At 41.9% G+C, this 144,179-nt stretch overlaps 1 protein-coding gene across 1 annotated transcript; it reads left to right on the forward strand.

Moving 5' to 3' along the window:
• The first annotated feature begins 44,672 nt into the window (after positions 1 to 44,672).
• On the forward strand, positions 44,673 to 48,883 carry LOC147454971 (putative pentatricopeptide repeat-containing protein At5g52630). The gene has a single exon (XM_086516812.1). It carries the CDS (start codon positions 44,873 to 44,875, stop codon positions 47,579 to 47,581), a length of 2,709 nt encoding a protein of 902 aa, XP_086372938.1. The 5' UTR covers positions 44,673 to 44,872; the 3' UTR covers positions 47,582 to 48,883.
• The last annotated feature ends 95,296 nt before the right edge of the window (positions 48,884 to 144,179 follow it).

Genomic DNA, 144,179 nt, shown 5'->3' on the forward strand with positions numbered 1-144,179 from the left:
TGGCGTCGTCGATCCGCGGCCTAATTTCATCATAACTAGGAATTTACATGTTCAAATCAAAAACTATCCGCGGCCTAATTTCATCATAACTAGGAATTTACATGTTCAAATAAAAAACTAAGCATAGACGGGGTATTGGGGCATCAATTTAGATGCATTCTGGGTCGAAAACAACTAGGTCAAAAATCCACTGCTGTTAATAATCGTGATTTTGAAACTTGACCTAAAGTGGGATTTGAGGCCATAGCATGTGTGCTTAGGTCTTATAAACTTATCCTAGAAGTTTCATTACGTTTGGATATCATTTGATGCTGTAATGGATGTGAATTGTTTGCCGATGAGCGATTGGCTTTTGGTGATTTCAGTCACTTGAGTGTAGCTTGAGTTAGATGCGAGTTGTTAGTTGTTTTCCGAGAGATTGACAACCTCTTGTAGCCTCTATGCACTAGTCGAGTCAGATACATCCCCATAGTTTGACAAATTAATCGTGGTTCTCGGTAATACTGCAATAAGATTGGATGGTGAGGTTACACATGCGTCCCACATTTGGCGCCATTGCCGGGGATCGAAGAGACCTAAACTAGGGAAAAACAGGAGCGTCTTGTGTAGTTTTCCTTTAACTTCATCTAGGTTCACCTGGAGTAAAACTTTCTTTTTAGAAACCGTATAGCTTAAGATTGTCGTCTTTTGTTGTGTAGAGGTATCTTGGAAGTAATCGTCCTTACTGAATACCTTTAGGATTGTAGGATTGTAGATTTAGATTAGGATTTGGAGAATCATTGAAAAACAAGACAAGTCTTAAGATCAATGCTCAAGAAACCATAAAAAACAAGAAAACTAGTGTTTGTGGACACTTTCCACAACTCCATTGCATGAGAATGTAGGAGTAGGGTAAGTAGGATCCGAGGTGGATTTTAGAACATTGCTCACTCCAAACGAATCGTTTGTGAGTTGTTTATATGAAGTTGTAGAGTTTCAGGTCTAAGGTTAGAAATAGCTTGCAAAGACTCGAATCCACTCAATTCGACTGGAGAGTAAGCCTAAGAGTTGTCCGAACCAGTGGGTAAGCTTAAAGACACTTCGAGGTAAAAATTTCAAGAGTTGATCAGAACGCAGATTATTTACTTTTTCTTGACATTTTAGACCAAATTAAGTTTTGACTTGATTCATAGGCTTAAAAAACATCATATAAAGATTGTCTTTGAAAAAATTGCAAAAAAGTGCTCATTTCAAGCCTAAAGTTAATAATCGTGATTATTAACTTTCTGCTCTAAATTGACCAAGGTTCATACCATTGACTCATTGCATGTGTACAAACAACTTTTGTAAAGGTCCAAAACATTTGGATCACTAAACTGACAAAAAATTAGGTAAAAACTAAAGTTTGTACTGACTTTTTGAATCTTGAGTATAAATTTGGAAAAAATTTGTCCAAACTTGTTCAAAATTGTTTCATAGGCTTATGTTGATGTGATAAACATGTGTATATGCTCAGTTGACCAAAAATTTGTAAAAATTTGTGAGAAGTAAATAATCGCGATTATTTACATATGTCCTATTTTTTAACTTTTTGATCAAGTTTGTATATCACTAGCTTCACCATGTTGTAATAAACCCACAAACCAAATTTGGTAAGATTTGGACCACCGAAGTGAAATTTGTAACTAAAATTGCAAAGTTAGTCTGCGGACTAGTTTGCGGATAGATAATTGATGACCATTTGATAAAAAATTATCCAAACTTGATGAAAATTGGCTAATGACCTTAACTTAAGGTTCTTAATAGATCTGTGTCAAAGTTGGAGAAAAAACTTGCAAAAATATAGCTGGAGTAAATAATCGCGATTACTTACATCTGCTTCAAAACTTGATGAATTTGCAAATTTGAGTATAACACAAGGTCAAGCACATCAAGTAGACCTCACAAATCAAATTTAGTGAAATTTGGATCCCAAAAGTGAGACTTAAGCCAAATTCTCATAATCAGAGTCTGCGGACACCAAACAATTGATAAACTTGATCAGAATTGGTCCAAACTTGTTGAAATTTTCCCAGAGACTCTAACAAGTTGTATACTTGCCAAAACTATCAAAAAAAGTGCAAAAATTTGACAAAAGTGAATAATCATGATTATTTACTTCTGCTATCCAGAGACATCATTTTTTACTTTTGAACTTATATAATGATAGACCAACACAATATAAAGCCACATGGAAATTTTGGGTTCAATCATATCAAAATTGGTACAAATACACTCAGTTTCCAGATTGCAAATCAAACCTTTGAATTATGATAAAGTCGAATCTGAAAGTCAAATTTTGACTCCCATAGCTCGATTTGAAGTGATACACAGAGACCAATACGAGAGTTCTCAAGAGCTCTACTCTCTTTATAGAAGAATAACTAACTTGATTAAATTTGTATAGGAATCAAGTTGCAGATGAGGAATCAGTGGCTTGATAGAAAGTTGCAATTGAATCGAGTGGAAATTGACGACAAGTCAATCCAAAGGTGAGTACTCTATCCAAGGCTTTATAAGTCTATATGAACCTTAGATTTGGTCATGTACTAGGAAATCAGGGCATACTCGGAGGAACCTCTAGTAGAGTATCTACCGAAGAAAGCGTTAATCAAGGTAATTCCTTGCACACAATTCCTGAAGAAGTTTCAGACACTTTTTCAGATTCAACATCCGAAATGTCTTCTTACTCGACTCACTCGGAAATCGGAACGACGGTGCGCTATAATCATATACTATCTTTTTACAAGACTAACCGTTATGGAGCCCATGTTTACTTGGACCCTAACGAGGAGTATGCTATTCGCATTGATGACCATGGTATTGAGTTCGAAGAAGAGGTTAGGGCAAACAAACAAGGAAAATGTACATGGATCGAAATGGAACTCAATATTTACAGGTCAAAAACCCTGACGTGGTAGACAAATGGGGGTTAGAAGTAAACACTATAATCCCAGATATGTCAGCAAAAGAAGGACCACCAACTTTGGAATTCGAGAGATACGATCAAGTAGATTTGAAGCCTTTGAAACGGCTTAGTACGGATAATCTTAGGATCGGAGTCTATTGTTGGGAAGATAGAAACTTAAAAGATCTTTTGTGGACTTCTCATGCCAAATTAGGACAATTAACGGCCTTGAAGATCATTTATATCTTCAGGATTAAAGATAAGGGATCAGCAGACCTACCAACCTACCTGTTTAGGGATTGCTATAACAATAACTTTGTTATGATGACTCCTAAGGAGGTAGAACAAACTAAATACCAAGGGTATTCCATACGGGAATGGATATTGGGGCAAGGTCCAGAAACAATTCCAAGAGATGAACACCATGAGAGATCATCTAGGAGTAATGTGAAGAAACCAGAAACCACCTCATCACGTAGAAAACCGGGTGACACTAAGGCAAGTCCAGGGCTACAAGAGTCACTATTTCCAACAGACTGGTTTGAAGGACTCGGAACATGACCAACTCCAGAAGACCTGAAGTCGAACCAAACAGACATGTCAGACTAGCTGATTTTAAAAATGGATCAGAAAATACAGTGGATCAAGGGATCCATATGACCACTTAGCAAGCTTTAAGCAAGTGCTAAGAGCAGAGCGTATATTCGATTTCCATATTTAATTCGAGGGTTTTGGAATGACATTAGAAGGAAAAGCATTGACATGGTTCCAAAACATTCCACCAAGGTCAATCATGGACTTGAACACATTTAGCTCAAGGATTTGTAGCTGCTTGTTCCAAAACGGGGATTAAACATAATACGTTAGCTCAAATCTACAGCTTTAAACAGAAACATGGTGAGTCTGTTAGGGATTGTGAAACTCGAATGAAACAATACATTGCCAGATGCCCAGAGATGGAGATACCTACAGAAGAACGACTTATACCTTTGTTTTTTGAGGGACTGCTAAACAAAGAACTTCATGCTATACTCTATAGTAAAAAGCATATAACCCTACAAGCGTATGTGTCTGATTCTATTGACCTAGGAGACATTGCGAGATCTTCAATGAAGAAGATGTCCATAAGGACAACCAAAGTGAGAAAACAGCATCCACAAAACTAGCACAAGTGGGAACGGCTGCTGCGGCACCACTCTCAGCCATAGAAGATATGCTAAAAAGGATAAACGACATGATGAACAATATGCAAAAAGCACCTATGAGAGGACCATGACAAGGGATACCTCCACAGGGACAACCAATTAAGCCATAAAAATGGTGTGCAATCGAGGGTAAATGGACTAACCATGAGACCCACGAGTGCTACTTTAGATCAAAGTATGATGGGAATGTTCAGTACGTGCCCATGAGGCCACAAGGACAACCCATGTACAGATATCAGCCTAATATGGCCCAAGCTCAAAGATCACCAATGGGTATGGAAAGACCTCAACCTGTGTTAGGACAACAACCTCCGTATCCAGGACATAATGCAATGCCTGTAAAGTACATGCATTGTGAAGGATTCATAGATGAACAAGCATAAGTGCCTGTTACACCCTATGCAGAGCTTAGTCCATCTATAGTAATGATAGAAGGAGATTGGTATAGTCCACATCCACCACCAATGGAAGAAACCATGACTTATGCTCCACCAGATCTCGCACTAATGTATTATGTAGCTAATCAAGGTGTCAGACCTCCCATGGGAAGACCCATGATGAAGCCTAGAACATGAAACTGTCATAACTGTGGTGCTGATGACCATTGGAAGAACGAATGTCCAGAGACTGTCAAAAACCTCAAATTGATTGAAGCCTATTGCATACAATGTTACAAAAAGGGAGGACACTTTCCGAAAGATTGTCCTAAGAATCCTTTGAACAAGGGAAAACTGTCGTAAACGTAGTCCAAGTGATTCCTAGTAGCTCATTAGAGAGTGAACCAATTGTTCCAATCAAGATAATCACTAGAGCCCATGCAAAGAAAAAGAAACACAACTCCTTTGATGATTCAGATAACACGAAAGTTTCTTCTCAAAGAATCAAACGGAGCAGAAGCAAAAGATATGAGATAAGAAAACAAAAACAACGGGTTGAAATTGAAGATAAAGCAAAAATGCTAGCCCAGGACAAGTTGAAAGAAACTGGCAGTGAATTCAAGGAAACAACCTTGAAATATAGAGGATCCAGACTAGTTGATAAAATTTTTGAGCCTATTAATGATGCCTTAGAAGCCTACCAAGCAGGACTTAAAACATGTCAAAACATGGAAAACAAATGGAAAAACTATCTATCTCCGGACATGGAAGCAGCAAAGCTAGAGGCTTATCAAAATTCGCTAAGAATCACGCAAGAAATGCTGGATAAACAAAAACCCAAGCTTGAAAGTATTGCAAAACCTGAAGAGCTTGTGGTAGAAGAAACGAAAGCCAAATCCGATGTGGTGGTAGAATCCCACCTTGAAACAAATAAACCAGTGCTTATAGTGCCTGACAGTGAAGATGCCTTAGACGAAATTCCATTCGTAGAGGAAGATTGGCTAGGACATTTATGGAAAAAAGTGAGAGAGATCAATGATGAAAGCCAGCTCCTATAGAGAAAGTTGGTTGGATAACCTACCTTCTGATATGAACATGGATTTACAATCCTTGTACGGGGATTGCGGATCGAAAGCTTCGGGAATGTCTAAACCATTGACAGGAGATAACAAAGATGAATCCATTGTTTGCAAGACCACTCAAGTAAAGAGAGTTGAACAGACCCTAGAAGTAGACAACATTCATTCAATCATGTCTACACCCATCCAATGCACTCTTACTTTGGGAGAACGGTTGAAACTCAGACCATACTTGTGGAATGATTTACAGAAAATTGAAAATTGAAAAATGAAATGGAAAACAAAGAGATTCGATCAATTCCTATGAACAAGGTCGGAGAATATTATGAAGGGAAGGAAGGAAACACCACCCTCCTAGTGAAATATAATGACAGTGAAACCATGGCAATACTGGATAGTGGAGCTGGCGTAGCCATGGCCACTAAAGCAGTATGGGAATCCTAGGGACAGCCAGTCATTAGACAAACGCGAATGAAATTGCAGTTGGCTAACGGACACATTGAGAGACCACTAGGGCTGCTTGAAAAAGTGATAGTCAATTCCTGTGGAATTGAATATTAACACACTTTTGCCATAGTAGACTTTGGAAAAAAACTCAACTATGAAATCATATTGGGAAGACCTTTCATGCGATAGGTACAGCTTATCCAAGATTAAGAAAACAACTATCTGTACTTGAAGCAGGTGGGATCTAACAAGAGTCAATCTAAAAGATCACACTTATAGAGATGTCTTGAAAACACCCATCCAAGAGTTTGATTCAATCTCTTTGGCTAAAACTAAACTCCCATCCTGGTTAAATAAGACATTTCTATTTGGATGTGTGGAGCTTCAGAAAATGGAAGCTTAAGACGAGAAGAATGTATCCTAAAAAGGGACTGCACAGACGAAGCCTACATACTTGAACCCTTTCCAGAGCATTTATTTGAGCTATTTGAGTGGACTCAAATTTTAGCGACAATGGATACATGTGTGAATACGTCTATGCCGACTCAATTTTGCAATGAAGATGAGGAACCCAAGGACTTGATGAAAGCTCAACAAGTCTTTTCAGACCTCTATTATGATGCAACTGATGGGTTAGATGAACACTCAGCTACCTCAGAAGATTCGGGGTCAGAAAAAGAGAATACGAGAGCTAAGTTACTCTTAAAGGGAGGGGAGGATTTTTTTTTTTGACTTTCCAAACCAAAAATCAAGAAGACAAAAATGGTATAAATGAAAGAGAGACACCAATATCATGAAAACACGACCTATGCTATCAGTCTCCAGTAAAACACAATTCTTAATGCAGATAGATGCTAATGATTATGTCAAGGAAAAAATAACTGGTAGATATCCTTTAAACAAAAACTCAAAAATGTCTCAGACATCGAGAAAAGCAAGGAAAGGTACTCAAGAAAAATCTCAAGATAAAAAACCACTCATGACCAGAGTCGAGCGGAAAAAGAAATATCAAGAGTTGAAAAAAGCTCTAAAGGAGATATACACAACCGAAATAGAAACCACGGAAGAGGATGGTAAGGATATAATGCATGTTCCATTCCATTACAAAAAGTATACTCTCCAAGATCGGAAAATCATAATTGAACAACTTGTTAGGGAACTACAGAAACAAGGCAAATCTTACGAGGGCCTAAAACGCTAAAAGGGTAGACCTGGCTGAACCAGGAGAAGAGCCTAGACCTGCTTACATTGCAAATGACCTAACAGAAGAAGAAGAAAAGATTTTGTTGAACTTGTTAAAGGAATATCGAGATATCTTCGCTTGGTCTTACAAGGATCTCAAGGGTGATCCAGAAATCTGTCAACATACTATACCCATGACAGATGATGCGACACCAAGTAGACAGAGACCATACACTTATAACAAAACATTTTCCAGGAAGATCAAAGAAGAGATTAAAAAACTAAAGGAAGTTGAATTCATTTACAAAATTGAACACATAGATTGGGTATCTTCAATTGTGATAGTACCTAAGAAGAATGGGAAATTACGAGTGTGTGTTAATCTCAAAAAGGTGAATGCAGCTACCATTAGAGACAACTTTTCTCTTTCGATAACTCAGCATCTTTTAGAACGAGTTGTAGAAAAAGAAGCTTACAGCTTCTTAGACGGATTTTCGGGATACAATCAACTTTTGGTTGACCCAAAAGATCAGCATAAAACTACTTTTGCAACAAAATGGGGTATATTTGCCTATCGGGTTATGCCGTTTGGGTTAACTAATGCTCCGGCCACGTTTCAAAGGTTGATGATCCATGCTTTCAAAGAGCATCTTCGAAAATTCTTAGAAGTATATATGGATGATCTATGCGTACATTCGTCAATCCACTCTGATAATTTTGAACACCTCAAAAAGATATTCGAGAAATGTAGTCTTTATAGGATTTGCTTAAATCCTGAAAAGTGCACATTCATGGGAAGACAAGGAAAAATTCCTGGACATATAGTGTCTAAAAATGGCATAGCTACTGATATTGAGAAGATTCATGTCATTGCTAAATTGTCTAGACCAACAACAGTCAAGGGAGTACAAGCCTTCATGGGACATTGTGGATATTACCGACGATTCATCTACATGTATGCTATAATTGCAAAACCCATGTATAGCTTGACTACTCACTTTGAATGGACTGAGGCAAGTGAAGAATCCTTCATGAAGCTTAAGAAAGCTCTCACCTCAGCTCCAATATTGAAAGAACCAGATTGGAATAAGGTATTCCACATACATGTAGATGCTTCAAACTTTGCTATTGGTTGTATACTAGCTCAACCAGGAGATGGAAAAATTGACTTTCCTATTTCTTATGCTAGTCGACAATTGAACATGGCAGAAAAGAATTACAGCACCACTGAAAGAGAAGGACTCGGAATGATCTATGCCGTTAAAAAGTATAGACATTACCTATTAGCCAACAAGTTTGTGTTCTTTGTGGACCACCAAGCTTTGTTGTATTTGGTCAACAAGCCATGCAGCATAGGGAGAATAGTGAGATGGTTCATCATTCTTCTCGAATTTGATTTCACTGTGGTTGTAAAAAAAGGCACTACACATCAATGACCAGATCATTTGTCAAGGATTGTTTCAAGGGAATCACCTAAAGGGGTAGACGATGATCTACCAGATGCCTATTTGTTTTCCATGAAAATGATACCTAGATGGTTGGAAAACATTGTGTCATTGATGACAATAGTTCAAGTGGATTCACAAATACCACTTCCTATCACAATCGATTTAATCGAGCAATCGGCTATGTATCAATTACTACCTGGAAGGCTATACAAAAGAAATCGGGACGGGATATTGCTTTTATGCATTAACCCTAAAGAAAAAGAGAAATACCTAAGTCAAGCACATGTTACCATAGTAGGACTTCACTTTGCCGAAGACCAAACTATGCAATGAATCTTGAGACTTGGAGTATTTTGGCTGACTATGAGGAGAGATGTTAGATCTTTTGTAAAAGATTGCCCTCAATGTCAAAAACAAACACCCATTCCTCATGTAACATTTTTTCAAATATCACATGTTCCTAAGTGGGGTAATTATCTGGTTACTTACTTATCGAGCCGAACATTTCCTGAGGATATGAGTAAACGCCGTCAAAGAGCAATTGGAACTGAAGCAAGAGACTATGCTCTTATTGGGAACCAATTTATCAGAGAGGTAAAGATCAACATTTGCATCTTTGTGCAAATGAAAACGAGTATATTCTGATTATAGAACAAGCACATGCTGGATTAGCTAGAGGTAACTTTTCTAGTGAGACCACCGCAAGAGTGATCTTGATGGCAAGCATATGGTGGCCAACACTTTTTGCAGATGCCAAAGAATATGTTCGAAGGTGTGATGCTTGTCAACGAGCAAAAATGCCAACACGAATAGACAACATGCCCTTAAGACCAATGATGGGAGTTGGAGCCTTCACAAAATGGGATATAGATTTTGTTGGACCGATACAACCACCTGCTTATAGAACCCAAGCTCAATATATCATTATAGCTACGGACTATTTGACCAAGCAGGCCGAGGCTAAAGCAACTCAAAAGAATGATGCCAGAACCACTGCTTCATTCTTATATGAGTATGTATTCACGAGATATGGACTGCCAATAGAGATTGCTAGTGATCGGGGAGTTCATTTCCTCAATGAAATAATAGAGTATTTGCTTAATGAGTTTATGGTCATCCATAACAAATCAGCTCCCTATCACCCACAAGCAAACGGACAGGCTGAGCATACGAATAAAATTCTTAGCTCGGTGCTGACTAAAGTGGTTAGTTCAGGAAGGACAGACTGGGAAATGAATCTCCATGTTGCTCTATGGGCTTATCGAGTTTCATTCAAAACAACTCTAAATGCTACACCCTTTAACCTTGTTTATGGTCTTGATGACATACTGCCGATAGAATTTCTATTGTCGACATTAAGGGTATCACAGAATCTTGAGTGGATTGGACATGAATTGTCAGAAAGACTTGAAGATTTGGAAAAGCTAGACGAGCAAAGGCTAACTGCTGTAACTCATATCTATGCACAAAAGCAGAAACAAAAATAGTTTTTTGATTCCCACTTTATCACAAAAATCTTCAAGAAAGGGGACTTAGTTCTAGTCTATTCCCTTAAGCAACACATTCCCAAGTTTAAGAAAAAGGGAAACGGACCATTTATCATTGAAGATGTATCTCCAAGTGGAAGTAGTAAAATTGTCCACCCTAGATGGTGAACCAATGGCTAATTGGATTAGTGGATGTCGTTTAAAGAAATACAATTTGTCACTAACCAATGAATTGCTAGAGAGAATGCATGCATCCAAAAAAAGGAAGATCAAGCGATAGCAGGTTATTGATGAATCCCAAGAGGAAGCTAGACTTCGGGTACCCAAGCGTAAAGCTGTTCTCAAGAATCAACAGATACCGATTCCCATCAACACTTTGGAAATAGATGATCGACAATGGGAATTACCTAAAGATGCAGTTTCAACAGATGAAAACTGGTTAGATGGAATGGATCTGCGCATCAAAGTACAACTCAACAATCATAGCACCAATGCTTTGGTAGACACAGGAGCTAGAGTGAATGCAGTCAGTTATTCCACATACAAGAAGGCAACAAGTCAAGCATTGACAACAGGACTAGCGACAATCAAAGGATGCAACAAGAATCCAACTCCAACACTTGAACGTGATAGTACATGGATGTTCATGTCCTCATCATTTTGTATGCTTGACAAATGAACACATGAATGAGACGATGAATCTTGGAATTCCCTGGATGCGTACATATAAAGCAATACCAGATTGGGATACGAATTAACTAAATCTATCACCTAAAGGAGGGCAACTCATTGTTCCAATTGCACCAAGCAAGGAGGAATGGAAAAGAAGCAATCAGCAGACCAATCCATGAAGCCAACCTTCTCCATCCCCTCGACAATCAAATGCTACATGTAGCGTGCAAGGAGTCAGGTAGATTTGGGTACCAAAAGCACAGCTTAAGGATAAACTGATTCGGATCTGGGTGCCTAAAAATTCACTGAAGACACAAAAGAAGATTCCAAGGGTTCGAACACATAATCGAGCATCTCCGAGCAAGAAGGAACCTAACATGAAAAGGGTTTGGAAGAAAAAGGAGCACTTATCTTCTCCACAAACTGCGAAACCAATTAAGCAATGGCGAGTTAAGTCTCAAAAGACTCCACCACACCATGCAGCACCAAGCCGACCGAGCTACCAATGGAGAGAAAAAACTCGACTACAGTCGAAAGTGCTACCAACAGCTCAAGCAATAAGAGTGCTAAAGCACCATGATGCTACAATCAAATAGAGAGCACAAAAGCTACAAGATTTACTCTTTGGAAGACATCAGCAACAAACCTCGACATCGAAAACCCTTGAGTTAATTACTCAAGACCCAGCTCTTACACAGCATATGGGTTTGAATTGCATTGATTTTCATATCATGGTAGAGCTAATCACGGCTATGCATAGACACGGTTGTTCAACCCATGCACACAGTCGTCCTAGAGTACGCCATCTAAGAGGGGTGGAAGGCCAAAAATCAAGTATAAGCTAAAATGACCACCCATTACTTGTAAAATTGCCAAAAAAACGCAAGGAAGTCTTTGCAAGCCAAAATTTGGGTTATGAATGACTTTTCTTGATCCAAATCACCTCATATCTTATACCCAAGGTCTATACCATGCCTAGAACCAATTTGTACCAAAAAATATCAATTCTGGAAGAAAAGTTAATAATCGTGATTATTTACTTTTTGGTCAAAATTGGGGAATTTTGATATTTGCCATCATACATCCAAAGTACATGTTGTGATAAGCTCACTAGCCAACTTTGAATCAATTTGGAGTTCAAAATCTCAAATTTCCTTTATATCTACTGTTTCAGAGACCTAAAGCCAAAATCTAGTACCATTTTCAACCTGTGCATCCAAATGAGCCCATAATTCACTCAGAGCATGTATTGGGTATATACTTCAAGCCTATAAAGCCAAGTTTGCAAAAAATTGGAAATTTTTCTCAGTTGTAAATAATTGTGATTATTTACTTTGGTTGCAAATTTTTGTTTTAACCATACAGTTTTATTCCTTGCATGATTTTATGCATCTTTGCTTGTTCAAAAATTGATTTGAAGCAATTTGGACCAAATTGTCAGCATTTCAGTCTAAAAGGACATTCCAGAGAAAAATTCAACAAATCTGCTAACTTTGCACTCTATTCACTGAAGCAATGCAAGCAGCGAAGAGGGCCAAGAAGAAGCTAAACCAGAAAGAGAAACTACAAGAACTGCCTGCGTATCAACTAGACCTCGAGTCGGTCAAAGCAGCAAAGGCATCTTACCTTTCTAGAGAACAACTGGAAGAACACCACACCATGATCTTCAATGGTAGGTTCAAGAGTGAAGAAGGACATCACGTGGAGTTGCAACTCGTGTCTAAAGAGGTCTATGGTGTAGCTGCCAAGCCAGAGACCAAAGAGGCTAATCACAGGTGTTAGGAAATAAGACGTAGCTAAATAGATAATTGAGTAGATTACTTAATGGAGAGAGACAGATTTATATACACGAGATTATAGAGTAGAGAGAGAGAGAGAGAGTACACACGATATACGTGGTTCACCCAATGTGGGCTACGTCCACGGGAAAGCAGCCACTCAATGGCTTTAGTACTTCAAAACAAGAAGTAGTTTACAAAGGGATTATACCCTTAATGGAGCTCCCACCTTGCTTCACTCTCACCACCTCACACTCACCTTGTTGCATCAACTTCACACTATGAAATGTGTGTAGAAATGGCCTTCTTTTATAGGCCAAAAGGACTGCCCTCTCTAATGAGAGACAGCCATGTGTAGCCGCCCTTGTGCGAATAAGTCCAAATCGGACCCTCTAATCCGCCCATGTGTGGCCGCCCTTGAGAAGACAAGTCCGCTTTTGAATTCGGCCACCGGCCACCGGCCATTGACTACCGACCACAGGCCACCGGCCATTGACTTTCGGCCACCGGCCATCGGCCATTGACTATTGGCCACCGGCCAACCGACCGGTTGTTTTCCGACCACTTTCCGGCCGCCGTTCGGCCATAATATTCCGGCGGAAAAAAAAGTCTTGAGGGCCTCCGCCCCCGAGGCCTCTAAAGTTGCCCCTGATTCTTGTCCATGAAAATTTTGGTTTCCGGTGAGTGATTTTCCTTCACGCACGATGGCTTCTCCTCATAATGGGGGCCTTACAAATGTGCGCTTTTACCACAGAAAATTACAAGGGTAAATCAGGCTCCATACTTAATAATCTCCCACTTGGAGACTGATCTCCAAACCAAACCTGTGACTGCTTTCCATTCTGGCTTCTTATCCTTGAATGCCGATTGAAGATGAGCAAAAGCTCAACTTCTCCTTGTTGACCACCTTTGTAAACATGTCTGCAGGATTTTCACTTTCATGCACCTTTCCTAGCTTTAGCTGTCCCTCTTCCAAAAGAGTGCGTATGAAGTGATATCTCACCTCAATGTGCTTTGTCCTTGAATGAAAGGCTGAGTTCTTCGCAAGATGGATAGCGCTTTGGCTATCACTGTACAAGACACAATTGTCTTGTTTGAATCCAAGCTCTTCTAAGAATCTGTGAAGCCACATAATTTCTTTGCTTGCCTCCGTCATTGCTACATACTCTGCTTTCGTGGTAGAAAGTGAAACCACTTTCTACAGCTTTGAAGCCCAGCTTATTGTTGTGCCTCCAACCGTGAACACATAGCCAATAGTGCTCCTTCGAGTATCTTTGTCACCTGCCATATCTGCATCAGCATACCCTTCTAGAAAAATATTAGTTTCTCCAAAATACAAAGCATTTGTTGTTGTCTCTTTTAGATACCTAAGTATCCACTTCACAGCTTGCCAATGCTCTTTACCTGGGTTGTCCATGAGCCTACTCACAACTCCCACTGCATGTGCAATGTCTGGCCTTGTCCAGACCATAGCATACATTAGAGAACCTACCGCTGCAGCATATGGAACTTTAGACATACAGGCTATCTCCTCTTGTGTCTTTGGACACATATCCTTCGTTAGTTTAAAATGACCAGCCAAAGGTGTAAAAACTGGTTTTGCATTTTGCATTGCAAACCTTTCTAGTACCTTCTTGATGTAATCTTCTTGAGATAGCTTTATTGTCTTCTTCGTCCTGTCCTTTGATATTTTCATACCAAGTATCCTCTTTGCAACACCTAAATCTTTCATTGAAAAAGATTTGGACAGCTCCTCTTTTAGGTGTTTGATGTCCTGCATGTTAGCACTTGTAATCAGCATGTCATCAACATACAACATTAGGATGATGAATTTCCCTTCTCCCAAATTCTCCGTGTAGACGCAATGATCCCAGTTGCATCTTGTGAATCCATGATCCAACATCCATCGATCAAACTTCAAGTACCATTGTCTTGATGCTTGCTTTAAACCATACAAGCTCTTCTTTAATCTGCAAACCATTTTCTCCTTACCTTTTACTTCATACCCCTTTGGTTGAAGCATGTAGATTTCCTCCTTTAAGTCACCGTGAGGGAATGCCGTATTTACATCCATTTGCTCGAGATTTAGATCATGAGCAGCCACAAGGCTTAAGACAAGCCTAATTGAGTTCATTTTTACAACAGGAGAAAATATTTCATTGAAGTCAATACCTTTCTTTTGAGAAAAACCTTTTACCACAAGCCTAGACTTGTACCTTTTCTTCCCACCTTCTTCTTCCTTTAGCTTGTACACCCATTTGTTTTGAAGTGCCCGCTTACCTTTAGGCAACTCAACCAACTTCCATGTTTGGTTGCGATGTAGTGAGTCCATCTCCACTTGCATGCTCTTCGTCCATTCTTCTTTGGATTCATGTTGCATAGCTTCTTCATATGATTCTGGCTCTCCAGAATCTGAGATCAAGAGATGGTTGAAGGAAGAAACAAACCTTTTTGGAGGTCTACATGCTCTTGTAGATCTTCGGGGAATAGGTTGAGGCTCCTCATTTGGTTGACGTTGTTGCACATTGTTACCGTTTGCAGTCCTTGAGTCTTCACCGTCCTCAAGCTCCATGTACTCATCATCTGTTTCTTTTGTTTGTTTTCTTTCCAAGTAATCTTTGTACATATTTTGTTCGTTAAAAATTACATCCCTACTCCTTAAGATTTTACCATCTTCAGGATTCCATAGGCGATACCCAAAGTCTCCTTCTCCATAGTCAATGAAGAAACACTTTTTGGACTTTGCATCTAGCTTTGATCTTAGGCTTCTATCTATGTGCATGAAAGCCTCACACCCAAACACTTTGAGAAATGCATAATTTACCGGTTTACCTGTCCATGCCTCTTCTGGAACTCCCCCATCCAATGCCGTTGAGGGTGACCGATTGATTAAGTACACAGACGTACTTACAGCTTCCGCCCAAAGCTCAAGCGGTAGGCCTGCATGTAGCCGCATGCTTCGTGCTCGTTCCATGATTGTCCTGTTCATCCTTTCCGAAATCCCATTTTGTTGAGGTGTCCTTGGGGTTGTCCTTTGCCTCCGAATGCCATTGCTAGCACAAAAGCTTTCAAAAGCTTGGCTGCAATATTCGCCTCCATTGTCGGATCTGAGGCATTTAACCTTGGTACCTGTTTCATTCTCCACAAAGGCTTTCCACCTTTGAAATATGGAAAATACATCGGATTTATTCTTCATGACATAAAACCATGTTTTTCTAGTTGCATCGTCTATGAATGTTACATAGTACAATGAGCCACCAAGTGATGGTGTACTTGCAGGACCCCAAACATCAGAATGAACCAACTCAAGTTTTTTAATTTTTCTTTCATTTCCTGATTTTTGAAATTTTACCCTCTTTTGTTTACCATAAACACAATCTTCACAGAACTCTAAGTCCACTTCTTTCAAACCTGGTAGAAGCTTCTTTGTTTAAAGGATTTGCATTCCTTTGGCACTCATATGCCCAAGTCGGTAGTGCCACACCGCACTGTCAACTTCTGTAGTTGCTGCACAAGCTGAAGGTTGCGTGCTAACAGTACACAAGTAAAGTGTAACGACTTTTTCACCCTTGGCAACCACCAAAGATCCCTTTGAGATCTTCCACCGTTTGTTTCCGAATGCAATGTTGTGACCTTCATCGTCCAATTGTCCTGTAGAGATCAAATTTTTGCAAAGAGAAGGAACATGCCTAACATCTTTAAGCTTCCATTCATTTCCGTTAGCAGTTTTGACAGAAACTGTACCTTTGCCGACAATCTCACAAGCTTCATCATCTCCCAAGTATACATACCCAAAATTACCTTTGGTGTAGTCTTGGAAATGTTGCTTGTGTGGTGTCTCATGGAATGAAGCCCCGGAATCTACTATCGAGGAATTAGACACATTGTCTAATGAGAGAATTAGAGCATCTTGCTCTACTTTACCTGCCACATTGGCCTCCGATGTTGGCTTGTTGTTTTGAGACTCTGTTTCCTTCTTCTTCTTGGACCAGCAATCCTTCTTGACGTGGCCCTTCTTGCCGCAGTTCCAACATTCAAGAACTGACTTTGTGCGTGACTTGCTCCGCCTTGAGCGATCAGGACCCTTTTGGTTTTTGAACCTCTCCTTAAGCCTTCCTCTTGTTTCCACTGATGGTGCAGCACTTGATGATTCTCCTGTGCTTCTCCTTTGCATTTCCTCGCTTAGGAGAACACCCACAACATCATCAAACTTAAGAGTATTTGTGCCAGAGATAGAATTACTTACAGCCATCATAAGGCTGTCCCAACTATCCGGTAGAGATGATAGTATAAGGAGAGCTCGCACTTCGTCATCGAAATTGATTTTCACTGATCGAAGTTGACTTATGTTTGTGTTAAAGTCATTTAGGTGTTCTGTAACTGAACCATTCTCTGCTATCTTTAGATTGAACAAGCGCTTCATAAGAAATACCTTATCGGATGCCGATGGTTTCTCGTAGAAGTCGTCAAGTGACTTCATCAAGTCCTCCGTGGTCTTCATCTCCAAAACATTGAAGGCCACCGTTGACGCCAAGCTTAACCGGATTGTTCCCAGTGCCTTTCGATCAAGGACAATCCATGCTTCATCTGCCATTGTTGCGGGCTTCTTCGCAAGATCGCCTAGTGGCAAATAGAGGTCCTTCTGGTAGAGATAGTCTTCAATCTGCATCTTCCAATGTTAGTCGTTTTTGCCGTTGAACTTCTCAATCTTGAGCTTCCCTTCCTCCGCCATAACTCCCACTCAATTCAAGGAATCCTTTCCTTGAGATAATTTAGCTACGAGCAAATCTTGCTCTGATACCAGTTGTTAGGAAATAAGACGTAGCTAAATAGATAATTGAGTAGATTAATTAATGGAGAGAGACAGATTTATATACACGAGATTATAGAGTAGAGTAGAGAGAGAGAGAGTACACACGATATACGTGGTTCACCCAATGTGGGCTACGTCCACGGGAAAGCAGCCACTCAATGGATTTATTACTTTAAAACAAGAAGTAGTTTACAAAGGGATTATACCCTTAATGGAGCTCCCGCCTTGCTTCACTCTCACCACCTCACACTCACCTTGTTGCATCAACTTTACACTATGAAATGTGTGTAGAAATGGCCTTCTTTTATAGGCCAAAAGGACTGCCCTCTCTAATGAGAGACAGCCATGTGTAGCCGCCCTTGTGTGAATAAGTCCAAATCGGACCCTCCAATCCGCCCATGTGTGGCTGCCCTTGAGAAGACAAGTCCGCTTTTGAATTCGGCCACCGGCCATTGAATTTGGCCACCGATCACCGGCCATTGACTTCCGACCACAGGCCACCGGCCATCGGCCATTGACTACCGGCCACCGGCCAACCGACCGGTTGTTTTCTGACCACTTTTCGGCCGCCGTCCGGCCAGAATATTCCGGCGAAAAAAAGTCTTGGGGGCCTCCGCCCCCGAAGCCTCTAAAGTTGCCCCTGATTCTTGTCCGTGAAAATTTTGGTTTCCGGTGAGTAATTTTTCTTCACGCACGATGGCTTCTCCTCATAATGGGGGCCTTACAAATGTGCACTTTTACCACAGAAAATTACAAGGGTAAATCAGGCTCCATACTTAACAACAGGTTGGGGCCCAGGCATTTCTACGAACAAGAGCCTTGCGGAGTGGACTTTCAGAAAGCTTATGAGCTTCTATCCACCATCAAAGAGGACAAAACCGCACAAATATCGGACACCCAAGGGAACAAGGTCGAGGTAGTAATCACAAAAGAGATAGTGGCAGAGGCACTCAGATTCCCCACTGAAGGAACGACCATGCAGGTAAGAGATAGGAAAACCACAGGCACATTTACCAAGGAGACAACCGTGGCTACATTCGCTGATCTTATCCACAAACAGGTGGAAGAGCCAGCCCGTTTGTACCATCAACACTTCCATTTTCTGGCAAAAAGGCCACCAAGGTACACTACACCAAATCACACCGTGACCACCACCTTCACTCAAGTTCTTAAGTCAACAACAAGGCAGCCTGTGGACCACGCGAATTATGTCTTGACAACCTTGAAGGGCACCAAGAAGGAAGGCAAAATCACATACTTCGGCGCGACAGAGGTGTTGACTAGAATAGCGTATCATGTCATCGGCATGGTCAACAACCTATCGCCTGCTGCCCTTTATCAGAATACATGGATTTTGGAAGCACAACCCTCTCCACAAGCTACAAGGTCAGTTAAAAGGTCACAGAAATCAGATGATGAGTCAGCTGACAGCTCACCAGAATGGCACAACAACGAGGGCTCTGACAACAAAGAAAAGAGAGCTTGCAGAGAAGAGATGAAGAGGAAAGCTGTGGATACACACCAAGAGGAGCACCCAATGTGGGCTACGTCCACGGGAAAGCAGCCACTCAATGGCTTTATTACTTTAAAACAAGAAGTAGTTTACAAAGGGATTATACCCTTAATGGAGCTCCCGCCTTGCTTCACTCTCACCACCTCACACTCACCTTGTTGCATCAACTTTACACTATGAAATGTGTGTAGAAATGGCCTTCTTTTATAGGCCAAAAGGACTGCCCTCTCTAATGAGAGACAGCCATGTGTAGCCGCCCTTGTGTGAATAAGTCCAAATCGGACCCTCCAATCCGCCCATGTGTGGCTGCCCTTGAGAAGACAAGTCCGCTTTTGAATTCGGCCACCGGCCATTGAATTTGGCCACCGATCACCGGCCATTGACTTCCGACCACAGGCCACCGGCCATCGGCCATTGACTACCGGCCACCGGCCAACCGACCGGTTGTTTTCTGACCACTTTTCGGCCGCCGTCCGGCCAGAATATTCCGGCGAAAAAAAGTCTTGGGGGCCTCCGCCCCCGAAGCCTCTAAAGTTGCCCCTGATTCTTGTCCGTGAAAATTTTGGTTTCCGGTGAGTAATTTTTCTTCACGCACGATGGCTTCTCCTCATAATGGGGGCCTTACAAATGTGCACTTTTACCACAGAAAATTACAAGGGTAAATCAGGCTCCATACTTAACAACAGGTTGGGGCCCAGGCATTTCTACGAACAAGAGCCTTGCGGAGTGGACTTTCAGAAAGCTTATGAGCTTCTATCCACCATCAAAGAGGACAAAACCGCACAAATATCGGACACCCAAGGGAACAAGGTCGAGGTAGTAATCACAAAAGAGATAGTGGCAGAGGCACTCAGATTCCCCACTGAAGGAACGACCATGCAGGTAAGAGATAGGAAAACCACAGGCACATTTACCAAGGAGACAACCGTGGCTACATTCGCTGATCTTATCCACAAACAGGTGGAAGAGCCAGCCCGTTTGTACCATCAACACTTCCATTTTCTGGCAAAAAGGCCACCAAGGTACACTACACCAAATCACACCGTGACCACCACCTTCACTCAAGTTCTTAAGTCAACAACAAGGCAGCCTGTGGACCACGCGAATTATGTCTTGACAACCTTGAAGGGCACCAAGAAGGAAGGCAAAATCACATACTTCGGCGCGACAGAGGTGTTGACTAGAATAGCGTATCATGTCATCGGCATGGTCAACAACCTATCGCCTGCTGCCCTTTATCAGAATACATGGATTTTGGAAGCACAACCCTCTCCACAAGCTACAAGGTCAGTTAAAAGGTCACAGAAATCAGATGATGAGTCAGCTGACAGCTCACCAGAATGGCACAACAACGAGGGCTCTGACAACAAAGAAAAGAGAGCTTGCAGAGAAGAGATGAAGAGGAAAGCTGTGGATACACACCAAGAGGAGCTAGCTCAAAACAAACATGTTTTGAAAGAGAAAAGCAGGCTTACCAGCGCAGTAGGCAAGCACAAGGGAAGGACCCAGAAAAGTGGGTTCCCACAGGACTGAAAGAACCTCGAACAAAGCATCATACCAGAATAGAGGTAGATGATCCAACAAAATATTTATACCTAGAGGTCGAAGCCCTAAAGCTGAAAGAGGCAGAAGAAGCTGCAAAGAAAGCTGAGGAAACGGCTACACAAGAGCAAAGCCATGGATCTCCCCAACCCGCCTCATCGCCTCCAGAACAACAAGACCATCCCATGCCTAGCCCACCACCATCACCAGCAGGCAAAGGTACCAATGAAGAAGCACAAACTGAAAAAGAAAAAGATTATGAGTCCACTCAACGAACAAAATCTACACAAGAAACTGACCACCCCGACGGACAAAAGAAAAAAGAAGCCGAGCCAAAACCGAAGCAAGCAGTAGAAGAGACTCAAAAGCCGGAAGAAGAAAAGACAAGTCAATCGGAACAAGAAACTGATAAGGAAGCAGATACAGAAAAAGAGCCTACCCACTACACATGAGACGGAGCCCGAGCCAGAGAAGGAAGAAAGACTAGCACCTGAAGAGACAACAAGGGTTGAGACAACAGCATCCACTTCTACTCAGCCAAAAACTGGCAAGGCATCAAAGCCTCAGGATGGCCAACAGGAAGAAGACCGACCATCTACCTCCACACAAGAACCACCAGCAATTATGACGCAACAAGAAGCAACACACGAGGCTGCAGGCACATCCCAACTGGCAAGACAGGAGGAGTGGCAATCAAATGATGAAGTGATAATACAAGTCAATGAATATGCACGCCAGATGCAGGAAATGATGGAGAGACTCCGTTGAGAAGCTTTGAACCGTAGCACAAAGGCCAAGGAACTAGAAATGGTGATTATGATGACATGATGATTATCATCACTGATCTCCAAAGGCAAGTGCAACAGCTGAAGGTAGAAGCAGAACAGCATCAGATAGCCAGGGATAAACAACAAAAAGAAATGGAGGAGTTAGGTGACCTCCTCACCAAATTATCTGATGCCTGCAAGGTAAAAGACGAGTAGCCTGACAAAAGTCACAAATGAACTTCTTACGACCTCTCTGTCAGCTCAAAAAATTCAAGTGCAGTTAGATGTTGCCAATGCTTCCCTGTAATAGTCTGAACAGAGAATCAATGATCAGGCCATTTTCTTATGACAAATCAGAGAAAACCCAGCCGTGGCCTCAATCAAGGGAACTGATGAAGTGTACAAGGCGCTTGAAAAGAAAAACAAGGACTTAGAATTGGAATTAAAGCTTGAACAATCATAGCGCAGAGATCTGGAACTGATGCGGGTTCGAAGAGAGGAGGAGCTCCTAAAGGAGATAGCAAAACTCAAGCGGATAAATCAACTCCTTAGAGATGGAAAACCAGACACACAGGAGGAGGCAGTCACTTCAGAGCTGCCACAAATAGACATTCCCATGGTCTCGTTTGCTGAGTTTGAGACACAGTCCACAGCAAAGCCGAGTGGTGATGAATATTTTTAGATTCACATCACAGATGTAGATACAATGCTAATGGTCTAGCTGTCAAAAGCTGAAGAAGATGCACTGAAGGAGAAGATCACCTTAGAGGTGGATGAGCAGTGGAAAGCTGCTATGGATTGGGAGTTAGGAGTTTTACACTGTGTCAACATCACTCAACTCACTCCCGATCAGATCAATACTCAATGGCACCAACAATACCTACCGTACCCTCTCATCAAAGTAGAACTATTACAGGTAAAAGAAAGGCTGTACAAGGATATGCAAGAAGATGGCACAGATAAAGACCACCCAAAGTGGAGGTTAAGCTGGCTGGACAAGAATCTGAGATACCTGATTCTGTTCACAAGAGCACCGCAGCCCTATAAAGAGATCCAATATTCTGTCATGTACCCAGAGTAAGGACATGGCAAGCGCATGAAGCACTGCAAAAGAAAAGGCCAACTTGGCTCAACTTCCCTAGGTTGCCAGCTCCAGAGAGAGGCCAAGCAACAGAGGAATACATTGTGAAAACCCTAATGGGTGCCATGTCATTCTTTAAGAGTCTGCCAGATCTCTCATGTGCAATGTTATATAAGATCTGCAGGATGCTACTCACATGCATACAAGTTTTCAATGAGCGTGAGCATACAGGAGCCCCATGGCGCTCATTCTTGGAAGAAAACAAAGGCTTATGCTACGATATGAGTGGGCAACCTTCAGAAGAAATCCCTTACAGATTCTATGCCAGATGCATGTTCCTGTCCTCGAATAATATACTAGCATTTGAAGAAGCATTCTACATTGGATTCTTCACCTGGCAAACAAAGATATTTGCGTCGGTGATAAGCAACCTAACATCCAGGTTTGTAGGCTACTTAGCGGTGGAAATGAAGAATCAAGTCACCATGCAATTTCTGTAAGTGCCTGACAAAGAACAAAGAATCAGATACCAGAAGGCGCTGGAAGCACTTAAAGACCGCCTCGCCCGCCGTTAATCCAAAGACTACAACAACCCATATAGTTGTGTGAAGGGACAACACAGGTGAGAAGGGGGGATTGTTAGCAGCAAGCTAACACGGACACCATTTTTTGGAGTTCTCCTTGTAAAATAATTATTATTTTGATAAATTGGGAATATTGTAACTCCTATTTTTTCGGATAAACTTTGTAATTAATGAGCCGGGGCTACAAGCTTTCAGATTGTATCAGCCAGTCGTATCCCAGCTTTGGTAAAACTCTAGATTATTAGTTTTGACTATCCAAAAACCTTGGCTAAGGTATAAAAGCCAATTTTTGTAAGTTTTTTATAAGTTTTTGAATAAGAAATACACAGCATGAGCTAACGACGCTCACTTCTCTCCTTCTCGCGCTTACTACTCCCTCTCCGGTTGTCACATTGCGAATGCGTTTGTTGTATTGCAACCGTAGGTAAGAGCTCTACGCATTGACGTAAGCCATTCACTGTATTTCGTAGCTTTTGGCATCACCGACCTGCAACCTAATTTCATCATAACCAGGAATTTACATGTTCAAATAAAAAACTAAGCATAGGCGGGGTATTGGGCATCATTGCTAAGCATTTAGATGCATTCTGGGTCGAAAACAATTAGGTAAAAAATCCACTGCTTTTAATAATCACAATTTTGGAACTTGACCTAAAGTGGGGTTTGAGGCCATAGTCATGTGTGCTTAGGTCTTATAAACTTGTTCTAAAAGTTTTGTTACTTTTGGATGTCATTTGATGCTATAACGGATGTGAATTGTTTACCGATGAGCGATTGGCTTTTGGTGATTTCAGTCACTTGAGTGCAGCTTGAGTTAGATGCGAGTTGTTAGTTGTTTTTTGAGAGATTGACAACCTCGTGTAGCCTCTATTAACTAGTCAAATCAGCTTCGTCCCATGGTTTGACAAATTAATCGTGGTTCTCACTAATATTGCAAAAAGATAGGATGGTGAGCTAAACATGCGTTCCACAAGGAGTATTTTTAACAGATCTCTAAATCTATTCCCTTTAGGTCTTTGTATGACCAAGCAAACACATCTTTATACCGTCTGAGTGTAGCTATCAGTAGCTGCTCTTCTTCATCCGTGAGGTCCGTGGCAATGTATACCGGTTTACATTCCTCACTTGGTTCTGCTAAGTTTATGCATTTGGCTTTTTTAGACCCATCATATGAAGTTTCAGGCTCTTTTGGGTTTCGTTTGGGCTTCTGCACTACAAATTTTCTATCTTGAATAGTATACCTTTTGTAGTGGGAAGGTGCATCAAACTTATTATCGTTTGATTCATCATCAGTTTCCAACTCTGTTGTCCAAACTTCTTTCAAAGTTCGTTTCAATTCATTGTATTTGTGTTTGCGCTCGGTTTTGGATAATTTTGTTGACTTCTCAGAGATACTTTCCATTTGTAGTTGTTGTTTGCTCTTCTTCTTCAAGTTTATTTATGTTGAGTCGGGTTTCATGTACCTCTTTGATATCTCATCTTTAAGGAAATCATTTGCTTGAACCAGCCTTAAATACCATGTTTTGTTGGTGAATAGAGTTACTGAATATTCTTTTGTCTTGTTTTGTTTGTTTATGCGTTTATTCAAATATCTACGATGTCTGCAGGGATTTTGGTTTGAAAAATCATAGTAGACCGCTTGTCGATGTTTTTGTTTGAGGTCCTGATCTAAACTATTAGAAAGCTTGTCGTCCGTGTTGTTTTCTAAAGGTTTGTCCATGGAATCTTGAAATGATTTTTCATCAGTTTGGTGAAGGTCCCTGACTGAGATCTCATTCACTATGCGTCGGCAATCTGCAACCCCCTGTCAGGAACTTTTAATCCTGATTTTGGACTTAGGCTGACACTCATCATTTGGAATGAAATGACATCATATTCTTCCTCATCACAGAATTTAGTGAAGGTCACCTCATTCACACACACATCAAGAGTGGCTAGTATCTGCTGCCATCCAAAAGGTTCAAACATCTCTTCCAGAAAAGACTCCGGTACATTGTCATAAATATAATCCTCTTTTTTCAAACTACCACCCTTAGAAGCTCCACACATCCAGTTGTGAACTTTGTTTTGCAGCTGTTTGTGCAAGGCAAGACAATAAGGGTAGGGCCAGGAAGCTTTGGGCTTCTCTCCAGATGCAATTACCTACCCTTGCATTTGAAAGGCATGTGGCACTATGCAAGACACTTATATGGGAAAAAAAATTCAATATTATTAGTCAAAGTCTCTTGAAAGAAGACATCGTTCTTGCCAATGCCTTGGTTGACATGTATACCAAATGCGGTGTACTTCAAAAAGCATAAAAAGTGCTTGAGTAGATGCCTTTTCAGGATGGTGTATAATGCACAATCAAAATACCTTTGGTGGAAAAGTGATATTGTTTGGAGGAGATTTTAGACAAATACTTCTAGTCGTAGTAAAAGGTTCACGAGAAGATATTGTTGATGCAACATTCTGTCGATTGAGGCTTTGGTCACATGTAAAATTTCTATCTTTGACTCAAAATATGTGTGTACTTCAAGGTCAAGCCAATAGATGCGAGCGAGAATTTTGCCAGTGGCTTTTGAATATTGGAAATGGTTCTATAGAGGGTAATCAATACATCGAGCAAGTGGCATTACTTGGGCAAATGTTATTAGTGAACAATGGATTGCAGGATTTGATTTCTTGGGTTTATAGAGGGGTAAAATGTAAATACTGACCAAGAAGGAGAAATACCTTTGTTACCCCATGCATATTTTCAATTCGCATCATAGTGCCACAATATACGGCTATGCATAGACACTTCATACCCATGCACTTTGACACATGTTCGTCTAGGACAACTCACTATAGGACGGGGAGAAAACAACAGCTAGATACTCATCATTTTGTATATATTATTTTTGTTTTTTTAATTTTTCTTTATCAAATTTTTAGAGCTATTTAACTCTTAGCAGACATAATCATGAGCCATATTGACACCATATAAATGCCGGGTTAAGAATATGTATGAGTGATAACAATAATTTTGGTAAAATTTTGGCCAATTAATAATAATTGTGGGTAATTTTCTTTTATTTTTTAGCACTAAAAAACTAAAAAGGACAATTAATCAACAAAAATTGATAAGTCGAGCTAGGAAAGTCAGAATTGACTTTTGAGAGAAAACGCCAAAACTTTAAAGCAAGGGCTTCGAACATCGCAAATATGAAAAGGTTTGGCACAAGACGGATCTTGAGCAAACTTCTAAGGATCAAAATTGCAGGTTAAAGGCTATTTGTCGACCAACTTTCAAAATGAAGAACGATTCAAACTATAGGTGATATGAACAGCAAGATATGATCAATGGAGGTAAGTATGAATCGGGCATTTCGGGTAGCTAGGGAACATATAGTCAAAGTGGGGCAAAATAACCTCATCTGCATTCTCTCTCTCTCTCTCTCTCTCTCTCTCTCTCACACACACACACACACACACACACACACACACACACGCGCGCGCGTGCAGAGAGAGAGAGAGAGAGAGAGAGAGAGAGAGAGAGAGAGAGAGACAAAAGCATAGAGATTCTTACTGTGTTTTTGTGTGATGCAACCACCTCAGTAGCTCTTACTCCACCATATTTGACAGTTATGATCATTAACCCTACAAGAATACTTGTTTATACTCAACACTACACTAGCATTACCAAAACAACAGATCGAATCAAATCAAAGTAAAAAATTTTGCAAGTTGCCAAAGCCAATGGGGGAGTTCAAACCTTGTCCAAAACCAAAATATTTTCTTCAGTAGACACCTGATAATTGGAAGAATCACTACATGTGTAAGGTCTCTACTTTCAAATCTCAAACAAGTTCTATTATGCATTTGTTTTTTTTTTGAACCATCACTCCTTATTTAAGATATTCGAGTTCAAATTATGAATCGTAGGTTGAGAAAACCTAGAAATTAAAATTTAAGCTACAAAATTCTGACATGTTTAGCTATATGAATCACTAACTAACTTATTGCAAGACTTGTTTACTGATTGTAGAATTTTCTTTTACTACTGTAAAGTTAATATAAGACTGTAAAGTTTAACTTAAAAATGTAAAGTAAATTATCATTAAGGAAATAAATAAAATAATTATAAAGACAAAAGAATACACAGGGATGACAAATGAAGGCACATGGACTCACATAGGAGGGGACAAAGTGAGACACACTGTCACATGAAAAAGGAGAGGCTACTCTTGACTAATCTTAATGAGGGGGGGCATGTGTGGCCTTATCTTTTGATGATAATGACAAAGTGGTGAAGCTCATGGGTACCACAAGGGTACCAAAAACGCGGGTATGATTTTTGAGAAAAAAATTAAAAAAATTAAAAATAATTAAAAATAATTTTTTTTTGAAAAAAAAGTTAGACGTTTTCTTTTCTGCTATAAATAGAGCATCCATGCTCACACTTTACACATAGAGATTGCCTCTATAGTGCTCACGAAGTGCTGCCACTTCTCTTAGAGAGAAGGCGTCTACAAACCACTAAGAGAACAAAAACTCTAGTGGACTAATAAGGTGCGTATTAATTAAGCATTCAATTAACTTTAAGAATGATGTATGTGTGCTATCTCTTATTCTAATCTCTCTAATAGATTAGTAAGATTCAATTAGCTATGTGTATGTGTGCTATCTCTTACTCTAATCTCTCTAATAGATTAGTAAGATTCAATTAGCCATGTGTGTGTGTGTGTGTGCGTGCTATCTCTTACTCTAATCTCTCTAATAGATTAGTAAGATTCAATTAGCTTTAAGAAGGATATGTGTGTGTGTGTGTGTGTGTGTTATCTTTTACTTTAATCTCTCTAATAGATTGGTGAGATTCAATTAGCTTTAGAAAAGTATGTGTGTGCATTCTCTTTTACTCTAATCTTTCTAATGGATAGTAAGATTCAATTAACTTTAGAAAAGATGTGTGTGTATGTTTTCTCTTACTCTAATCTCTCTAAGTATACCTACTCTCTCTAGTTAGTGCATCTTCACTATTAACTTATGTATGGTTAATTGAAAGTTAATACATAAGAGAACTCATCATATTCTTATTATACATGATAAAATTCTCATTCACCAATGTTATTATCAATTAAGTTAAATAGAATTTTGAATAATACTAAAAATTGATTTAGTTGAAGTATAGAAATTGAAGTTAGAATTGGATTAGAAATGTCATGCATAAAAGTAATGCATTCCTAAACTTTTGCTCGTAATTTACACACTTAATTTTTGATTAATTAAGATTAGCAAATATTTGATGTATAAAAATTAGATGTAGAACAACAACACTAAGTGTGAATCCGAGTTGGCGAGGGTTCAAATTACAGACTCTCTTTGAAAACAAGGAGATTACTAGGGAAATTGACCAATTTAAAGTTCTAAGTGTATAACATAAGTGTAGTTCAAAAAAAATGGCTCCAAAGCGTGCTTGAACCCAAGGCGCTAATGATCATGAAGCTGGTACAAGTAACGGTGGAATCCCTGCGGAAAATGCTATGTCTCCACCAATCGAACCAATCGGAGCTATGGTACAGGTTAGTATTGCAATTTCAAGTTATGAATCATTGCATATGCGAGACCATAGGAATATATTATTTACCTTATGAAAAGAAAACACGGACCGAAACCACGGGGCTTAACCCCAAGAAACTCGTCATATGTTTGACAAGTAGGAAAGATTGTCTGGTTAAACTGGTTGCTATAGGAAAGAATGTTTGTCCAAAACCTTCGGTATGGTTTTTCTCAAGTATCTCTACTTATTAGCGCTGGTATTATGTGGCAGTTGCCGAGACGTAAGAGGACGCTTAGATTGGAACCGTTGTTGCTGTGACGGGAGTACGTCCAGATTAGCACAACGAGTACTTGTCGAGAGGTATGGGACGCTCATGAGGACAAGGGTTTTCATAAATAATGTATATACCGATCGAACATAATAGCGCCAGTAGAGATTCTTGAGTGAACCTAATCCAAGGGTTGTTGGTTTAAAATTGGACGACTTCTTGTTTGACTATTGTTTGTAATATTGTTTGAAGGGCTGTTTTAACGAACCAGTATCATAAATAAAGTAAAGGAACATGTATGTTTAAACAGTGTGGTAGTAATTAGATAACAAAAGAAGGGTGAGTGTGGTGTGGAAAGTGGGAGAATGATACCCCGACGGTATCATTCTATGGACGGGTGGACTCGATGAGTCGGGTAACTTTCCAACGCTAGAATTTTTTTTTATTAGTCATAAATCTTAAAAGAGACAAACCTTGGCGGCTGTGCTTCTGAAACATGGGGAAAAAAGCGCACAGGTTGGTCACTCTAAGATTTATACTTTTAGGTATAATTGATTATAGATAGTTTTTAGATAGGGTTATGGTGGTCACGCTCTGCCATAGCGAGATAGGACCAATCCTTCACTAATGGTTCATGCCCGTGGTTACGTAGTAGCTAAGGCAATGTCCGTTGGTTTTTCTTTCTCAGGATTGGAGACCTATCAAAGGTACTCCACTCCTCTCGACAAGGGGCAGGGACCTCACAACATGCAAAAACAGTTTCAAAAGGGATTGGAACATGGATCATGATCCATGTTCCCCAAACCCTAAAATCAATGAAACTTGCACAGTGAGTTCCCCATAATCCCATGACCAAACTCCACTAAATGTAATTGCAATATCCTTCCCAACATGGATCGCGATCTATGTACCTTGATGAAAAAATCAGGGCAGAAGTTGATCACTGGCTAGAGGATGCAAAAGGATAACTGACCATGTAAAATAGTCACAAAAGGGGTCTTAAAATCATTAAAACATAATGATTTGGTACTTTGAGTCTGCAAAGGGTCATTTTGAAGTAACAAGGCTAAAATGGTATGTTTCCTTTATGGAATAGGGTTAAGAGAGGAACATGAAGCTAACCCACTAGCGAGAGCAGCAATTGGAACATCCCAAGGCTTTATTCCAAAGAAATCTAAAACAAAAGGAATTCCGAAAGTGGGTGAGAGACAAGGATCAAGGAGAGGCAACACTAAAGGTCTAATTAGGGGCAAAGCAAAGCAAAACAATACTTACAAAGTCGTGCAAATTGCTTGGATCAATTTTCCCCTTTAGATGAATTCAAAAACTGATGAAATTTGGAGGGTGGAGTGCCTATTCAACAAGAAAGGAAGACTTTTGACTTTTTTTAAAGATTTTGACATGCTGACCTACAATTACATAATATACCCTTAACTCCTAACAATTTTCAATATTATGTGGTATTCCTAGCTAATTGTTATTTTTCTGTAGAGGGCATTGGAGTTTTATTATCTTCAATCTTTTGGAGAAAGATATTATATTTATGAATTCATTTCCAAGTATCCATGGAAGAAGTAAATTGTAAGTATGAAGTATGATCTAAGCTTGATTGCCCATTGCTTTCTATTATTAGTTTTTTGATTGATGTCTTCTTGCAGTGCTGCCAAACTTATTGTTGGCCACTTGAGTACCACAAATAAGGATTACAATATAGAAGGTTTCAAGTACTACAATAAAAAAGTGTCTTTACAAAGAGACTCAACATGATGGAGGGTGTTTGCCAATGCATGGAGATATCCTGAGTCAAGGTGCAGGATGACTACACTCACTGTAAGTGTGCATCTGATGTGCCATTGATTTGTTTTGACTTCTTAACTTATGTATGTACTCATGTTCTTTATTTTCTTTTTCTATTTGCTACAATTGCATGAATATCCAGAGTCTTGGGTCACGTGGGTGAGAGAGAAGGCTGTTTCTATGGTTTTGGAAAGATCAATAAACCCAAATGATCCAGACACTCCTATGGCACCAACTATAGATGAAATAGAGTCTCCTTTGCCACCAAAGAAAGGTGGAGCCACCAAGGGTTTGGATGCAAAGAAAAGGGATCACAAGAAGAAGAGCCCTCCAAAGAAGATCCATACAAAGAAGAGCCCTTCAAAGAGCAGCCATACAAATAAGAGCCCTTCAAAGAGAAGCCATACAAAGTAGAGTCCCACAAAGAAGAGCCCTGCCAAGAGGAAGAGCCCCACCAAGAAGAAGAGCCCTACAAAAGGAAAAGCAGATACAAAGGGCCATCCACTCCACTCACCATTGAAATTCAAGGTTCAAAAGCATCGTTCAGTTAAGAACAATAAGGGGGAGGAACCTAGCTCACCTTTCAAACTACCATTCATGTTTCCAAAGAAGGTTGCTAAGTCACCCAAGCCAACCACTCCTCGGGAGCCCAAAGCACCAACCCTTGCCAAGTCCCCTGTGCCAAGCCCTGAGGAGCCCATGTCACCACCCCCCTCCGGAACTGACTTCACCCCCTCCTGAACTCAAAAGAAAAAGGGTCTCTGAGGATACAAAATCCTCTCAGGCCAAAAGAAAATTGGAGTTTCATGATTGATTACTCCAAAAGAGTTATGTACATTTATGTTCATTTTGTCCATATGATTATACACCCTTTGGTGGTTCATAATTTTGTACTTCAAAATATAATACCAACTATTCGATTCTTAACTATGTATCATGGTGTCATGTAAATTCAAAACAACATAAATAATGATCAAAACAAGGTAGAAAAAACAAGTATATTTGCAAAATGCAATGATTACAATGTTGAACTTTTTTTTTCAAGTCTTTGCAAGTGGCTCAAATACAACTCTTTTTGGGGGAAGACATGTGATGGAAGAGGTTGAATTCTCTATCCTTGTGCTCTCCACAATTCCATCCACTTTGAGTCTATACTCAGGAGATGTTTCATCAAGAAACTCAACAAATTCTCTAACATCCTATTGTCTCCAATTTGTTGTTACTATAAGGCTTCTATGCTTAGTGTGTGGATGGAATATGACCTTTAGCTCAAACTCTGGACAATTTTCCTTAGAGTCGAGAGGAACCCAACTACCTAACTTGCTTCTCCATCTCCTATAGTCATAGCCCAAAACTAATGACTAATGACATAGTTGATATGAGATAGACTTAGAAATTGGGCTTACTCTACAAGTAATATTATCGCCAATATGGAAATTTTCTTTGGTATTCCATCTGTCTCCAAGTACATTATCCAATTCAGTCATAGAAAGTCTTCTATTAAGCCACATTGTCTTTGTCCTCTGTAAGTCCATTGTTTTGAAACATGCCACAAAGACATGTATATGCAAGAACCATTGAACTTTAATCCTTCTTGATATCCTGCCTGGAGACATAGCTTTAAGGATGTCTTCTTTGGTCTTGGATTTGAAGCTTCATACAGTACATGCATCAGGGGCTTCCCATTCAAGTGAACTTATGGTGGGAACGGGTAACTAATATACTTCTCCATATGCACCTTCTCGTGATAGAACCTTGTATTCTGTAAAATAGACAAACAAATCCATTATTTTGTAAAAAGAAGTGGCTCAGCATACATAGCATCTGCAATCCCTTTATGCTTTGCTTTGAATGTCCCACTTAGGCATTCTACAGTTGTTGAAGGAAATATATTTGGAATGGAATCAAAAAATGAGAAAGAACAATGGGAGAATGATAAATTCATTGTATTAAATGGGTAAGATTTTTTATTACTTACGGTAAGAATGAAGTGTGGGATGTTTGTCCAAGTCTAACACCATATCCTTGGCCATGTACACATGTTGAACATTAGCTAGCCAGCCCACTGTTGGTCACTTTGAAAGCAAGAACACGACCTTTCCAATGGTTTTTTACTTTATATTTTTTGGTTCTCTTCACTCTGTGTACACCTTTGCATGAAGGAAGCATTGTTACCCAGTCATTCACACAAAAAGACATGGGTTTCCAAAGACCATCCTCTCTAATGTTATGAAAGTCACAAGAAGTTATGTTATGTGAAGGGCGACGTGTAGAAGACGCCATGGAATCTTAGAGATTAGAGAAGAAAAAAGAAAATACAGAGATGGAAAGACTCAAACCTCTCACAAAATAGAGGGAAAGTAAAAAAGATAAACTTTTGAAAAAAGTAGGTGATTTGTCATTAATGGCCTTGTTTTTAGAGCCTTCTCACATAGATTTCATATCTTTTGGATTTTGTGAAATATAAAATAGAAAAAAAGATGAGACTTCATTACTTTGGGTCGCAAATTTAATGAGCTTACTCATCGAAAGCACCTAAATATAGTAGTTTCGGCCTTATGATAAAGACATTTAGCCGCTCTCCGTCAAAATAGGACCATCAAAACCCAATATAGAGGAGACAAGAGTGCCATACTTTTGCATACGTGTCAAATGACTATTGGACTATTCCTTAATCTTTAGATTAACAAACAACCCTTTTCTAGCCGTTTTTGGCCCTAATGGTGCGTAGTGCGAGAGTGCTCCTGCTTTTGTAGAGTGCTTTGAAGAAAAGCTCCTTTATTGTGCTTCTTGTGCAGTATCTTCACAGCAGCTCCTTGTTCGAGGGATTACTATGCACATTGCGTGCATGCCTCCATTCTAAGGTCCGGTACTGTTGAAAGTAGTCCAACCTAATGCCGCATCTGTGGAGAGAAAGAGATAGGGAGAGAGAGAGAGAGAAAGATAGAGAAGGTAAGGAGAGGAGAGTAGAAAGTAATTTTTGAATTCCATCGGCTTCACGTAAAGAAGGTCTTTTTCAAATCACTCTACAGAAGCAGAAGCATGCTTGCACTGCGCACACCACAAAATGGTTGCTTTACCTACAACCATTGCTCTTTATCTCCCTATTTCTTTATCTCTCTCTCTCTCTCTCTCTATCACTTTCTCTATCTCTCCCTCCCCCCTCTTAATCTCTCTCTCTCTCTCTCTCTCTCTCTCTCTCTCTCTCTCTCTCTCCTTTCTCTCTCTCTCTCTCTCTCTCTCTCTCTCTCTTTACCTCTCTCTATCTATCTCTCTCTCTTTCTCTATTTCTCTCTCTCTCTCTCTCTCTCTCTCTCTCTCTCTCTCTCTCTCTCTCTCTCTCCATCTATCTCTCTCTCTATTTCTCTCTATCTCTCTCCCTCTTTCCCTCTCTCTTGTTAAGTATGGAGCTTGATTTACCCCTTGTAATTTTTTGTATTAAAAATGCACAATTGTAAGGCCCTCGTTATGAGGAGAAGCCATCGTGCGTAAAGAAAAATTACTCGCCAAAAATCAAAAAAGGTCTTGAGCAAAGATCGAGATTGGCTTTGCCAAAATATTATGACTGGATGGCGGTCGAAAAGTGGTTGAAAAACGGCCAACCATTTGGCCGGTTGGTCGGTGGCCGGTGGTCAAAAGTCAATGGTTGATGCCCGGTGGCCGAATTCAATGACCGATGGCCGATTTCAAAGGCGGACTTATCTTCTCAAGGGTGGCCACACATGGGCGGATTGGAGGGTCCGATTTGGATGACTTGTCTACACATGGGCGGCTACACATGACTGCTTTTCATGAGGGACGGTAGCCCTTTTGGCCTATAAAAGGAGGCCTCTTCTACACATAAAAACGGATTGTGAAGCATTGTGGTGCATTGTGAATTTGATGTGTGGTTGTGAGAGTGAAGCAAGACGGGAGCTCCAAAAGGGTATAATCCCTTTGTAATCTACTTCTTGTTTTGAAGTACTAAAGCCATTGAGTGGTTGCTTTCTTGTGGACCTACGTAGCCCACATTGGGTGAACCACGTATATCGTGTGTGCTCTCTCTCTCTCTCTCTACTCTATAATCTCTTTTATGTGAAAATTTCTCTCTCTCCATTAAGTAAGCTACTCAAATATCTATTTAGCTACGTCATATTTCCTAACAATTGGTATCAGAGGAAGGTTTGCTCGTAGCTAAAGTATTCCAAGGAAAGGATTCCTTGAATTGAGTGGGAGTAATAACGGAGGAAGGGAAGCTCAAGGTCGAGAAGTTCAACGGCAAGAACTACCAACACTAAAAGATGTAGAATGAAGACTATCTTTACCAAAAGGACCTTTATTTGCCACTAGGCGGTCTTGCAAAGAAGCTCGCAACAATAGCAGACGAAGCATGGATTGTCCTTGACCGAAAGGCATTAGGAACAATCCGGCTAAGCTTGGCGTCAACGGTGGCCTTCAATGTTTTGGAGATGAAGAGCACGAAGGACTTGATGAAGTCACTTGGGTCACGGCCTCTACGAGAAACCATCGGCATCCAATAAGGTATTTCTCATGAAGTGTGTTCAATTAAAAAATGGCAAAGAATGGTTCAGTTGCAGATTACCGAAATGACTTTAATACCAATATAAGTCAACTTTGATCGGTGAAAATCAATTTTGATGACGAAGTGCGAGCTCTCCTTATACTATCATCCCTATCGGATGGTTGGCACGGCCTTGTGATGGTTGTAAGTAATCTATCTCTGGCACAAATACTCTTAAGTTTGATGATGTTGTGGGTGTTTCCCTAAGCGAGGAAATGCGAAGGAGAGGCACAGTTGAATCATCAAGTACTGCACTATCAGTGGAAACAAGAGGAAGGCTTAAGGAGAGGTTCAAAAACCAAAAGGATCGTGATCGCTCAAGGTGGAGCAAGTCACACACAAAGTCAGTTCTTGAATATTGGAACTGCTGCAAAAAGGGCCACATCAAGAAGGATTTCTAGTCCAAGAAGAAGAAGGAGTCGGAGTCTCAAGAAAACAAGCCAACATTGGAGGTCAATGTGGCAGGTAAAGTAGAGCAAGATACTCTAATTCTCTCATTAGACATTGTGTCTAGTTCCTGGATAGTAGACTCCAAGGCTTCATTCCTTGCGACACCACATAAGCAACATTTCCAAGATTACACCAAAGGTAATTTTGGGTATGTATACTTGGGAGATATGAAGCCTGTGAAATTGTCAACAAAGGTATGGTTTGTGTCAAAATTGCTAACGGAAATGAAAGGAAGCTTAAAGATGTTAGGCATGTTCCTTCTCTTTGCAAAAATTTGATCTCTACAGGACAATTAGACGATGAAGGTGACAACATTGCATATAGAAAAAAATGGTGGAAGATCTCAAAGGGATCATTGGTGGTTGCCAAGGGAGAAAAGGTCGGTACACTTTACTTGTGTACTGTTAGCATGCAATCTTCAACTTGTGCAATAGCTACGGAAGTCAACAGTGCGGTGTGGCACTATTGGCTTGGGCATATGAGAGACAAAGGAATGAAAATCCTTCAATGGTAAAATTCCTAAAGTAGGAAATGGAAGAAAAAATAAAAGCTTGAATTGGTTCATTCTAATGTTTGGGGTCCTGCAAGTACACCATCCCTTGGTGGCTCATTGTACTATGTAACATTCATAGACGATGCAACTAGAAAAACATGGGTCTATGTCATGAAGAATAAATCCAATGTGTTTTCCATATTTCAAAGGTGGAAAGCCTTTGTGGAGAATGAAGTAGGTACCAAGGTTAAATGCCTCAGATCCGACAATGGAGGCGAATATTGTTGCCAAGCTTTTGAAAGATTTTGTGCTAGAAATGGCATTCAAAGACAAAGGACAACCCCAAGGACACCTCAAAAAAATGGGATTTTGAAAAGGATGAACAGAACAATCATGGAACGAGCACAAATCATGTGACTACATGTCGGCCTGCCGCTTGAGCTTTGGGTGGAAGCTGTAAGTACGTCTGTGTACTTAATCAATTGGTCACCCTCAACGACATTGGATGGGGGAGTTCCAAAGGAGGCATGGACAGGTAAACTGGTGAATTATTTAGTTCTCAAAGTGTTTGGGTGTGAGGCTTTCATGCACATAGATAGAAGCCTAAGGTCAAAGCTAGATGCAAAGTCCAAAAAGTGTTTTTTCATTGGCTATGGAGAAGGTGACTTTGGATATCACCTATGGAATCCCGTGTAGTCCTCAACCATGACAGAAGAGTCTTCCTCCTCAAAGGTTTAGAAAGAGTCAAAAATGGGCAAGACCACGAAGCTGTTAGAACAGATGTAGGAAAGCTTGAATCTAGCTATCGAGAAAATGGCGGAGCAACTCAGTCAGATTCAACAAGCATGTTTTGTACCACACAATAGTATTGAAAAATATGTTTTTCATCAGAACGAACAACACTTTGAAGCTATGGGACTTAGAAGTGGTACTCAAGGCTACGAGGATGGACTTTGATGCAAGGATCATTCATGGTCGACACTTCTGATCCAGACATTGGTTCTGCAAAAATCAATGGGAGATCACTCCAAACCACAACATCAAATCTCTACCATGTACTTAGACTACCATATGTTGTGAAAGCCTAACCGTGTATATATGAGAAAATTAGCAAGTATCTAAAAGCGGATGAACATGCTACAAAGAAACATAAAACAAGAGCTCAAGGAGTTCTAGTGGTTTCTTTGGATTCAGTGTAGAGGCCATTAGTTTGAAGAACAATCCTACATACATTGCAGAAAAGCTATTTGTTATGCTACTGGTACGGCTCAAGGATTCAAAGACACAAATCAATTTAGCCACATTCCTGTATAACAATTTAATTCAGCAGACAACCAAGGTGAAGACCCAAAGTGCCTAGCAACTTTTGTATTGGGTAACTTGCATCCCAACTCACCCCAATGCACAAAAAGTCTAGAACAAAGCTACAAGGAAAGTAGCTAGAACCATTAAAATTATTGAGCAAGATACAAGACCAAGAGACTAAACAAGACACTGTGGACCAAGGCACTGAATTGGCCATAGTCACCACAGGAGCAAAGAGGACAACAGCACAAGATAGGTAAATGACAAAAGAGGGTTTAAAAGCCCATCAAAGGCATGGAAATGCATATTTAAAAGCACGAAGAAGTAAAGAATGTATATGGTACTCATACATCGTGATGTGCAACAAAGGCAAAGCATGTATTTAAAAGAAACACCTACCTTAAAATTAGATACCATAGAAGTAGTGGTACTTTAAAGAGGAACATTAATTTCTTGAAATTGGCAATGACTATGGTTGAGAGAACTGTCCACAAGTTTTAATGTTGGGAAAAGATACCTTCATTAGAATGAGTTGATCATTTATGACAACTATTCCAGGTTGGTTGGTTAGAGTTAGTTCAGATCAGATTGAGACTTCAAATATCAGAGACAAAGAATGAAATAAAATGCAAAGACTACAACTGAAATACAAACTAGAACTGGAAATTGGAAATTGGAAAATATTTAGATCAGTGTAAGCTAAGTACAATAGTGTGAGCCAAGTCTACTCTAAGCTTAATGATTAGAGTTACAAAAGTACAAGAGCATCAAGAGCTCTAAGACACTAAGTAGTGATAGTGATAAGTCCCTAAAAATGAGTAGTGAGCCCCTATTTATAGCCACTAGACTAGGCCTCTGACCGACTGTGTATTGTATCAGTTATTGCATTAACTGGTCTTGGTAACTACCTGCCCAACCGCCCCTCTGAATCTTTTTCTTGAGGTTGTTCCTGTTGTTTACATTCCTTCCCCCCTTTCTTCAAATTTTGGAATATTTACAAAAATTTTAGCAGTCACTGATGTTGAGTCAAGTAGTGGGGCAAGCTGACAAACTATCTTTTGTTTGTCAGGGGTCTTCTTCCTTGGAGGCCTATAAAGCACTCTGGGTGGTACACTGGAACCCCCTTGATTCTCTCTCTGGATCAGCCGATAGAGATCTTTCTACTCAAGCTGTTCCTTGCACACCGTCTTCATTTCTACCTCATAAGGTGTTAAGGCATTCTAGGTCTTTGTATCAGGGTCATACAATGTTCTGTTGCCTCTTGTTAGTCCGGCCCTGGCAAGTTTGTGACACTAAGAGGCTATATGAATCCAATCTCCAGGAAGTGGCTGGTTGCATTTAATTCTTGCTTCAAACAGAATTTCAACCATCTCCCTGAACTGGGGTTCAGAAGCCACCTTGCTTGCCAGCTCCTTTTTCGGGATATTGGAGGCCCCTATTGTGAGTTGGAGAAGAGTGATCTTGATGAGTTGCCATATGTGAACACACCACTGCCCCATTTTCAACTTGAATGTTTGCAAGGCGTATAAGGGGTCATCCACTTTATCCTTCTTCAGGGCTTCATCCATTCAGTGGTAGCTCTTTTTCATTTTCAGTAGTCTTCTTTTTCTCAGTCGATGATAGCAGAGTCTGGGACAATTCAATGGGATGATCTATTGAAGTGTCTTTGTCCCGACCCACCGCAATAGGCTTGGTCGAAGTCCTCTGTTTCAACTTCAACTGGGCTAGAAAAGCCACTATCTTTTACTTGTTTTCTAGTGGATTGGTGCCCCCACTTGTGCCAGCTGGTTTGAGTTTTCATTTACCTATCTCTTGGTTTGAGGAGCCTAGATATATGGCTTTCCCCCTCTCCTTTTATAGTGCACACCAAGTATTGTGTGTTATTTCTTCATGTGCACTTAACATTTGATAAATTACATGCCATGTTGCATGATGCTTCCTAGTGAGTGTCAAATATCTTTTTCCCTCTATAGATTAGTGTGTGCCCCAAAAGATGCACACAAGTAGGTATGTTCTTTTATTCCCACTTAATATATTTAAATCTTTTTATTTTGTTAATACATGCGTTTACTAGTTTTTATACACTCTTAATTCATATGTGCACTATCAAATATATAAGTGCATTTGTGTGTGCCAATATAGTACACTAAAACATGCATTTACTAGTTTCTATACACTCTTAATTCATATGTGCACTGTCAAATATATAAGTGCATTTTTGTGTGCCAATATAGCACACACGGAAACATGCCCTTTTAAATGGGTCGTGTACTCTCTTACGCAAGCCAGTGTCACTTATTGTGACCTCTATTGTGCGGGCTTAGTATGCTTTCCCTCTCTTTAATAATGCACACTATAGATTATGCACGTGGAATTTGAAATTCCAAAAAATCAAAATGATCCTTCTTTTCTTTTAAAGTAAGAGAGTCCAATGTTGACGAGGAAGAGAGTTTTAATGTATTCTCAACCAGTTAGAATTTCAAAATCTCGACTAACTTTCAAGCTTGCCTTTAAACAAAACCATCAAAACTTTGCAAGTTGTAGTGTAGATACCGACCAGAGAAATTATACATTTTTTGGTTCCATTTTTTATTGAGAAATTTACACTATAAACCGGGATATTTAAGATTGGGAGAGAATGTTCTCTCTCTCTCTCTCTCTCTCTCTCTCTCTCGTCTCTCTCTCTCTAATAAGAGGAAAGTGATTTTTTGTATGGTTGTAGACTCATTACTCATGAAAAGACACCTAAAAATAGTAGCTACATGGACGCATGATAACCTACAACGTAATGTAAATGTGATCCCTTCCTTGTACTTGATAATCACGAGTGTTAAGCTTCTAGATGGAGTCACGACAGCGGACAAGTTCGAGGAATTAGCACCTTAAGTGTGCTCTCATATTTGGTGTGTGCAAGATTTTTAATGCACCGAAGCCCTACTCATAGCACCTTGCGCAAGGCCCCTCGAGTTCTTGACAACCCTGGAATAGAATTCATGGCATATGCACTGGCTTCTACAGTTGTGGCACAAAGGCTCGCAATGGAACCTTAGGCCTGCCCTACAATAGGTGCACCCAATTGCAGGCTCCTATAGCATATTTTTTTCTTGCTTTCTCCGGCTCGCCATGCTTCCTCTGATACCAGTGAAACATAATCCCGAATCCTAGATGTCGTATACCTCTCCAGTAGAGCTCTAGAGTGAGCTCTCTAAATAAGAGCACTACTAAAGACTAACCACCCACCCATAAGAGTCCGCTTTTAATAGACTGGGCCTTGGCCGTTCACACTCGGCTGGACATGACCCACACTGGTGGGGTGTCGGGCCCACTACCTGAGCTCTCTAAATAAGAGCACTACTAAAGACTAACCACCCACCCATAAGAGTCCGCTTTTAATAGACTGGGCCTTGGCCGTTCACACTCGGCTGGACATGACCCACACTGGTGGGGTGTCGGGCCCACTACCTGCACTCCACTCCCTAACTTTGCATGAGAAGTGTGCACTAAGCACCCATCCTGCACATGCCACATGTGCTCCATGGCCCTGATGTTATAGATGACGTGACAATAACTCGTTGCATTTGCACATTAGACCAATAAGCTTCTCTTAATTGAGGTTAATGTATGGGCATATACCTTGCTTTAATGCATCGTGCCACCACTCTAGGTTAACCTCACAAGGAGAAGCACCTAGTTTTAGAAGAGCCTTTTCTAATTTTAGGCATAGACATCTCCTTTTCTTGATGGCCATTTTTTAGCACATGATCTCAACTTAATACTCAAGCCTATTTTTTTATTTTTGGAGGTCTACTTTAGTAATTGTGGTTATCGTAATGTGAGCTCTTCAAAGTTCTCCACCAATTAGGTGGGTCTCCCCTCATGTTGTGCACCATAGCTGCTCACGAGTATCGCCATCAAGAGCTATCTACATTACTAATTGTGGTTATTATAACTTGAGCTCTTCAAAGTTCTCCACCAATTATGCGGGTCTCCCCTCATGCTATGCACCATAACTATTACGAGCATCGGCATCAAGAGCTTATGCATGTGCAAATTCAGGGCGAGCTCCACCAGCCCCTCAACTGAGGATTTTGATCATCCTCGGTTGCTCAAGCCCCTGCAAAAACGGCCTCAATACCTGCACAATCAACTTGGCAACCAATTTCCAACCAATTGTTCCCTGCATAACTCTCATCCGAGGTTGCCCCATCAAGGAGAATAAGTGTGCAAAGCTACACCCTTGGAGCACCCTTGACTTTGCAAGAGATGCAACTTGACACACTCTCACGTGTCTTCATCTGCGAACAAAAGCTCGTCAAGATAAATCAAAATTTTAATTGACTTTTCCTTTAAGTCAAATAAGCTTCAATTTCATCCTTCCAATGTTCATCGAAAGGAATTAAGGCTTACTGTAGAGAAATCCAAATTCTCTTGTACCTCTTTAATCTTCACCCAAGCACTGCTCAAGGGGGAGGTTAATTTTTCTTTGCCAAATATTAATAATTTCTCCTAAAAGGCCCCTCTCTTGTATCAAGTAGATAGCCAAGTAGATAGCCAAGAAGGCATCCTTATTTTGGTAAGGATCCTTTTCGCCACTACGGGTAAAGAGAGCCTAGATAAATTTGATAGGAATGGATTTCACGCTTGGCAAGCCAAGGAAAAGGATACCTCATGAAAAACAATTTGTGATCAGTTGTAAAATTGCTAGAAGAGAGTGAGAGCATAGAGACTAGGGTTAGCCAAGCCCTATTTGAAGAGAAGGATAAGCAGGCCTATGGCATACTCCTCACTTCCCTTGATATCTACATCCATTACTTGGATGATTGCAAAAATTCTGATGAAGCTTGGCTTATCTTAGAAAGGCATTTTGGAGCAAAGATTAAAAGGTCCAAGAAAGCACTCAAGGTGCAACTTTATGGGCTTACAATAGAGCCAAGAAAGGGTGTAGATTCCTTATTCAATAGGATGAAAAGTATTTGTATTCAACTCACATACATCCAATGCCATATTGATGATGAAGGTAAAGTAGTGATACCTCTCAAAGCTATACCTGACTGTACCTTTGACCAAATAGTGATAGTTCTCATGGAGAAGGATCTTAGAGGAAAGATCAACTCACTTCAAGACCATGAAAATAAGAAGGATACATGAGGAGCATTTGTGGTTCATCCAACAAGTGCAAGAAGTGTGGGAGAACCAACCATGCTACAAAAGATTGCTACATGATCAACCCTTGCAGTATTTGCAAAAAGACTTAACACCCATCTCTCAAATGCTTCAAGAATGACCAAGAAGGAGATTCAAGACCAAGGGAGAGAAACTTTGACAATAATGCAAGAGAAAAAGGCAAAGGATGAGTTCATCTTGTTCAAAAGAAGGCCATGACCATGACTACCCCAATGAACCTTCTACTTCTACAATTTCTGAATCATGTCATTATATTGAGCACCATCTTGATTATGATGATGTACTCTAGCTTTTGATCCTAGGAATCACCTTGTGAACCATGAGCTAATGAATCCATTAAGAACTAACCATGATGTACCAATGAATCATAATGACCCTAAATGACTCATATTTTAGAGTATTTCCCATAACTAGGTTTAGGGGGGAGTTTGTAAGGGTAAACCCTAGCCACTGGGTTGCCCTCTTCCCTTGTGACGAGGCATACATGCCATCCATGAAGCATAGCACGTTACATGCATGAGGCTCATTTAATAAGCTCAAGTTCCTATCTTCCATTTGGACCCTCTCTCACATGAGGGATGCATGAGGCTCATTTAATGAGCTCAAGATCCTATCTCCCATTTGGACTCTCTCTCACATGCCACACACACATGACTCCACCCATGCTAGCGCTTCCTCCCACTTGTGGCTTTCACATCACTGCTCGCCTCATTCCCCAAGCATTGCTTTGTGCTATGTAAGCACCCCATGTATCACTCTTTCTTCTAATGCATTGTTATTTTCATTTTTCACACATTGAGTCCTTGCCTTGTCAAATTAAGTTGTGGTTAGTGTAGTGTCATGTAACATCCCATGAATGCTACTAACCTCTATCCTCCCTAACCTAATCTTATCACTCGAAAACCTTTTGAGCTTTTGTTGTGTATAGAAAAGAACTATTTTTGCCTTAATTTAATTAGTGCTTAAAAGCATGGGCTTTCCACTCAAGAGGGACCTCATACCTAGCTCATGGTTGGGGCTAGGGGATTGATTGCCTGCATGCACCCCAAGCTAGAAATCGTTGCACCCAAGCACACATATCTAGATATGTGAATCGTGATCTATGGTAATTTCAGTTATGTGGCCCTAGGTAGCCCATTGTATGATCTCTAAGGTAGCTATGACCATATGCAATGAGGCTTTGAGGCCTTCATGCGTCATTGGCAAGCATGAACTTTCTTCACAATAAAGTTGAGGCACTTATGTTGGAGACAAGGGTCATCAGTTGGAAAAGCTGACCCATATTTGTTGGATTAGTTGGCCTCCTAATCTATTTTAGAGTAGATCCATGCCCATTACTTTCCTTTTAAAAAAATTGTAATGCTAGAATCGTCAAGGTTTGGGAGATTGATGCAACTGTTTTCTATACTTGGCAAGAGTTTCTAAAGGACTGTTATTATAAAAGGAGCAACTTGGAAGCTCAAACAAGAGCTCTAGAGCTCAAGATTGATGCAACTGTTTTCTATACTTGGCAAGAGTTTCTAAAGGACTGTTATTATAAAAGGAGCAACTTGGAAGCTCAACAAGAGCTCTAGAATTGCGCACAGAAGTACCGCAGAGCTAGACATTGCGTGTTGGATAGGAAGGAGTCTACCTTGTCTTTGTGGTGACTAAGGAAATCACATAATAAAAGTTTGAACACGCCAAGCTTCCCAAGGTTGGCTTTCGCCACAAGCCCCTTCATCATAAGATCAGCTAATTCCTACTAGATGAAAGGGAGATGGACCTAACAATGCTAAACATTCAAATCTTGACTTGCTATCATCCACAAGCTTTCTTAGCTCTCTCCTACATGTTGAGCTTCCTTTTCAAGGGCCTCATAGTGTGTTGCTACTACTACTGCGGGAGAAAGGAATGGTCTGGATGCCTTCCTACGCTATAATTGCAACCATGGTCCATCAACGTTCTCTAGGCCTCACTTGCATGCTTCATGTTGTTTTAGAAGGTTGGGCTTCATTACCTTTGTGTTGAGGCATAGCGGTAACATGTGTCCACTTCTCCGAAGCTTTGACGAAGGAAGAAGGAAGAGAGAGAGAGAGACACAGAGAGATTCTCACTAATCTTGCATTTCGTGTTTAAATTTTGAATAGTCAAATTTTTTGGTGGGCAGGCCTCGTGATTTTATCACTTGTCTGGGTGGCATTCTTTTAACATTATTCTTTGAATATGAAAATTTCGGTGAGGATTAGGCAGCAGCTCTGGAATCAGCCAGTTCACTTTGCAGCAGCGATTGTACAAGGTGTGACGATGCCGAAGCAGCCGGCCATCTCCACTGCTACGCGTCTGGGGCTCTTGGAGGGCTTATCTGCATGACCCATTGGCAAGCAGCGGTAGCTAGGGGTAGGCCGCAGCCATGTGGGCATGGGCTTGCCGCGCCTCTCCTTCTCCCGGCACGTGGAGTGCAAATGCCTGTGTTCCACTTCACAACAGCAGCAGCAAAGTTGCAGAGCCCAACAAGCTTCGAATGGAGCGGGCGCATAGGCTTTCCCCTCTCCATTCCGTTCACGCTTTGGCTTCCGAAGCCAAAAGGTTTTGCGAAATGGGTCAGCTGGACAAGGCCTTCGACATTCTTTCCGAGATGGATAAGCTAGGATACGTTCCCTCTAACGGTCTCTATTGGTCTCTCCTTAATTTGTGCAAGAAAAAGAAAGCCTGTACCTATGCTTCCCAGCTGTACTCACGCATGGGGTCCCTTCTCCTTGACTCCAGCAACTACTTCCTTGCAGAGTACCTCATCAGCACGTTAGTTTCATGCTCTGCCCTCGATGCTGCCCTCGAAGTCTTCTACAAATTGCCTCACAAAACGACTTATTCTTGGACGGCTGTGATAAATGGTCATGTCGAGTCAGGTGACGCTCTTGAAGCCATCAAGCTGTACAGCCTCATGTTGAAAGAAGGATTCCAACCAGATGAATTCACATGTGTAAGCTTGCTCAAAGCTTGTACCAACACATCTAATCTCGAAATTGGCAAGCGTATACATAGCTATGCCCGGCAGAATGGTTATCATCATGATGCCTTTGTCGGCACCACACTTATTACCATGTACGGAAAATGTGATAGCATGGCAGATGCTGAAGAGGTGTTTGCTGAGATGCCTCATCGTGGTGTCATGGCATGGACTTCTTTGCTGGCAGGCTATGTTGAACGTGGTCAAGGAAGGAAGGCCTTACTACTTTACAGACAAATGTGGGAAGAGTGTCTCGTTCTAGATGAGCACAGCTTGGTGGTTGCTCTTCAAGCATGCTGTTTAATCGCAGAAAAGGAGAAAGGCATGGAGATTATGGAAGGAAAGGTGCACAAAGTGATCGCTTTGGAAATTGGTGGTGCCCTACATGCTGATGCTCGGAGAAAAGGGTTTGATTCAGGTCTCTACATTCGCAATGTCCTGGTGTTGATGTACGGAAAGTGTGGAGACATCCGAGCTGCTGAGAGCGTATTCTGTAGTTTAAAGAAGAAGAATGTTGCATTATGGAACGCAATGCTCTCGGCTTACACTGAACAGGATCTTCCAGATAGAGCCTTACAGTTGTTTAAATGTATGCATGAGGAAGGCCAGTATCCAGAGGAACGGAGTTTTGTCATATCCCTTCAAGCATGCTCTTTGTTGTCAGAGAAGGAAGCAGCTGTCACCGTAGGAGAATCCTTGCTTAAGTTAAAGTCTTTGAACATTGGAGAAGCTCTACGTAATGATGCTAAAAGGAAAGATTATGACTCAAATCTGTATGTCAGCAGTGCCCTTCTGAACATGTACGGAAAGTGTGGGGATTTAACAACAGCTAAGAGATTGTTTGATGGGCTGTCCCAATATGGCATTGTGTTATGGAATGCCATGCTTTCAGCATATGTTGAGCAGGGCCAAAGTGACAATGCTTTACAGCTATATCAGCAGATGCAAGCTGAAGGCTTAGGAATTGATGACATTACTTTGATAAGCGTTTTGCAAATTTCAGGACAGACAGGGAGTATCGATTTTTGCAGGCAGACTTACATTGACCTTGTTTTTGGAGGCTTTGATCTCAGACCACTTGTGACGTTTAATCTTATCTATGCCTTTGGAAAGTGTGCTAGCATGGTTGATGCTCAAGCAGTTTTTGATTCACTGCCAGTTTCAAGTCTAGTTCCATGGAATGCTTTAATTTCTGGCTATGCACAACAAGGAGAAATTGAAGCGTGCTCATATTACTTTAAAAAAATGCAGCAGGTAGGCTTGAAACCTAATGGTGAAACATATTTTTCCCTTCTTGCAGCTTGCAGCTCTGCTGGGCAGGTAAGACAGGGGGTGAGGTACTTTAATTCCATGGTCAAAGAACATGGCTTAACTCCACAAATTGAGCACTACGAAATGATGGTGAACCTCTATGGTTATGCTGGAGAATTAGATAAGGTTGAAGAGATGCTGTCAAGATTGCAAATGGAGCTCAATGCATCCCTATGGTTATCGCTTTTAAAAGTTTGTGTTAAGCATGGGAACCTGCAACTGGGCAAGCAGGCTTTTGATTGTGCAGTGTGCCTCCAGCCCAGGGAGGCTACTGCATACCTGCTGATGTCCACAATCTATGTCAATGCTGGGCTATCAGACTTGGCTAACCATTTGGAAATCTCCAGACAAAAGGAAGGTGCGCTGAAGAAGGATGAGACTAGTTGGTGTGAACATCAACAGCGTCTATTCTCATTTTCTGTAGGAGATCACAGAAAACTGAATCAGCACCGCATGTATGAGTGCCTGTTGGAGTTGATCAGGCAATTGAAAGATGAAGCACAGTTTTTGGGCTCAAAGTTTTTACTTTCAAATGCTGCTACCACAAAATTGCAGCCATCTTTGTGTAGCCATTCTCAGCTTTTAGCATTGGCATTTGTGCTTGTCAACCCACCCTTCAAAAAACCTGTTCGAGTAAAAAAAAATGCTTGTATTTGTCAGGATTGTCACACGCTTATCAAGCTGATATCAGATGTTAAAAATGTATGCATCATAATCGTTGATGACAAATGTAGCCATTTGTTCAAGCGTGGTAAATGCTCTTGCCATGATTACTTCTATGCACATAGCAAAGGTGAGTAATTGTTTTGGGGATTGGTGGACCTTAGCATCATCCCTGAGAGCAGAGCATCACGTGGCCAATCTATGCAGGATCTTTGAAAAAGGAAAACTTGAGGCTTCTCACTGGCCTATCTTCCTATCATGCCTTAAGAACATGACTGGAGTTCCACGTAGTTCAACTTGCAGATATAGCAAAGAGTCCTCAAGAGGATACATCCAGAGGCTCTCTAGAAGTCACTCTTGCATGGACCCTGTCCTAACTGATTTGAATTTTGAGAAAGGGTGGTGATGTTCTAGGCAGATGTAGATTTTGGTGATGTTCAAGTTTCGGCTAGGTCAGGTGTGAGTCGGTGCTCGTTGTCCATGATGCCCAGAAGCCAGGATTGATGTGCGTTCGCAGTTCTTGTCACACAGTGGTAAAAACCTGGGGTGGAGAAGCTGACTGTTCAAAAATCATGCTTGGGGAGTAGTATGCGGCTACCCCTCGCAGACGACAGGGAGATGACGGCAGGTGGAGATTTTAACTCAGTTCAATAGCAGCATGTCCACCACTCAGGCAAGCTCCGAGCGGGAGCATTGATTGGAACAAGTCAGCATGTCTCTTGTCCATCCAGACAAGTGTGATGCATTCAAAGAGACCTCATCATGGCAAGAAGCTCATCAAGAACGACTAATTGTGCTCTGAGAAGTGCATCATACGTATGTACATAATCATTATGCTCGAAGCATACCGATCAATGTCTGAGTGTCACAAAGTGATGGTGTGGCACACACCCCCACTCACACACACACACCAGGGCTCAGGAAAATATACGTTTGCTTTATCCAAAGCCTGTTCAGAATGAAAAATGGCCGTCTCAAATTTGAGCGAGAAGGTTCTCAAGCTGGTTCAAATTATGGAATTTTTAGTTATAATATGAGATTTTTAGAGTAATTATCCCTCTCAAATTTAGCCAGCTCCACAAGAAATGTTTCCCGAGCCCACACACACACACAGTGATGATGTCGCATACCTCTACGGATGGCCCAAAGATCCCACTGCTATTTCTGCCACGTTTTGCAGGTGCTGACAGCTTTTTGGCAGTTTTTGAAATCGTTGCGTTGACTGATAGAGCTTTTTTGGTTTCATGTTGCTTTTTGTGGCACTGCCTACATAGAGGAGGGAGGTAGTGCTAAGAGCTGCGTCCCACTGGGAACATGTAGCGCTTTGATGTGTTCCAAGCGTCACATGTATTCAGTCCCACAATAGGGGAGGCGGACATTCAGCGCTTAACGATTACATTGTAAGCATTATAAAAATGCAAGCTCTCCTCTTTTTTCGTAGCGCTGGAACTGGTGTAGCCCGCAACTCGACCTGCTGCAGCCGTTTTTCACCAAATTACACGACCCGCCCTCCCTCACCTGTTCAGGCTCAAGCTCACGGAGTTTCGCCATAATCTCTGGAGTTTGGTGCATGGCAGGTTTGACAAATGAAATTGAACAAATGTCTCGCAAATTACCCGTAGTTAATTGAGGCCTTTGTAGTTTCGCCATAACCTGTGGTGTTTGGCCGGTTTCTGGTGTTTGACGTTGAACAAGTTTGGCAACCAATTTAAGCCTCTGTTTCTCCCGTTCAGAGCTCTTCCACCTCAAGTCTCCCGTCTTTTTTTTCCCTGCGATGCCCTTCATGTAGAAGCTCCCTTTCTTGTAGAGCCCTTCATCTTGACGTCCCTTGCAGTTCATGTGCAGTGGCACAAACAACTTGCCTTTGCACTTGGATCTAGCTGTGAGGAGGGATGTCCTTCCTACAACCCTTCTCCTTCCCAAGCAGACCGGCAAATTCGTTCAGTGGTGCAGCATTACCTACAGTAAATCAACTTGCCCGCAATAGTAGCCATGGCTTTGAAAGCCATGGATATCCGGCACCCTACATTCCATCTCCTCCCAGAGTCCTTGGCGACATGGATCTTAACCAATCCCAATTTGAGGAAATTGTGTATGATTCTCAATTCTCCCATCATGACTGTGATGATCAGCTTCAAAGTGTACACAATGACGCCACTCTCTGTTCTAACAAATCAATGATGGAATCGCATGTGGAGCCGGCTACCCAGCATCAAACATCTCAACCTTTGAACTCGAGGACTGAGAATGTGGACAAAAAGAGAAGACGCAAGGCTTTTGGCTGACGGTGGCACGCAAGCGAAGAGTACAGTTGGGAGGTTTCATTGGGACCACTTTGATCTTAATTGAGGTGAAGCGCACTGATGATGAAGCAAGGTTTCATGCAGGCGTCGGAGGCAAGGCCAAAACATTGGAAGAGCAATGGGTTGACATAGCGTCGTCAATGGCAAACAAGGGTGCCTTTGTGGAGTGGCGGGTGGCAAATGACTAGTGGAAAAGCTCATCACAAATCCACAAGGAGATAGCGGACTGGGAGAGAAAGACACCGTCGGGAAAGAGTAGCTATTGGCAGATGAGCCCTCGTGAGAGAAGGGAGGGTAAGTTCAGCCACCTCAACTTCGAGCAAGACATCTTTGATGCAATGGAGCGTCACTTTGGGAGAGACCCTGTCATAAACCCACCTCCTTCACTGATTGATACAACAAATGGTAAGCATATGCACTGACGACCTCTCTTATTGCTCGATTTTCAATTTGTTGAAGCTAGTGATAAAGTGCAAACTTGCAGCATCAAATATCTGCCAACATCCAAGGGGATCTCCAACACCAGTATCAGCTTCCATAGCATCGGAAATAGGGGAAGAGAGCACAAATTTTGAGCAGACTCCTGATAACTCCGGTGTGCAGAAGAAGACGCGCAAGAGAACACACATGTACGATGTGGGCTTGAAGGAGGCAACGAAGAACATTGCAGTGGCATTAGGGGCCGCAGAAGACTCGAGGGTCCGCCGTCACCAATGAGGTACAGGGACTTAACAAGGAGGCTGTTGAATGCAACATTGACGTCTAGATTATTCCTGGAGGACTCCAGAACGATCGACTCAACAAGATGCTGTGGTTATTAAAGTTGCAGGAGAAATCAGATAGCAAACTTATATACAACTCACTGACAAATAGATTAATTAATCGATCAACTGATCTGCAATGCATACCCACATTAAATACCTCTAATCCCTCCATCCTTCCCTGAAGCTACATATCCACATCAACTGATTCATGCAGGCCATTGCTTCAACTAGACTCTTTTTTATAGCAACATCGCATATGCTTGAATTAAAAAAACTATTTTCATGAGTAAAAACGAGGACAGTGAGCCATATGCTCTGAAGGAGAAAAAAAACGCCTATCAATACTTTCATACATAAATGTTGGGCAGCAAGATGCGTCCCTCAGAAGCTTACATCATGTGAAGCCATTTCAATGTGAAACAATTTTCATAAATGTACAATCAACAAATTTCCTGCATCTCCAAATACTCCATCAGCTCCTGTCGAGCCCCTATGCCTTCAGGAGTGTCTGCAATATCTCCAGAAATGTCTCCCAAGAAAGGATTGTCGATCAGAGGGTCGTTGATGTAGAAAGATGGTCTTGCTTCCTCTTCAATATCAATGTCCATCATAATATTGTGGAGAATGCAGCATGCGTGAATTGCACTAGGTAGAGTGCTTATGTTTGGGTTACGAATGACGCCACCGACATACTTCCACATTTCTTTTAGGCCACCAAACGCCCTCTCCACAATGATCCTTGTCGTCCTGTGGCTGGCACTCACTAGCTCCGGACGTTGGAAGGGAATCATTAACCAAGGCAAGAGAACGTAGCCACCGTGTCCCACAATGTATTCTAAAATAGTTAGCCCCATATGCTCTACCGCTGGACCTGCAAGCCGATCTCGACCTTGACACAATCTATACAAGCCACTGTTGCGCAGCACACGCCTGTCATTGCATGAACCAGGCCACCCGATATTGACATCCAAGAATCGCATCCTATGGTCCACCACTCCTTGGACAATCATGCTATAGTCACCATTTCAACCCATGCCTCATTATCCTCCAAATCATGCTGTTGCTATGGGCGTCTGCTTCAATTTGCAAACGTACACGCTATGAGACAGGAGATGAAGACCTGGGACCATCGTGGTATGTGAAACCATGCTCTACTATACATTGGTGGAATCACTTTGTTTTTCATGCACACGCCGATGAAGAGAGATGTTTAGAATGCCTTACACGCCTTCACATCCTTGGTTGCTCTTGTGGGAGATGACATGCGGCCCGCCACAGCTATGTTGCATTCTCGGACGGGTATGGTCAATAGAGAAGAAGGTAGCAATAGCTATTTTGCTGTTGGCTTCTGGCAACAGTCAGCACCACATTTGCGTGTGGCAGATCCACAGTGTCTAGATTTTTATACCAGTTCCAAAGCATTGTTGGTCGGCAATCGCATTGAGAAGCCGTCTTCTGTTATGAGCTTGAGAAGCTTGGTCACAGATGAAAGGACCGTCGGGATGATTGCAAGAACGACCTGCACGACTGCTTTGTGATCCATCGTGTGAGGTGCAGCAGCTTGCAAAAACGCGCGCGCGCGCGCGAGAGAGAGAGAGAGAGAGAGATGGCAGAGAAGAGACAGAGAGAGATGATTGTGTGTGTGTGAGTGCGTGTTGAGTGATGGCGGGACTTTCAAAACCATCCACGCTTTACTTTTTAAAAAAATTCTTGGACATAAATTTTTTCTTTAACCAGCAAAGGCAGCCGGTGGGTTGGTGAATGGACTGCAGGGGAATCCACACACCTAGGGATTTTTGGTAAGCGCTGCAAGTACTCTATGTCCCTCAGAGGGACGCAGCTCTAAATGCTTGGTTCAAATGTATTTTGAACACGGAATTGTATTTAGAAAGTGAACGTGTACTAGGGTAGAGGGGTCAGTTGTGGTACGGTCCCCAGAGAAAAGACACATGAACCCCTAATTTTAATATGTTTGGGGACCAACAGAAGCACAAAAAAGTGGAGTTGAAACGGTTAGTTCATTTGAAATAAAGCCTTCTCATTGGCCAAGGCGTGGATTCAAGGCGTTGTGGCTGCATTTTACCTCTTTTGGCCCCCATTGGTGTTCTTATTCATGCCGATTTTTGATACACTTGATTCCGAAAATCGCGCCGCGACTACCGACTTTCAAATCCGACCAATCCCAAATTATTTTTCCTGAAAGCTTATGAAAAGGCGATTAAATTGAGCTACTCAGCGCAAAAAATTGAGCTCGGAGGAGGGAGATTCAAGCTCCCCAAGTTACCCGTCCCCCTACTGGCTCCTCTACCCTATGTAGGTGTCTTTACTGTTAATGGAAATAGTAAAGCTTCAGCTTTAAGTGCCACGGGATCCCAACCATGGGATCAATGGCTCTTGTGCAAAATCTAAGGCACTCGTAGATCTCGGCCGTTGATGCGTAAAAACTAAACTCGAGATCTCGAGTTTAGTTTTTATGGTAGGGTCCATAAAAACTAAACTCAGGATCCCGAGTTTAGTTTTTATGTCGAAATCTATTGTTTTAAGTTTAAGTTTATGAAAAAACTCATATATTTCAAGAAAGCACGGACGTGATGGTTAAGACCCCAAACTCTCAAGCTAGTGGTGAGGGTTCAAATCTTGGCTGGGGAAGCGCGGGCATCTCGAGATTAGACCCCCTGTGGTCACGGTAAAAACTAAGCTCGAGATCCCGATTTTAGCTTTGAAAAATCTAAACTCGAGATCCCTAGTTTAGTTTCAGTAGATCGATGGTCCAGATTGATCTTTCACTTGGGAGCATTGATCCCATGGTTGAGACCTGTGGGGAGGGAGGCCTCGTGATTAATCGACACCCCCTCTGTCAGGTGGGATCTACGGTCCCTATTAATTGGGGGCGGCGGAATCGGTTTTGCACTGTCCATTGGCGGATTAATCCCCAATTGATCACTATGTGATCACAATTAAAGTGAACTCCACATAAACTTCACGTAAACTTGATGGGAACATCAAAGTGACCGCAAGTGATCCCCGTGTGAATCCCAATCAAGATGTGATCACCCTGTGAACCCACTTATTTCAAAATGATCATGATATGACCTCCAGCATCTCAAAGTGATCGCCGAGTGAACACCATGTGATCCTCACCCCGTCATTTTTGTTACATGACCGAATGTTCTCACCTCATTTCAAGTAGCGCACGATAACTTAATGGAAGAGCCTTGGTCTCCGGTGCGATAGGTGGTGGGTTCAAGTCGTTGGGACTCAACCGATTGGAATCTTTTTATTCCTAAGAATAAACGAACGGTCGAAATCGTCCGAAGATCGTGGACCGTTGATCCCACCTGAAAGGGGGGTGTCAAATAGTCCCGAGGGGAGGATGGTAAGGTTTGTATGGTTGCATGCATGATGCATCTATTTTTTTCTTCTCTTCCCCACACACACGCTCATACACGAGGCTTGATTGCAAGTCTCGTACTCCTTTGTCAGTAGGTTCTCTCTCTCTCTCTCTCTCTCTCTCTCTCTCTCTCTCTCTCTCTCTCTCTCTCTCTCTCTCTCTCTCTCTCTCATAAAATCTAATATCTAACCAACCCAAATGATTTTCTCATATTAAATTGATCACTTAGTGTGGGAGAATAAACGGGAACACGTGTTAAGATATAGATATATGCTTATAGATCTATCTCAACACGGGGCCAATGGTAAAGGGGCCCAAATGAGAGATGGTCTATCAAAGAGCAAGGCTAACCAATGGAGCATAAGACCTTAGGGTTAGCTTCATTGAAGACCTCCAATAATGTGTGTAAAAGTCCTTTGACCTTAGGTAAGCTAGGGCTGAGCTTGAGGCGGAAACCCGGCCCAAGCTCGAGGTGCTTGTCGTGCTTGAGGTGCTTGTCATGCTTGAGGTGCTTGAGGTGCTTGACCTGCTACATGCTTGAGGTGCTTGACTTGCTACTTGATTAAGGTGCTCGAGGTGCTTTGACATGCTTGCCTGAGATGCTTGTGGGAACACCCCTAGTTCAAGTGCATTGTCATGCTTGAGCACCAAAAGTCAAAAGTATCCCTACAAGAGGGGGGGGGCAAGCCCTTTTCCTAGGGGATAGAGAGAGAACACACACTCACACACACAAGGAAGGCCCAAGCGTGAAGAGGCAGCAGGGACACATGTCAGGCCCCTACCTATGTTACCTTCATGAGATACCTGAAGCCTATTGGTTGGCCACCCAAGGGGTCCAATAGTAATTTAGGAGATTTAATTAATTGATTTAGCATTTATCTAGCCCTCTCTCTCAAAGGGGAAAGGGGGACACTTGTCTCAAGGCTACCCCTACTGCTTGTAATGCCTCCTGCTTATGATTGGCTAGGCCTGGAGGGATCCAATGAGCTTCAAGCACGAGCTACAAGGGGGTGGGTCGACCCAAGCAAGCTAGGGGGTTGCTTAGGGGGTATACTCACCCACACACACTCACAAACACTCTCATTGTGTGCTATGCAAAGTGCAAGAGCTCCCTCTCCAAGGAAGTAGAGGTTGAGAGCCTACACCAACACTCTTGGCTATGTGAAGGGGATCGGGGAGCACCACAGACGGAGAGTGAGAGAGAGAGAAGGAGATACACACGCGATGTGGGTGGGGAGACTCAAAAGAGTGAGCAGCCCCCTATACACCTATGCTATGTATAAGGTATACAAGTCAGTGGGCGTCCAGAATCTGGGCGGCCGGGTAAGGCACTAGCGCCTATACCCCAACAACCTCCCACTTAAAGGCGACTGTGCTTTTAAGCAAGAGAACCTAGTCTAAAGACTACAAAAGGTGAGAGAAAACCGCTCTCAACCGATGCCCACTGGCTGGCTGTGATCGTGTGCATCCGACTGTCCTGCTCCCGTGTATGTCTATACACCAATAGACGTACCGCACACGTACTGCAAGTATGTACGCAATACCTCCATATCTCCCTCGTGCACTATGCCATCATCAGTCAACAAACGACTGACAACCCCAACTGCAAATGCTCCCACTGCAGCTGCGATATCCGGTCTCAAGATCAGCATCTCATACATGAGACCACCGAATGCCGATGCAATGCTAGCGGGCCCTGCTAGCTCTATGGAGCATGCATCAACATATATATCCCTGGCAATAGGCATCTCTGACTGACAAGGCGTGTCAGCCACATGCATCTCCTGACTGTCCACAAAAGACGCATCAACCTTTCGTGCAACCTCAGAGCAAACCAGCTGCTCTAGGTATCTGCTGGAAGACATATCCTGCACAACTATATCCCCATGCTCACTGTCGAGCATAGAAAGGAATGACTGCATAATCGCTAACATCTCAGCCTCCTCTACAATCATCCACTGTAAACATGACCACTCAATCTGCTGTGACTCACAAGAGCTCTCATGCTCTAACTCCGTATGCATAGACTCTTGCACAACGTCCTCCTGTCGTGACTCACTAGAGCAAGACCGCTCTACCTGTCTATCCTGCATAGAAGTATCTCTATGCCGTCGAGACTTGCGTGTGGGACCAATCTCTCCCATGGACATAGAAGTGGGACTATACTCCCCTGTAGACATGGATGTCACGTACATAGCATGTAAACTCTGCCATAAAGCATGAGTTGTAGTCTCCCTCGAGACCTACCAGTAAACAGACTCAACCAAATGCAAACAAATCGTAGACATGGCTAACTCATCAAGATCCTGCCAATCATCATTACGCATAGAATTGGGCTTCGCCGATAAACCATGCAAGGGTTTATCCTGCCCAAATCTGCCAATGCAACAAGCATATGTTCCTTCCAGCAACAAAATCTACACCATCAAACTGTGTCAGACCATAACGCTGGAAGTCAAATGAAAAATCAGCCATAATGCTCGCAAAAGAGCAACCAACAATGAGTAGCAAATGTCAACCAAATCAGCCCTAAATTGGCTCGAATCGCATCAACAAAAGTCTGCAAATATGGCTGTAAAATATGGCTGCAAATCAGCCCCAAAATTCAGCTCTTAAACAGTTGCATAAACAAGTCACAAACGTGTCCCAGATCAGCCTACAACTGAGCCATACATGGACACTTGCAAAGAGGAAACAATGGCTGAAAATTCAGCGCCCAAATAAGCCCTCAAACCTGCCTGTAAACTTGTAAACCTGTAGCTGAAACTTGCTGAAAAACCTCAAGCCATTAGTGCTCGAATCCGGCTACCTAGCTTGTAGCCACACAAGCATAGAAGAACGTTAAGTATGTATGGACTGCTAAGGAGAAAAATGCTTTTGATAAGCTCAAAGAGAAGCTTACTTCCCAACCAATCTTTATACTTCTGGATATCTCAAAGCCATTTGAGGTCCAATGTGATGCTTGTGGTGATTGCCTTGGAGCAGTTTTGCTTCAAGAAGAGCATGCCATAGCATATGAGAGCCGAAGGTTCAATACTGATGAACAAGTCTTGGGCATTTATGAGAAAGAGCTTTTAGCTGTTCTACATGCCCTAGACACATGGAAGCACTACTTATTGGGGACTCCATTCATTCTACGAACCGATCACCAAAGTCTCAAGTATTTCATGACGCAAGCCAAGCTTTCCAACAAACAAATGAGGTGGGAAAATTTTCTTTCGTAATTTAATTTTCATATTGCTCACATTGTTGGTAAGCACAATCAAGTGGCCGATGCACTTTCACAACGACCAAAAGCTAATGTGGTGTCTATAGATTTTCACAATGATCTATCTTTTTAGACCATATCATAAATTCACTGGAGTGTTCTTTGATGATATCATCATCTACTCCAAGTCTTTGGAGGAACATAAGCAACATCTCCAAGTGATTTTTCAAGCATTGAGGGAGAACAAGCTTTATCTCAACCAAAAGAAAAGCGAATTCTTCCTTCAAGAGATTCAATACCTAGGTCATATTATCTCTAAAGATGGTATCCAAATGGATCCATCAAAGTTAGAGGTAATAAAAGCATGGCCTAACCCAAGAAATCTACATGAGCTAAGAATCTTTGTTGGTATGTGCGCATACTATAGACGCTTCATAGCAAAATTCTCTCAAGTAGCAGGACCACTACACGACTTAACTAAGAAGAACGTTAAGTTTGTATGGGCAGCTAAGGAGCAAAATGCTTTTGAAAAGCTCAAAGAGAAACATACTTCCCAACCAGTCCTCGTGCTTCCGGTTCTCTCAAAGCCATTTGAGGTCCAATGTGATGCTTGTGGTGATTGCCTTGGAGCAGTTTTGCTTCAAGAAGGGCATGCCATAGCATATGAGAGTCGAAGGCTCAATATTGATGAACGAGTCTTGGGCATTTATGAGAAAGAGCTTTTAGTTGTTCTACATGCCCTAGACACATGGAAGCACTACCTATTGGGGACTCCATTTATCCTACGAACCGACCACCAAAGTCTCAAGTATTTCATGACGCAAACCAAGCTTTCCGACAAACAAATGAGGTGGGCAAATTTTCTTTCGCAATTTAATTTCCATATTGCTCACATAGCTGGTAAGCACAATCAAGTTGCCGATGCACTTTCACGACAACCAAAAGTTAATGCGGTGTCTATAGCTACTCACAATGATCTATCCTCTATGATAGATGAGTATGCTACTGACCCTGAATTTAGAGACATAATGTCAGCCCTTGCTTTGGGGAAGAAAGAGGAACCATTCACCTTGCCGGATGGTTATCTTCTCCACGGCAATAGGCTATGTGTTACCCATTCCCTTCGTGAGAAATTTATGTATGATTCCCATGCTCCTCCATATGCGGAGCATAGAGGTATTCAACCTACTCTCCGAGGAGTGGAGACGTACTTCTATTGGCCTACCATGAAAGTGGACATACAAGAGTATGGATCAAAATGTGTAGTATGCCAAAAGACCAAGTATGATAGAGGGAAGCCACCTGGATTACTCCAGCCATTGCCTATTCCAAATTCACCATGGGAGAGTATATCCATGGATTTCATCTTTGGATTACCCAAGTCTATCCATGGGAATACAGGAATATGGACAATAGTCGACAGGTTTAGCAAGCAAGCACATTTTATTCCTGTCAAAAAGACTATTAAGGCACATCAAATGGCAACTCTCTTCATATCTCAGATTTTCAAGCACCATGGATTACCCACATCCATCGTGTCAGATAGAGATCCTAGAATGACCAGTAATTTCTGGAAAGGTCTCTTTGAAAATCTAGGAACAAGATTGAATTTCTCTTTGGCCTACCACCCACAAACGGATGGCCGAAGTGAGATAGCCAATCTTACGATACTCGATCTACTCAAGACTTATGTTACCGAAGTAGATCAACGCTCACAATGGGAAAAGTACTTACCTCTTGTAGAGTATGCCTACAATAATACTGTACATACTTCTACGGGAAAAGCACCTTTTGAGATCATTGAGGGAAGACCTAAAAGTCCCTTGCTACTCAAAGTACATGGGAAGATCTTCGCCGCCGATGAGTATAGCCGTGACTTACAAGAATCTTTTCAAAAGATTACGGAGGCTATATCCATCTCTCAACAAAGGCAAAAAGCTGGTGCTGATAAGCACAGAAGAGCCTTAATGTTCAAAGAAAATGATTGGGTCTTACTCAAGTTTCCTAAGGCTCGATTAAAGCAAACGACGGGCAAAAATCCTACAGGCCATCAAAAGTATTATGCTAAACTATCAAAAAGAGACTATGGTCCTTTCCAAATCTTGAAGCCCATCAATGAGACGGCTTATCAACTCAAGTTGCCCAACCATTGGCTCATACACAATGCCTTTCATGTAAGCCTACTTAAGCCCTACAAAGGAGAGCCACCAACTGAACCAATCATTGAAGACCCTCCCGAAGTTGAAGACCAAGAAGAGGTGCTACAACCCGAAGCTGTCCTTCGGCATGAAGACAAGGTACTACGACATGGTAAGATTATCCGACGGTATCTTATTAAGTTCAAAATTTATCCTTTTGAAGATGCTAGATGGATGCAAGGAGTACAGCTTAAGGATAGTATGAACCTTGTCAATGCTTACAATGCTACATTAGAGTAAGCAAATGTACAAATTTCTTTTAAATAACTCATGTTTTTGTCTTATAAGACTAGTCCTCTTTTTAATTGTGCACAAATTTAACTAGTATGCATGCTTAGAATCATGTTTGTGATGACAACGTCTCTCAAACACCAAGTAGAATTTGTCACTCTACTTTGGGAGAATGAAATGGACTAAAGAGCAAACATGCTTGCGGCAACTATGTCTTCCAAGCACCAAATGGATTAGTCGTCCATCTTGGAAAGATGTCAAAGGGTAAAAAGGGATCCTCTACCCGCTAAGTAAGATTGACTAATGACTAAGGCTTTATCTCTTCTACCTCATAGTCGAGGACGACTATGATTTCAAGAGAGAGGTAATGTCATAAAATCTAATATCTAACCAACCCAAATGATTTTCTCATATTAAATTGATCACTTAGTGTGGGAGAATAAACGGGAACAAGTGTTAAGATATAAATATGTGCTTATAGATCTATCTCAACACGGGGCCAATGGTAAAGGGGCCCAAATGAGAGATGGTCTATCAAAGAGCAAGGCTAACCAATGGAGCATAAGACCTTAGGGTTAGCTTCATTGAAGACCTCCAATAATGTGTGTAAAAGTCCTTTGACCTTAGGTAAGCTAGGGCTGATCTTGAGGCGGGAACCCGGCCCAAGCTCTAGGTGCTTGTCGTGCTTGAGGTGCTTGATTAAGGTGCTTGAGGTGCTTGACTTGCTACATTCTTGAGGTGCTTGACTTGCTACTTGATTAAGGTGCTCGAGGTGCTTTGACATGCTTACCTGAGATGCTTGTGGAAACACCCCTAGTTCAAGTGCATTGTCATGCTTGATGACTAAGGTGTTTGAGCACCAAAAGTCAAAAGTATCCCTACAAGAGGGGGGGCGAGCCCTTTTCCTAGGGGATAGAGAGAGAACACACACTCACACACACAAGGAAGGCCCAAGCTTGAAGAGGCAGCAGGGACACATGTCAGGCCCCTACCTATGTTACCTTCATGAGATGCCTGAAGCCTATTGGTTGGCCACCCAAGGGGTCCAATAGTAATTTAGGAGATTTAATTAATTGATTTAGCATTTATCTAGCCCTCTCTCTCAAAGAGGAAAGGGGGATACTTGTCTCAAGGCTACCCCTACTACTTGTAATGCCTCCTGCTTATGATTGGCTAGGCCTGGAGGGGTCCAATGAGCTTCAAGTATGAGCTACAAGGGGGGGGGGGGGGGGGGGGTCGACCCAAGCAAGCTAGGGGGTTGCTTAGGGGGTATACTCACCAACACACACTCACAAACACTCTCATTGTGTGCTATGCAAAGTGCAAGAGCTCCCTCTCCAAGGAAGTAGAGGTTGAGAGCCTACACCAACACTCTTGGCTATGGAGTGCAAATCCAACCAAGAGCCATGCTTCCATGCTTAAGCTTGCCATATCCTTCTTCTTCATTACTATGCTATTATGTATGCTAGCAACAAGAGTTATGATAAGTGAGGAACTAATTCTTTCTCCTACGAAATGTTTCTTCTTCCTCTTCCCTACCCCCATTCCCTGCTAGCTCTCTCCACCTTCGAAGGTGTTTGAGGTCTTGGGACTGAGGCTTGGGATAGCTAAAGCTTTCTTCAAGTTTATGTTATGTTTGTGATGCATGAAGCTTTCCATCTTCATTGCATCACCTAGGTCACAAGGAACACAAAGACTGTATTGTAACAAGTCTCTCTTTATGGGAGAAATCATAATACAAATGCCTATTGGAGGGGGGACTGGCTCCACATAAATCCGGTCCTCAATTGTTGTTATGTTCTCTAAATTCTCTCTCTTGCAAAAGTATTGTTCATGCCAAGTTAACTAATTGCTATGATTATGTTGCTATCTTCAATTATGTTCACCCGTTATCCCCACAAAGTTATTTCTCAAAAGTACTCTCATTAATTTCCGCTACTCTCAAGTTAAATAGGCCAATTCCATTACACACTCTCTCTCTTCCCCCCTGGCAATAGTTTCATACAGGCTGAGGTCGTTACCAAGGCTCAATGAGGAGGCCACCACGAGAGTCATTAACATCCCAGGCTATTAAGAAGCTTCAGTCAAGCATACCGTTGGGGGGGGGGGGGGGGTGTGCACGTGCAGTTACTGCATTCATGAACCATAACGTACCAAGTAATGATGTTGCATGTTATAAGAGTCTCACCACATATTGCAGCTTGATCTAGGCGGAAATCTACTCATCGATACCATTCCGTCCTCTATCGGCCAGCTTACAAGTCTCCAATACACGCTGTGTCTTGGCAGTATGTCGTATTGATCTTGGAAAATGACTTATTGGGGAGAATCTTACGGGATCTCCCCTATAGTGGTTTGGAAACGCAAGGAAATGAATGCAAAGCCCGCCCATTGTCGTTGGGACAAGCAACATAGCTGCATGGAAGCATCACAACCCCAAGGCCTCGTCCACGAGATTGCCACTTTCCGCGCAGTCTGTCCCCTCTTGCTTAGCTTTGCCAGTTGTTCCCTTGCGCCTTCTTTTTTTTTATAACTCTAAAGGGGCGCAATTTTCAACAAGAAATCCACAAGGTGATTTGGTTAGCGCAGGCGGCTTGACTTGGATGGACTCGCGTTCGAATCTGATAGAGGGTTTTGTTGCCTCTGCGTTAACCAGCTGGAGGAGGCGGTGTGCACATGTGGGAAGATTCGGGGCAATATAATAACAAAGTTACCAGTAACAAGTTAATACCCCAAGAATTAGGGCAGCTCTTGTATTTGAACTATCATTATCTCGACAACAACATGCTGGATGGGGAGATCCCAGAATCCCAGAATCTGAGATTCTGAATCTTTCTCCACCCTTACTAACTTGACCTGTCTCAACGTTTCTAACAATAGATTAACGGGTCCAATATCTGACACTCAATCATTCAAAGAAATGGATGTGAGCAATTTCCTTGGAAAGGCAATGGTCACGCGAGGCTTAGTTATCAGTTATTTAAACAAATAACTAAGCCTCATTCTTGGTCACACGCTAAAAGGAGCATTAAATGACTTACTAAGCCTACCCTTTGTAACTATGCCGAATTTGGTATAGTTGTGAAGCTCAAGGCATAGTTGGGAGGATGAATGAATAACTAAGCCTCGCGTGACCATGCAAGAGGCTTAGTTATTCGTTAAATGCTTTTTTGTGCATAGTTGGCATAGTTATCAATAACTGATAACTAATCCTCGTGTGACCATGCCCAAATGCAGCAAGCTGGTGATCACTCCCTTCGTTTGTTGGGTTGGCCGGCATCTCTCTTTCCTGTTTTGGCTTGTTTGCAGTGGAGGTTCGGACTGGAGCCACGCGATTTTCTAGTCCTCTTTCCCTGCAAGATTTGATGCGGCCCGCGGGTGCTTTGTTGCAAGATTCAACGCAGGAGTTTTTTTATTATTTTTGACCTTTATTGGCACGGCCTTTTGGCAGAAAGGGCCATTGTATGCCCAAGGAGTTTCCGCCGGTGTACAATGGAGCACCTTTCAAATTTTTAAGGGAAAATTATGAAAATACCCCTCTAATTTGTGGAAATTCCCAATATACCCCTCAAATTTCAAAAATTCCCAAAATACCCTTTATTTATTTTCGTTGGATTCTTCAAGATTTTCTAATTTTTATTCTTGTTCGACAATTGAAATCCGTTTTTGAGTGCTTAGCATGTAATTTATCGCAAATTATCTCGAAAAAAAGGCAATTATGTCTAAAAATACTGAAGCAATTCATCTCCAAACCAACTCAAATCTTAGTTTTAGCATCCTGTATGGTAGACACTTCTCCTCTCTCTCTCTCTCTCTCTCTCTCTCTCTCTCTCTCTCTCTCTCTCTCTCTCTCTCTCTCTCTCTCTCTCTCTCTCTCTCTCTCTCTCTCTCTCTCTCTCTCTAATCAGGTTGAAAGGTAGTGGCAACGTCTATCTGCAGACGCCTTGTTTAAAGTGTTGTGCTTTAAGTTTGGTGTCTTAAGAGCCTAGGTTGCCAAATCATGGGTAGCAAGCACCGTCTATAAGTGACACGGGAGGAGTGTTAATGGATCGACGGTGGGGCACATGATTGGCGGGTGTGTGATTTGGACCATCCAATCGTAGCGCCAAGGGGAGGCAGCATTTTATAGTGACGGCCTCGCATGGGCTGCGGTGGATAGCGCTTTGGACTATGAAGGGGGAGGTCGTGGGTTCAAGGGGCTACCGTGACGTAGGGAACCCTTTTTTTTCTTTCTCAAGGCCTCTCGATCAATGAGTGAATGAACCCCGTCGTCAATCCCCTCACTCCTCCTATGTCACTTATTGACGAGGCCCCACTCTTACATACCCTTGATCATGAAGGATCTAGACAACCTTGATTCATCGATTATTTCTACTCTTTGTCGCTTTTTGATGATAGGCCTTCTCCTAGTTTGATCAGGACTACGGGCATTCTTCTACACTTCAAGATGGGCACCCGCCTTCACTATGCCATGTTAGTAATGGCCATTACCCTTGACAAAGGCCTTATTGTGGTCTCATCCAATATTTCGAGCACATATAGGGACTCACCTAATGCATCGGAACCCCTGCAATGCATTAGGACTGCGGACATTCTTCTACACTTAAAAATGGGCACCTGCCGTCAGTATGCCATGTTAGTAAGGGCTACTACCCTTGTATGACAAAGGCCTTATTGTGGTCTCGCACGTCAAGGCATGGAAAATGGAATATGGGATGTAGGGACGAATAGCACAGAAGCGTGCAACAAAACGATTATTGAGCATTTCGTTTAAGCTTGGGAGGGAGAGTGGCATTGGTGATTGTAGTATAATTAACGACTTTGATTAAGTAATTATAGGTAATTAGGATGGTGATTAGCAACATTTGGCAAGCAGATGCTCCTCAATTGGAGGCTTGCCGAAGGACTATGTATAGTTGCTTATAAATGTTGCTTGCCACCTCCTCTCTGACCCTTATGCGAGGGTGGCAGAGCGTATAAAAAGTGAAGTTATATACTATTTTACCGTTGAAAATATTCCTCCTTTAGAGCATGAAAAGTGTATGTCACCGAGTATTTTTGTTTGAGTTTGAGAGGGAGAACAACACTATTGACCTAGAGGAAGGTAGTTGTAATCGGCTTGGACACTCCAAGCGAGAAATCAATAGCAACACACGAACAAAAACTTTATTATCACTGAACTTTAATGCGGAGAGAGAGAGAGAGTTGACACGGCCTAGTGGAGTTTCGTGCCCAAAGATATTGGCCCCAAAGACTGGCGCCCCTTTTGGTATTTATTTTATATTAAATCTTCGAGCAAAGTACAATTGCCCGCGGGTGCTCGCTCTTAGACTCTGCGCCTAGATGCTCTGCAGGGCTCCTTGGGTTCATTATAAAAGTTACAAGGGTTGCTAAAAGCAGAGCCCCAAAAGCATTAAACTCAAAAACTATTAACTCCAAAAGCAACTTGGGTAAAAATCAGCCACAAAAAGTAGTCAGCGTTGTTTTTGAATTCCGTACAGCTAGCCAGCGTAAAACGTGGAGAGTCCGTACAGTTCTGCCACGTCAGTCTGTCAGCGTAAAAAGCAAGATTTCTATACAGCCTGCCACGTCAGTAGCTGTCAACACCAAACACAAAAATCTGTACTATCTGTTGTCAGCTGCCACGTCAGCAATCTGTACTAAGCACTGCCATGTCATCAGTTTGTGACATACCCCCCTCTTGAAAGAATTCTAATCGCCCTCGATTACGCCTGCAAAATAGACAGAGGCCATAAAGTGTCTTAGTAGACACTGACTGTTAGTACCAACGCACTAGGAACAAGACATTTAGCACTTGTATAAATCGACAGTCACATCACAGGACATCACTCGACATCACTCGACATCACAGAAAAAATCATTCCAAGTCTCAGACCATGACCATCAGCAATGTACTTAGTAATCACATCTAGATCCATTCCGGACCTCACTGATCCGTGATTAACTAATCCATATTGCGATCATGTCTATAGAGATTTATGAGACCTAAATGTTGCAGTCATTTTGTCTTTCAGTTTCTGCACTCAAACAAGTCAAGTACAAATCAATCATATTCTTTTTTGGAAATTTTGTGTCATAAACTCGTACAGTGGAGGCAAAATAGCATATTGAAGGGCTCGTTGTTGCTCACGTCCCCCTGCACACGCACCTGCAACCCCTCCCTCTTGCCATCGCTTGAACCTCCCTTGCACTGTGCGCTATCATGCGCGCCGCCTACCCGTCGTTGTCTAGCCCACCTGCGCGCTGCACGCTGCCCTGCCCTTGAGTGCGGCATAGCCAACCTGCACCTCGCCCTTCCCCTCGCGCTCCGTGCTCCTCTGCCCCCTTCACCATTCACTGGCTATCATCCCCCTGAAGGCGCCTCTCAACTTGCTCCGAAGGGATTTACCTCTTTCCATTGCTTGTTGGGATTTCCTTAGAGGGTCGTCTTCTTCCGTCTCGCGTCCCCACAACAACAGACACAGATGGAGACTCATGCTCCTTCTTAGAGGGACTCTCAAGAAACCCCCTCCCCCGACCCTGCAGAGCCCACCATCTGACTTGCTCTTTCACCGATAGAGCAAGCGAGCCTCATAGCAGAGGTGGAGCACCTTCAGGTGACCTCCCTCGTCTGCAAGATCATCGGCACCCGCCCTAGCAGAGGAGAGGTGCGTGATCTTCTCCAGGCCCGCCTTCTAGTCGAGGTGGACAAGATTCTCGATGTTCAGTTTCTCGGGCGTGGCTACTACCATATAGAGTTTGAGACTCCCAAGATAGAGTCAAGGTCATTGTGATGAGGCCCCTAGACATCCGAGCAGTTCGAGCACACTTTCGACAGTGGCGCCAGGATTTCAACCCAACTATCGACGTTCTTGTCGATAGTTGCGAGGAGGCAAACCTGCCCATCTCAGTCTGCTTCCCCTGCCTGCGGAGGGAGTACCTTCCGCTCCTTTCCAAAATAGGCTCAGAGATTGGGATCGCCCTGGAGGCACCTCGCATGACAGCCTCTATAGCTACCAAGGAAACCGGCATCCCCAAAGTACGTGTTCTGGTTCGGGACACCACACTCTTTCGGAGGTCATACTAATACCTCGGGTGAGTGGAGGTTGGTTCCGTCAGAGCGTCGAGTATTCGAGCCTCCCAAATCAGTGTTTTATTTATCATGAGATGGGCCATCTTGCTAAGGCATGTCCACGGAGGAGACCCCGACCTACACCTCAGGCTCAGCCCCAGCCTTCAAGGGCTAGCTAGCAGAAGCAGACAGAGTCACAGGGTACACAGACAGAGCCACCCTTTGAGCCTGTGACTCAAGAGGAGAAGGGTTGACAGCAGGTTCGTGGTCGACGTTGACAGGGACCACCATGCTAGCATGGCACTCAGAGTGGTCCCTAGGCTCCAATCTAGCAGAAGTAGGTTCCCACGGGGAACCGTTTTGACCCTCTTGAGCTAGAAGAGGTCCTTGCTCCACCTTCACCTTAGCCTCACCTCCGACAGCCCCTCCCCCCCCCCCCCCCCCCCCCCCCCCCCCGGAGTTCCCCCCACCTCCTCCCTCTGCCTCTCCACCCCACCCTCCTCCCTCTGTCGCTCTCCGTCCCCCCTCTCCTTCTCCTCCCACTAGCCCCCCTGCTTCCTCATCTCCTCCCGTTCCTTACCTGCAATCGTCCCAAGGGAAGGACCATCCTTGGATGCTAGGAGATCTCTTGGCAGCGCTTTTGCCACAAGCCGCTTGGCGAGAGAGGGACAACTTTTTTTGCGAACCCCCCTTCTGGTGCAGACGTCTCCCTTTGCAGCAGTTTCTCACGGACTAACGAGCTTTGACATTCGTTGTCATTGGGATTTCTTTGCCTACGACTTTACACGGTTTCTCGATGACCCCTCACTAGACTTTGAGGCAACTTGCTTCAGAGTTCATGTATTGTTGCTTGTAGCTAGAGGGTTAGAGGCCTTGGACTCAGCGGTTGGCTTCTCTTTTCCCCTATGCAGCAGGGATCAGTCGGAGTGGACTCTAGACTCAGTCTTGGAGTGGCTGTAGGCACAAGCCCTCGAGTTCTCTCATCACATGGGAGACCTAGGGGTTACAGACTTGGTTTAGACTCTGTGGCCGTTGGCCAAGTTTCAGTGACACCTCCAGACTTGGCAGATGTAGACACATTGTGGTTCACTTCTTTGCTGACACGCAAAGCCCGCCATACATGAGGACTTGTGGACAGAGGAGGTTGCCTTGCGCACGACTCATTCTTTTTGGGCTTGGGCTAGGCACTCTTTTGCAGTCACGCCTATCTAGGGGGTGCTCGGATGCCGATTATTCCCCATCCAAGACAGCGTCAGTTCTCTCTCGTTCTCCATGAGGATAGTCTCATGGAATGTGCAGGGATTAGATGGGCCCCAGTTTCAGCGCCAGAGGGGTCGACTACGTCAGGAGCTTCAGTGATGCCTTGTGGGAGGAGAGATTGACATTCTTATGCTATAGGAGCATCATCTGTGTGACAGCCACATTAGATGAATGTGATCATCTTTTGCGTGGACGGTATGAGACATTCTGGTCAGCTGCATTTGGACCTGGTGGTATCCAGGGAGGGGTATGTATGACTATTGTGGACTCTTGGCAGCAGCAAGCCATTGTGGATAGATGAATTATTGTGCTTGGCAGCTCAGTGGATTACCATGCAGGTTCAGGGTTGCTTCTTGGGCTTCCTGAACATCTATACGCCCAATGTGGCGCGTGCACGTGCAGAGTTTTGGTCTCACATTGTAGAGTCTCTACGGCAGAGAGAGCAATGTTAGGTATAGGTGGTGTGCCTCACCGTGCTTTGCTCATGTTCGCCGGTCAGTGTTCGGCCGCCCACATTTATCTCCTTATTCTTTATACATACAAAAAATAAGGAGCTCTCACTCATTCTCACATGGTGCTCATACAGTGAGATTTGGGAGCTCCACTCCACATCCTGTGTTGTGCTCTCTCTCTCTCTCTCTCTCTCCCTCTCTCCCTTTCGCATGCTCCGCACGCACACCTCATTCGCGCACTCACAATTGGTATCAGAGCTTAGGGATTGGGAGCACCATTGGAGCTCAGCGGGGAAGCAGGCGGAGAAGCAACAAAAACTGTAGCACATTTTTGCATATCTGTTTTGGCCTATCAAAATGTCTTTGTTCAAGACGATTCTTGCTTTCGTCCTCTTCAACTTTGGAGAAGAAAGTTTTCTCAAAATCTTTACCAATTTTGAGATACGTCACTCAGACTGCCTGCATGTCTAGGATATACAGGTGCAGAGTTTTACAGATCTGTTTTGACCTATAAAAATAGCACATTTCAGGTCCATTCCCACACTTCCCAACCATTTTTGCGTGGTCTACAACTTTACAAAAGGAAGTTTCTGCAAGTTCTAAACGGTTTGGGAGATATGGACTGACTGGCTGCAGGGTATTCGAAAAGTTGAGGATACGATGTATGCCTTATGTGGATTGATGCTCATGGAGACTCATGTGATTGGAGTTTGAGCTCGGCAACGTATGCCTTGAGCATACTTTTTGGCAGTCACATGTAGAGCAGGTATTTGTGTACTAGATTTCCAGGTGTTTGCAATGATGTTTGCAAAGTGTGGAGATTGGTGCATGCATTTGGAGTGTGGTTTAATGCACTTTGGTTGCTCATGGTTTTGAGCGTGCAGTCACTTTGAATACTAGTTTTTGTAGCCATTTTTCTGACGAAACTTTGGCAAAATTTTCCCAGTAGTTTTATGCACATCGTTGGTGCGATCAAGATTGTGATTGCTTGTAGCACTCAGAATTTGCGTGCAGTGTTTTCCCTTTTGGGTGTGCATCGCGAGCGTGTTTCACTCTGCATTTTTGGTCTTGAGTTGTGAGTGCTCAGCTATTTGGAGCTCCCATTTTTGACTCCCAGCTTACAGGTTGAGTCTAGTACTCCCACACGTGTTGCCATTTGCAGTTGAGGACATCTTCTGCAGTGTTTTGGCTTGCATACCAGTTTCCACACAGCAGGTGTCTTGAGCTTCTGCTTTGTGTGTATGCGTTTGTGGGATAGTGGCTGGAGTTTACTCGCCATAGTTTGTGATCGAGCTTAGCTCTCACATTGACAAGTTTTTTCAGTTTGGACACAGTTGGGTGTTCTTGTACCCACTCTTGCAGGAGTGAGGAGTTGTGTATGCTATGATTTTCTGGCACATTTTTCATTCATTGACACATTTTGGCAACAATTTTTCACTCACATATGTATGTCATTTGTAGCGTCGTTGAGCGATACTCCGGCTAGAGCGGTTTGGCTCTGTGTATGACTTTGTGAGGTGATTCCGAACAAGTCAATTCTTGGATTGGGCATTTGGGCATTTTTTGTTGTTTCCATTACGGTTTACTGTTGAGTTTTTGGCTCCAGTTACAGAGGAGACTCTACCAAAATTAAGCCAGATATGTATGCCTATTGCAAAGGCTAGTGAGCTTGATCATTCGCTCACCTTCTTCTTGAAACAGTGGTTTGCTCTTGGGTGGGAGAGTCTTGTTATCTTGAGCATTGTTTGCCATAGTTTTGGCATGGATCTAGAGATGCTTTAGGTTAGAGGCAGTTCTTGTTCATGATCGCGACTAGCATGTTGGCACTACGATCACGATGGTCATATTAGGTGTTGTTGCTTCAGGCGTATGAGGCAACAAAAGAGGCAGATGCATGGTGCTACTATGAGGACAGATGTTAGAGAGTATGCATGTGACGGGCATGTCACTTTTACCTAGCGCTGCATTGCTTATGGTACGAGATGTATGTTATGTACCAGGACTCAACCAGAGTCTCATTTCAGTGCGTCAGTTTGCAGAGTAGTGGCCATTGTGTACTGCTTGGAGAGCGTTCATTTCATATGCATAGGGAATCACTAGTGATAGCCAGAGGTGCTAGGAGTGGTCTGGTATACCCTTTGCATATTTCTGACACACAAGGCGGTGTAGTCTCTGTGTATTTGCAGCCATGTTTGGAGAGACAAACGAGACCTATGTCTTTTGCAGATGTGCTACATGGAGAGCAGGTTGTGCATTTGTCTTGTGGTGACGTTCACGCAGATAGTGGTATCTCTAGGGATGCACAGCTTGGTCAGTCATCAGTTCAGGTGACATTAGTTGAGCCAGAGACCGATGCATTTTTCTATGATGCGTTTGATATGTTTGAGGGCGACAGTGTCCTTTAGATAGTTGTGTGTGATTGCAGTGGTGCTGATCTTTTAGTTTTGCAGTCATTGTCAGCAGATATGCCGTTGTCACATGATGCTGACATGGTGATGCATAGTCAGGTGGTTCCTAATGAGGATGCATATAGCACTGAGATTGCTGATAGGGATAGGTTGGCATACATAGTGCATGTTTCGTCGGCTTTCGATCTCTCATGTCTGAACTTTTGGCCTTGAGACCTGATCTTGCTTATGCGGTTGGTGCATTTGCAGTGGGAGTTGTCAGTCGTTCGATGACTGACACTGGCATTGTGCATTGTGTGGCCATGCAGGTCGTCACTCGATACCTACATCAAGAATCTCATCATAGCTCTATCCCTAGTGGTATGCATGCTGCATCTACACTAGAGCAGTTGCAGAGTGAGCCAGTGGACATAGGTTGAGAGCCGTCTTCTCTCACCTCTTGTATATACTAGTTGTAGACTAGTCTTCTCGCCACTTATCCTCACACAACCTTTAGTGGGATAATGTTAGGTAAAGGCTGTGTGCCTCACCGTGCTTTGCTCATGTCCGCCAGCCAGTGTCCGACCGCCCACATTTATCTCCTTATTCTTTATACATACAAAGAATAAGGAGCTCTCACTCATTCTCACATGGTGCTCATACAGTGAGATTTGGGAGCTCCAACCCACATCCTGTGTTGTGCTCTCTCTCTCTCTCTCTCTCTCTCTCTCTCTCTCTCTCTCTCTCTCTCTCTCTCTCTCTCTCTCTCTCTCTCTCTCTCTCTCTCTCCCCCCCCCCCTTTGCACTCTCCGCACGTGCACCGCATTCGCGCACTCACAAGCCATTAATGGTGCATTGCGGGTGACTTCAACATGTTGGAGGACCCCTGTGTGACAGGATTGTAGATAGCCATACTACTATGCATGGAGGTGAGTTGGCATCTTGGGAGAGGTTATGTATGACTGCAGATTTCAGATGTGTGGCAGCATTCTAGCTTTGTGAGGCCCCCCAACAACCTGGCCTTCTCTTGTTCGAACCGTAGAGTGGGAGGAGTGAATCTACCTCGGATAGATCGCTTCTACACTAGTGACTACTTCTGTGACTGGGTGAGACAATTTTCATTCTGGTTGGGACTTCTTTTTTGAACCATGCACCTGTGATCCTCACAGTGACAGATAGATAGAGGAGGGGGAGAGCACGATGATACACATCCTTGGGAGGGTCTTGCTGGACTCTGCGCTCAGAGAGCAAGTGGTGGCTCTCTGTACAGAGGGCTCAGACATGCAGGACTCTCCTACTGATAGAGTGGCCTTTGGACTTGCTCAGCTTAGTCAGCTCTTTCTTCAAGAATCTATGACCCGCCTGGCTACAACAAGAGAGGAGGAGCAACATCTCCAATGTGGTGTTGCTTCCTTGTGGAGGATCCAAGATCTGCATCTAGAAAGTCCCTGGTTGGAGGAGCACTTGCAGGAGGCTCGCCAAGAGCTTGCCAGCATAGAGGAGAGGTGCCATGAGTTCGCTTTCCATCGGCAGGCATCTCAGTGGACCCAGGTTGGGTGACAAAGTGACAGGGGCTTTCTTCAAGACAGTGGGACCTCGACATGTGCACCCCAGTGTCAGCCACTTGAGGAGGCCTGATGGGTCAGTTGCTTCAGAGCCAGAGGACATGCGTGCAATTGCTATTGACTTTTACCATGACCTTCTATCAGCAGAGCCTTAGTTAGAGCGTCAGGATCCATGCAGAGAGCATGTTTGGGCACATATTCCTTGTCTTGTGACCGAGGAGATACATTAGAGGCTTGAGTTGCCTCTTCAGCTAGAGGAGCTCCATGCGGTCCTCAGAGCACTTCCCCGTGGTAGCTATCGAAGTGAGGATGGTTTGACTCCCATCTTTTTCTTAGAGTATTGGGACTTGCTTGGCTCATATCTCTGCAATCTTTTTCAACACATCCTACAAAGGAGAGATGCTTGACAGCATGAGTGAGGGCCTGATTTACCTCATTCCCAGGGAAGGTGGCTCCTTGGATGACATTCGACTGTGGCGGCCCATCACCATCCTCAACTCAACCTACAAAATTCTTGCCAAGGCTCTGAGTTTGAGGATTCAACCACTTCTAGAGAGCATTATACATGGGACTCATACAAGTGCCCTCTCGAGCCTCCGTGGTGAGGATCTGGTGATACTTCTTCTTGATTTTGAGAAGGCCTATGATAGAGTTGACTGGGACTTTTTGGAGGGCACTCTACGCAGGATAGGCTTGTCAGATGCCTGGATCAGAGGTGTGTCAGCTCTTTACAGATGGGGACACAGTGAGGTACTTTTGGCAGGTGATGGTAGAGGTGATCGTTTCATGCTCACATGTTAGGTTAGACAGGGCTGGCCTCTTGCCCCCTTCCTCTTTCTGTTCTATGCTGAGGCGATGACTAGATTTTTGGTTTCACAGCAGGTTGGTCTACGTGGCTTAGTGCTCCCTGTTCGGGGCGACGAGATACTGGATGTTGAGTTTGCAGACGACTCAGATTTGTACTTGGAGAGCCAGGAGGCAACTTTCACAGGTGTGAGCAGGCTCTTGAGAATTTTTGTTGTGCATCAGGCACACTAATCAACTAGAGAAAGACAGTGGCTTTTTTGGTTGGTAGTGCTCCTACGCCTGATTGGCTGGCATGTGAGGGTTTCATATGGATTCCCCCATGGATTGCAGTTTGACACTTGGGTCATCAGGTTGGCTTGGACTTGTCTCTTGAGAAGCAGATTTCTCCCCTCCTCCTATCTATCAGGAGGAAGCTGTTACATTGGATCTCAGCACGAATTTCTCTGGCAGGCAGAGTTGTAGTCGATACTTGGGCTATCTGGTTGGCTTGGAATTGTCTCTTGAGCAGCAGATTGCTTCCCTCCTCCTGTCCATTAGGAGGAAGCTGTTAGATTGGAGCTTCGCATGACTTTTTCTGGCAGGCAGAGTTGTAGTGGCCAACCAGGTATTGTTGGCTACTATGTGGTTCATTACATCTTGTTGGATCTTTTTGAGTTCCTACATCAGCCAAGTGTTGATCATTAATTTCCTTTGGTCAGGGCGTGACACTCAAATAGCCCGGGCCAAAGTGGCCTGGCAGGTCATCACTCTACCTTGTTCTCAGGGGGGAATTTGGGATCATAGACCCAGCACAGCAGAGTAGATTCCTTCTTGGGAAGTTTGTTGTCAGAGGATTGCTTCCAAGGGAGGAACCCTGGAAGGAGTTTTTGCTTCAGCGGCGTAGTGCTAGAGTGCCTTAGGTTGGAGGCCCTTGGAGACCTTCAACCAGATGGATTTTCACAGAGATGGGCAGAGTTGGCTTGAGCAGGAGACTTGAGGATTGTTTTGATGTGAGTCTTCTCCGCTCTTGGGAGCAGCTGTGGAGAGGCCTAGAGCATCACCAGCCTACTTGCACAGGGGATCGCCTGAGACAGCCCCTTGTTTGAACCCCATGGTTAGCACTCAGAGAGACCACTTGGTTGGTAGTAGGCCTCATGTTTCTTGGGGTCCCATGGCAAAGGGTCCAACACACGCACTTTAGGTGACTAGCTTCAGTTCTCAAGCTTGTCAAAGGAGCTTCAAGGCATCCAGCTACAGGGCATGAGAGGGGTGCAGAACACGTATCAGGACACCACAGAGGCAGTACCAATTGAGTGGCTCACACCTCTTGAGTCAGCAGCGTCCAGATGGATGGGGGCCTTCACTCGACTAGAGATCTTCATCACAATTTGGGCTTGCGCAGAGAGTGTATCCTCCCTGTTTTTTTAACTACAAGGGGAGGGACGTTTACATCGAGTTTCAGTAGAGGCCCCACACGTGGCAGAGTGTTGTTTTCAAAGGATCTGAGTTGTGGGCATCTATGGGAGGACTTGTGTCATAGATCCTGACCCAGCAGCTCTTGAGACTAGACACTAGAGGTTGTGGGCTTGGGAGAGCTGTCCATTGGCACGAGTACAGTAGGATCCTCGAGAGTGGTTTTGGAGGGATCCTTTCGCCTCAGCCGACCATCCAAGTGTCCCTTTCTTTTAGTACAATGTTGGATTGGGATGTCACATACTGGCAGCACGGAGAGAGGCTGTCCTGCTGCAGCACCTCATTGGCAGGAGGAGGTGAGTTCTTGTCAGCTTTTTGGGCAAGGTTGTGGGATGCTAGACATCCGCGGTGAATCACTTTGTTCCAGTGGTTGGTTGCACATAGGGCTATAGCAGTGGGGAGCTGACTTGTACATAGTGGTCTCTCGGCAGCATGCGCAGCTTGTGACCATCCTGTGGAGAGTCAGCATCATTGTTTTTGACTGTCTTGTGGCACAGCAGGTTTGGCTTCCTGTCCTTTGACTCATGCTAGCTGTTTCTATAGCATGACACTACACTTGGGGGGCAGATACTTGGTTCACTCTCACGGGCCTAGCACTATAGCTTGAGCTATCCTCCATTAGCAGGATGATAGTGATGCAAGGGGGTCGACCTACACTCCATTTTGCTATAGAGCTTACTCCACATGAGTGGTGCAGTGCAGTAAGAGAGAGGAGGATTGGGAGCTCGTCTACGGCTTGACACTCTGGTTCATCTGGTGGGCCCGCTGCTTCAGCATCTTTGAGACTCTCTCTGTACCACCAACAGAGACAGTTTGAGATCTTTGGCTAGAGATGATCCATACTCTTTGGGGACAGTTCAAGAGAATCCAATGCAGCTCCGACCGCATGCGCGAGCATAGAGAGGCTTTCCTTTTACTCTGGCACCCTGGGTCTTTCTTCACCATGGTCCAGGGTGTGCTTAGATGGCACTACCGTCCACTTGTGTGGATTTTCCCTCCTCCCATCTCTTGATTTAGCCTCATTGTACATATGTTGTTATTTCATTGGGAGAGTTTCCCCTTATGATTGCTGTAGCCCTTTCTAGTAGAGGTGGTTGTAGCCCTATAGGCAGTTTAATTAACTAATAGAAGGATCTTTTTCTCGAGAAAAAAAGTCATACAGCAGAATATTGGTCAGTCCATTAGTATCCATCAAACCCAAAGGGGACATCAGTGACTTCATTCGAAATCGGGGTAATCCGTTGACAAAGGAGCGGAGTGACTCCCCTCTTGTGCAAACCCACTGCACTAGATTCACCCTTGCTGAATTTGGGGTTTTATCGGAGTAGTAGACTATGCTAAACCAAATGCTTCAAGGTAAAGTTCCAAAATCTGAGGAGTATCTGCTAGGTCCTCCTCCTCCATCCCGTTCGCGTCCAATGTGGGATAGTTCTTGAATTTAACCAAGAATCACCGAATCACTTTACCTTTCATCTTTCTTTCCTTGTGTGCCAAAATCTGTTCTAGAACGAGTATCTCCTCGCTTTCCTCCACTTCGGGTTGCTTATCAGGCTCCTCATTAACTGGTGCATCATTTAAAAGGTTTCAAGAGACTCACATGGAATGCATTCTAAATCTTCCAAGTATCCGGCAGCTTGAGTCTAAAGGAGACAACATTTATCTTTTCTTTAGTATGGAAAGGGCAATAATACCTCATGCTAAGCTTTGGAAAAAGCCACTCCTTTCCCTTTTGTTTTCTTAGGCATGCCTCTCAAAACGTAAGAGCACTCAATCGTCTTCCTTTAATTTCAAGTCACAACGATGTCGATGTGTTGCCTTCTTATGTCATTCTTGAGATTTCTCTAAATCCTCTCGGACCTTGGAAAAAGCAGTGTCCAAGTCCCTCGTGTACTGGTCGACTTCAAAAATCTTATCCTAGGTCTGGGGAATGTTCTGATCTACCAATTGATTCCCTTTTTCCTTTCTTTCTTTGTGCCCTGGGACCTTCGGGTAGTGTCTTTTGCTTCCCCTGTCCATTGGCACGTCACAGTCAATCATCAAAACCCTAAGACGCACTATCACCTGATTTCTCTTTCTCTTGAATCCTTTGATGAACTTGCATCTGGTTTCCTTAGTTCGTCGGAACCCTCAAATTCTCTAGAATCTTGTGGTGAGCTATCGTCTGGTTCCGTTGATTCATTCTCTCCATTGGCGGACTCTTGCCTTTTTGAGGTGGATATTATCCTGGCTGTCGCATAAGTCAATGAGCCGGCATGCATTCCAAATCGTTGCTTAGTCATGTCTCATAAGTCTCTGAATGAAGTCAAACTTTTGGTTTAAAGCAAAGTCTTGAATCTCTTTAGCAAACCACAGCAAAACCGCTCAATCTGGTCTTTCAAAGTAATTTTCCAAAACGAAGACACTAGCAAACAAGTATCCCAAAACCGCTAGCAGTAGTCATCCAATGTATCTTTTTGAGTCATTTTCAAGTGATGCCAAGTCATGATGACATATTCATCTGCACCTTTCCTTTCAAGTAAGATGTCGCATGTCGCTCCCTGGAATGTTCTGAGAATAGCTCTCCAGAGAAGGCGACGTCAAACTATTGTACAAAATCAAGGGCTCGATGGGTGTCTTGGTAGCCTAGAAAACAATGTCTAAAACCTGACGGCCTGACTCCCTTCCTTGAACTCCTTGGTTTTTGTGTTGATCTGGTCATTGTCAAAAGAGGACGAGCTCTCCTCCTCTGAACTGCTAGGTGGCCTTCCATGCCTTCTTGAGTTTTTCAAAAATCTATTTCAAACAAATCTCGTCTTAGGGGCTTAGAAATTGAAGAAGCTTCTTAGCACCCTCAAACACTTCAAATAGTGTCTTAAGAAGAAGACTTCAACAAATTCAAAACCATTGAATTGGCTATTTTCAAATTGCCCATTTGTCTAGCGATGGAATGAGGACGAGAACTGCAACCAGGTGCCAATGTTCTCCCAGATTGCTGTCCAAAACAACTAGTAGACCAGGGATCTTTGTCCAAAACAATGGACTCAGACATGCTATATATTCGAACAATTTTGCTAAAGGATCGGGCTTAACTGTCTGCTTTATTGCAGAGTAGTGAGAGTGCTTACTGAATCTGTTGATGACCGTCAAAAGGCCATCATGCCCACTTTGTGTCTTTAGGAGATCAAAAATGGAATCCATTGCAATACTTTCCTAGGGGCGGGTGGGAATGGGTAAAGGCTGTAGTATCTCTATGCCTTATGCTTGTCAAACTTGACTTTCTGGCATACTAAACAATTTCGATCAAAGTCGTCCGCATCCTTCTTGAGTCTCGGCCAAAAGAAATCACGCTCCACACCTTTCAAGGTGGTGTCGATGATGCATTGACTCGTAAAAAGTGGACAATGGCACTTAGTCAAAACCTTTTCCCTCAGCGGATGTGTGACGCACAACATCGTTTCTTCATCAAGTAGCCATCCCGAATAGAATATCCTGCCAGTACCTCCCCATCCTGCATTCAAGTGAATACATCAAAAAAATCCGGATCGATGGCATATTGATCAACCATATCCCGAAGCTTCTATGACGAATCGCGGAAACAGCCAAGACTAGGGGCTTTCGAGACAATGCATCTGCCACCAAGTTTTTATGTCCCCGCACATGGAAAATCTGAAAGTAAAACCGTGACAAGATGTTAGCCCACCACATCTTCTTTCTCAAAAGCTGCTTCTGTAACAAGAAGTAGCGTAAACTCTGATGATTAGTAAAGATCGTGAAATCAGCTCCGAGTAGGTAATGTCGCCAATGAGTAAGAGCATGGATCACTGCCAATAGCTCTTTCTCATACATCTGTGCTGACAATTCTGGCCTTGAAAACAATCGGCTTTCATAGGCAATCACATGGCCTTCTTGCATTAAGACCGCTCCCAAACTGCCACCACAAGCATCACAATATACTTTGAATGACTTTTGCAAGTCCTACAAAGCCAATAGTAGTCCGTTTTTCTTTAAGTGTCTGAAAGGCAGTCACCTCTGTTGGTCCCCACGAGAAAGGGACTCCTTTTTGAGTCAAAAGGTGCAAAGGGGAAGCTAGCTCTGCAAACTTCCAAATGACCCTCCGGTAGTAAGAACACAAGCTCAAAAAGCTTCTAACTTCATGAACATTCTTCAAGTCAGGCCAATCGCAGATAGTGTCACTTTTGGGTGGATCCATCTATACCCTTTCTGTTGAGATGATGCGTCCCAAGAAATGTATCTAAGGCAAGAAAAAGTCACTCTTTTTCACATTTATAAGCAATTTATGCTTCCTCAGTGTTTGAAAAACCCACAAATGATCAATATTCTCTAAAATTATAAAAAAAAGCCGTCTTGTAGACGTCTCTAGGAGCAATACAGATCTGATGATAATCACTCCACATATCAATTTGGCAAGTAAAATTTTGAAGTATGTGGAGTATACCATCGATCCTCGTAATGTAGAAATCTATTCTGGTTCATTGTTTCTTTATCTTGGCCTCAGCTCACTTTGTAAGGTGACCGATTCGGTGGTGTACTACCACGAATCAATCATGTGATCTTCACGACGTAAAGGAGGTAATCACTTTGTAGGCCTTCAAGGAAACAGCCAGCCCCTATTGCAGAAAAGCTTGTTGTTCTTTTTTGAGGTCAAACATATTCGATCTTCAATCATCGTTCAGTTCTCTCAAGAAAATCAAGTAAAGAAACTGAATTTCATCAAGTACAATCTCTTTGCCCTTCATTTGTCAAAGTTGCTTTCTAAGCCTGATAGTCAACCACGGCGTTCTTCTTGTGGTACCAAGGGATTCCTTGGAGGACATCACACCCTTCCAAAGGCATGATATAAAAGTCCGTGTGCCCTAAACACCCATTCGGATGCTGCTAGAACCACCTCTGCCTATGGCCTCAACCTCTCGGACGTAAGTCCAAGTGGAGCTACCAAGTCAAGTGAAAAGAAGTTGGCCTTGGCTCCTCCATCAAAGAAAATGAGGGCTTCCTGATCTTTCACTTTGCCCGAAGTGCGGCAAAGTTTTGTACTTTCATTCATCTGATTCGTGTCAGGCCCCATGCAATGTGGTATCAGTTCTGCTTTCATCTTTTCTTTTCTTCCACACTCGGCTGCTCCTCTGTAACTCTCAAATTTATCTCCTGGTGGTCCTTTGGTTCATCTCCTTTTTAAGATTTCTTGTCCATCTCATGTTGCGAGTTCAGGTTCTGCTTTTCTGCACTTGTTTGTCCTTTCGGCTTTCCTCCTAACCTGAGAGGAGAAGCAATGGCCACATGCCATCTTGAGTAAATCTTATCAATTGGGTAATTCTTTAGGTGTTTTGCAAGTCTCGGGTCTATGGAGTACTTGACCAATCTTTTCACAGATGTATCAACCTGCAGTGATGTTTGTACTCCGTTCTGACAAAATTTTCCACCAAGATTCCATCCAAATCTTCATTCTTTTCTTCAATTCCCACGCTGGATTTCAACTTTTCTTTTGCCTATCCACTGAAAGGTGTTATCTTTGTCAGATTCTCCACGAGAACCCATGTGTAATTTGGGATTCTCTATGGCTTTATGCCCTTTAAGACAGAGCGATGAAGACGATGCGCGATGTATGAAGGGTGGGAGTGGCTAATGAGCCCGAGATCAAAACACAAAAGCTGTGTGCTGCAAAAAATATTGGATCCTCCATAGAAGAAGAATCTTTCTGTGCTCTGATACCATTATAATTCGCTTGGACACTTCAAGCGAGAAATCAATAGCAACACACGAACACGAACTTCATAATCACTGAACTTTAATGGAGCGAGAGAGAGAGAGAGAGAGAGAGAGAGAGAGAGATCCGTTCCCAATGGTATTGGCCCCAAAGACTAGCGCCGCTTTTGGTATTTCTTTTATATTAAATCTTTGAGCAAAGTACAATTGCCTGCGGGTGCTCGCTCTTAGACTCTACGTCCAGATACTCTGCAGAGTTAGTCCCCCCTCTTAGGTTCATTATAAAGGTTACATGGGTTTCTAAAAGCAAAGCCCCAAAAGCATTAACTCAAAAGCTATTAACTCCAAAAGCAACTTGGGTAAAAATCAGCCACAAAAAGCAGTCAGCACTATTTTTGGAATTCTATACAGCCAGCCAGCGTAAAACGTGAAGAGTCCGTACAATTCTACCACATCATCTTGTCAGCGTAAAAAGCGGGATTTTCATAGAGCATGCCATGTCAGCACCAAACGCAAAAATCCGTATTGTCTGCCGTCAGCTGCCATGTCAGCAATCCGTACTAGGCACTGCCACGTCATCAATTTGTGATAGTATAGCAATAAATGTTTTAAGAATAACTTATTCTAAAATTTTAGTTATTGTTACATGGCGTACTTGTTTTTGCTCTCCCACACACACACGATGACACAAAGCTAATGTTTTGTTTGTTTCTTTTGAAGGTATTTTTGATACTACTACTGAGCTCAAATAAACGAAGTTGGATGTTCCACGTGCTACTTTTCATTTTTATCAAGTACTCTCTCTTTCTCTTTGTCCCATTGAAGTAACTCATATTTGGTAATAGCTTTAGGTGCAATTAAAGACGATAGTAACCTCTTCAATATGCACTCATAGAAAGTCACATGAGCACACTCAAAGTTGACGGAGAGCAGGAGACAAATGTTTTTGTATGCAAGTAAACTTTGTGCAATGTCTTTCTTTGATCTCATGACCACACAAATGCACACTACAATGTTCTTGGTTATGGTAACAAATTCTCTCTCTCTCTCTCTCTCTCTCTCTCTCTCTCTCTCAATTTCCATCAAACCTACACATTTGACATATTTGTTAGCTTACCTATCTCATATTTTACACAAGTTTTTATTATTGTCTATGATGATTTTTTTACAAATCCGGTTACATGGGATGGGTATAATTATTTGTGTAGACTCTAAAGCTATATACTCTTTTATTGTTAGAAATCTCTCTCTCTCTCTCTCTCTCTCTCTCTCTCTCTCTCTCTCTCTCTCTCTCTCCATTTTCATCAAGCCTACACATTTGAAATATTTGTTAGCTTATCTATCTCATATTTTACACAAATATCTACTCATACATGGGCTCCAAGTTTGAAAGTTTAATACCGGTTCTCATAATCTCTTCTACAAGGGAATGGACAAATTTTATTGTTGTCTCTAATAATTCATTTACAGATCCGGTTACATAAAATAATTATTTATATAAACTTTAGTGGAGTGTTGATTTAAGTATGATAATTTAATATAACTTTAGTAGTAAGTGTTATATTCATGTTCCAAATGTTGAATAAAAATCTAAGGTAAATAACATTGTCACATGTCATTTATAGAAATTATAATTTGTTACATGTTTTCTACTGATGTATGTGCGGCAACATGTTTTTTTGCACTATTTGTATTTAATTTTTAATGAATTCAAAAACCCCTAGTGTATATATTCTTGACAATTTTTTGTTCAAGTGTATATATTTTAGTTTGCTAATAGAAAATTTCACATAATGTATATATACTTGGTCATCATGACCAAATGTATATATTCTAGTTTTATAACATAAAAATCATTTGTGTGTCTATTCTTGATACCTTTTATCAAGTATATACATATTCTAAATTAATAACACAAAAACCATTAGTATGTATATTCTTGATACTTTTATCAAGTGTATACATTCTAAAATTGAAAAGATATAAATCTTGTGTGTATATTTATGATTCCTTTATCAAGTGTTTACATTCTAATGAATTTAAATATTGTGTATATACACAATGTATATATTTTTTTCTATGTATTTTGGAATTAAGAATATCACTTCCTTGTTCTTTTCATCTCTATCAACAATGTTCATTGTATTTATTTTAAAGATCTCTCTCTCTCTCTCTCTCTCTCTCTCTCTCTCTCTCTCTCTCTCTCTCTCTCTCTCTCTCTCTAATCTGTCTATCTTTAGACTTTTAGCCATCATTTACATAGTGTCTATGGTTTGCAATCATGTCATGGTGTTTATGGTTTGCAATAATTCATAATGTTTATCATTTTCACTCATGGCATATTGTCTATAGTTTGCATTCATATCATAATGTTTATGGTTTGAAATTATATATTACAAGTATGACAGACACTAAGCTAGAAAAACATCCAATAAAAATTCTCTGAGGTCAGATTAATACATTTTCACCACATGTCATAAACTAAGCTTTGTTGATGTCTAAACCCTGCCACTCTGAAGCATTATTACCAATTTAAAGAGACTTTAACCAAGTCTGTATTTGAGCAGCTCCAGATCGTGTTTATGCCTACTGCTTTTGGCATATCACTCATGACATTAGGTTCATTATTGAACATGGTCAAGCATACTATTGGGAAAATCACAAAGATATTTCAAGAGCTAAAAATTCTTGATATTACTACCTTGTCGAGCATAGCTACCCATATACAACTTGTGCAATAGTTGTATACAGAATTCAAGAACAAGGAAAAGCTTGAAAGATTACCAAAGAGTGCAAGAGTGAAAGCCAAATCTTCCAATGTTACTAAGGATCCAAGAGTCATTGTGCTAGGATAGAGCTCGGTGCATCAATCGCTATGGCTTTAGACCTCTCTCAACTCCCCCCTATTTTACATATTCTGCTAGATACCACCATCTTCAACACACACTCTCCATAGCTGGGAGAGGGGAGATGGGGACACATGAACAAGTGTGGGTGCCACCCATCCTGCCTTATAAGATCCACTATATGCTGCAAAAATTTTCAAAGTGCACTTGCATTGACCCACAGTGGATCAGCAAGTTAAAGATAAAGCAATAGTTTTTAGACATCATCCATCATGGAATTATCTATCTTCTTGCCAGTGTTTGATGATCATTTCACGATTTTGGAACGGCGGCCATGTAGAGCAATGGATCCAAGAGTGCAATGCATGGGAGCCATCCTGCCATTCATGATTATGTAGCCACTGAAGGTACAATGAGCTGCTCCAAAATAACATTTTGCAGATTATCTATGCTCTTCTCCAAACCCTAAATTATATGCATGCACATGACTACCTCCACAATGATCTCCACTCTATGCTCCACTTTGGTGAGAACGGTGTCTATGCAGACATTGTGGATTGGGGGTCATGCATGAAGATAAAAACTATAGCCCACTTACCTCACGATTTTCAAATAGAAACTAGAAAATATTGCAAGAGAAGGATCCCCCATGTCCCCCCCCCCCAAGTATATATCTACTAACCCCTCCACCCCTTGGTACATTTTCGCCATGTACCATTCTTGCAAACGCCTCTTGAAGTGCTTTCTAATGCCCCATGAGCAAAACATCAGGGAATTTTTGAGCAATGTGCTTACACACCTTGAAAGTGGCAAGCAAAATAATCCCACAGCCGACCTAGCATCTTTGACCTCTCTCTTTGTCTAAACGGTGCCCATAGAGTGGGCTACAACATTGTAATGACTTTTAGTCTATGACTAGCTGATGACTAATGTGAAGCTAAAATCATGATTTGATCTTTGTATCGCTTTTGATGGCAAATGTAAATTATGTACCTGAATAAGTGATTCTATCTATGTCTTGCACCATGATGTTAGATATAACTGGATAAGTGATTTCACAGTGATGACATGTTGATTTAATTGCGCACTCTAACCATGGCATGTTAACTTGATCTACATATATGGAAGAGAACTCAACCACTCCAAAAAAACGGCAAGTTGACAGAGGCTATGCACATCGAGCAGTTGCATCCTAATAGCTGGGATACTTGCTAAGCCATGCATCCCATTGTTTATCAGCTATAGATTTCATCAATGCGGGCTTCAATTCTTGCAAGGTGGCAAGAACCTAGTATGCGGTTATAGACCTTATTGCACAGAATATATGTAGATCTTTGTTCGGCAACTTAGTTCTGAAAAGAGCATACAAAAATTGATGCTCTCTGATAAATTTTACAACATGGTTTGCATCCAATAGAGTTTTCTTCATACGATTAATCCATTTTACCAATGTCTGTTAGTAGAAAATTGAGAGTACGAGCTGCACATGGTACCCCAGTAATCTTTGGATACTTAGATTAATTAGCCTTTCTTAGTTCCTTGTAGTTGGATGCATTATCTATGATGATAGTAGTGTCATACTTTAGCCTGTTTGTCCTTGCTATTGCACACTCATGCATTCTTGCTAGATAGATGCCAGTCTTCTCTTTCAATGAGGTGTCAATAGCTTCTACAAACATGGACCCTCTAGGGTTGATAAGCATCACATTGATCAACGACTTCTTTTGACAATTAGTCCATCCATCTAACGCTATGGTACAACCATATGCAGGAAAAAAGTCTAGCACCATGCACTTGAGGATGGCTTCAGTATTTTCTTTGACTTTATATAGATACTCAGTGCGTATATTGTTGTAGTCAGGAAGCACAAACCCTTTTTTGGGTGTGCTCATCAAAGCATCTTAAAATATTGGGTTGCGTATAGCATTGAACGGTATACCATATGCCACAAAATATTGCATCCATTTCAAGTGTAACTCAAGCAACCACTAATTATCTAGCGCTTGATGCAATGTATGTCCACCATTGGATAATTCTCTATAAGATTTAGTTATACTAGGACCCGCTATTGACATAGGAGCATGCATGTCAAGAGAAATCAGTTGAGGAGAACATTGCTCATTTACTTGCATAAATACGTGCTTCATTTTCTCATTTTGCGAGCACACATTTCAGCATTCACAAGAACTTCTTTAGAGGTGCTACCTTTCTTTTTAGCTGCAATAATCAGATATGCTTTGCAAAAGTACTTAGGAAATCTAACATGAATATCTTTTGGCAGTGCCATACAATTTTCAACATTGCCAGGGATTCAAAACAATGCTCTTTGATTTTAGTTGCATTACCATAGAATTTATGGCCACCAGATTTGCATTTCAATCAAAATGTATTCTTTCTGGCACGAAACTCATGCACATAGATCCACTCATGTCCTTTCACCATGTTGCACAAAGATATTATGCTAGTAACAGCAAATTCAATTATCAAGCTCATGGTCAAAATCAATTTAAGCATCAAACGATACTAGCAATGTTCAGAATCAATAGAGACTCTCATGCTTTATCTATTAGTCTCACACTCTATCTATCAGTCTCATGGTCAAACTCAATCTACATTACCAATTAGTCTCATGATTAAAATCAATCTATATTATCAATTTACAATAAGCAATGATGATCTATCATTCTCTATGTATCCAGCTCATGACAATCAATCCACATCTTTCTAATCTACAAATGATATAATAATTTAAAAATACATATGGATCATATTGCGTTCACATCCTACTACATCAATTTATCATTTTCACACATCTTAATCACTTATTAAAAACAATACATATAAATCAAATCATTTCACATTGTCCTACATCGATTTATCTAAAGTGCAAGCTTGCAGTTTTCACATATTACGATAATCGATAATCGATAATCGATAATCAATAATCTTGATCAAGTCTTTTGAAATGATTATTATTATGAAATGCACAAGCTACAGGAGCTACAAATGACACTGCTGAATGATAATCAATTGCAAGACTTGATTATTAACATATCTATGTAAAGTGCGAACACGAAGTTCTCACAATCGACCATAAATCTTCAAGCGATTATTTATCTAGAGTGCAAGCATGTGTATGCTCTCACATAGAACAATAGATCTTGCAATCCCAAATAAAGATAATTAAATATCAATATCTTTGGACATGCTATTCCTAAATTTCAATTTCATTTAGAGCTTATTGTGAATGGCTCTACACAAAACACAAAAATTTCATCAACCTATGTTCACTTTGAAGTGAGTGAATCTTTGCACAACAAAATCGAATACTAAACTAAGTAAAACTAACTTCTATTATGTTATATTTCTATAACTAATTACCTCACGTGAGGGTACCTCGGGGGATTCACCTTTTAAACATGTAAGTTACCACGTGAGTTCAAATGAATGGGTTTTTTAATTGCCAAAATTTTAAGAATTTAAGAAAAACATATTAACAAAAGGGGTTTTTTAATTCATTTTAAAGAAAAACTCATAAGTTTCTAAAGAAAAAGGGGTCATTTTTTAGGTGCCCCCCCCCCCCCGGGTACACTCTACACACAATGATAATACCCTAAATTATTTGACTAATTCACTTCCAAGTGTCAATAAACTAAGTACATGGCAAGTGACTCCTATAAACAAACACCTTGCATAGAATGGGAGACCAAGCTATACACACAACATACAAGGCTTCTACTATTTGACCATGAAAAAAAAATGGCCTTTCAAAATTTGAAAATTTTAATTTAAACTATTTTTTAACTAAATCCTATTTTTAAACTATTTTATTGATTTGTGATTTTATTCTGAAAATCAAGAATATTTTTTATTTGATGATTTTCAATCCAAAAATTAGCTAACTGCTCAAGTTGCAAAGAGTGTCAAATGGCCATGTGTAGCCTGTTTATATACTATATTTTTTATCAAAAACAATTTTGATTGAAAAAAAACTCAATCAAAAAACTAAGAAGTTGTATGGGACACTGTCTTTGCTGATGTGGCATCGTATAATTCGAACATATAATATGGGGGAGCAAATAATACGGCTATTATTGACGTATTGTTTATCCTCGAATAACAAATAATGCTACTTAGTCAACAACATGGCGAGCCACGTTGGATAGCATGGTGATACAATCATGCGTCCACATAGCTCGATGACTTACGTGGTAGCACATGGTGTCCACATAACTTGGTAACTTTTATAGACGTGTTGGCTTGGTTGTCTACTTGCCAGGTTACATGGCCAAACCATCCACGTAACTCAACGAGTTACGTGGCAAACGACCATTTGTCATATAACTCGCCCAGTTTAGAAAATATTAATATATAAAAATATTTTATGCCTCTAACAGTTTGGCCATCATTTCAAACTCATAACTCAAGTTATAGTGTGAAAGAAAGAAACTAGTGATTTAGTGAGAGAGATAAAGAGAGAGCATGCCATACCCATAGCCCACGAACAAAGCTGCAAACTCGCAGAGCATATGTGAGACGGGGATGCAATGATGCAAGGCACATTGTTGCAGAGCAGAGACACGACAATGCCTTGCATCTCGGAGGATTTTCAAAGGTTCTCTCTCTCTCTCTCTCTCTCTCTCTCTCTCTCTCTCTCTCCCCCTATATAGTGCAGTCGGTTTTGACCTAGTAGACAGCAGTTCACTCTTTTGATCATAACTTCTTCATTCAAACTTCAATTTTGGTGATCTATAGCCTCAATCAAAGATCACAATGCCCTCTACACATTGATGTAAAGACAAAAATTCTCAAGTTATGGAAGGCATTTTTGTAGCAGCATTTTTGAAGTGAATAAGTTCAAGAAAGTTGACTCTCATCTCTTATTTTACATACAATGTCTTCCGGCACTCGCAAGGGTTCTTCTTCTTCAACAAGGTCCACAACCATTTCAAAAAATGATCCAAAATATCCTAAGTGTGGAGATAGTAACACAACCACTCAACCAATGACATCAAAAACCATGATCATGGCATACTTGGTATCGTTGCAAGAGACCGTAAACAAACAAGGTGAAGACATACGGGCACTTGCAATGGAGAATGGCACGTTAAGGGTTTGAGAATCATAATCTCAAGGGGACACTTGAGATGCAAACAACATGTTTGATGCAACTTGAAGAGAAAGTCAAGGAATGTAAACGCTCTCTTGTGGATTAGAATGCTTTGAAAGAGCGCATAAGCAAAGTAGAGCATGACCATGTATTGAAAGAGGAGAAATTTGACACCATGCACCCAGATGTATGTGATATGAAATATATATGCACAAACAAGTCTTAGATTGATGTATGTGGTAGCAATGTGGTTCCTCATTTCTTCCTCATACAAGCTATGGCTCAAACAAAGAATGTTGAGAATGTGGATGTGGAGGAGTTGAAAAAACGGGAGCGATGTTCCAAGAATATTGTTATTCATGGAATTACCAAAGAGAAGTTAAAGACACTTCCTTCTCTTACCATTGTTATCGAAGATTTCTTCAAAACCCACTTTGGCATGTCCGGAGTTATGGTGTTTGGAGCACATAGAGTGGGTAAGCAAGGAGCTTCTCGCTCGGGAGAACGACCAATTGAATGCACCATGCCGGATGAGACCAAATGAAAGATTATCCTTGATAATAGTTGGATCTATTTGAGGGATACAAAATATTTTGTATGTGAAGATCGCACTATTAAGCAACAAAATATGTCTCGCAAGGAATATGAGGAGAGGAATAAGAAAAACAAGGATATCTCTCACAAAGAAAATGTGCCCAATGAGGAGGCAAGTCCCTCTAGCAAATAGAAATGCATGACCTGTGAGGCCGCATTACAATTGAAAATATGCTTTTGAAATTGCAATGGATACCTACAGAATGTGGGGGTTGGCAGTAATGAACTAACAAGCAAAGCTGATAATGTACTTCTTGTTGAAACTTGGGAGCATGATACACAAAGGATTAATGGCTTGGAGGATTACAGTGTACATTCATTGATGTGGTCAAAGAATCTCAAGCAACGAAGAGGGCAAGGAGGGGTAGCATGTATGTTTAAGAAAGGATTGGAAGATTTTGTATCAATTGTGAAAGATGACAAGTACAAACATTATGTATGACTGAAAATTATGACACTAAAAAGAGCACCCATTTTTGTAGCCGTTTGTTACATTCCTCATCATGATTCCCCCTTTTATGCTTGCATGGATAGAGATCGTCCATTTTTTTATTTAGAAGAGTACATTGCTTATGTCAAAGGCTAAGGTGATGTTATTGTCTTTGGGGATATGAATGCTCACACAAAAACATTGCAACATGATACCCAACAATTTGATATGCCATACATGTTAAGGGAGTTGTGGGAAGTTCACTTGTATGATTGTACTTCAATGGATGAGAAAGAGTTGAATCACTATGAAAAGTTACTTTTACACATGTGTAATAACACGGGTATGCTCATTGCCAATGGTGTATCTTTATGGAGTGGAACCAATGGATTTACATGTAGAGAACATAATGGGGATAGTGTGATTGGTTGTATGCTTCTCTTCGAAGCCATCATATATCGCATGAAAAGTTTTATATTTGTCCAATGGACCCTGGAATCAGATCATCAGACCTATGTATTGACCTTGCATATGGAGAAGCAACTAAGCATGGCAATCTCAGCGAAAGGAAAGAGAATTTATCACTATGTATGGATTTCAAATGGGCACCAATGTTCATTGAAATGGTTGAGCAAAAATTATGGATGGAAAAGCTTCAATATGATGCACCATTGAAAACTAAATGGGAAGCTTTCAAGAAAGTTATTTGTTCTTGTGCCGAAGAATGCTTTGCCATAAAGCATGTCCATGGTATTAACAAAGATAGATCACGCAAAAGGTGGCTTGATAAAGAATGTCAAGATGCTCAAAAGTTTTTGATAAAGCTTGATGCAAATATGGACAAAGACAACTATCAAAGTCATTTGCATACATACAAGGCATTGATTCAAAAGAAGAGAAGAAGATGGCAAGTAAAGCAACAATTTTTTCAAGTCCAAGAAAAGGCACGTGCATGTGGAAGATTTTGGAGAAACTTGAGGGGCAAGCAGTTTGAGAATTTTTGTAACTTGAATCTTGTGGATATGCACACACCTTGTAGGAGACTATATGAGCAACCAAATGCTGAAACAATACCATTTTATGGTTCACTTCCATGTATGCTCTCTTTTTTTATTATTGAGAATGTATACGGTGGGCTTGAAAAGTTGGCAACTCGCAAAGCTAGAGAGCTTCAAGGTATCAAGTCGGAGACGATTAAATGGACGGGAAATTTTACACATGAGTGGATATGTGATATGTTAAACCTTGCACTTCAACATGGTATGCCCTATGATTGAAGTACTAATTGGGTCAAGCCTTTCCATAAAGGAGGGGATGTAAAGAATATAAACAACTACCAGACTATAATGATTGGGTCTCTTATGGAAAAGTTGTTTGGATGCATAATGAAGATGAAATGAGATGCGCTTATTGTGGAGTTCTTTCTCTCTTTTTGGGAGTCTCTGAAAGAACCGTTACTTTTCATGATGTATGTTGCATAGGAGAAACAAGATTTGCCAGTTTCTTGGAAAGAAGGCTTGCTTAAATTGTTGCGCAAGCAGGCACTTTGTGAGCATTTCGCACACTGGAGACCGATTATGTTAATGCCTGTAGTGTATAAGATATTGGCTAAGTTGTTGGTTATCCAGATTAAGAATATTCCTTTTGAAGGAATACATCAAGCTCAATATGTTTTCATAACACGCTGTCAAATCAATGACAACTTGGCTAATGTTCTGATTGGCATGGAATATGCAAAGTACATGCAGCAGATGTACTTGTAATGCAAGTTAATTGAGTGATTGGGCTAAACAGAATGACAAGCGTATAAAAAGACAAGTGGGTTTTTATTGATTCCATAGCACTATTGATCATCTTGTCACCCTTTGTGTTTCATGGAGGAAAGCCAGTTGAAAGGCAAGCTTGTATTGTTGTTTTGTGGACTTTAAGAGAGATTTTTATATAACTCCATGTAACAATTTGTGGAGAAAGATGGAAGAACTCCAAGTGCCAAGTGAGTTTATGCTTGCGGTTTCTTAAATCTGTGAGAAGGTGATATGTCAATTGCACATGGGAAGAGGAATTTTAGATATTTTTGCAAGCACTATTGGGGTCAAACAAGGGTGTCCATTGTCACCAACTCTCTTTGTTCTATGCATCAATCAATTAAAACAAATGGTACTTGACTTTATGCAAGAAGAAGGCATTGAAGAGGTCACTATTTGCAATGCAATAATCATGTTTTGTTGTATACGGATGATGTAGTGCTTCTAGCACACACTTTAGAAGATGCACAAAAGCTTATGGTTATCCTTGAGAACTTTTGCTTGCATAGTGGGCTGATTATCAATGAATCCAAAACAAAGGTTATGCTTGTAAAAACCAACCATAAGGAGAAGCCATACATTGTGTACAACAATGAGACACTTGCAGTTGTTGAGAGCTTTGAAGTACCTTGACCTTGAGGTTCCGGCCAACCACAAGTGGCATGAATGTGTTATTTGTTGTTTGGAAGCGGGAAAGAGAGCATACTATGTATTTGAGAACATGTGTAATGGGGAAAACATCAAGTGTTGGATTCTTGATGTTGGATTCTCAAGGAGTATCTTTTTGACACATTGATGAAACCAGTTCTTCTTTATGGAGTTGAAGTGTGGGGTGGGAGCATCTCAAAGTCTACTTAGTAAGAGTTTGAGAATGTCCAAAAGCATTTTTTTACAAGCTTTCTCCGAGTTAAGACACAAACACCATATATGCTCCTACTTCTTGAGTCAGGATCTCTTCCAATTGAGGTTATGAGCATGGAAAGGGTTGTGGTGTAGATGATAAAGATGTTTCAAAACCCCTCACATCCTACAATTGCATGGGAAGCAAGCAAAAAAGTTCAAAAGATGCATAAAAGCAAGATCTTGATGCACGGGATGGATGCAAGACATAAAGAAGTGGTTTGAGAGATGGGATGCATTACACTTGCTACATGATGCCTCAATTGACTGACAAGTGAATGAATCTTCTCTTCAACGCCAATGTATCACGGCTTGGGAGGAATCCGGTGGGTCACGCTTCATACATTACACCACCCATATTGTCCCCAACTACAAAACCACGTTCTCCGCTGAAAGGGGAAACCGTACTCAGGCACCCAAGGACACTCGAGCGGCCATGGGGTACTCCAACATTGAGTGGCACATTACTTACTTCCGAGCAGAGAACTTTGCTTGCCATGCAATTGCTGCACATATATTTGGACATGATATTCCTAAATTTTAATTCTAGTGAGAGCATAGTGTGATGGGTCTACATAGGACGAAAAATTTCTACCTATGTTTACTTTGAAGTGAGAACATCTCTGCACATCAAAATCGAACCCTGAACTAAATAAACCTAACCTCTATTATATTATATTTTGCAAACTAATTACCTCATGTGAGAGTACACACTTCACACAATGGCAACCTTTGAATTATATCACTAGTTCACTTCCATGTGTCAGTAAATTGAACACATAGCAAGTGACTCCTATAAAATAAACACCTTGCAATGAGTGAGAGTCTGAGCTCTACACAACATAAAGGCTTATACTATTTGACCTTAAAAATATTTTTTTTTGTCAAATTTTGATCAACAATTTAAATTATTAATCAAAATTATTTTCAAACTGTTTTATTGATTTCAATGAATTTCAAAGTCAAAAAAAGAATTTATTTCTATTTTGTGTCTCACACAGATTACCTTTTATGATTTCAAATGAGCTCAAGAGGGCGCGTTGCCTTCTTATATAAATTTTTTTCGATCAAGCATGTCTTCGATTGAACATGTCTTTGATCAAAGTTATTTTTTATCGAAAAATTTTTCGTTCGAATTTTTTTCGATCAAAGTGCTAAGAAGTTATACAGGAGGCTGCTTTTGCAGATGTGGCAACGTATAAAATGGGCATATAGTTTGGGTCAACAAATAATACGCCTATTGTTTACATATTATTTGTTTCCCGAATAACAAATAATGTTACTTAGATTGAAATTACTCCTACCTTTTATGTACTTTTTAGTTGTCTTCTAGGTGGTTGTTGTCGAGTCCTCCAACGTGTAGGGTTGATGATGTAGAGGTTCATGACCATCTTAAATGACATCAAAGAACCATGTTAGGGTACCATGCCATCATTCTACCATGTCAACATTATTGACCCTTTGTTCCTACCTTAGAAAAGGATGTATTGGACTTGAAACTTTCACACCTTCCCTCAAGTTCATAAGCATCTCTAATGAGAAAGCTAAAAAAACATGAAACCAACCATGAATTGAAAAAAAACAAGACTTTCTGAAGAAGCCTTTCCTTATTCATGAGCCTTACATGAGGAGCCTTCCCTTACTGTTCAACTCCTTTTCTTAAGGGAAGCTCCATCATGCCAAGTGTTGATCTATGCTTGAAGAAAAACTCCTTCCCTAGAGCTCATCTCTTCAGCAACCATGGCTTCTCCATAAGCCAATGCATTGAATTCTTGTGGAAAAAAGTTTGAGTCAATTTAAATTAGGAAAATGTACTTTTTCACTGTTTTAATTTTTTTCACTTGCACCATTTACTTGAGGTGTGCCTCCTTAGGTTTGGTAAAGTGCCAAGCTTAGGAATTTTGACACTTGTCCATATACCATGGTTTGGTCTCACTCTCCCAATCTTAGTTGGCTAGTCCACCTCATACAAGGTGGCTGCCACATCACCAAAAGTCTATGTCATCACCCATCTCACCTTTCACATCACCACAGTCAACAATTTGACCTCAACACTTGGCTTGTCACATCACCCTAACTGCCACCTCACCCACCACCCTCAAGTGCCACCATGCATGCCACCTCACTTTAGATGCCATGTCATTTACCACCTCATGTGCCACTTGTCTATGGTGCTTGCATGGCTTGCCACATCACTCATCACTAAACATGCCACATCACCAACTGTCCAACTCATCATCAACCTTTTTTCCACCTAATTAATCCATGTCACCATTTTGACATGTCATCATATGACATGACAGATGAGATGATCCCATTCGTCATGTCATTTTTCCACCTATGTAGTCCATGTCATCAATCATCCACACCACCTTGCCACGAAGACGACCATGTCATCTATGCATGGCCACCTCAACCGCCATGTCTATCTATTTTTAACTTTGAAAAAATATTTTAAATGAAAAAAAATCAAGATAATTTAACATAATTATTTGAGTTTTACTCAAAGTAAATTTAATTTAATTATCTATTTTATAATATTATAAATTAATATCAAAATTCTATTTATTTAAATTATTATTGAATAATCATAAACTATTTATTTTATTAAAAAATTATTTTTTATTTACTTATGTCATATAATTAGAGAGATAATTAATATTCTATGTAGTTTAATTTTCTATAATGGGATTGGTATGATCTTATCAAGATCTACCCCTTTTTAGATTACATTAGGGAGCAAATGTATATAAACCCTTTTTCTTGAGTTCACTTCATTTGAGCATGAGTGAGTTTTGGAGCCTTTATGTCTCTTTGATTCAATCACTAACTATTCTAACACTCATTTCCTTAATTAAGCATGGGTTCATAGTGACAAAGGTCTCGAAAGCACCATAGACATCACAAGGACCCCGGGGATCCACAAAGTTCGAGATGCAGAGGCAATTGCTCTCAAGGAGGAAAATCGATGAAAAGCTCAGGAACACAAGCAATGCTCTAGAGATAGACTACGTATGGATGTGTTCGCAGGAGTCCATTACCCTCTCTATGATCAAGGATTTTGCGGTTGTTCACACGCATGTATCACCATATGAGGGTCATATTTCTTCTCTTCCTCTATCACCTAGCTATTTGCCTTCATCCTCTTCCTCGGTCCCTGTACCATTGACTTCAGCATCTATAGTCCCACCAATAGATATGACACCCATTGGCAAGCTCACACCTCCCACAGTAGGTTCCTTTGGCAAGTGTCATATGGTATTGCCAACTACAAATTATTTCAACAATCCATTGACGCAATGCAGTCGCCTCATTTCTTTGAGTGGTTCTCCCTTGCTTGCTCTTGGATCACCCTTTAGAGTTGGCATGGAGGCATGTATGGACCCTACTTTAGCTTTGTAGCCTTGTTGTTTAACAATGGGATGCTCACTTGGTACGTCTGGTGCCACCAGATATCACACATGCTCTTTGTAGAGACCTACTTCCAGGGACATCGATATTTCCTCATGTACTTAGGTGCTTGAGAATTTGTTGAAACACCCTTGTGTCATTGAGGCCCACACAGCTATCAAGATAGGTAGTTCGAGGACCCATCGAGCTGATGGAAGCTGTAGATAGTTTCAAGCTCTCCTACATTGCACTATCTAGGTGAGGCTCTAGGGATGCACTTGCAGCTCATCGCACACTCACCGCAGTGGTGGTAGCTACATCCATCACATGTATTTCTTGTGCCACTTCTTATGTGTTGTTTATTTGTCGACCCACCTTACGTGTTGGACGCCTTAGGAGACATCAAATTGATTTGGGACATCGTGAGGAGCTTTGGGAAAGAAGTGGATGTGTTGCATAATGCTCATGCATTCTAGATTCAAGCATGAGGGAGCTCATAGATCAATTTTGGGAAGAGAATTGTTGTGCCTTGCTAGACTTCAAAAAGACAATTTGACATAAAATTGGCTACAAGCAATATATAGAGCATGGTGCTATGATTTTGAGATTACACAGAGTTAGCTCTTTCATGCATTCTAGGATGCCCACCCTGAGATTACCATTGGTCAACAACAATGCTCCTTCGAGGCCTGCAAACCTTGATACCTGAGATTCATGTGCAAGAGAGAGAGACATGTCATTGCAGATACCATGTGCAATTCAAGATGATGTATGATGTGTTCAATGCTAGAGAGGTCCCAATGGGACCCCAAGACTTCATCCATTCTTTGTTGTGTGAGTGTGTGAATGGAGCATCCTACCATTAAATGTTGTGTGTGGAGGGCAAGTGCGGTCAATGTGGGAATTTTTCACGACTTACATTCATCTTGGGAAATCGTGATGCATGTGAGATAGTTACATGGCAACAATGTGACTACTAGATATACGCAAGGCTTTGAGGTGGTACATCTTGTAGGTTGTAGCTTACACGTCATAGTGTACCATGTCCCTTCTTCATGCAGGCTTTTAGGTCTTGTGTATCCATATGTGCAGCACGTGCATCGAGCAAAGTGACAAGATTGTCAGTTTTGTGCTTGCCTTACCTTCTTCCCCATTGGCACTGTGGTCTCTATCGTGGATTTTGCAAAGAACTACACCTTTGTTTCACTTCAAGAGATCCAGTCCAAATATTACTTCTCTGATCAGGTACAAATGATAATGGTTGGATAAATTTACATTCGCTTTGCATTTTTAGCCGCATGATTAAAAAGAATTATTTCATATATTTAAATCTTTTTAAATTCTCTTGAAGGTGGCAATTCTTGTACATATATCTTATCGTCATGCAAAGGTGGTAGTCGATGGGGTGACTAGCTTTGACAATTTGTGAGTGATGAATCACGAGAATCGTTTTGACACTAGTGATGATCGCTCCCACAATGCATAGTTTGTGCAACATTATTTCTAGCAACATGATCTCTTCCTTCGCGTGAGTGTCACATCTCATGCTCTTATCGTTATAATTGATCGGATGGCTATGGTGTGCAATTTCAAAAGCACAATTCAGTTCTTTTGGTTGTACAGATGGCACCGTAGCAATGGCATGCATACCTTACATTTGGAGCTTCTTTGAGTTGGGCATGGGAAGGTAGAGAACGACCATGCAGGAACTTGTGTGAAGCGCGCTCTTCGCGGATATTAGCTTTGGCGGGATAGTGACCGATTCAGAGATGCTAGACAGGTTGTGGAATGGTGCTCACAACACATGGCATGTGACTCATCTACATTTGGTGGATGCTCAGTGAGGAGGTTCTTTTGGTGTGTGGATAGCCAGGATATTGATCTCATGAGTTGGTATTGTGACACTGTATAGCAGGTACGCACCATTTGCACAACATTTGGAGCACTGTAGCCAGGGATCCCACCATCTTTACTAGGTGCCACTCATACTTTTGCAATGTTTGTGTACATGGCGAGTGGACAGATTACCCATGACAGAGTGGGCTGATAGGTGGATACTACAACTTCTTTCACCATCATAGGGCATGATCACATCGAGTAGCTCCATTGAGGGCGTCATCACATGGTTCTCATATGATGCCAATATTCTCAAAGATTTCTTGGAAGAGGGAGATGATTTTGTAGTTATTTCTAAGAAGGGGAATGAGGAGGGAGTTGACTACTATATTCTTAGATGCACCAAGGAAAATTTTGTGCTTCAGGAATTCACTATGGATGATTATGGTGATGCATATGATTCTCACAGTATGGTTGTTTCAGGGCACTATTTTCAATTGGTGCATGGACGTGGGTGTTACATCCATTTTGTATAGTATGTAACATTTAATGTACTAGTAACTTGTGTGTAGTGGAAACTGATAACATAGTGAGCATTTCATTAAGAGCAAGTTCCTAATGAGCATAGAGAGAGAGTACTTATTTGAGAAAGCAACATAGCAATTTACACCTAGTTAATTTGGCAGTAACAATACTTGAAAAGAGAGAGAAATAGAACAATTGACAAAAGTTGAGGACCGGATTTACATGGAGCCGGTCCCCCCTCCATAAAGGCTTTGTATTATAGCTTCTCCCATCAAAGGAGAATTTTGTACAATACAATTCTTGTGTTCCCTGACCAAACTCGTTGGTGCAATGAAGATGGAAGCTTCATGCACCAAATTATGCTTGAAAATCACAGCTAGTGTCCCAAGCCTCAGTCCTCCCCAAGACCGCACACACCTTCAAAAATGGTGAGAGCTAGCAGGGAATGAGGATAGATTGAGAGGAAGAAGAGGTATCTTACGAGAAAGAAGTATTCTCCTCACATAATGACTCTAGTAGCATAGCTTAGCTTAGTAATTAGCATGGTAGAGGAGATGAGCATGCCATTGAAGCTTGGCTCTTGGTTCGATTTGCATCACAAAGCCAAGAGTTGTTGGTGTAGGCCTCCCTTCTCAAAAGCTTGGAGAAAAAGATGAGCTTTCCATTAAAGCTTGGAGAAGGAGAGGGAGTTTTTTGCTCCACACATGAGTTGTGTGAGTGTGTGTGTGTGTGTGTGAATGCCTTTGCAAAATCAGCCCCCTCTCTCTCTTTGTAGACCCCTCTTGCTATTTGCTCACGCTAGCATCCTATTGACCCCTCTTGCTATTTGCTCATGCTAGCATCTTATTGGCCCCTGCATAGCTTAGCCAATGACAATTAAGAAGCATAAGTGATAGTCTTGTGAAGTGTGTCCCCCTTTCCCCTTTTGTAAGAGCTTTAGGTATTTAAATAATTCATCTAAACTCTCATTGGACCTTTTTGTCTTCTGGCCAATAGGAATCAGGCAAGCCATTGGGCTACTGAATGCTCATTGGACCCCTTGGTAAACTGTCCAATGGTCTTCTAGGGAGCTTAATTTCTATTGGTTCTTTTATCAAGAATTTTTAAATTGATTAGACTAAATTTACTCTAGCCTTAATCCTCATTGGTCCACCTCTATGGCCATCCAATAGGATTTGAGGGGAGGTTGGGGGCAACTAGCTTAGAAACCTTACATGTGTCCATTATTCCCTTTGTGTAAAGGGAAAGTCTTGGAGTGTGTATGTGTTTCTCTCTCATCCCCTACAAATTGGGCTTGCCCCCTCCTTCCTAGGGATGTGGGAAGACTTTTTAGTCTTCCCCATGACCATCCAATTCCCCTACACTTTGGCCATTGGATAAAAGGTTTAATTTTTGGAACCTTAGCCTATGGAAGTCTTAATGGAGCTGAACCTTAGGTCTTTTAAGCCCCATTGAAGCACATTGCTCTTTTGTAGGCTATCCCCCTTTGGATTTCTATTTTCCCTCGTTTGGATCCCTGATAGAGACCGGTGTCTGCAGCCTTACCAATATTCTAGCTTTTACTCTCCTGGTACTTCCCCATATTAAATGATCAGTTTAACATGAGAAAATCATTTGAAAGTATTAGAAATTAGTTCTTATGACATTACCTCTCTCTTGAAGTCATAGTTGTCCTTGACTATGAGGTAGAGAAGTTAAAGCCTAGTCATTAGTCTGTTTGCTAGCGAGTAGAGGATCCCTATTTTACCCTACAGCATCTTTCCAGAATGGATGACTAGTCCATTTGGTGCTTGAGAGCCTTAACTTCCGCAAGCATGCCTGCACATTAATCCGTATCAATTTTCCATAGTAGAGTGACAAGCTCTACTTGGTGTTCGGGAGACGTCGTCTCCACAAACATAATCCTAAGCATGCATACTCATTAACATCTGTGCACAATAAAGAAAAACAGAGTCTTATAAGACAAAACTTTGCTCATTTAAACATATTTACATTTGCTTACTCTAGGGAAGCATTGACAAGGTTTAGGTTATCCTTTAATTGTATGCCTTGCATTCATCTAGCATCTTCAAAAGGATAGTTCTTAAACTTAATAAGATATTGTCGGATAATCTTACCGCCTTGTAATACCTTGTCTTCATGTCAAAGAATGGACTCGGGCTGCATCCCCTCTTCTTGGTCCTTGATCTCCGGTGGGTCTTCAATAATTGGTTCTTGAGGTGGCTCTCCTTTGTAAGGCTTTAGTAGGTTCACATGGAAAGCATTGTGTATGAGCCACTGGCTAGGCAACTTGAGTTGATAGGCCATCCCATTGATTGGTCAAAGAATTTGGAAGGGACCATAGTACTTTTTTGTTAACTTAGCTTAGTACTTTTGGTGTCCCGTAGGATTCTTGCCAGTTGTGTGCTTTAATCGAGCTTTGGAAAACTTAAGCAAGACCCAATCATTTTGTTTAAAAGCTGGGCTCTTTTGTGCTTATCAGCATAAGCCTTTTGCCTTTGCTGAGAGATGGATATAGCAGCCTTAATCTTTTGGAAATATTTTTGCAGGTTTCGGCTATATTCATCTGTAGCAAAGATCTTCCCATGTACCTTGAGTAGCAAGGGACTTTTGGATCTTCCCTCTATCACCTCAAGAGGTGCTTTTCCTGTGGAAGTATGTACAGTGTTATTATAAGCATACTCCACTAACGGTAAGTACTTCTCCCATTGGGACTTTTGATCTACTTTTGTGACATAAGTTTTTAGTAGATCAAGAATGGTTAGGTTAGCTATTTCACTTTGGCCATCCGTTTGGGGATGATTGGCTGAAGAGAAGTTTAGCCTTGTACCTAAATTTTCAAAGAGATCCTTCCAGAAATTACTGGTCATTCTAGGATCTATAATTCCGACACTATGGACATTGGCAAGCCGTGGTACTTGAAGATTTGTGATATAAAGAGGGTTTCCATTTGATGGGCTTTGATAGTCTTTTTGATAGGTATGAAATGTGCTTGTTTGCTAAACCTGTCTACTATCGTCCATTTTCTTGTGTTCCCATATATAGACTTGGGAAATCCAAAGATAAAATCCATGGATATGCTCTCCCATGGTGAATTAGGGATTGGCAAAGCTTGAAGCAATCCAAGTTGCTTCCCTCTATCAAACTTTGTCTTTTGGCATACCACACATTTTGAAACATACTCTTGTACGTTTGCTTTCATGGCAGGCCAATAGAAATATGTTTCTATCCGCTTTAGGGTAGACTGAATCCCTCTATGCCCCGCATAAGAAGGAGCATGAGATTCATACATTACTTTCTCATGGAGTGAGTTAGTAACACATAGTCTATTGCCATAGAGAAGATAACCATATTCTAGGGTAAATGGTTCTTTCTTCTGCCCTAGTACAAGGGCTAAAATCATATCTCTAAAATCGGCATCAATAGCATACTCATCTATCATAGAAGATAGATCATTGTGAGTTGCTATGGAAACCGCATTCACTCTCGATCGTCTTGAGAGTGCATCGACTACTTGATTATGCTTGCCAGCAATGTGAGCAATATGAATGAAATTGCAAAAGGAAATTTTCCCACCTCATTTGTTTGTCAGAGAGCTTGGTCTGCATCATGAAGTACTTTAAGGCTTTGGTGATCCGTCCGTAGAATGAAAGGAGTCCCCAATAAATAGTGCTTCCATGAATCTAGAGCATGTAGAATGCTAAGAGTTCCTTCTCATATATGCCTAGATCTTGCTCAACAGGGTCGAGCCTTCGACTTTCATCGGCTATGGCGTGCCCTTCTTGGAGCAAAACAGCTCCAAGGAAATCACCACAAGCGTCACATTGGACCTCAAATGGCTTTGAGAGATCCGATAGTGTAAGCACAGGTTGAGAGATAAGCTCTTCTTTAAGCTTTTTGAAAGCATTGTTCTCCTTGGTGGACCATATATACCTAACCTTTTTCTTTGTTAGGTCATGTAATGGTCCCGCGATTTGTGAGAATTTTTCTATGAAGCCGTCCATAGTATGCACACAATACTATAAAGCTTCTTAGTTCATGTAGATTCCTTGGATTAGGCCATCCTTTTATTATCTCTAGCTTTGATTTAGGGTTTAGGGTTTAGGGTTTAGGGTTTGGATGCCATCTTGAGAGATAATGTGACCTAAATACTGAATCTCTTGTAAGAAAAACTCACTTTTCTTTTGATTAATATAAAGTTTATTCTCTTGTAAAACTTGAAATATTACCTGGAGGTGTTGCTTGTGTTCATCTAGTGGATTAGAGTAGATGATTATATCATACATATTTGTGAATATATTTGTAGGGAGAGAGCTTCAAGCTTCACCATTCAGTGAGTACTTTGTCTTTGGCATTGGTAGCCAAAAACTTTGCTTCATAATGGAAGCTCTTAAAGCTTTCCACGTTTGTGGAGCTTCACCATTTGCTCGTAGGCTAGACCACCATTGCCTTTCAGACTTTTGAGAATGCATAGCTACATGGTGTAGCTTACAAGACTCCATGAAGCCCTCATCTCCAAACGCCGCATTGAATTGTTGGATGAAGGCCAAAACTTTGTCTGTAGCACCAAAGGTGCCATCGTAGGTAAGGAAAGAGATGTTCTTTCCTCCCTCTTTGAACTTTTTGAGCTTGGATGACCTCTTCCATGTGGCATAGGATTTCCTATGGCCTCTTCTTTTTGGTGGTTCAAAAGCTGCACCATCACTTTCTTTAGAAGAGGAAGAGTATGAGGAGGATGGAGAAGAGGGTGACCTCTTCCTCGCCTTTTTCTTCCCTTGTTCCTCCTTGTCTGCACCATTACTTTCTTTAGAAGAGGAAGAGGACGAAGTAGATGGAGAAGAGGGTGACCTCTTTCTCGCCTTTTTCTTCTCTTGTGTTTTCTTTTCCCATTTTGAATTATGGTGTAGAGAAGTATGCGATGGTCTTCTCCAATTAGGGGGTGTTGGAGAGTGTTTTGCCCGCCATCTTCATGGAGCTGTTTCTGCAGAGGTGGTAGGAAACTCACTTCTTTCTTGTTGTTTTGGTGAGGTCTCTACCGTTGAAACTTGGGTTCTCCTTTTAGAGGGAGATGCATCATCAAGCAGTAAATTTTTTAGCCCTTTGTACTCTTCTTCTTCCCTTATCGGAGAGAGGCCGTTTTTGGAAGTCTCACGAGGAGGTTTCCTAGGTACTCTCTCTTCTTGGTGGGGAGTTTGGAGAATCCCATGAGTACGTAGCTGCTGTTTCACTTCACCTTGGAGGGATGGATTGGCCATGGATTGTTGAAGCCTGGTAACATGGTAATTAACAAGCATAGGGGTATCATGAGTAGCCTATTCATTAGCAAAATCAAAGTTATCAATATTCATTTCAATCTCTTTTCCTTTTTCAGCCATACTAGCAAATTTTAGGTGTAAACTTTTACTTGTACTTTGGCACTTTAAGCCCTAGTTGCTACTCCTCTTTGCCTTCAAAGATACACACTCAAGCATCTATACCCATGGCTTGAAAGTTATTAATTGCAATGAATAGAAGAGAGGGTTCAACAGAGCCAAGAGAGCACCAGTTCCTGTCAAGATTCTAATAGTTCAATAATGGTTAAGCCGTAAGCAAGCCCCCTAAAGGATGCCATTATTAAAACCATAGCTCTTGACGGTGTCCGCGTTAACTCCATAAAGCAGACGTGCTTCAAGGATGCAAAATCCCTATTCTACTTACTCTTTTGCAATTAGTAACACCAACCATTTGTAGCAAGCTTGAGGACCTCTCTTCTTGAGCAAGAAAAGAGAAACCAATAGCTCCGATACCAATGTAGCATTTAATGCACTAGTAACTTGTGTGTAGTGGAAATTGATAACATAGTGAGCATTTCATTAAGAGAAAGTTCCTAATGAGCATAGAGAGAGAGAGAGAGAGAGAGAGAGAGAGTACTTAATTGAGAAAGCAACATAGCAATTTACACCTAGTTAATTTGGAAGTGACAATACTTGAAAAGAGAGAGAAATAGAACAATTGACAAAAGTTGAGGACCGGATTTACATGGAGCCAATCCCCCCTCCATAAAGGCTTTGTATTATAGCTTCTCCCATCAAAAGAGACTTTTGTACAATACAATTCTTGTGTTCCTTGACAAAACTCGTTGGTGTAATTAAGATGGAAGCTTCATGCACCAAATTATGCTTGCAAATCACACCTAGTGTCCCAAGCCTCAGTCCCAAGACCTCACACGCCTTCAAAAATGGTGAGAGCTAGCAAGGAATGAGGATAGATTGAGAGGAAGAAGAGGTATCTTACAAGAAGAAGTATTCTCCTCACATAATCACTCTAGTAGCATAGCTTATCTTAGTAATTAGCATGGTAGAGGAGATGAGCATGCCATTGAAGCTTGGCTCTTGGTTGGATTTGCATCACAAAGCCAAGAGTTGTTGGTGTAGGCCTCCCTTCTCAAAAGCTTGGAGAAAAAGATGAGCTTTCCATTAAAGCTTGGAGAAGGAGAGAGAGTTTTTTGCTCCACACATGAGTTGTGTGTGTGTGTGTGTGTGTGTGTCTCAATGCCTTTGCAAAATCAGCCCCCTCTCTCTCTTTGTCGACCCCTCTTGCTATTTGCTCATGTTGGCATCCTATTGGCCCCTGTAGAGCTTAGCCAATGACAATTAAGAAGCATAAGTGATAGCCTTGTGACATGTGTCCCTCTTTCCCCTTTTGTGAGATCTTTAGGTATTTAAATAATTCCTCTAAACTCTCATTGGACCTTTTTGTCTTCTGGCCAATAGGAATGAGGCAAGCCATTGGGCTGTTGAATGCTCATGTAGACTGTCCAATAGTCTTCTAGAAAGCTTAATTTCTATTGGTTCTTTTATCAAGCATTTTTAAACTGATTAGACTAAATTTACTTTAGCCTAATTCTCATTGGTCCACCTCTATGGCCATCCAATAAGATTTGAGGGGAGGTTGGGAGCAACTTGCCTAGGAACCTAACATGTGTCCATTATTCCCTTTGTGTAAAGGGGAAGCCTTGGAGTGAGTGTGTGTGTAAACGTTTCTCTCTCATCCCCTACAAATTGGGCTCACCCCCTCCTTCCTAGGGATGTGGGAAGACTTTTTAGTCTTCCCCAAGACCATCCAATTCCCCTACACTTTGGCCAATTGGATAAAAGGTTTAATTTTTGGAACCTTAGCCTATGGAAGCCTTAATGGAGCTGAACCTTAGGTCTTTTAAGCCCCATTGAAGCACATTGCTCTTTTGTAGGCTATCCCCCTTTGGATCCCTATTTTCCCACCTTTGGATCCCTGACAGAGACCGGTGTCTACAGCCTTACCAATATTCTAGCTTTTACTCTCCTGGTGCTTCCCATATTAAATGATCAATTTAATATGAGAAAATCATCTGGAAGTATTAGATATTAGTTTTTATGACATAGTATGACTGGTCAAAAGTGTCCATACACTATTCCCATCTTGTACTTGTTGTGAAGGTATGGCTGGAGTGGATTGCCATCAAGAAGAAAGGGAGCAACCCTCACTAGCGTTTGGGTTTGGATGATCATGAGAGCATTGTGGAGACCGTGCATAGTAGAGTAGAAGCTACAAACCTTATCAATGACAGTGGGGTTCATTTTGGAGATGACAATTGTGATGATAAGTCCTAGCGATGATCCATTCATTGGTGCTATTTGTCATTTCACCTTTTTTTTCCCTTAAGTTATTTTCATTCTTTTTTCCTCTAGTTCATGGATCTTCTAAATTATGGTGTTGTATCTTCTCTTGTTCATTTGTGGTTCATTTTTAAGTTTAGCATTTATCTACTATTATTTAAATTTATCTGCCACCTTTCGTTGGCGTCTCAACGGTCATTAGTGTCACGAACGCCAATTTTTTGCCATTGGGCCCTTGGCGAGCCCAATGGTGGAAAATTGGCGATTCTGCCACTCTTGACCATCGAGATGGTTGCAATGGCCATGAAATTTTTTGAGAGAAGTAGAGTGCTTCCCACCTTGTAAAATTTCATGACCATCTGTTGCCATCTCAATGGTCACATGTTGCACACTTACCAATTTTTTTCCTTTAGGCTCGCTAAGGTCCCAACATCAAAAAATAGGTATTGTGTAATATCTGACGGTTGAGATGGTTAGTGATAACCATGAAACTTTGCATGAGTAGGGAGTAGGGTGCCCCCCCCCCCCCCCCCCCTCTTGCAAAGTTTTGTGGCCATCTATTGTGTCGTCGTGTCGATCAGGCACTACAAACACTCCAATTTTTTGCCAATGGACTCACTAAGGGTCCAATAACAAAAATATGACGTTCGTGTCGTCCTTGACCGACAAGATGGCTAGTGATGGACATGAAACTTTGAAGGGGTAGGGAGTAGGTTACTTTCCATGCCCTTGCAAAGTTTCATTGAAATCTATTGTTGTCTCATTAGCCAGGTGCTGCACAAACTCCATTTTTTGCCATTGGGGTCGCCAAGGACCCAACAACAAAAAATTGGCATTTGTGACCATCGAGACGGTTAGTGACCATGAAACTTTGCATGGGTGGGAATTAGATGCTTTCCACACCTTCACAAAATTTCATGGTCATTGCCATCTTGTTATTGGACCCTTAGTGAGTCCATTGGTTATCACTAACCATCTCAACCGTCAGATATTACACAATACCTATTTTTTGATGTTGGGCCCTTAGCGAGCCTAAAGGAAAAAAATTGGTAAGTGTGCAACATGTGACCATTGAGATGGCAACAGATGGTCATGAAACTTTGCATGAGTAGGGAGTAGGGTGCCCCCCCCCCCCCCCCCCCCCCTCTTGCAAAGTTTTGTGGCCATCTATTGTGTCGTCGTGTCGATCAGGCACTACAAACACTCCAATTTTTTGCCAATGGACTCACTAAGGGTCCAATAACAAAAATATGACGTTCGTGTCGTCCTTGATCGACAAGATGGCTAGTGATGGACATGAAACTTTGAAGGGGTAGGGAGTAGGTTACTTTCCATGCCCTTGCAAAGTTTCATTGAAATCTATTGTTGTCTCATTAGCCAGATGCTGCACAAACTCCATTTTTTGCCATTGGGGTCGGCAAGGACCCAACAACAAAAAATTGGCATTTGTGACCATCGAGACGGTTAGTGACCATGAAACTTTGCATGGGTGGGAATTAGATGCTTTCCACACCTTCACAAAATTTCATGGTCATTGCCATCTTGACGGTCAACCGCTACACAATCGCCAATTTTTTTCCATTGGCCTCGCCAAGGGTCAAACGACAAAAAATTGGCGTTCATGCCACCTTTGACAATCAACACGGCTAGTGATGAAAATGAAACTTTGCAGGGGTGGGAATAGGGTGCTTCCCTACTCTTGCAAATTTTTATGGCCATACATTGCCATCTCGATGGTCAGTTTGCTGAACAAACTTCAATTTTTTTCCATTGGGCTTGGTAACGAACCAGCGGAAAAAATTGACATTTGTGCCATCCCTGACTAACAAGACAGCACGTGATGCCCATGAAACTTTGTAGGGGTAGAGAGCAGGGTGCTTTTCCTACCATTGCAAATTTTCATGGCCATTTGTTGCCATCTCATTGGTCAAGCGCGGCACAAATTCTAATTTTTTGCATTGGGCTCGCCAAGGTCCATCATCAAAAATTTGGTGTTCGTGCCACCATGAGCGTTGGTTGGCAATGGCCTTGAAACTTTGCACGGGTTGGTATTAGGGTGCTTTCCTTGCCCTCACAAAGTTTTATGGCCATACATTGACGTCTCAATGTTCAACTGCTGCACAATCGCCAATTTTTTTCCTTGGGCTAGCCATGGACCCAATGACAAAAATTAGGCATTTGCGCCACCCTTGATAGTCGACACGGCTAATGATGTCCATGAGACTTTGCAAGGGTGGGAGATAGGGTGCTTCCCCCACTACTACAAAGTTTCATAGCCACCCATTTCCATCTTGATGGTCACACTGCACAAACTCCATTTTTTTGCTATTGGATTTGCTAAGGGTCCCAATGACAAAAATTGGCGTTCGTGTCACCAATGACCATTGAGACGGTTAGGGACGGCCATGAAAATTTGCAAGGGTAGGGAGTAAATTTGCTTTTTGCACCCTTGCAAAGTTTCACGGCCATCTATTGCTATCTCAAGGGTCACGTTATGCACAATTGCCATTTTTTTGTCATTGGGCTTGCCAAGGACCCACCGGCAAAAAATTTGCATTTGTGCCACCCATGATCATTGAGACAGCTAGCGATGGCCACGAAACTTTGCAGGGACAAGGAGTGGAGTTATTTCTCAGCCCTTGTAAAGTTTCATGGCCATTCATTGCTGTCTCAATGTCAAGCATCGCACAAACTCCAATTTTTTGCCATTTGGCTCGCCAAGGGTCAAACATACAAAAATTGGAGTTTGTGCTGCCAACGACCATAAAGACGGTTACCAATGGCCATGAAACTTTACAGAGGTAGGGAGTAGGGTGCTTCCTTTGAGCCTCCAAAGTTTCATGGCCATCTATTTTTGTCTCGATTTTCAACCGTTTTACAATCCCCAATGTTTTGCCATTACCAAGGGCCAAAGGGCAAAAGTTGCCGTTTGTTCCATCCCTCACCAATGAGACGGCAAGAAATGGACATGAAACTTTGTAAGAGTAGGGAGTAGGGTGTTTCCCCTCCCTTGAAAAATTTCATTGCGATCCATTGCTATCTCAATGGTCAAGCATTGCACAAACTCTAATTTTTTTCCATTGGCCTCGCCAAGGGTCCAACATAAGAAATTTGGCGTTCGTATCACCAATGACAACTGAGACGGTAAGCAACGGCTATATGTCCATGAAACTTGGTAGGCGTGGGGGGTAGGGTGCTTCATGGCCATCTGTTGTCGTCTCAATAATCAAACACTGCACAACCTCCAATTTTTTTTCATTGGGCTCTCCAACAAAAAAAAATTGGTGTTTGTTCCGTCCTTGACCCTCGAGACAGCTTGCGATGGCCATGAAACTTTGCATGAAAAAGGAGTAGGATTCTTTCTCCACCCCCAAAAAAAATTCACGGCCATCCATTGCCACCTCAATGGTCAATCGCTGCACAATCTCCAAGTTTTTGCCATTGGGATCGCCAAGGGCCCAAAAGCAAACAAATGGTGTTTTTATCGGCTCTACCCGTTGAGATGGCTTGCGATGGCCATGAAACTGTGCATGGGTGGGGAGTAGGTTCTTTCTTTGTCCCCACGAAGTTTCATGGCCATACATTCATCTCCACGATCAGGTATTGCTCAATGATAAAAAATTGGCGATAGTGCCGTCCCTGACCGTTGAGATGGCTTGCAATGGCAATGAAACTTTACAGAGGCAAGGAGTAGAGTGATTTTACTACCCTTGCAAAATTTCATGGTCATCCATTGTCATCTCGATGATCATTGATGGCATGAATGCCAATTTTTTACCATTGGGTCCTTGGCGAGCTCAATGGCAAAAAATTGGTGTTTGGGCTGCCCTTGACAATTGAGACAGTCAATGATGGCCATGAATTTAAAAAATGAACATCATATTCAAGATATATCAAGAAACTAGAATTTGAACACACCATAATCCATAGAATATAAGTACATTATCATCAACATATGTCAACCATAATGTCAAGTACAAGTAATCTCCATAAACTATCATATATAAGCACACAATCATAAAGATACATTAGCACAAGTGAACTACATGAACTAGACCATGGTGACTACCATCATAAAGACACATCGTACAAAGGTGTGGTACAAATGATCTGCATAAATTAGAACACGAGGACTACAATAATGAAGACACATAGTACAAAGGTGTGTTGCAAGTGATCTTCATAAAGTAGAACATGGCGACTACAATCATAAAGATACATCGTAGAAAAAAGGTGTGGTACAAGTGTATTGTGTAAACTATAATATGGAGAATACAACCATAAATAAAATGCAAAAAACAATAAAATACGTACAAGTAAATCAATCAAAATCAAAGTTTGAAGCTACATACTCTATGTACGGTGCTAGTTGTACCCTAGTGCGAGGGGCCTACACCACTCTCTGTGCTATGCTCATGTGTTGACTGCCAGGTGTTGCAGCCAACTCGATGCAGGCCTCAATTGTAGCTGAAGACTCTCTAGCCTCTATATGAGCTTTATCACACTGAATTAAATCTGAGCGAGCACCATCCTCTTGGTCAACTAGCATGCAACATGCCTGTTGTCCTATCTCCCAAATTTATAGATTTGCATATACTCGCGAGATAAACTATGAGTAACTACCATCCTCTACTGCCTAGAGCTCTGTAACAAGTGTTGGGTCTATAGAGTCTATCTCTGCAGGGAAAGAGGAACCGTCAGGTGGCCTCCTCAATGATCTCTGTTTGGACCACTCTATGAGGAAGTTCCAATATTGAAATTTCTCTTGTCTCACCTCCTCTATATTTGTAACCCCTGGTCCCATTGCACCCACTAACTGTGCCATTTTTAGTGCCTCCTCCTCTAGTGCCCCATCCTCTATCAATAGTGCAATGATTGCCTGCATGTCTGCCTTGTCACTTGTCCCAAGTGGGCGACGAGTGATGATGTCTACTATCTGTCCTCCGGGTGGAAATGGTCATCGATGCTCCACTAGTGGTAAAGGGTGATCGATATATATCGGTGGCACATCAAAAAATCTGAACGTATGCACATGCTATGGATGAGATAGTAAAGGTGGAAGTGATGGTTGCATCCCAAAGTGTAGAAGCCTCCATCATCGTCAAACAAGTCTATGCAAATGCAACACAATGTAGCCCGTACACCCATCAAAAGCTCTCGCTTGCCCAGACCCACGTTAAGCATGTAAGAGTAGAGTGGTATCAAAGGATATACTCTATGTTGGGTGATCTGCTAAGCTATCCATTAACCCAACCAACGAGACAATGAGAGCCTCCTCTCATTTTTGGACCCTTTATATGTGTGGCATATCTTCCACATTAGTTCGGACGCCCATGCCCTATGATCAGGAGGTCTCCCCTTGAACCCCACCTTCTTGGCTTCATGGCCAAAAGGTGATTTACCTAGTCACCATTGTTACAGGCTATGTGCGCCCCCCCCCCCCCCCCCCCCCCCCCCCCCCCCCCCCCCCCCAATAAAGAGTTTTCATCCTCAAAAACAACATGGAGAAATCATGGAGAAATCTCTTGGCAATTGCACTAGGACGTTCCCAAGTTGTTGCTTCCTCATCTAAATCTTTCTACTTAATTAGTACCTCCTTATATAATTTATGACATGTTTGTCTATCTCTATACTCTAGAATGCTTTTTGGTTCATGCAATATCTTTGGTGGCTACATCAAGCCAACTAAAATCTTTGGAGAGACTTTTTTCTCCAAACCGTGAACTGATTTCTTAAATTTACTAATGTTGGAGAGGGAGAATGGGGAACACACCCAAAACTCAAATAAATGCCTCTCAATAGGTCAAGGCATTCACAGCCACCCTATCCTTTTAGAGACACCTTCAAAAGATTAAAAAAACATGCCCACATGCCATTGCCTGCACACCTCCCAACACACATACGCTAGCAAGACCGCCATTCAACTCACACACACATCGTCAATGCTCATTTCTACACACCCAACACACACTACGGCTCAATTTTTACTCTCTTTGCACCACAAAATGGTTCACAGGCACACACTTTCGTCGACACCGACACACGCCCAAAGAGCAAGAGAAAAGAGAGGGGAAGGGGGAAACACCGGCAGAAACGGGGGGGAAATGGCTTCCATTTGCTTACCAAGAACACATACAAGCATCCATGCACCACAAATGGTGAGCTTACATGAAAAAGGCCCCAAGGGCTCACTCTTGGTTCTTCTTGCACTTCACTATTCAAAAACAGGGGAAAAGCCCTTTGAAATGAGTAAGAATGGGCTTTATAGGGGAGCCCCCACCCTTTTTCGGAAACTCAGATTCTATTGGACCATTGGAAGGCTTCATTTGACAACTTTGGCAAGGTTTGAAGCTCTTGGTCGACTTCTCTTTCACCCTCTCTCACATTCCATCTCTTGAGCTCTCGAGGATGAGGGGCAGTAATGCTAGCGCTAGTGCTTCCTCAAGCTTGCCTTCAAAAATTGGATCGGAGGGCCAACGCCCCATGTGAATAATGCCCTATCCGCCACGCCTGTCAAATCATCAATGTGCGGCCACTATCCAACAACACTGTCACCAGCCTTGCCATGGCGTCGTCCCCATCAACAAAATCTACCTATGCATGCCACACAGAGAGCCACGCAGAGAGTAAGCTCTCTCTCTCTCTCTCTCTCTCTCTCTCTCTCTCTCTCTCTCTCCTCAATACACCCAAATGGAGGCATGCTCTAGCATATAAAGACTGCCCCCTCCTTTCTGCCATGCACATGTGGGATTTCCTCAAGCCACATGGAAGACCTCTATCATCTCACCCCCCATGGATTGAAAACGCATCCCAGAAAACCTTGAAATTTTTCATCCCTTTCCTCCAACTTCCCAGTACTGCCATTCATTGCTCGCAAGTCAGATCTGCACTCTGCAAAGCCACCATCAAAGTTTGTGTTGTCAACCTTAACCACCCTTGCCCTTTTTGCAACTCCAATTCTTCTTAACCTCTAAGGCACCAAAAAATAGGCAAAAACACATGGCACCCTCTCTCTCGTACTCTTCAAACTTCATCGGGCCATATCTTGGCACCCGTGTCTCCAATTGACAATTCATCAGTTCCTGCCCACTTCACATATTTTACCCCACCTTCTCAAGCCCAGTCAAGGCAAAAAAACCTCCATATGGCATGCCTTCCAATGTAGTCAACTTGGCACACACACCCGACCCTCGACAAATCTTCAACTGACCATATCTTCCAATCCATAGCCGTGTTTGATGAGCTGAAAAGATTGGCATGTTCCAAAACTAAAGCTCTTCAACCCTATTCACTTACATCAACTCTAGCCACATGTCTTCGTCTACCCTATCCATCGAGTTTTTATAATGCATTCTAAATTTGAGTAGCTCTATCTTTCACACGGTAGCTCCATCTGAGGAGTTGTTTGGATGGGCTTCTAGAGAATATCAAACACTACACTCCAAGGCATACTCACATTACTTTGGACACTTTAACTTTCCATCCCAAGTGGCACTTCTTGCGCCCCTCTTGGCCTTTAAAAACTGCATTAAGCATACATTTCTACCGACACGTGCTTACCCATGGCCTTCATACTTGCCGTAACACTTTGCCATGCTCATGTATGTGCCCTTAGCACTGCTTGGCACACTTTCTAGCTTGGACCAACTTTTCATGTACCATCATTTCCCACCCCCTTGTCAAACATTTATGTTCGATCGAAAGCATTTACAAAACTTTGAAAGTTGCCACGGTGAACAAATTATCAAAAGCACTCACATAATGACAACCATATGTACAAGCTACGTACAAAACTTTGTCTTCTTTGCACACTACAGACTTCTAGGTGGTTTGTTCACCCCCCTTGGGTACAATTTGATGTACGTTAGGCACCACCCCTCTGTCAAAGTATAGCTTGAGCCGCACACCATTCACCTTGTGCTTAAGAAGCTTACCATTAGATCTCACCAACTGATAGGTCCCATTCGAAAAGGCCTTTTGTACCTTGTATGGACCCATCCACTTCTTCTTGAACTTCTTTTGAAAGGTGAAGTCCAAGTAGCTCTCATACTTCATCACCAGGTCTCCTTTTCTATCTTCTTTTTTGGCAGACTCTTATTGACTTTGGCCACTCGCTTCTCCCATTGTTTCAGTAGTAATCCATTCCTACTTCCCTATCCATATGCAATGCTTCAAGGTTGACAATCCTATCATGTATAACCTCCTATGGAGTGGCATTGATGAGCCACATACCCTTCAAAGCTCCAAGTTGTGCATGCATTGGCAGCATTGTCTCCTTACCATAGACCAACTCAAGTGGAGTAAAGTTGGTTGCCATGTCATCTTGTACGCCCATATACACTTCTCTAGATTGACCTCCCACTCTGTTTCTTGCTTGTAGACATACTTCATCAGTATCTCAATGATTAGCCCGTTGGCACTCTCCACAAGACCATTGCATTGGGGATGATAGGGTGAAGAAGACTAATGCTAAATGCTTAGCTTCTCTACCAATGCCCGCATAAGATATCTTGCAAATCCTTGGCCTCTATCAAAAATGAGTATCCATGGCACTCCAAAATGGAACAAATGTTATCAAAGAAAAATTGAGCTACACCTCCTTTGCAGCTTTAGCCTTGACCCACCTAGTGAGGTAGTCAATAGCTACCACAACATACTTCTTACCACTTTTAATACTTAGGGAGTGGATCGATGGCATCTAGACCCCACTTCTCAAAAGCACTTTGAGCGATAATGGCTCCCTGCAACTCGGCTACCAAACGCCTCTCTCTCGTAGTCGGGCACTCGTGGCAGGTCTTGCACCAATAGTACACATCCTTTACCATAGAGGGCCACCAAAACCTACTCTTAACATTCAAAACAGCACCTGGTCTTTTCCCTTGTGTCTCCTTTCCTCATGACACCACTCTAGCACCAAGCTAATCTCTTCTTTGTAGAGCACCTTGCTCATCACCCCGTCTCAACCATAGGTCATTAGGTCTTCACCTACTAGTGTGATCTTGTGATCTTTTTGTACTATTCTCCTCCTCTACAACTTGGACAAACCTTCAATACATTGCCCTATACTGAGAAAGTCTTCTACCTCCTTCAATGATTCCCTACCGGCATAAGTGGTTGGGGCCACATATATACTCACAACATGTACATGTACCTTGCTAATTGCTAGCTGGTCCGCCTCTTGATTTTGCTCTCTCTTGACATGCTTAAATTGAACCTCCTCAAATAAATTTAGCATCTTCTTAATGGAATAAAACCATTGCTTCAAGGAGTCACACTTTACCTGCCATTGGCCCAACAATTGCTTGATGACCAATAACACATCACCTTTCATTACCAACCTGTAAATGCCAAATTCTATGCATTGCTTCAAACCTAGATGGAGGATGAGATACTCCACTTCATTGTTGGTATGGACAGTTTCCAAATCATAGGCCTTTGAAAAAACCACTTTGTTGTGCGGATCCTGTATCACCACACCTCCCCATGCTTTTTGCATCACCTTCCTATACATGCCATCAAACCATATGGTAAAAGCTCCCACTAGGTATGGCTCTTCTTTGGCTTCATCTCGTACCACCCTTGGATAAATTGGTAGACCAATGACCTTAATGACCAAAATGTTAGCTAACTGAGACTGACTAGTGTGGTTGATTTTGAACTCGAACTCAAACTCCTGTAACTCTATCACCCACTTCATGATCAGCTTCCCTAGCTTTAATTGTAACACCACTTCATGCAACAAATTGTTAGCCGTCAACACATAAAACTTTTGTACAGTCAAATGCACTTTGAACTTTCTGCAAGCAAAAACCAATGCCATGACCCATTGTTCCGCTTTGGTGTAGTGACGTCACCTCTCTAGGACTTATCACCCTGCTTTCAAAGTGTTAAGTATGGAGCCTGATTTACCCTTGTAATTTTCTGTGGTAAAAGCGCACATTTGTAAGGCCCCCATTATGAGGAGAAGCCATCGTGCGTGAACGAAAATCATTCACCGGAAACCAAAATTTTCACGGACAAGAATCAGGGGCAACGTTAGAGGCCTCGAGGGTGGAGGCCCCCGAGACTTTTTTTTCGCCGGAATATTATGACCGGACGGCGGTCGGAAAGTGGTCGGAAAACAACCGGTCGGTTGGCCGGTGGCCGGTAGTCAATGGCCGATGGCCGGTGGTCGGAAGTCAATGGCCGGTGGCCGATGGTCGGAAGTCAATGGCCGGTGGCCGGTGGCCGAATTCAAAAGCGGACTTGTCTTCTCAAGGGCGGCCACACATGGGCGGATTAGAGGGTCCCATTTGGACTTATTCGCACAAGGGCGGCTACACATGGCTGCCTCTCATAAGAGATGGCAGCCCTTTTGGCCTATAAAAGAAGGCCATTTCTACACACATTTCATAGTGTGAAGTTGATGCAACAAGGTGAGTGTGAGGTGGTGAGAGTGAAGCAAGGCGGGAGCTCTATTAAGGATTTAATCCCTTTGTAAACCACTTCTTCTTTTGAAGTGCTAAAGCCATTGAGTGGCTACTTTCCCGTGGACGTAGCCCACATTGGGTGAACCACGTATATCGTGTGTACTCTCTCTCTCTCTCTCTCTCTCTCTCTCTCTCTCTCTCTCTCTCTCTCTCTCTCTCTCTCTCTCTCTCTCTCTACTCTATAATCTCTTGTGTGTGAAATCTATCTCTCTCCATTAAGTAATCTACTCAAAAAATCTATTTAGCTACGTCTTATTTCCTAACAACTGGTATCAGAGCAAGGTTTGCTTGTAGCTAAATTATCTCAAGGAAAGGATTTCTTGATTTGAGTGGGAGTTATGGCGGAGGAAGGGAAGCTCAAGATTGGGAAGTTCAACGGCAAAAACTACCAACATTGGAAGATGCAGATTGAAGACTATCTCTACCAGAAGGACCTCTATTTGCCACTAGGCGGTCTTGCGAAGAAGCCCGCAACAATGGCAGATGAAGCATGGATTGTCCTTGATCGAAAGGCACTGGGAACAATCCGGTTAAGCTTGGCGTCAACGATGGCCTTCAATGTTTCGGAGATGAAGACCACGGAGGACTTGATGAAGTCACTTGACGACTTCTACGAGAAACCATCAGCATCCAATAAGGTATTTGTTATGAAGCGCTTGTTCAATCTAAAGATGGCAGAGAATGGTTCAGTTGCAGAACACCTAAATGACTTTAACACAAACATAAGTCAACTTCGATCAATGAGAATCAATTTCGATGACGAAGTGCGAGCTCTCCTTATACTATCATCTCTACCGGATAGTTGGGACAGCCTTGTGATGGCTGTAAGTAATTATATCTCTCGCACAAATACTCTTAAGTTTGATGATGTTGTGGGTGTTCTCCTAAGCGAGGAAATGCGAAGGAGAAGCACAGGAGAATCATCAAGTGCTGCACTATCAGTGGAAACAAGAGGAAGGCCTAAGGAGAGGTTCAAAAACCAAAAGGGTCGTGATCGCTCAAGGCGGAGCAAGTCACGCACAAAGTCAGTTCTTGAATGTTGGAACTACAGCAAGAAGGGCCACGTCAAGAAGGATTGCTGGTCCAAGAAGAAGAAGGAGACTGAGTCTCAAGACAACAAGCCAACATCGGAGGCCAATGTGGCAGGTAAAGTAGAGCAAGATGCTCTAATTCTCTCATTAGACAATGTGTCTAATTCCTGGATAGTAGATTCCGGGGCTTCATTCCATGCGACACCACACAAGCAACATTTCCAAGACTACACCAAAGGTAATTTTGGGTATGTATACTTGGGAGATGATGAAGCTTGTGACATTGTCGACAAAGGTACAGTTTCTGTCAAAACTGCTAACGGAAATGAATGAAAGCTTAAAGATGTTAGGCATGTTCCTTCTCTTCGCAAAAATTTGATCTCTACAGGACAATTGGACGATGAAGGTCACAACATTGCATTTGGAAACAAACGGTGGAAGATCTCAAAGGGATCTTTGGTGGTTGCCAAGGGAGAAAAAGTCGGTACACTTTACTTGTGTACTGTTAGCACGCAACCTTCAGCTTGTGCAGCAACTACAGAAGTTGACAGTGCGGTGTGGCACTACCGACTTGGACCTATGAGTGCCAAAGGAATGCAAATCCTTCAAACAAAGAATCTTCTACAAGGTTTGAAAGAAGTGGACTTAGAGTTCTGTGAAGATTGTGTTTATGGTAAACAAAAGAGGGTAAAATTTCAAAAATCAGGAAATGAAAGAAAAAATAAAAAACTTGAGTTGGTTCATTCTGATGTTTGGGGTCCTGCAAGTACACCATCACTTGGTGGCTCATTGTACTATGTAACATTCATAGACGATGCGACTAGAAAAACATGGGTTTATGTCATGAAGAATAAATCCGATGTATTTTCCATATTTCAAAGGTGGAAAGCCTTTGTGGAGAATGAAACAGGTACCAAGGTTAAATGCCTCAGATCCGACAATGAAGGTGAATATTGCAGCCAAGCTTTTGAAAGCTTTTATGCTAGCAATGGCATTCGGAGGCAAAGGACAACCCCAAGGACACCTCAACAAAATGGGATTTCGGAAAGGATGAACAGGACAATCATGGACCGAGCACGAAGCATGCGGCTACATGCAGGCCTACCGCTTGAGCTTTGGGCGGAAGCTGTAAGTATGTCTGTGTACTTAATTAATCGGTCACCCTCAACGGCATTGGATGGGGGAGTTCCAGAAGAGGCATGGACAGGTAAACCGGTGAATTATTCATTTCTCAAAGTGTTTGGGTGTGAGGCTTTCATGCACATAGATAGAAGCCTAAGATCAAAGCTAGATGCAAAGTCCAAAAAGTGTTTCTTCATTGGCTATGGAGAAGGAGACTTTGGGTATCGCCTATGGAATCCTGAAGATGGTAAAATCTTAAGGAGTAGGGATGTAATTTTTAACGAACAAAATATGTACAAAGATTACTTAGAAAGAAAAAAAACAAAAGAAACAGGTGATGAGTACATGGAGCTTGAGGACGGTGAAGACTCAAGGACTGCAAACAGTGACAATGTGCAACAACGTCAACCAAATGAAGAGCCTCAACCTTTTCCCCGAAGATCTACAAGAGCAAGTAGACCTCCAAAAAGGTTTGTTCCTTCCTTTAACCATCTCTTGATCTCAGATTCTGGAGATCCGGAATCATACGAAGAAGCTATGCAACATGAATCCAAAGAAGAATGGACGAAGAGCATGCAAGTGGAGATGGACTCACTACATCACAACCAAACATGGGAGTTGGTTGAGTTGCCTAAAGGTAAGCGGGCACTTCAAAACAAATGGGTGTACAAGGTGAAGGAAGAAGAAGGTGGGAAGAAAAGGTACAAGTCTAGGCTTGTGGTAAAAGGGTTTTCTCAAAAGAAAGGTATTGACTTCAATGAAATATTTTCTCTTGTTGTAAAAATGAACTCAATTAGGCTTGTCTTAAGCCTTGTGGCTGCTCATGATCTAAATCTCGAGCAAATGGATGTAAATACGGCATTCCCTCACGGTGACTTAGAGGAGGAAATCTACATGCTTCAACCAAAGGGGTATGAAGTAAAAGGTAAGGAGAAAATGGTTTGCAGATTAAAGAAGAGCTTGTATGGTTTAAAGCAAGCATCAAGACAATGGTACTTGAAGTTTGATCGATGCATGTTGGATCATGGATTCACAAGATGCAACTCGGATCACTGCGTCTACACGAAGAATTTGGGAGATGGGAAATTCATCATCCTAATGTTGTATGTTGATGACATGTTGATTGCAAGTGCTAACATGCAGGACATCAAAGACCTAAAAGAGGAGCTGTCCAAATCTTTTTCAATGAAAGATTTAGGTGTTGCAAAGAGGATACTTGGTATGAAAATATCAAGGGACAAGACGAAGAAGACAATAAAGCTATCTCAAGAAGATTACATCAAGAAGGTACTAGAAAGGTTTGCAATGCAAAATGCAAAACCAGTTTCTACACCTTTGGCTGGTCATTTTAAACTAACGAAGGATATGTGTCCAAAGACGCAAGAGGAGATAGCCTATATGTCTAAAGTTCCATATGCTGCAGCGGTAGCTTCTCTAATGTATGCTATGGTCTGGACAAGGCCAGACATTGCACATGCAATGGGAGTTGTGAGTAGGTTCATGGACAACCCAGGTAAAGAGCATTGGCAAGCTGTGAAGTGGATACTTACGTATCTAAAAGGGACAACAACAAATGCTTTGTATTTTGGAGGAACTGATATTTTTCTAGAAGGGTATGCTGATGCAGATATGGCAGGTGACAAAGATACTCGAGGAGCACTACTGGCTATGTGTTCACGGTTGGAGGCACAGCAGTAAGTTGGGCTTCAAAGCTACAGAAAGTGGTTTCACTTTCTACCACGGAAGCAGAGTATGTAGCAATGATAGAGGCAAGCAAAGAAATTCTGTGGCTTCACAGATTCTTAGAAGAGCTTGGATTCAAACAAGACAATTGTGTCTTGTATAGTGATAGCCAAAGCGCTATCCATCTTGCGAAGAACTCAGCCTTTCATTCAAGGACAAAGCACATTGAGGTGAGATATCACTTCATACGCACTCTTTTGGAAGAGGGACAGCTAAAGCTAGGAAAGGTGCATACAAGTGAAAATCCTGCAGACATGTTTACAAAGGTGGTCAACAAGGAGAAGTTGAGCTTTTGCTCATCTTCAATCGGCATTCAAGGATAAGAAGCCAGAATGGAAAGCAGTCACACGTTTGGTTTGGAGATCAGTCTCCAAGTGGGATATTGTTAAGTATGGAGCATGATTTACCCTTGTAATTTTCTGTGGTAAAAGCGCACATTTGTAAGGCCCCCATTATGAGGAGAAGCCATCATGCGTGAACGAAAATCACTCACCGAAAACCAAAATTTTCACGGGCAAGAATCAGGGGCAACTTTAGAGGCCTCGGGGGCCTCCGCCCCCGAGACTTTTTTTTCGCCGGAATATTATGACCGGACGGCGGCCGAAAAGTGGTCGGAAAACAACCGGTCGGTTGGCCGGTGGTCGGTAGTCAATGGCCGATGGCCGGTGGTCGGAAGTCAATGGCCGGTGGCCGATGGTCGAAAGTCAATGGCCGATGGCCGGTGGCCGAATTCAAAAGCGGACTTGTCTTCTCAAGGGCGGCCACACATGGGCGGATTGGAGGGTCCGATTTGGACTTATTCGCACAAGGGCGGCTACACATGGCTGCCTCTCATAAGAGATGGCAGCCCTTTTGGCCTATAAAAGGAGGACATTTCTACACACATTTCATAGTGTGAAGTTGATGCAACAAGGTGAGTGTGAGGTGGTGAGAGTGAAGCAAGGCGGGAGCTCTATTAAGGGTTTAATCCCTTTGTAAACCACTTCTTCTTTTGAAGTGCTAAAGCCATTGAGTGGCTGCTTTCCCGTGGACGTAGCCCACATTGGGTGAACCACGTATATCGTGTGTACTCTCTCTCTCTCTCTCTCTCTCTCTCTCTCTCCTCTATAATCTCTTGTGTGTGAAATCTATCTCTCTCCATTAAGTAATCTACTCAAAAAATCTATTTAGCTACGTCTTATTTCCTAACACAAAGTAAATAGGCCTATAGCTCCTTCCTAACTTTTGCATGAACATTGGCCCAATAGCCACGGTACCTACTGCCATACCAACATAGAAATCTTTCTCTCAGTTTGAAGGGCACACCGTCAGCAACTATCACAAGATTTCCTTCACCCTGTCAAAAGCTTCTTAAGCTTCTTTGTCTCATTCAAATCCATGCACATGCTGAGCCTTCTTTTGAAGAGGATACACATATTGTGATAGCATCCAAAAAAAGTGCGACAAATACTTTTGCTTATGTACAAACGAGGCCATACCTTATGCACTTGATGGAGGCTCCATTGGGACTAAAACCTTGACCTTCTCTGGATCTTCTTCCATCCCATTTTGCAACACCACATGACCCAAAAACTGTGCTCGAGGTTGTGCTAACTTACACTCCTTAGGATTCAATTGACCTCCTTCTTCATCAAGCCTTCAAAAAAATATCCGCAGCTTCGACAAATGATCCACCCTTGAGCTATAGCACCCATGAAAACCCTAATGAACCTGCCCAAGGAGGGACCAAACACCCTGTTCATCCAATCTTGAAAAGTAGCATAGGCATTTACCAACCAAAATGGCATCCTGTGAGAGGAAAAACATCCCCATGGAGAGATAAACATTGTCTTTCGTTAGTCTTCAAATGCAATCACTATCTGAAAGTACCCTGAAAACCCATCCATGATTGAGTACCTCTCTCATGGCCAAATACCTGATTTAAGATCGCATCTTAAAACGGCAATGGACAGTGGTTTCTCTTGGTCGTCACATTCAAAGGCTTGTAGTCGATGCACACCTGCCATTTCCCATTCTTCTTAGAAGTGATAACCATTTGGGAAACCCACTTAGACTCCTTCATGAGGTATATGATACTTGCATATTGATCTCCAGTCATAGGGCTTCCTTTTGAATCTCCCCTGGTCTCCTTAGCTTCTGTGCCTTTGGTTTGTACCCTTCTTTGAGAATTATTTTGTGCTCAACACCCTTTGCTCCTTGCAGATCCTTGTACTCCGTCGCAATTTTTTTTGGAAAAGAGGCACATAGCTGGACATAGCCTTCTTTTTCTTGCTTGGTCAAATATTCACTCAACATATGGGCTACCTCTTTTGCACCTATGCCATGCACCTGCGGTTGCATCTCTTCTTTTTCATGAGAAATTAGCATCCATCTTTAACATGTCATCCTTGTTTTCCTCCTCCTCAATATCAGTGTAACCTTCATCATAAGTGGTCACAGTCTCGTCCTCCTAGCTTGTCGTATCATCTTCATCTCTAGCCACCAGAGGATGGAAATGGCTCTCTTTGGTCTTCAAATCAAGTACACTTGTCTTTCTCTCTCTTTGTCAGGCAAGGTGAACACCCTGCTTTTCCAATCTTGTTTAGCACCTATTGCAAGCAGCCATGCCCTACCCAAGATGACAGGGTACTCATTAACACCTGCTTTCATCACAATGCCAAGTACCTTCACTCACGTGTCTTGAGCCATGCCCAAACACCTAGCTTTGGCATGGTTGACCATCCTCATGCACACATTCTATTTAGCCACTGCTTTAATACCTGTTTCCCTCATAGCAGCCTCCATTATGATGCAAACATATGCTCCACCTTCTATATAAGCCTGCACTTGCATCCTCTTTTAGATAAGCGCATCCACAAGAGGAAGAATGTCTATCGGACTACCCACCCTTAAGGTCATGTTTTGCACTACATGCAAATTGCCCTTAGCTTTTGGTAGCCTCCTGCTCACGCTCATAGACCATTGTCTCCTCAACTTAGGATTCAAATCCAACAACTGAAAGTGATGTTAGCTTTTTGGCTTTGCACATCATTTACCACGTCATACTCGTGGTATCCACATCCTAGCTGGAAATCACCCTGTTTGATCTTGTGATGCCTTCTCTTCTTGCTAGTTTTTGACTACTCCCTGCCTTTGTACACCTTCTCTTCCCTTTGTGAGCTCTAGTCTCCCACTCAATTTCTATTTCCCTTTCAGCCCTAGCCCTCTCATCGTGTTTATCCACTCCAATACCATCTGGAGGAACTGGCTACATTGGATTCTCAATCACTTGTTCTCTCGGGCCATTAAATTGTGCTTGGCCTCTCCCTCTACCAAACAACGGGTAAATACCACCTCTTTCTTTTGACGGATGAAGGCAATCTGATGCATAATGTCCTTCTTCTCCACAATTGTAGCACCTACCGAGAAATGGCCTTGCACTGCCTCTTGCTCCTCTTGGCTATCCTCTATCCATCACACGTACCTACAATTCTTGCATTTACATGCACAAATCTTGTGTACGGTTTGTACCCAATTCTACAGCACAACAACTGCTAGACCTCAATTCCCATGGTTCTCCTCACAAACAGTATCCCTCGGACCCTGAAGTTGGGTAGGAATTACCGCTTCGTAGCTCAACACAGCCTACTCAATCTTCTTCTTAATTTTCCTTCTCTTTGCCTTTGCAATTGTCATTGCACCATTGTAATTTTCAAGGCTCTCAAAATCCACCTTTCCCTCACTTTAAGATGTAGGCACGCCATGAATTTGTCCAGCTTAAAGTAGTCTCCATTAGCCAACTACATGGATGCCACTAACTCTACCCAACTTGCTTCAAAATGATCCAAAAACAAACTCAATTCTCCACTTACATCTTGTTTGAGCGCCTTCAGTTTCACATACATCTCGACTAGGGATGCCTCTTTATGGGAATCATGTAGGAATGGCGCCCTTAGAGCTAGCCAAGCATGCCTCAACTCACCTTCCAAGGCTTCATACCACACTTTTTCCTTACCATGCAACACCAACAAAAATGTTTGTATCTTGCTATCCTTGTTCAACATACGCAGTGACAGTATATACAACTCAAAATTTGCAATCCATTTATCAAGACTCTCTTCACCTATGAAAATTGGCCCATAGCTTCAAGACACCATATCGACCAACGCAAAAACTTGCGTCTTCTGGTCTAACTAGGATCAATCAGTGTGCTCATCCATGGGGGCACCAAAAGATGCAAAGGGGGAATGGGGAACACAAACAAAATTCAAAAAAATGGCTCTCTATAGCTCAAGGCATTCACAGCACCCCTATCCTCTCAGAAACACCTTCAAAAGATACAAGACATGCTCATAGCCCACCGCCTGCACAGCTCTCAAAACACACACGCTAGCAAAACCTCCATTCAACTTACACACATTGTCAATGCTCATTTCTACACACAACGGCTCAATTTTCACTCCCTTTGCACCACAAAACTGTCCACGGGCACACACTTCCATCGGCACCGGCAGACACACAAAGAGAAAGAGAAAAGAGAGGGGAAGGGGGAACCGATGCCAGAAACGGGGGGAAATGACTTCCAATTGCTTAGCAAGAACACATACAAGCATCCAAGCACCACAAATAGATGAGCTTACAAAAAAAAACGGCCCCAAGGGCTCACTCTTGGCTTTTTTTACACTTTACTGTTCAAAAACAAGGGGAAAAGCCCTTTGAAATGAGTAAAAATGGGGTTTATAGGGGAGCCCCGCCCTTTTTTGGAAACTTAAATCCTATTGGGCCATTGGAAGGCTTCATTTGACAACTTTGTCAAGGTTTGAAGATCTTGGGTCAACTTCTCTTTCGCCCTCTCTCATGTTCCACCTCTTGAGCTCTCGAGGAAGAAGGGCACTAGCGCTAGCGCTAGTGCTTCCTCAAGCTTGCCTTCAAAATTGATCTAGGGGCCAGTGGCCCGTTTGAATAGTGCCCTTCTGGACCCGTCTACCATGTCTACAATGTGCAACCACTATCAGACAACACCGTCAACAGACTCGCCACAGTGCCACCGCCGTCAACAAAAACTGCCCATGTGCATTGCACAGAGCCACGAGTAGCGACAGCGACCAACACAACATAGCCATGCAGAGAGTAAGCTCTGTAATGGAATTGGCCTACTTAACTTGAGAGTAGCAGAAATTAATGAGAGTACTTTTGAGAAATAACTTTGTGGGCATAACGGGTGAACATAATTGGTTGAGGACCGGATTTATGTGGAGCCGGTCCCCCCTCCAATAGGCATTTGTATTATGATTTCTCCCATAAAGAGAGACTTGTTACAATGCAGTCTTTGTGTTCCTTGTGACCTAGGTGATGCAATGAAGATGGAAAGCTTCATGCATCACAAACATAACATAAACTTGACGAAAGCTTTAGCTATCCCAAGCCTAAGTCCCAAGACCTCAAACACCTTCGAAGGTGGAGAGAGCTAGCAGGGAATGAGGGTAGGGAAGAGGAAGAAGAAACATTTCGTAGGAGAAAGAATTAGTTCCTCACTTATCATAACTCTTGTTGCTAGCATACATAATAGCATAGTAATGAAGAAGAAGGAGATGGCAAGCTTAAGCATGGAAGCATGGCTCTTGGTTGGATTTGCACTCCATAGCCAAGAGTGTTGGTGTAGGCTCTCAACCTCTACTTCCTTGGAGAGGGAGCTCTTGCACTTTTCATAGCACACAATGAGAGTGTTTGTGAGTGTGTGTGGGTGAGTATACCCCCTAAGCAACCCCCTAGCTTGCTTGGGTCGACCCCCCCTTGTAGCTCATGCTTGAAGCTCATTGGACCCCTCCAGGCCTAGCCAATCATAAGCAGGAGGCATTACAAGCAGTAGGGGTAGCCTTGAGACAAGTGTCCCCCTTTCCCATTTGAGAGAGAGGGCTAGATAAATGCTAAATCAATTAATTAAATCTCCTAAATTACTATTGGACCCCTTGGGTGGCCAACCAATAGGCTTCAGGCATCTCATGAAGGTAACATAGGTAGGGGCCTGACATGTGTCCCTGCTGCCTCTTCAAGTTTGGGCCTTCCTTGTGTGTGTGAGTGTGTGTTCTCTCTCTATATCCTAGGAAAAGGGCTCGCCCACCCTCTTGTAGGGATACTTTTGACTTTTGGTGCTCAAGCACCTTAGTCATCAAGCATGATAATGCACTTGAACTAGGGGTGTTCCCACAATCATCTCAGGCAAGCATGTCAAAGCACCTCGAGCACCTTAATCAAGTAGCAAGTCAAGCAACTCAAGCATGTAGCAGGTCAAGCACCTCAAGCATGACAAGCACCTCAAGCACGACAAGCACCTCGAGCTTGGGCCGGGTTCCCGCCTCAAGCTCAGCTCTAGCTTACCTAAGGTCAAAGGACTTTTACACACATTATTGGAGGTCTTCAATGAAGCTAACCCTGAGGTCTTATGCTCCATTGGTTAGCCTTGCTCTTTGATAGACCATCTCTCATTTGGGCCCCGTATTGAGATAGATCTACAAGCACATATCTATATCTTAACACTTGTTCCCGTTTATTCTCCCACACTAAGTGATCAATTTAATATGAGAAAATCATTTGGGTTGGTTAGATATTAGATTTTATGACAAAGCTCTGTTTTTCTCTCTCTCTTCAATACACCCAATGGAGGCACGCACAAGCATATAAAGACTCCACCCTCCTTTCCACCATGCGCATGTGGGATTTTCCCCAAGCCACGTGGCAGGCCTCTATCATCTCCACCTCCATGGATTGAAAACCCATCCAAAAAAACCTTGAAATTTTTCATCCCTTTCCTCCAACTTCCCATTCTGCTATTCATTGCTTCCAAGTCAAATCTACACTCTGCAAAGCCACTGTCAAAGTTTGTGTTGTCAACCTCAACCCCCCTTGCCCTTGTTGCACTCCAACTCTTCTTAGACCAACTGAGGAGCCAAAAATTAAGAAAAAACACATGGCACCCTCTCTCTGGCACTCTTCAAACTTCATCGGGCTATATCTTGGCATGCGTGTCTCCAATTGACAATCCGTCACTTCCTGTCCACTTCACATATTGTACACTACCTTCTCAAGCCTGGTCAAGGCCAAAAAACCTCTAGATGGCATGCCTTCCAATGTAGTCAACTTGGCACACACGTGACCCTCGCGACAAATCTTCAACTGGCCATATCTTGCATTTATAGCCCTATTTGATGAGTTAAAAAGACTAGCATGTTTTGCAACTCAAGATCTTATACCATATCCACTCACATCAACTATAGCCACATGTTCCCATTTGCCCTATCCATCGGGGATCTACAATACATTCCAAGTTTGAGCAGCTCTATCTTTCACACTGTAGCTCTGTTTGAGGAGCCGTCTAGACCGCCTTCTAGAGCATCTCAAACACTACACTCCATGGCATACTTCCATCTCTTCAAACACTTTGACCTACCATCCAATGTGGAAGACAAGGTGATATTGAGAACTCTTCAGTTTATATGCCACTTTCCCATTTTTATGGTTTTTAACCTCGCAAGAACCTTCAGGAATACAAAGTCACCCTCTATAAAGGTAACTTTTCTTTATCCTTTATCAACATACATCGTAGTCCAATCTTTTGCACTACGAATGCTTTCTTTTGTTGCCTTCAATATATCATTCATATCTTCAAGGAAATCCTTGATAGATTGAATCTTCACCTTCTCTACGCCTACAACCATATGAGATCCTGCTCGGAAACCATACATCAACATGCATGGTATAAATCCGGTTGCTTAATATATGGGACTATTGTAATTGAATTCCAAAATGGGTAAGTACTTTTCCCACTTAGATTGCATCTTAGCTACATAAGAATGGTACTGAGCATATAAGAGGGCCTGTGCAAGAGTTCTGTGAACAAAAACTGAAATTTTGTAAACTTGCACATCATATGATGTCTCAAGAGGCATTTGGAGACCAAATTTGAAAAAATTGTCTACACCAAAGTGTTTAAAAGGGGGGTTTTACCCTAGGTACACTTTGAGACTAGAGTTTTGACCAACTCGTGTCAAAAACAGAAAAAAGAAACTTCATAGAAGTGCTTGTAAACCAGTTAGAGAATTGGGGATGCTTGTGAATGAATTTTGACCAAAAATTTATTAGCAGATATCACACATGTATGATGTCTGAGGGATAATTCTAGAAGCAAATTTGAACTTTTGACATTATATCCATCTTCTGCATGTTGTATTGAGCACATACACCAAGTTTCATATCATTTGGGCATATAGATTGAGCATGGAAGGGATTTTACTCTTTCAAGGGATTTCCTTGTCAAAAGTGATGATTTTGTGCATTTTTTAGTTCCAAAATTTGTTGTGAGCACATATTCATGTTGTACACATCAAAGGCGCCTTAGGTAGAAATAGAAGTCCATTCTGACCACCTGGACATCATACATGTATCATGTCTTAGAAGCCATATTTGAGGCAAAAGTTATAATTGAGTGCAACCTTGTGATCTACAGCATTAATGAAGCATATAGGCCAAATTTCACAAAATTTGAAACATTTTTGGGCTTCCAAAGACCACAAATGGATCTAGGCAAAGTGATTGCTTGAAGTGATCATAACTTGCACAAAAAATGGTCAAATTCAATTCTAAAAGTTGTGAGTTGCGAGTGTAGTGGGGAACCTCTGGAGTGAAATTCACTTCAATTTGACCCGTTAGTCATCATACACATTGATGTCTAAAGGGAAATTTTAGGGACCAAAGTTGAAACTTGAGCATACCAGGGTGTTAACACAACAAGACAAGCTTATAGACCAAGTTTGGGCCAATTTTGAGCACATAGACATCATACACGTATGATAACTTAAGGCAAGGTTTGAATGTCCAATTGCATTTTGGACCACACAAGGGGTTGGGAAATGATGAGTTAAGCTGCTCGCAAATTCTCATCTCATTTGGACACATACTTTTGCATTTAAGGAGATTTTTGTAGATTAAAAAAAGGCAAAAGTGAAAAAGTAGTGATTTTGAGCAATTTTGGCATCCAAAATTTGTTGTGATCACATATTCTTGTTGTATGCATCAAGGAGCACCTTGGGTAGAAACATAAGTGAAATCTAGGCAAAGACACCATACGCGTATGATGTCTCAGAGGCCAAATTTGGGTCAAATCAAACATCTGAATATAAGGAGCACCTTGGGTAGAAATATAAGTGAAATCTAGGCCAAAAGACATCATACGCGTATGATGTCTCAGAGGTCACATCTGGGTCAAATCAAACATCTGAATATACCTAGTGTCCTAGAGCATAAAAGAAGTCCCTAGCAAAAATTTCATTGCATTTGGAGCACATTTGAGCTTACAAAGGCCAAAAGACAGAAATTGGGCAAGGATTTGCTTATAGTGATCATAACTTGCACAAAAAGTGTTCAAATTGAATTTTGAAAGTTGCCAAGAGTTGCTTGAGTGATAAAGAGTCACTAGAACAAAAGTCGCTTCATTTTTTCACAAAAGACATCATATGTGTATGATGTTTCAAGTGGCAAATTAGAGGTCAAAAGTTACATTTGAGCTCACAAAAGTGTTTGCCAGCATAAAATAAGACTAGAGACCAAGTTTCATTCAATTTGAATCACTTTTGGCTTAATTAATCTCCCAGGGAAGTTGCAGGCAACCAAACAGAAAAATTATTGATAGACCTGTCTAAAAGTGTTAGAATCACAAAGTGGGACTTGGAGTGATTAAAGTGCATCAAAGAGAGTCTATAGTTAAAGTTTGGACACGGAGGTTCCGATGCGGGTTGAAAAGGTAAAGTCTGTTCTTGTGGAAAGTTTGCATGAAAGGATAGCAGAGTGCGATGGTGCAGATACCGAGGGTTTAGGAGCTGATGAAGAAATTGAGCAAAGTCAGGATGATGGTCAAGCTTTTGTGGAGCAGCAAGCGGATGAAGATGCTGATACGGAGTTGGTATATGATGCCGATGCTGATGAAGATACAAGCTTGATTAGTTGGGAGACAAGAGAGGAGAGTGGAGCGGATGAGTTCACATCCTATGATGGGGAGACAGAGTCTGAGGAACCTAAGCTGGTAAAGGTAAAGTTGCCCTCATATGTGTTTGATGATATGGTAGTAGCCCAAGTGTAAGAAGAGCAGGGAACAAAGCAAGCCGAGATGCATGGTGAAGACCAAATGAAGCGGTCTAGGCCTACAGATGATGGAATGCAGGTGAAGGTGGTGTGTGGACCATACTAATGCCCGTGCTGATGAAAGTAGCGGTGGAAGGTGCCATGGTGGTGCAACAAGTGTAGCATTTTGCCAGGAGAGATAAAGCGGCCGTGTCTATGGAGGAAGACAAAGATGGTGCAATAGAGACCGAGTTTCTCTCTTCCCAAAAAGAGCTTGATGCAGCGGTAGAAAAGATGCTTGAAGAACAAGAGATTGAAGTTGAAGAGCAAGAGGTGTTGGTCGACCTTGAAGGGCTCGATGATGCTGGAATTGATTGTGTGGCCAAAGAGGAGGTTGTGATGCAAAAGACGGAGGAGATTCCGATGCAGCAGACATGTCCAATGGTGGAGAAAGAAGAATCCTAGAGAGTGACTTTGCTTCCATTAAAGGTATGTAAGCTATGGTTGATGTGTATGGTGGTAAATATTGTTATGCGGAGTCTTGTTCAACAGGTATAGGGGTCTATGCTCAAGGCCTCCACTTTATTTGGTTGGGATGGAGGGTCAGACATGTGTTGGAGCTTGGTGTCAGGTAGGCTAGGGCTAGCCTACACACATGGTGGTCTAGTTGCTACTCTATGGCACTATGTTGAGCAGTTACAAATGGTTGGAAGATATCAAAGGCAGGTGTTTGATCCAAGTGGAAGCTATATGATGCAGGGGGTGGGGCAACCCACTTGAAGGTTTGGCAGTAGGCAAAATAAAATTGTGTACATATGGTTTTGGTTTTCTCATAGTGTGTGCCAAGTTTTGCAGCTAAAAGTGGAATAAAGCTCTTATGTGGTTGAGTATAAATGCTCAACTAGGGAGTGGGCAATGATGGTACAGCCAAAGTATGTCGACCATAGAAGATGGCACGGGTAGATATATGCAGGCTAGCATAAGCATGGCAAAAGGCTGGAGCAGCTAGGAAGATCATGGGCTGACAGGCAACAACGGAAATGTATGACTGATGTAGTTTATAGGCCAAGGAAGGCTCCATAAGGGTCTAATTTGAGTAGCAGGAGAAGGAGATACAAGATGCAGTCTTTGAGTCCAGGAATGAAGAGCTTGAAGTGTTGAAGGAGCATGTCCAAATGGCTCAACAAACTGAGCTACAGAGCCCAAGTCATTGAAGGTTAAAGGTTCAATTTGTTGCAGACTCTTGCCAGATAGGGCAGCTGGGGACAGGTGATCCAAGTGGAAGTCAAGTTACAGGTGTGTAGTGCTCAATTTATGGGGCCTACCCGTCTTTTCAGATTGCAGATAGGAGCCATAGATTGCAAGTTATGGCATGTTGATATTTTATCGGGGGCTAGGTTGGTGCCCACCTGACCACCTGGGAAATCATGCAATCTAGCATCTTTTGAGTTGCGGCAAGGTTCTATAGCAGGATATGCATCATACGGAGCTAGCAGGAACTGACTGCATGTCAAACGGAGCCCAGAGCGGAAAGATACTGAAGCCAGAAGATTGGGTGCACTTATCCGGAGTTGATTGCAGATGTTTTGGTCGGTTTTTGCGGCCTCAGTTCGAGGGCTCGAAGGATTGTGAAGTGCGGGTAGAAGAGGGGGTGTTCAAGTTGACATGATGAAATTCTGGCCGAGCTTTGCGGCTCAGGAAACCGGCCTTTGAGTAAAGTGTGATCGGCTTGGGAAGCAGGGCAAAAAAAAACAATATGTATGGGGGTTTTTTTTAGGTGATAGAAATTACTCCAAAAGGGGGACACCCCACAGGCTGCCATGTGTCGGTGGACTGAACCCACATGCGCAATCGGCACCCGTGAAGGGGGGTATTTGAGCCAAGCTATGGGCCTAAAGAGATACAAAAAGGGGGAGAGAAGGGAGCTCCCTCACCCCATGGCGGTGGTGTGCGCCAGTGGACGTTGTGGATGGTTGGCCTGTCTGCACGGCAGCCCTGCAGAGCGGGAATTCGACGATTTTGGCCAGTGGCGTGCCCGCTTTACGGGAGGCTGGCGATGCATTCAGATGACATGGCAAGAGCCCGATAGGGGCTCGTTCCCGTGCCCGCAGCCCAAGGGGCCCCCCCATTTTGAGGAGATGAGTCACACCCCCACCCCCCAATAGCGATATCGCTATTGCCAATGGAGGGGAAAGGTCATGCAGTGAAGGCAAGAGGTGAGAGGGAAAAAAGAAGGTGAGCTCGAGGCCAGTCAAGGGGAGGATCTCACGGGCAAGATGCAGGAGAGAGAGAGGGTTCGAAAGCTTCAAGGAGCTAGCCAAGGGGCCTATCCCGCCCATGGGAGCCTAAAAGGTTAAGTGGAAGGGGCAAGCAGACAAAGAGCAAAGATATGTGTGCCATGCAGATACCAAAACACCAAGAAAGTGCCAAGTGGTAGCCATGCAAGGAAAATTCTAAAAGAGCTCCAGTTAATTGTACGAGCTAGATAGCTCCTGTTTTTTTCCTTTTTAGCCTTAGCCAAGCCTTATAAAAGGGGATAGGAGTGATTTTGTTAGGGCTTTTTTTGCCGGAGAGAGAGTGAGTGGAGTTTTTCAAGCATGTGTATTGCAAGCTTGCCATTGGAGCTGCATACTTGCCTGTACTATCTCCTTATGTAATAATACCAAACATTTGCCCCCTACTTCTTGTGTTGCTTCTCCCCATCCCCCTCCTTTTCTCTTGCTCTTTGTGTACTTGCCGGTGTTTGTTGCAGAGGGTTTGCCTGTAGTTTGAAGGTTTTTACCAAGAGGGCAGAATTGGGGTGTCTTGTGAGCCAGAAAGGGTGAGTTGAGCAGTGTGGGTGCTTTTGTGCTGTAAGGTGTTTTTTTGCAAGGTGTGAGATGATTGTCCTGTATGCTTAAGTGGAATTGTTAGTGCAAATTAGCCAATTTGAAGGTGTTATTAGAGAGGTTAGGGGTGTTATGGAATCCCTGGGCTATATGTATTCCCCCTCTCCAACGTCTCAAGAGATACATCAAGTTCTGTCCAAGATCAAAATTACCTATGCAAGCACGATTGATGTTGATCTTTATCCAGGAATAAAACATGCAGGTCTTCAAAAGGATTTGCATATGATAAGGAGTCTAATGCTAAACGAATTGATCAAAGAAGCTCTTTATCTGGTGGATAGCTGTGAGGAATATAAAGAAATTGGTTGTAAGATTTAAGGGGACAACACATCCTCTCAGCACAGTGATTCATAGATGAGTGAGTCCATTGCAAAACCAATAGCACCTATCGATCAAGAAAAGTTTATGATCAAGAGGTTAACTCCTCTTGTAAGGTTATCCAAGGGAGCTTAAGTGACGAAAAATTGAGAGAAAATGGACAAACTATACGAGGGAAGAGTGCTACTATAGCATGTAATATGCTAGGGAGAGGTATCAACCTATTCTAGTAGCACTTATTCCAGCTAGATATGCTACGGGAAATGTGCCAGGTCTAGTAGGAGTGTCAAGGCCACAACTTGTCTTAGGACAACAACCTCCACTACCAAGTGCTAAAATTCATGTCAACATGAGATACACACCAATGATGGAAGCATCTAACAAACAAGCACTAGTACAAGCTACAATGTATTATAACAACCAAAGTGGGTACTGCCCTTTGAAGTGACAGAAGATGAGAGAAACACATGGAATGGTGAGGCATGTACAACCTCCACCTCCTACGTTTTGACCTGAAGAAAGAAGGTATGAGATGGATGAAAGTACATTGCAGTTCATTGTGAATAGAGGCTTAGCTAGGTCAGAGATTGTTTACAGCCAAGATGAAATGCAAGAAGAAGCTCCTCGACCAGATTGTCACAAAAGCTTTGACAACCACTTGGTCAAACAATGTCCTCAGACGGAGATCACTCAAGTAACTGCTTATTGTCTTGATTGTGGCGTCATTCACTTGATCCCTAATTATCCAAAAAGCCCTAACCGAGTCAAAAAGATCACAACAAATGTCTCAAGAATTGTTCAGCTATCCATTAGCTCAGAAAATGAAAACACCATGCCACTTCAAGTAGTTACGAGAGTGCAAGATCAAAAGGACGTTGCTAAGAACCCACAGACAAATAAAACAAAAACGGACGTGAGTCTAGAGACAGATGAGTTGAAGCTGACGCACCTAGTTAAAAAACCAAGAGCAAAAACGAAATAGTTGGAAAGCTAGAAAGGCTAGGATGAAAGCACGTAGGGAACAAGAGCAAAAATCCCTAGCTGAGGAGCTTACCCAAGCTAAAGAGAAGATAAGACAACATGAGGAATGGGTTCCACCTTCTCTTACGGAGATGTCTCAACCTCCAAAAGAACCATCCACGGAGGAGAAACCGGGAAGTGCTAGTTTAGGAGGATCAATGTTGGTTGAGAAGGTTAATGAGCCATTAGACACCCTCCTAAAAGCCTATGAAACACGGCTCAAAAACAATCAAACCCAAGAATAGAGGTGGATGACATATCCATATGCAGAACTAAAAAATCAAAGGCTTGAAGTGTGCCAGAAAATGATTCAAATAGCCCAAGCTTCACTAGAACCGCCAGTTGGAAAACTTGAGGGTGTGATCCTTGTCCCACCTACACCAGTAATCCCACCAAACCAAGAACAAAAAGAGCCATATGTTATTCATGAGCACGGACCAAAGCTCAAGGACCCAACATTACAACCAAGGATAGTGTTGAATACCATGGATAATTCTTTTGAGGGGTTTCACATAGCTATACCTGAGAATTGTAAAGAAATAGATAGTCTTGACAAACTATGGAAACAAGTCAGAGAGGCCAATGAAGCGAGTGAGCTAAGGAGACAAGTAATTTACATTGATGATGGAAGAGGAGTAATTCTTCCACCAATAGAGGAAATTGAGACTAGATCTCAAATGAATCTAGACGTGCAATCATATTGGGAAGACAAAGGATCTCTATAATCTATGGACAATCAACCCCATTCGCTAAGAAAACTATCCTCATATATGGGAGAGTACGAGAGCAAGTCAGATGTTGTTGCAGTCCCATCACGACTGTCTCCCAACAAGGTCATCGATTCAAAAGGACATATATATATATATATATATATATATATATATATATATATATATATATATATATATATATATATATATATATATATATATAGATTATCCACACCAGTCACATGTATGGTAATGTTATCCGAGTTGCTTAGAATATGACCAAACATGTGGGCTATTGTGAGAAAATTCCTAGAGAAATTTGGTTTCAAAAATCGAATGACTCAAATCGAGGAAGGGATCAAAGAGCTTGAAATGCCTCAGCTAAACACTCAGTCGGTGCTAGTAAACAAGGTAGGCGAGTACTATGAGGGAGAAGATGGAAACACCACTCTTCTTGTGGAATTCCAATGTGTAAAAACCATGGCAATCCTTGATAGTGGAGCTGGTGTTGCCATTGCAACAAAAGAGATTTGGAAAAAATCTGAAAAACCAGGAGCGAGGGCTACCAGGATGAGACTGCAGCTTGTAGATGGACACACAAAAAGGCCGACTGCTAGAAAAAATAGTTATTACTTTTTGCGGCATTGAATATGAACCAACCTTTGCTATTGTTGACTTTGGCAAGAAGAAAAAGTATGACATCATTCTAGGAAGACCATTCATGTGACAATTGAAAATGGTCCAAGACTGGGGTTATGACCATATTTATTTGAGATATCTAGAAACCACGACGAGGATAATTTTTAAGGATCATAGTTACAATGATGTGACGAGAACCCCTGTAGAAGAGTTTGATTCCGCTACAATAGCATGATCAAAACTTCTAGCATGGTTTGTAAGCCTAAAGAACTGTGGATGTGTGGAGCTTCGCAATGTGGAAGCTTAAAGCGAGAGGAGTGTATTTTAGAAATGAAAATCGAAGATAAGGATTATATCCCAAAACCCTTTCTTGAGGAAGCATTAGAGCCACTCGAATGGGAACACATCTTGGCTACTCTGGATGTGTGCGCTATTCAAGATGGTCCAACAACAAAATTTTGTGATGAAAATGGCTATGATGTCATTGCTTACTTTGCAATAAGTGTAATCCAAGGAAATGAAGATGAAGAAGAAGACGAGCTCTATGACTCTGTAGAAAACTTGGAGCTTCAAACAAGCCAGTAGGTGACATGAAAAAAACTTTAACAAATTCACGGTTTTATGATTGTCCATATCAAAGACCCAGGAACTAATGTCATCGCTACAAGAATAAAGTATATCAAAAGTAGATTCCAAAATCTTTGGTGGAAACACAACTGCAACAAGTATCCTCATACATGGCTCTTATACAAGAAGAAAAGACTCAACCAAGAAGAAGACAGCCATGTCAGCAGGCTAACAACGTGCTAATTAATTGGTAGAAAAGCCCTCCCAGAAATAGCCTCTAATATTCATAATATTAGGCCCGCATTTAGAATGCCTCCCCCCCTCCTATTTGGAGTCCTCCTCAATGAGAGGGTATCACCAAGGGTATGTGTTGTGCATGGCAATTAAAAATTGTGCCTATGTAAGCCTTGTAATGTAGCCCTATGATGCATACATAGTCAATGCATGGAAAAGATTTATGATGTGCAAGATGTGGATATAAGCAATCTGCTTATTAGCATTTGTTGGGCTAGGCTTCTTATTCTAAGCAATGTGATGGTCTTTGAAGCTCCTTTGTAATTTGCTTGGTTGAAGGTTGTAGAGAGTTTTTGAAGGCTTAATTATCTATTTGATGCTGCTTTGGAATCCATTTTAGCCTTGTTGTTGGTTGTCGTATTGGCATTGTTCCTCAACAGTGGGTTCTGCCTTAAAGTGAGCTCTCTTCTAACTGTATTGTAATCGTAGGAGGAATTGAAATAATTCAAGCGGCAATGCATTGACAATAGTTTTATTGGTTTCCTTTGGGACCCACTTTGTTGTCATTACTGATTGTTTTGTTGATGTTGCTTGTTTGGGAACCCATACTTGTCCCTGATTCATTTGTGTTTGAAGAGACTTCTTTGGGATCCACCTTGTCTTTGTGTGAGTCTTCAATGGTCTTTGCTTCAACCCTTGTACGCTTAGTTGAGGACGAGATTTAGACTTTGGGAGTTGATGCTTTATTTTTTTTGGAATCGAAATAAACTCTTCACCTCCTTGTGCTTGAATCAGCTCCTTTGGAACCCCAATTTGATTTGCGAAAGCTTACGACTTTGTGATTTTCTTAGCCGCTCTTGTAGACTTTGATTGATATCCTTTTGGCATTGGATCTTGTGATTTTTCATCAGAGATCTTTGTCTTCTTGATCCATACCTGCTTTTGGTCAAGCTAGCTCTTTGGTATCCATATTTTTTAAACTTTTTGGTTCTGACTTATTGTTCTTTTCTTTGGGCCTTCTTTGGTTGTTACGGAAGCTGCTAGTGAGGGTGATGACATGAGTTTCTGGTAGGGGATGCCATAAGAATCATCATTGTTGCTACTATCCTTAGCAAGGTTAAACTCTGGCACTTTCCATTTGTGGTTTGGTTGATTATGAAAAGTTATTTTTTGTTTGCTCTTGGATTTTTTAAAAGGAAAAAATCCATAATCCAGATGAAGAAAAGACGAAAGAGATGCTTGACTAGTACAAAGAGAAGCAGGTACAAAAAAATGACGAAGCTTCACGAGGAATGTCTCACAAGGCGATACTATCAGGGTAAGAAAAAAATGTTGATCAGCCTTCAACGACAACATGAGGCCAAAAAAGATTGAGAATGGTCATCAAACTCTAGGGTGGCCTATAAGGACAAAGAAAGTTGTTGATGCGACTAAACGAAAGCACCCATCAAGTGTAAAGTTGCCATCAAACATTTCATGCAATTATAAGGGTGTATACAAGAAGTAGATCTTTCTACTGTAAATCTTATATCTAGTATATGACTTAATGAAGCCTAAACAAACAAAAAGAACTAACAGTATTGACAAGAACAAAAGGGGAAAAAATGATAGTTCAGTCATCTATCATGATAAATATGTACAGGAGCAACCAGGGGTCAAGACAAATTTTGGTCATCGTCATTGGTTCTACATGTGTTTGGCAACCAGAAAATGCTAGAGATGCCTACCAATCATTTTCAAGATTGAAATCCAGAAAAGTTAGCTTGTAAAGCCAAATACAAGTCCAAATCAAGCCCAACTTTGTCAGCATGCTATGCATAGAGAGTAAGCTAAGGGTAATCAAATCCCTAGCTAGCCAAAGATGCCATTTTTTCAAATTTGATGCCATGGTAGTCATCTACATATTGTACATCATGTATATGAGCTTTGGGGACAAATGGACAATGATAGCTCATAAATGGTCATCTATCACGAATGATGTCGGATAAAGCCCTTTGGAAGCAAGTTACTAACTTGGGAATTAACTGGGGTTTGTCGGGCTTTAATTAAGTCATGTATCAACAAGTAGAAATAGAATAATGATTTACACATCACACAAAAGCTAACAGCAGAAAATGCAACTTTGATCACCTTGATGTAGGAACAAAGGAGTCACCAAACAATGAAGAAGAACAAACACAAGTGGTAGAAAAACCAACCTTTGCAGGGTTATATATCTTGTGCTTGATAAATCGAATCAAATGTTGGACATGGGTTTTGAACCTCAAATCAAAAAAATTATCTCCCAAATTTGGCCTAGACAGACTTTGTATTGGAGTGCAACTTGGCCTAAAGAAGTTGGAGGTTTAGCCATACAATTTCTACAAAATCATTACAAAGTTGTCATTGGCTCACAAGATCTAAAGGCCAATCATTCAATTCTATAGATTGTAGAAGTTGTTTCTAAGAATCACCAATACTCAAAATTAACTGATTTGCTGGAGCAATTGATGAATGGAGCTTTCTCTATCCAAATATGATAAGAGTCAAGTTGAACAAAATTGGGTTCTTTTGAATTTAGATCTGGCAATAGCCCTATAATGACAGCAGCAGATGTTGCATCTCGGGGCTTAAATGTGAAGGACATAAAGTTCCTCATCAATTATGATTTTCATGGATCATAGTCCTTATGTGGTTTGACAAAGTACAAGCAACGGAGCAAACAAAATAAAAAACGACAACAAAGACCACACCAACATTGACAACCACGTCATGTCAGGGACGACATGAATTCAAAGGGGGGGAGTGTTGACCCGCGGATCAACAGTACGACATAACTCAACAAAGCCTTATTTTTTGAGAGTTATGAAATGTTGCGGGTTATGGTTAAAAACATCATTTGTAATGAGTAGCTGATATAACTCAACAAAGCCTTATTTTTTTTAAGTTATGAAATGCTACCGATTATGGTTAAAAACATCATTTGTAATAAGTAGTTAGTCTAGTTGCAGAAGTTGGGGTGCAATGGCACTTCTAGATTGTAAACACAAAGTCATTTTACCCCTTGAACTCTATTTTAGATTTTAACATATGGTAGCCTTAGTATATAAGGTACCTAGGCCATTTTGTAAGAAGAACTTTTATCATAATCTACATTTTAAATTGCCATCGACTATGTGAGAGAGAGAAAGAGAGAGAGTGTGAACTTCTTCTTGGCGCTACTCCCCGCTTGCTCATTGCATTGTAGTCTGACTGTACCATCTTGCTAGGCTTGGCAAGAGCTACACATCAACGCCAAGAATTTTATGCGAGACAGAGCACGCATGTTGTCGCATCTACGAGCTATTTGCGATCGTAAGTATATCAAATGATGTATGTTTTCTGTGTGCAAGTAGTCATTATAATTTCATAGCAAAATAAGCTACACATAGGTACTCGCACTTCGATTTTGGGCACTTCTAAAATCCGGCTCTATCTTCATATGCGTTTTTTGCAGATGGGTCTAGAGTGAGGGTTTTGAGTGTAGGAGATTTGGGACAGGTGTATCCTAGTGAGAGGATGGTGTTCCTTAGGTTTCGTACCATTTTTGGCATGGTTTTGTGAGTTTCCTTTTGTTTGTGTATAGTGGGTTGGGTGGTGTAGTTGAGAGTAGTGAGATTCTTGGTTGTGGTCTAGTTAGCCTTCCAGAGTGTTGTATGTGTGGGATGGTCTCAGCCTGACAAGCTAAAGAGATTGCCTTTGTGCGCCTATCATGTCATTTGTGTCCTTGATTGACATTATATTGATCTAAGTTGTGTTGCATGCACTTTATAGGTGGCGTGATTCGCTCCCGCAACATCTATTGTACTCATGCTCATATAAATATCCAAATTCTTGAAGACTTCCCTCCAAAAATGACTTTTGAACTTCCTATCTCTATCTGTCACTATATCTACGGGTAGGCCATATAGTTTGTAGATGTTGAGGTAAACCTTTAGCTTACACTCGATATGTGACCAACTCCTAAAGCCAAGTGTACTAAGCATGCACCCCTATGTGCATGTATGCATCCTATTACATACATTTCCCTAACACATGCTTACACATGCTTCTTTATAGTCACATGCTATTCGGCATAGCCACATGCCATTTGACCTTTCTCCGACATGTGATGAATAGCACTTTCCAGCATTTAATGTCACCTTCGTTTTTTAAGCCTATATAAGGCCACTTGCTAAACTTGTATTCTCTAAAAAATAATGCAATCGTTATGTTCATTTTCAACTTGAATGGTTCATTGTTGGATCCTCCATAGCTACAACTCTCCCTTTAAATTGGTATCAAAGCAATTAGCATGATTAGTATATGTTAATTATCATTAGATTCTTGATTAGTATTTTCTATTCTCTCAACTTAATCTCCTATGCCTGATTAGTGACCCATCATCTTGTGTGAGCATGTTCTTGGGTGTACACCCTTGAGCCACTACTTTCCAACTCGGTTGGGATGCTAATCAGAATTGGAATTTTCTAATTAAGCATTTAGAAACTTGCATTAGGCATTCATTTCTTGCATTTAGAATTCTTTTTTGTCAACTTTCTAGCTCTACTTTCTCTCCTACAAGTTCATAAATCATAGAGCCACTTATGTGTAGACGTGCTTGATTAGAAGGGTGTGCTTTGCTTATTGCTTGATTACGAACACTAATCAGGGTTGTGCGCATGCTTGAGAGCATTTAATGCTCAAAGTCCCTTTTTTGTGGGGTGAAAAGCATCAAAACCTTCAAACTTCAAGTTTAAAGTCTTCAATTCCTACAACGCATGTGGGAAAACTCCCTATTTTGAGAGACTCTTTTTGACTTTTTTGAAGAATGCATATGGGCTAAACTCACCCATTTTTCAAGAATCCCAGCCAAGAGGATTTAAAAGGGTGCTACATCAAATTGAAGGATACATTCAAAGCTCATCGTACAAATCTCTATAAGGCTTGGTCAAGGTGAAGCTAGCAAATGCTCCAATTGTGTAAGTTGCTTTCAACTCAATTTTTTGCTTCTAATTCTTTGTTGCGTTTGTTTGTTTTCCCTTCAAACCTACTCATCTTGCAATCAAGTCCATACTCGGCTCATCTTCTACAATCATCCCCTACTGATGCCAAATAGCAATTGTAGTCCCATTGTGTTATGCATCAGTTGCTCACCCTTGCTCATCAGAACTGTATCGGCTACAAATTCTAACAATTTTGCATGTGCTCATCATAACTATCATCAACATACATGCTGTCTTGCAACATGATTTGCCTCATGCTCATACCCCAACATATGCACACGAGCGGCCCCCACACTACTCAGCCTCATCCTCACTTGGTACAACCACTGTCCTGCCATGCCTTGCACCTACTCTGTCAAGCCCCCCAGCATGGCACCCGCATGCTCATCAACCTCCACAGCACCACTGTCCTCTTACCTAACCTTGCCTACCTGGACTTTTGTGCTTGCCCAAATATTGCCCACCAGATTCCATCTGCCATCCCCCTAATCGACCCTTTTGGATCCGCCTCAAGTGAGGATGCCATCTCACGATGGAATCAATACACTAATCTTTGATAATAGCCTGAGTTCACACCACTCTTTGGCTTTGTATTTTCGTGTCACTAGCCAATTAAGGCCTCTTTATTTCACAACAAAGCAGCCTAAAGTTTCAAGGTCTTCAAGCACTTAAACTCCATCTATTTATTATAAAAAAAAACACTAAAAGTTTCCACCGTTGTTGCACTCCAACATTTGTAAAAGGTTTCAAACATTGCCACATTGCTTGGTAAGACCTCCCTACACACACAATGTCCACCAAAAACATTGACAAGTTCAACGGCGTCGGGTTTCACACATGGCAAATGAAGGTAAGGGGGGTTACTCATGAAAAAGAATCTCTAGAGCATTGTTAAACCGCCATCCAATGGACAAGAATCCTTGACACAAACCTTGAATGCTCAACAACAAGGCAGAGATGAGCAAGCACTTGGAATCATCATCATCTCACTCAATGATGACTTCATCCACCACATAGATGATGCTACATCCACGCTTCACTCTTGGCAAACCCTAGAGCATATTTTTGGTGCTCAAGGTAAGAATTCCAAAATGAGCCTCAAAATTCAACTTTATGGTCTCACTATGCACGAACAAGAGGATGTTTCTAGCCTTTTCAACAAACTTAAGAGTATCTCAGCGCAACTTGTCTATGGTGAGGTACAATTACATATGAGAATAAAATCATCATGCTTCGCAAAGCCCTACCAAGTAGCTTTGATAACATTGTAATAAGGCTCAAGGAGAAAGATCCCATTCCCACATGTAACCAATTCACTTCTAGAGGAAGAAAAACAAATTGGCACTTATACAAGGTCTCCAAATAATGCAGTTGTTGTAAATGGAAAAAGGTTGCTCACACTGTGTCAAAAGCAGCCACAAATCACAAGATTGCTTCTACATTAAGGTGTGCCCTCATTGCAACAAGAAAGGACATGCATCCAGTTGATGTTCTTGCAAAGATAGTGCTAGGAACAAAAGGAATCCTAGAGATTCAAAAGGTAAAGTTTGAAGGTAATACCTACCCTCTTTTGCATTAGATTCATCTTATGAGCCATATGAAGTTACCCTAAAAGTAACCCATATTAGCCTCCTTGATTAGAATACATGCAATTCCTGGAAGTTTTAGCTTACGGGGGCCTTTAGCTTACACTCAATGTGTGACCAACCCCTAAAGCCAAGCATACCAAGCATGCACCCTATTACATACATTTCCCTAACACATGCTTGTTTATAGTCACATGCTATTTGGTATAGCCATATGCCACTTAACCTTTCTCCCACATGTGATGAATATCACTTTCCAACATATAATGCCACCTTCCTTTTTTGAGCCTATATATGGCCACTTGCTAAACTTGTATTCTCTATTTTCTAAAAAATAATGCAATCACTATGTTCATTTTCAACATGAATGGTTTGTTGTTGAATCCTCCATAGCTACAACTCTCCCTTTTAGTAGAGTTGTTCAATAAAGAGTTGTGCCAGCTCTGGCATTTTAATCGTTTTCTTTGTGGCAATGTAATTTTGCCATTTTGGTTAACTTTTTTACTACCACGCACACTGGTTCATTCCCTTTACTAGTCTTGGGTAAATGGGTAATGAAATCCATGGAGATGCTTTCCCATTTTCCTTGAAGAAACTCCAAAGGATGGAGTAGTCCCCCAACCTTCAGATGTTCATGTTTTTTCACCTAACACTTATTGCATTTCAACACATAAGTATGGACGTCCTTAAACAAACTAGGCCAATAAAATTGTTTTTAACTAGTGCATAGGTCTTTTGAATCTCGACATGACCCACTTGGACTATCGTTACTTTGTTTAAGAATGCATGCTTAAAAGTCTCCAATAGTTGGTATGCACACTCAACCTTTGTTGAGTAAGTACCCATCATCAATGGAGTAAATAGCATACTTCTCCCTATGAAGAAGTTTATCACTCCTCTTTGAAGCCATAGCTATCAAAGGTGATGAAGGGTCTATATACGAGCTCTCCAATCCCACACTTATTACTCAAAAGTCTCGGATGGTCCCTCCAAAATGACTCACTTCCCTACTTGCCGCACCTAAGGTGAGTCTCTTCGGATTGGCACTACGTGCCAACAAAGGAGGCAGTCACATATGTGAGATGGTGCCATCATGTATAGTGTGCCAATTCTCTCTAAGAGATGGATCATGCTCACATTAACCATGTAGAAACTCCAAGAACTTGTTCTTGAAGACTGTGAAGCTTAATTCATTAATTTGTGGCATGCGAGTAAGTGCATCTGCCACTACGTTATATTTACCTCTCTGGTAATGTATATAAAGGTCAAACTCCACTAGGACCTCCGTCAATCAATATTTTCTTCCCTTCAATTCATTGTGACTTGAAAGCCATTGCAGACTTTCATGGTCCATCCGAACCTCAAAAGTGGCACCATATAAATAGTGTCTTCACTTTTTAAGTCGTGTATTATAGCTAGTAACTCTCGTTCATAGGATGAGTAGTTACGTTGGG

This window comes from Adiantum capillus-veneris, chromosome 7 (genome assembly GCF_014529385.1).
Source record: "Adiantum capillus-veneris isolate H3 chromosome 7, ASM1452938v2, whole genome shotgun sequence".
Taxonomy (NCBI): Eukaryota; Viridiplantae; Streptophyta; class Polypodiopsida; order Polypodiales; family Pteridaceae; genus Adiantum; species Adiantum capillus-veneris.

Coding starts and splice junctions, on each gene's coding strand:
- LOC147454971 (XM_086516812.1), top strand. CDS start 44,873: ATGTGGGCATGGGCTTGCCGCGCCTCTCCTTCTCCCGGCACGTGGAGT.